The following is a 144,179-nucleotide window of genomic DNA, read 5'->3' as shown; positions in this document are numbered from 1 at the left end:
TCTTTGGAAGGAATGATGCTAAAGCTGAAGTTCCAGTACTTTGGCCACCTCATGCGAAGAGTTGACTCATTGGAAAAGACTCTGATGCTGGGAGGGATTGGGGGCAGGAGGAGAAGGGGACGACCCAGGATGAGATGGCTGGATGGCATCACTGTCTCGAGGGATGTGAGTCTGAGTGAACTCCGGCAGTTGGTGATGGACAGGGAGGCCTGGCGTGCTGCGATTCATGGGGTCGCAAAGAGTCAGACACGACTGAGTGACTGAACTGAACTGAACGTTCAATTGGGCTTCTTGGTTTTTCAGTGATAAAGAATCCTCCTATAAATGCAGGAGATGGGAGACTGATCCTCTGGTGGGGAAGTTCCCCGGGAGAAGGAAATGGCAATCCACTCCAGTATTTTTACCTGGGAAATCCCATGAAGAGACGAGCCTAGTGGGCTACAGTTCATAGGGTCACAAAAGAGTCAGACATGACTTAGTAACTAAACAATGACAACAATAACAACAAGACTTAATTAGCTAAAGTTAAGTTTCTACATTTTTTCACAAATAAGATGCTCTAGAGACTCTTTTTCAATTTTTTTTTAATCTTGGTCAAGTTTTCTAATTAAAGTGAAACTGATATTTTAAACGTTTTGAGACCCCAAATGATTCTATCATTAATCTATGACTAGATACATGTGAGAGCTTGTTTTATTGCTAATAACATCTGTATTTTGAAAGAATATCTCAAAGACCATCTGCTTAATAGTAACTTCTTGATTAACAGAAGTTGAATACTTTTAAGGCTAATAGAGTTTTGCCAACAACATGCACTGGTCATAGAAAACACCCTCATCCAATAACACAAGAGAAGGTTCTACACGTGGACATCACCAGATGGTCAACACTGAAATCAGATTGATTATATTCTTTGCAGCCAAAGATGGAGAAGCTCTATACAGTCAGCAAAAACAAGACCAGGAGCTGACTGTGGCTCAGATCATGAACTCCTTACTGCCAAATTCAGACTTAAATTGAAGAAAGTAGGGGATACTGCTAGACCATTCAGGTATGAACTATATCAAATCCCTTATGATTATACAGTGGAAGTGAGAAATTGATTTAAGGGCCTAGATCTGATAGACAGAGTGCCTGATGAACTATGGAATGAGGTTCGTGACATTGTATAGGAGACAGGGATCAAGACCATCCCCATGGAGAAGAAATTCAAAAAAGCAAAATGGTTGTCTGGGGAGGTCTTACAAATAGCTGTGAAAAGAAGAGAAGCGAAAAGCAAAGGAGAAAAGGAAAGATATAAGCATCTGAATGAAGAGTTCCAAAGAATGGTAAGAAGAGATAAGAAAGCATTCTTCAGCAATCAGTGAAAAGAAATAGAGGAAAACAACAGAATGAGAAAGAATAGAGATCTCTTCAAGAAAATTAGAGATACCAAGGGAACATTTCATGCCAAGATGGGCTTGATAAAGGACAGAAATGGTCTGGACCTAACAGAAGCAGAAGATATTAAGAAGAGGTGGCAAGAATACACAGAAGAACTGTACAAAAAAGATCTTCACGACCAACATAATCACGATGGTGTGATCACTCATCTATAGTCAGACATCCTGGAATGTGAACTCAAGTGGGCCTTAGAAAGCATCACTACAAACAAAGCTAGTGAAGGTGATGGAATTCCAGTGGAGCTATTTCAAATCCTGAAAGATGATGCTGTGAAAGTGCTGCACTCAATATGCCAGCAAATTTGGAAAACTCAGCAGTGGCCACAGGACTGGAAAAGGTCAGTTTTCATTCCAATCCCAAAGAAAAGCAATGCCAAAGAATGCTCAAACTATCGCACAATTGCACTCATCTCACACGCTAGTAATGTAATGCTCAAAATTCTCCACGCCAGGCTTCAGCAACACGAGAACCATGAACTTCCTGATGTTCAAGCTGGTTTTAGAAAAGGCAGAGGAACCAGAGATCAAATTGCCAACATCTGCTGGATCATGGAAATAGCAAGAGAGTTCCAGAAAAACATCTATTTTTGCTTTATTGACTATGCCAAAGCTTTTGACTATGTGGATCACAATAAACTGTGGAACATTCTGAAAGAGATGGAAATACGAGACCACCTGACCTGCCTCTTGAGAAATCTGTGCAGGTCAGGGAGAAACAGTTAGAACTGGACTTTAACTTTAACTGGAAACAGACTGATTCCAAATAGGAAAAGGAGTTCATGAAGGCTGTATATTGTCACCCTGCTTATTTAACTTCTATGCAGAGTACATCATGAGAAACACTGGACTGGAAGAAGCACAAGCTGGAATCAAGATTTCCGGGAGAAATATCAATAACCTCAGATATGCAGATGACACCACCCTTATGGCAGAACGTGAAGAAGAGCTACAAAGCCTCTAGATGAAAGTAAAAGAGGAGAGGGAAAAAGTTGGCTTAAAGCTCAACATTCAGAAAACGAAGATCATGGCATCTGGTACCATCACTTCATGGGAAATAGATGGGGAAACAGTGGAAACAGTGTCAGACTTTATTTTTTTGGGCTCCAGAATCACTGCAGATGGTGACTGCAGCCATGAAATTAAAAGACGCTTACTCCTTGGAAGGTAAGTTATGATCAACCTAGATAGCATATTCAAAAGCAGAGACATTACTTTGCAGACTAAGTTCCGTCTAGTCAAGGCTATGGTTTTTCCAGTAGTCATGTATGGATGTGAGAGTTGGACTGTGAAGAAGGCTGAGTGCCGAAGAATTGATACTTTTGAACTGTGGTGTTGAAAAAGACTCTTGAGAGTCCCTTGGACTGCAAGGAGATCCAACCAGTCCATTCTGAAGGAGATCAGCCCTGGGATTTCTTTGGAAAGAATGATGCTAAAGCTGAAACTCCAGTACTTTGGACACCTCATGCAAAGGGTTTACTCATTGGAAAAGACTCTGATGCTGGGAGGGATTGGGGGCAAGAGGAGAAGGGGACGACAGAGGATGAGATGGCTGGATGGCATCACTGACTCGATGGAGATGAGTCTGAGTGAACTCTGGGAGTTGGCGATGGACAGGGAGTCCTGGCGTGCTGTGATTCATGGGGTTGTAAAGATTCGGACAGGACTGAGCGACTGAACTGAACTGAACTGAATATTTTTACCAAATCAAAATTGTTTCTATTGTCCTGTATCAAGAAACACAACAATTAGCAATGTCATGTCTATTTTTCTATTGCCAAAGCTAAATATAGAGTCCTTACATATATTTTTGTTTTGGTGTTTGTGTTTGATAAATTTCCATTTAGTAAGCACAAGTAGCATGGCAGAAAGTTTTGAAGGGAAATAAAAAGCATCACTGGAAATTAAAATAAGAAAAAACAAAACAAAACAAATAATCCTTCAAAGTGATTCCCCTTACAAACACATAAAATAGATTTTGCAAGATAAATTTAGAACTGAGTCTCTGCACGTGTAAATGTAATTTCCCCAAAAGAGAATGAATTTGTGTGGTTTAGTGTATTGTGTGCATGTGTGTGTGTGTGTGTGTGTGTGTGTTGCATATGAGAGCGATTATCTTTTCAGTATCCTTGAATGTTCTCTCCAACAAAAGACAAAGTCAATCACCTAAGAATATTTTAATGTTTTTCTTCACTTCAGGAAGTGAAACGTCACTGTCAAAGTATGGTTAAATTCAACATTCTTCTTACAGTTATTTGGAATGCAAACCTGGGATACTATTTTTGGAATAGATCCTAGAAATTAGAGGAGATGATATATTTATTTTAATGCTAATTAATTAATTTTAAATGCTAAATCTAATTAATTAATGGTGCACATGCATGTGTGTGTGTGTGTGTGTGTGTGTACGCACTCAGTCGTGTCTAAGTTTTTGTGACCCCATGGACTGTCCATGGCTCCTATGTTCATGGGCTCCTCTGTCCATGTCCTGCCAAACTCCTCTCCCCATGGGACTCTCAGGCAAGAATACTTGAGTGGGGAGCCATTTCCTTCTCCACTAATGATGCATAATTCATAATAATAAAATAATAATTCAAAGTGAAAATATTCAGGAAGTGACTTTATACTGTTTTCTAATTTACCTTCTTTATGACCTCAAAAACTGTCAGGGCAGTGCCAAAACTTTCACTCCAAAGTTTAAAGTGCAAATTGGTCAACCAATGACAAGACATTTTGAACCTAAGGTGATCATCAACACCTTGGAAAATTTTTTAACATCTCTGAAGTTGAAATGTGTCTAAAGTATATTAAGCTCACATCTTTTCACACACATTTAGATAGATAAATAAATTGCCTGAAGGGCTCAAGGAGTATGCCTTGAATATCACAATAATACTTCAAACCCACTGGTTTAATAAGAATTCTCAAAATTGAATCTTTAATATTTCTTATGGAAATACTCTTGTAAAGCACATATTTTGGCATTTTTATATCTATCTTTTAAAGCATTCACTTTCCCAAATATTTTTGAAGATACTTTCCATTTGAATACATGAGTAGAAAAAGTTGATAAATGAAAATTATTTTATACTAGTTCTTGATGGTGGTAGTATATTTCTCATTAAGAGCACATTGTAACATTTAATTTTATTCATCCATTTATTTAACTTTGAAACAAAATTGTATTTTAAGAAATCATCTTCAAATATCAGAATCAACTCAATGTTTTCCTATTTAATTTGATTAAAGGAGAAAAATTATACCAAGTATTATCAGTTCAGTTCAGTCGCTCAGTCATATCCGACACTTTGTGACACCATGAATCACACAGCATGTGAGGCCTCCCTGTCCATCACTAACTCCCAAACTCATGTCCATTGAGTTGATGATGCCATCTAACCATCTCATCCTCTGTCGTCCCCTTCTCCTCCTGCCATCAATCTTTCCCAACATTAGGGTCTTTTCAAATGAGTCAGCTCTTCGCATCAGGTGGACAAAATATTGCAGTTTCAGCTTCAACATCAGTCCTTCCAATGAACACCCAGAACTGATTTTCTTTAGGATGGACTGGTTGGATATCCTTGCAGTACAAAGGACTCTCAAGAGTCTTCTCCAACACCACAGTTCAAAAGCAACAATTCTTTGGCCCTCAGCCTTCTTCACAGTCCAACTCTCACATCCATACATGACTACTGGAAAAACCATAGCCGTGACTAGACATACCTTTGTTGACAAAGTAATGTCTCTGCTTTTTAATGTGCTGTCTAGGTTGGTCATAAGTTTCCTTTCAAGGAGTAAGAATCTTAATTTCATGGCTGCAATCACTATCTGCTGTGATTTTGGAGCCCAGAAAAAGAAAGTCAGCCACTGTTTCCACTGTTTGTCCATCTATTTGCCATGAAATGATGGGACTGGATGCCATGATTTTCGTTTTCTGAATGTTGAGCTTTATGCCAACTATTTCACTCTACTCTTTCACTTTCATCAAGAGGCTCTTTAGTTCCTCTTCACGTTCTTCCATAAGGGTGGTGTCATCTGCATATCTGAGGTTATTGATATTTCTCCCGTCAATCTTGACTCCAGTTTGTGCTTCTTCCAGCCCAGCATTTCTCATGATGTACTCTGCATATAAGTTAAATAAGCAGGGTGACAATATACAGCCTTGATGTACTCCTTTTCCTATTTGGAACCAGTCTGTTGTTCCATGTCCAGGTCTAACTGTTGCTTCCTGACCTACATACAGGTTTCTCAAGAGGCAGATCAGGTGACGTGGTAACTACATGCCGTGTTTGTGACCATTTCTGTTTATTTCCCTTGTTCTTTGTTGTCTTTCCTTCTTTTTCTGCTTTTTCTGGGCTTCCCTGATAGCTCAGTTGGTAAAGAATCTGCCTGATCTGCAGGAGACCCTGGTTCAGGTCCTGACAAGTACTTCTTTTGAGAACTAATTTCCATTTTTAGTTATTTGATTTTTTTTTTTTTTTAATTTTGACTGCACTACATGACATGAAGGAAGTTAGTTCCCTGACCTGGGATCAAATCTGCACCCTCTGCAGCATAAGTGTGGAATATTAACCATTTGGTCACCAGGAAAGTCCCTAATTCACACTTTTAAACTAAGCTTCAACATAACCCACTGCAGTATTCTTGCCTGAAAACTTCCATGGACAGAGGAGCTGCAGGCTACATCCAATGGATGCCAAAGAGTCAGACACGACTGAGAGACTGAGCACAAGCACTAGCACAGCACAGAGTACCTATGTTTTCAGTATTCTATGCTAAATATGAGGGCTTCCATGGTGGCTCCGTTGTAGAGTTCACCTGCAAATACAGAAGATACAGGTTTGATCCCTGGGTCAGGAAGATCCCCTGGAGGAGGAAATTGCAACTCAATCTAGTATCCTTGCCTGGGAAACCCCATAGACAGAGGAGCCTGGCAGGCAACAGTCCATGGGGTCACAAAGAGTCAGACACAACTGAGCAACTAAAATAGCAACAACAACATGCTAAATATAAAATAGTGTTAATAATCCCAATACCCTATGGAAAAAGCACAAACTTAATCATAAAGATATAAAAGCATTTTTCTATTTACCACTGAGGTGGTCAAGAAAAAATTACTTAATTTATCTGAATCTAATTTATTTACTGTTTATGTATTTACATTTTATGTGAATAGTGCCAAGGGCTAGCAAAAAGCCTCAGAGGAAATAAGTGTTGAAGAAATTATGAAGCTACTAAGCAAAGTAAAACTTGCATTTGCTTACCAGATAAACACACACACACACACACACACACACACACACACTATCTTCATAACTTCTTTATTCAAGTATCTTATACTTATTTGGAAAAGCAGTCATTTAAGAACATTTCATCAGGGTTATTATTTATTATAAACAAAAAGTTCACTACTAAGTAGGTAAAACTGGCTGACTTACTTGATGTTCTTAAAGATTGGGATTATTAAGACTTTTAAGTGATGGATATTGAAAACAGCTATCAACATGATTTGTGTATTTTCACAATAGTGATAGAGGGGGTTTAAGATGACTTTAAGAAATCCAAGTAAGATGGTAGGCGTTGCAAGAAGGCATCAGAGGGCAGACACACTGAAACCATACTCACAGAAAACTAGTCAATCTAACCACACTAGGACCACAGCCTTGTATAACTCAATGAAACCAAGCCATACCTGCAGGGCCACCCAAGATGGGCAGGTCATGGTGGAGAGGTCTGACAGAGCGTGGTCCACTGGAGAAGGGAATGGCAAACCACTTCAGTATTCTTGCCTTGAGAACCCCATGAACAGTATGAAAAGGCAAATGATAGGATACCAAAAGAGGAACTTCCCAGGTCATTGGGTGCCCAATATGCTACTGGAGATGAGTGGAGAAATAACTCCAGAAAGAATGAAGGGATGGAGCCAAAGCAAAAACAATACCCGGTGGTGGATATGACTGCTGATAGAAGCAAGATCTGATGCTGTAAAGAGAAATATTACATATGAACCTGAAATGTCAGGTCCATGAATCAAGGCAAATTGGAAGTGGTCAAACAAGTGATGGCAAGGGTGAACGTCGACATTCTAGGAATCAGCGAACTAAAATGGACTGGAATGGGTGAATTTTACTCAGATGACCATTATATCTACTACTGTGGGCAGGAATACCTCAGAAGAAATGGAGTAGCCATCATGGTCAACAAAAGAGTCTGAAATGCATTACTTGGATGCAATCTCAAAAATGACAGAATGATCTCTGTTCATCTCCAAGACAAATCATTCAATATCAGAGTTATCCAAGTCTATGCCCCAACTAGTAATGCTGAAGAACCTGATGTTGAAAGGTTTTATGAAGACCTACAAGACCTTTTAGAACTAACAACCAAAAAAGATGTCCTTTTCATTATAGGGGACTGAAATGCAAAAGTAGGAAGTCAAGAAACACCTGGAGTAACAGGCAAATTTGGCCTTGGAATACAGAATGAAGCAAGGCAAAGACTAATAGAGTTTTGCCAAGAAAATGCACTGGTCATAGCAAACACCCTCTTCCAACAACACAAAAGAAGACTCTACAGATGGACATCACCAGATGGTCAACACTGAAATCAGATTGATCATATTCTATGCAGCCAAAGATGGAGAAGCTCTATACAGTCAACAAAAACAAAACCGGGAGCTGACTGTGGCTCAGATCATGAAGTCCTTATTGCCAAATTCAGATTTTAATTGAAGAAAGTAGGGAAAACCGCTAGACCATTCGGGTATGATGTAAATCAAATCCCTTATGATTATACAGTGGGAGTGAGAAATAGATTTAAGGGCCTAGATCTGATAGACAGAGTGCCTGATGAACTGTGGAATGAGGTTCGTGACATTGTATAGGAGACAGGGATCAAGACCATTCCCATGGAAAAGAAATGCAAAAAAGCAAAATGGCTGTCTGGGGAGGCCTTACACATAGCTGTGAAAAGAAGACAGGTGAAAAGCAAAGGAGAGAAGGAAAGATATAAGCATCTGAATGCAGAGTTGCAAAGAATAGCAAGAGGAGAATAGAAAGCCTTCTTCAGTGATCAATGCAAAGAAATAGAGGAAAACAACAGAATGAGAAAGGTTAGAGATCTCTTCAAGAAAATTAGAGATATCAAGGGGAAATTTCATGCAAAGATGGGCTTGATAAAAGACAGAAATGATCTGGACCTAACAGAAGCAGAAAATATTAAGAAGAGGTGGCAAGAATACACAGAAGAACTGTACAAAAAAAGATCTTCACGACCAAGATAATCATGATGAAGTGTTCACTAATCTAGAACCAGACATCTTGGAATGTGAAGTCAAGTGGGCCTTAGAAAGCATCACTATGAACAAAGCTAGTGGAGGTAATGGAATTCCAGTTGAGCTGTTTTAAATCCTGAAAGATGATGCTGTGAAAGTGCTGCACTCAGTATGCCAGCAAATTTGGAAAACTCAGCAGTGGCCACAGGACTGGAAAAGGTCAGTTTTCATTCCAATTCCAAAGAAAGGCAATGCCAAATAATGTTCAAACTACCACAAAATTGCACTCATCTCACATGCTAGTAAAGTAATGTTCAAAATTCTGCAAGCCAGGCTTCAGTAATACATGAACCATGAACTCCCTGATGTTCATGCTGGTTTTAGAAAAGGCAGAGAAACCAGAGATCAGATTTCAAAGATCCGCTGGATCATTGAAAAAGCAAGAGAGTTTCAGAAAAACATCTATTTCTGCTTTATTGCCTATGCCAAAGCCTTTGACTGTGTGGATCACAATAAACTGTGGAACATTCTGAAAGAGATGGGAATGTGAGACCACCTGACCTGCCTCTTGAGAACTCTGTATGCAGGTCAGGAAGCAACAGTTAGAACCGGACATGGAACAACAGACTGGTTCCAAATAGGAAAAGAAGTCCGTCAAGGCTGTATATTGTCACCCTGCTTATTTAACTTCTATGCAGAGTACATCATGAGAAAGGCTGGACTGGAACAAGCACAAGCTGGAATCAAGATTGCCGGGAGAAATATCCATAACCTCAGATATGCAGATGACACCACCCTTATGGCAGAAAGTGAAGAGGAGCTGCAAAGCCTCTTGAAAGTGAAAGAGGAGAGGGAAAAAGTTGGCTTAAAGCTCAACATTCAGAAAACGAAGATCATGGCATCTGGTCCCATCACTTCATGGGAAAGAGATGGGGAAACATTGGAAACAGTATCAGAATTTATTTTTTTTTGGGGGGGGGGGGCTCCAAAATCACTGCAGATGGTGACTGCAGCCATGAAATTGAAGGATGCTTACTCCTTGGAAGAAAAGTTATGACCAACTTATATAGTATATTCAAAAGCAGAGGCATTACTTTGCAGACTAAGGTCCGTCTAGTCAAGGCTATGGTTTTTCCTGTGGTCATATATGGATGTGAGAGTTGGACTGTGAAGAAGGCTGAGCGCCATAGAATTGATGCTTTTGAACTCTGGTGTTGGAGAAGACTCTTGAGAGTCCCTTGGACTGCAAGGAGATCCAACCAGTACATTTTGAAGATGATCAGCCCTGGGATTTCTTTGGAAGGAATGATGCTAAAGCTGAAGCTCCAGTACTTTGGCCACCTCATGTGAAGAGTTGACTCATTGGAAATGACTCTGATGCTGGGAGGGATTGGGGGCAGGAGGAGAAGGGGACGACCGAGGATGAGATGGCTGGATTGAATCACGGACTCAATGGACGTGAGTCTGAGTGAACTCTGGGTGTTGGTGATGGACAGGGAGGCCTGGCGTGCTGCAATTCATGGGGTCACAAAGAGTCAGACATGACTGAGCGACTGAACTGAACTGAATTGAACTGAAGATGACTTTGGCTGCTTTTGTATAAAATCTCAATGCTTTAATTTTTAAAGATGTGCACAAACTTTTTTTTTTGTCTGTATATTGTCACCCTGCTTATTTAATTTATACACAGAGTACATCATGTAAAATGCTGGGCTGGATGAAGCATGCCGGAGTCCAGCTCCTGCAGCCAAGTATTCAACCTGAATGGGTGAGCGGTGTCAGTGAGAAACTGAGGCAGCCTCTCAGTTTTCTTGTACTGCCTGTTTATTTCAATCTTATGATTCTCTTTTATACTTTTACAAAAGCATTAGGTCAGAGTTTTGGTATTTTTAGTTCCCACTGACCCAGAGTTATTTTTCTCCAAAAATCATTGTTTCCCCTCAACAGGAGTTCCTTCTTCAGTGATTCTCTTATGTATTTTTTCTCATGTGTCCTTGTGAATACACTGTAATTCATGCTAATATCTGGGCTGCATACCACATTCCTCAGTTTAATTATTATCTTTCTAAGTCCTGTTTGCCCCTACTATCCTAAGCTCACTATTTCTAAGAAAGGGCTTCTAGCTATAAATATCTCTAAAGTAGCTAATCTCTATATGCTATAGTAGAATATGCTAACATTACAGCATACCTTAAATCTTTAGCTTCTAACTACTTTAATTATTCCTAAGCTCTAAATTCAGCAAACTCCTTTGCCATAACCACTTTCCTCACAAATAGGCTTCAGATAGCAATCCCTCCCATGGTCTCAAGCTGTGGCCTCTGTGCTCACCCTAGAACACTCTTTTGCAAAAGTCCTTGAACAAATGTTGATGATTAACTTTAGGAATTATTCTTTGAGCACAGCTGCAGAAGGCTTTCTTCCTTCTCATACTCCTCTCAAAAGCAATAAGCACCTTAATATTCTCTTCAGTCCACTCAGCCGAGGAAAGGAAAAACAAGTCAGAATCACAAAGCCTAACTCCTTCATTCTGGGTCCGTGCCTATGGAACAAAGGGAGAGGGTTTAGGGCCATGTCTCCATTTTGTCAGTAATGCCTAACGCAGCTCCTGACAGAAGCACAAGCTGGAATCAAGACTGCAGGTAGAAATATCAAAAACCTCAGACACACAGATGGCATGATCTTTATGGCAGAAAGCGAAGAAGAACTAAAGAGACTCTTGATAAAAGTGTAAGAAGAGGGTGAAAAAGTTGACTTAAAATGTAACTTTCAGAAAACGAAGATTATGGCATCTGGTCTCATCACTTCATGGCAAATAGATGGGGAGACAATGGAAACAGTGACAGACTTTATTTTGGGTCTCCAAAATCACTGCAGATAGTGACTGCAGTCATGGAATTAAAAGATGCTTGCTTCTTTGAAGAAAAACTATGACCAACATAGACAGAATATTAAAAGACAGAGACATTAATTTGGCAACAAGGGCCCATCTAAGCAAAGCTATGATATGTCCAGTAGTCATGTATGGATGTGAGAGTTGGACTATAAAGAAAACTGAGCAATGAAGAAATGATGCTTTTGAACTGTGGTGTTTGAGAAGACTCTTGAGAATCCCTTGGCCTACAAAGAGATCAAATCATTCAGTGCTAAAGAAAGTTTAAAAATCTGAATATTCATTCGAAGAACTGATGCTGAAGCTGAAACTCCAATACTTTGGCCACCTGATGTGAAGAACTGATTCATAAGAAATGACCCTGATGACAGACTTGATGGACATGATCTGAGCAAGCTCAGGCAGTTGGTAATGGACAAGGAAGCCTTGCATGCTGCAGTCTATGGGATCACAAAGAGCCCGACACAATTGAGCAACTGACAGAACTGAAGTGAATATTTCTTTTAGAGATCACTTGAGGTCATAAACAGCCCTGTATTATAAATGGTAACTCTGCTTCCATCATGTACACAAGCATTTATTGTAAGATATAATTGCTTTTTATATTTGATGAACAAATATTTTAACAGAGTAACAACTGTTGATGCAAAATGCATTTGAAAGACCAGGTATGCTTTGGGTTAGCTATAAAGGTTTTTAGAATATATAGTTAGGTTTCTTAAATAAATCTTCATAATGATTTCTATGATCTCCTTAAAATACATGAGATAAAGTGAGAGAATTCCTATTTTAAATCCTAAAATATGATGCTCTTAAAGTGATGCACTCCATATGCCAGCAAATTTGGAAAACTCAACAGTGGTCACAGGCCTTGGAAAGGTTACTTTTCATTTCAATCCCAAATAAAGGAAAGACCAAAGAATGTTCAAACTACCACACAATTGCATACATCTCACACCCTAGTAAAGAAATGCTCAAAATTATTCAAGCAAGGCTTCAACAGAACGTGAACCAAGAATTTCCATATGTTCAAGCTGGATTTAGAAAAGGCAGAGGAACCAGAGATCAAATTGCCAACATCCACTGGATCATAGATAAAGCAAGAGAATTTCAGAAAATCGTCAGCTTCATTGACTACTCTAAAGCACTTGACTGTATGGTTCACAACAAACTGCGGAAAATTCTAAAAGAGATGGGAATACCAGACTACCTGACCTTCTTCCTGAGAAATGCATTCAGGCCAAGAAGTAACAGTTAGAACCACACATGGAAGAACAGACTGGTTTCAAATTGGTAAAGGAGTACATCAAAGCTGTATATTGGCACCTTGTATATTTAACTTATATTCAGAGTACACCATGCAAAATATCAAACTGGATGACACATAGCTGGAATCAACATTGCAGGAAGAAATATCAATAACCACAGAAATGCCCTTATGGCCAAAAGGGAATAACTAAAGGCCCTCTTGATGAAAGTGAAAGAGGAGAGTGAAAAAGCTGGCTTCAAAATCAACATTCAGAAAACTAAGATCATGGCATCTGGTTCCATCACTCCATGGCAAATAGATGGGGAAACAATGGAAACAGTGAGACTTCACTTTCTTGGGCTCCAAAATCCTGCAGCCATGAAATTAAGATACTTGACCTTTGTCAGAAAAGATATGACCAACCGAGACAGCATATTAAAAAACAGAGACACTAATTTGCCAACAAAGGCCCATCTTGTCAAAGTTATGGTTTTTCCAGTAGTCACGTATGATGTGAGAGTTGGACTATAAAGAAAGCTGAACACCGAAGAAATGAAACCTTTGATCTATGGTATTGGAGAAGACTCTTGAGAGTCCCTTGGACTGCAAGGAGATGCAACCAGTTAATCCTCAAAGAAATCAATCCTGCATATTCATTGGGAGGACTGATGCTGAAGCTGAAACTCCAATATTTTGGCCACTTGATGTGAAGAACTGACTCACTTGAAGAGATCCTGATGCTGGAAAAGATTGAAGGAGTAGGTGAAAGGGAACTCAGAGGATGAGATGATTCAATGACATCACCGATACAATGGACATGAGTCTGAGCAAACTCCAGGAGTTGGTGTTGGATAGTGAGGCCTGGTCTGCTGCAGTTCATGAGGTCACAAACAGTCAGACATGATTGATCAACTGAACTGACTGAACTGATTGTATGATTTTCATAACATATAACAGATAAAGCATTGTACTCTGTATTTTGCATTTAATTTTTTCAATAATAGTGATGTTTAGTACACTAACTATCCTCAACTCTATTTTCTTATTAAAAAAAACTGCAGTGAAAACAGATGTAAAGTAAATTCTCTGGTGCCTTAATTAGTGAATTTAATGGCAATAAAATATAAACTTGAAAAATGGTAAGTTTATGGAGAAAATGAAAGCAGAGCAAGAGAAAATTTCTCTTTAAAAGTGAGAACATAACTTGGGAACAGCCACGCAGCAGAAGTGTAAGAATGGAAGAATAAAGCAAGAAAATAAAAGAACTCATGTGGTGAACCAGTAAAGCATCTGCTTCCAGTGCAGGAGACCTGGGTTCGATCCCTGGGTTGGGAAGATCCCTTGAAGAAAAAAAAATGGCAACCCACTTCAGTATTCTTGCTTGGAAAATCCCCATGAACAAAGGAGCCTGGCTGGGCTACAGTCCCTTGGGTCACAAAGAGTCGGACATGACTGAGCAAATTCACTTTCATGTGGTGAACAAATACTATTAATACATTACAAAAATTTACATTGAATCCTCACACTAAACATATTTAGTAGGTACCATGATTTCCACTTTAGAGTTGAAGACGCTGAGATTTGATCAAGGTCAAAGGTTTAGAATAGTTGAAGTAAGCATTCAAGTAAGAACTGTTTAACTCCAGAAGTATTCTGCATAATTAGTGAATTAAATTTGGTGTACAATCCTTATGCACTAAAAAATGCACACTAAAGATCATATCTAATAACTATGCATTTGTAAAGGAAGAAAAGGATCTATATTAGTCAAATTCATAATCAAAGTCATACTACTTGTTTACCACTTTGTTCAAAGTAGGTAGAAAAGTGGCCCATGCAAACTTTACAGATAGATCTATGTAGACAATGGGCAACCCTCTGACTATCTATGGTTGTGGATAGAAAGAGTTAAGGCTTGTGTATTGAGTGAAGTGGACTGACTGAAAAAAAAACAAAAAAAAAATCTAATTTGTAAGTTTTTATATATCTAATTTCATATATTCATTGTTGTTTTTTGCTAAGTCATGTCTGACTCTTTGCAACCCCATGAACTATAACCCACCATGCTGCTCCGTCCAGGGGAATTCCTAGACAAGAATTCCGGAGTGGGCTGTCATTTCCTTTTTCAGCTCATTTCATATATATATATATATTTTTTTTTTTTTTCACTAAACTTTAATTTTACTTTGAATCATGAGCCCAGGACAAATCTAGATACTGGTCAGAAGGAGTCTGGTAGAGTCCTCCCTCAGCAAGGAATAATGCTTGTTATTTATTTTATTTGCATTTTAGTTTAAAGTTATGTTCACTTCCTACCGTGGTTGTCAAACCTTGATCCTATAAAATCTTTTTCTGAAGAAATAATTTTGTTAGCAATCTCTAATCACAAACAGAATCTGTCTGATCACGTCACAGTGTTATTCATTCAGGCATGTCTGACTCTTTGTGATCCCATAGACTGTAGCCCACTAGGCTTCTCTGTCCATGGAATTCTCCAGGCAAGAATACTGGAGTGGGTTGCCATTCCCTTCTTCAGGGGATCTTCTTGATCCAGGGATTAAACATGAGTTTCCTGCATTGCAGGCAGATACTTTATCATCTGAGCCACCAGGGAAGCTCTGATCACGTCACACACAATACAATGCATTCAGTTCAGTTCAGTCACTTAGTCATGTCCAGCTCTTTGAGACCCCATGGGATGAAGCAGGCCAGGCCTACCTGTCCATCACCAACTCCCGGAGCTTGCTCAGACTCATGTCCATCATGATGTGATGCCATCCAACCATCTTATCCCACCTTCAATCTTTCCCAGCATCAGGGTCTTTTCCAATGAATCTGTTCTTTGCATCAAAGTATTCGAGTGGCCAAAGTATTGGAGCTTCAGTTTCAGCATCAGTCCTTCCAATGAATATTCAGGACTGATTTCCTTCAGGATGGACTAGTTGGATTTCCTTGCGGTCCAAGGGACTCTCAAGAGTCTTCTCCAACACCATAGTTCAAAGGCATCAATTCTTCAGTTCTCAGCTTTCTTTATAGTCCAACTCTCACATCCACACATGACTATTGGAAAAAATATAGCTTTAACTAGTTGGACATTTGTTGGAAAAGTAATATCTCTGCCTTTTACTATGTTGTCTAAGTTGGTGATAGCTTTTCTTCCAAGGAGCAAGTCTTTTAATTTTATGGTTGCAGTCACCATCTGTAGTGATTTTGGAGACCCAAAATAAAGTCTGTCACTGTTTCCATTGTCTCCCCATCTATTTGCCATGAAGTGATGGGACCAGATGCCATGATCTTTGTTTTTTGAATGTTGAGTTTTAAGGCAGCTTTTTCACTCTACTCTTTCACTTTCTTCAAGAGGCTGTTTAGTTCTTCTTCACTTTCTTCCATAAGGGTGGTGTCATCTGCATATCTGAGGATATTTCTATTTCTCCCAGTAATCTTGATTCCAGCTGTGCTTCATCTACCCCAGCATTTTGCATGATGTACTCTGCATATAAGTTAAACAAACAGGTTGACAGTATATAGCCTTGACATACTCCTTTCTCAATTTGGAACCAGTCTGCTCTTCATGACCAGGTCTAACTGTTAACTTCTTGACATGCATATGTATTTTTCATGAGGCAGGTAAGGTGGTCTGGTATTCCCATCTCTTTAAGCATTTTCCACATCTTGTTATGATCTACACAGTCAAAGGCTTTGGCATAATCAAAAAAGCAGAAGTAGATATTATTCTGGTGTTCTCTTGCTTTATCAATGGGCCAACAGATGATGGCAATTTGATATCAAATTGGTTGATATCAAATGCTAAGGTTGATATTAAATGCTTTGAAATTCTTCACCCATTTTTCTTTCAGTAGAAAGTGAAATTCTTTAAATATGTATTTTATCTCACTCTTAAATCTTGTTGGAATATAACCTCTTTTCTTTTGATTCCTGATATATCTAGCATATTTTTTAAATAGGCAGAATACCATGTTGATTGATTGCATTATTTGGGAGTTGTGGACAACTTTAATTAAAATACAATGGGACAGGCATGGACAAATGAAACCTGGAGTTTTTCTGACACTCCAAGGTAATGGTGCTGACAAAGATTCTCTAACTCAATGAGAATCCTGGGTCCAAGAGCGCTATAATCCTGATAACAATGATTGATAGGAAATAGAGCAGTGTATTATCCAATGATGGTTATTAGTGATGAACATGGGAGAGTAAATACGTACTAAAGGGGAGGGAACATCAGAGATTTCTGTTGAAATGCTGAAGTTCTGGAGGTTTGTGGTTTATTTGCAGATTTGTTTTGTTAGCTGATATCTAGTTACTTGTGCAAATTAATTTACATTTCTGGGATATTTCTTTTGATGATATAGGATTTAGACTTCATATACTTCATATATGGCTTCCCGGATGACTTAGTGGTAAATAATCCACCTTCAATGAAAGAGATGTAGGAGAAGTGGGTTCAGTTCCTGGGTCAGGAAGATTCCTTGGAGGAGGAAATTGCAACCCACACCTGGAAAATGCCATGGACAGAGGAGCCTGGCAGGATACTGTCCACATGGTCACATAAAAGTTGAACATGACTGAGTGACTGAGTACCCATCCAAACTTTATATATATTCACATTTCTAGATTACAAAGATAAGCTTTTCTGAAACTTATTTCTAAAAGTAGGGACAGAAGACTCTTGAAAATATCAATCAAGTTTAGATTGACTAGATTGTAGAACTGCTTGAATTTTAAGCAATTTAGTTTACACTTTTTTCCAGTAACTTTGAGGTAGTAATATTAATAAGGGTGATTTTATAGGAAAATATAATTATTCCAGGAAAAATTAATCAATTAATTGTGGAATAAATTGATTATTTGGCTATTCAAAATGAAAAGTATTTGAGATGAGACTAATATAATCACAAGGCACTGAGGAATAGAAACAGTTGCAAGACGTATTGCAAAGATAGTGTTTCAAGTCAGAAAAGACCCAAGTAAATTACATATGAACAAGCTGTGCATTAATTAAAATAAATAGAAATTCAGATAATGACTATAATTGTATCATTATTTTACAGTTGCACCCTGTGTTTACAAAGTCCATTTCTCATTTTTTTTTTTTTTTTTTTACTGTCCTGTAAGTGATTAGACTTCTTTGCTCAGAGGAAGTGATTCTAAAGTGTATTGAGAGAATTTTCTCCTCTATATTACTTATACTTACACTTCTTGTTTCTACTATTTAGTACTTATGCATTTCAATATTTTAGGAAATTATCTTTTAAATGAGATATGTAGACAATGATGATAGATCGGCTCAGTTCAGTCACTCAGTCGTGTCCGACTCTGCGACCCCATGTACTGCAGCATGCCAGGCTTCTCTGTCCATCACCGACTCCTGGAGCCTACTCAAACTCATGCCCATTGAGTCGGTGATGCCATCCAACCATCTCATCCTCTGTCGTCCCCTTCTACTCCCAGTTTCAATCTTTCCCACCATCAGGCCCTTTTCCAGTGAGTCAGTTCTTCGCATCAGATGGCCATATATTGGAGTTTCAGCTTCAGCATCAGTCCTTCCAATGAAAATTCAGGACTAGTTTCCTTTAGGATGGACTGTTTGGATCTCCTTGCAGCCCAAAGGACTCTCAAGAGTCTTCTCCACCACCACAGTTCAAAACCATCAATTCTAAAATGCTAGCCACAGAGCAGAAAAGAGAAAAAAAAAAGGTAGAAAGATTTGGTATTCAAATCTTGGTGGGTAGCAGTTATTTAAAAGCATTCATAGATTGTGTCCATGTCCTGGCTAATATAAACATTGCTGTGATGAACATTGCACTACATGTGTCTCTTTCAATTCTGGTTTCCTTGGTGTGTATGCCCTGCAGTTTGATTGCTGGGTCATAAGGTAGTTCTATTTGCAACATTTTAAGGAATCTCCACACTGCTCTCCACAGTGGCTGTACTAGTTTTCATTCCCACCAACAGTGTAGGAGGGAGTATTACTCAGCCGTTAAGAAGAATACATTTGAATCAGTTCTGATGAGATGGATGAAACTGGAGCCGACAATACAGAGTAAAGTAAGCCAGAAAGGAAAACACCAATACAGTATACTAACACATATATATGGAATTTATAAAGATGGCAATGACGACCCTGTATGCAAGACAGCAAAAAAGACACAGATGTGTATAACGGACTTTTGGACTCAAAGGGAAAGGGAGAGGGTGGGATGATTTGGGAGAAAGGCATTGTAACAGGTATACTATCATGTAAGAAACGAATCACCAGTCTATGTCTGATGCAGGATACAGCATGCTTGGGGCTGGTGAATGGTGATGACCCAGAGAGATGTTATGGGGAAGGAGATGGGAGGGGGGTTCATGTTTGGGAACGCATGTACACCCGTTGTGGATTCATGTCAATGTATGGCAAAACCAATACAGTATTGTAAAGTAAAATAAAGTAAAAATAAAAATTTTAAAAAAAGCATTCATAGAATGAATTCTGATAAATAATTTTGATTTAAGATATCAGAATAGGAGACATACTAATATCCTCAATCTTTAGGCATGTGCTAATTATTTAACTAATCTTTTTCTCTTTGTGAAGCTAAGTTAATTTAAAATAATGAGATCACCGTGTTCGTTTCATACTTTGAGTCTTCCTACAATGAAAAATTAAATGGCAAACAGAATTGAAAAATGATGGCCCCTCAGCTCTGTTCAAAAAATAAATATACACGCAGAACATGTAAACTCGCTGTCACTTCATATAGTAGCAACCTATACTAGAATGAAGATGAAACAGCTTTCCTGTCAGGTATGAATATCAACTGCATTAAGTTAGATTTTTTTTGGTACTTAAGTGAAAGACAGTGTTTCCAGTGTCTGAATTACCTGCCTCAAATCACTTCATAAATTGGACTAAACAGTCTTGAGTTTGGGGGTTGTTTTTCTATTCCCTTTGGGTGACATAAAGTTCAGTGCTCCATTTCTTCTCTAACTATGAGAAAAACTGTAATAACAGAGACTATAGAAGTAATGTAGAAATGAAATGCTTCAAATTGCATTTGTGTCCCCAACGTCTACTTCAGACTTGTTCTAAGAAAAGCACATATTTTGAAGTAATTATAAAAGGCTCTCTTTTTGAATGAGTGATAATTTATCTAATGAAATACAGATTTTTTTCTTCTGAAAATAAGAGCAAAAATAATTTCTCTTTGTTCTCTTTTCAGTATAATTGTTTGGAGTATGTTTGGCACTTATACCAGTCAACTCAATTCCACAGCGTTAGAATATACATCTTAACTGCAGGTATTTATATATACATATATACTCTTATTTTTAATCTTCTTAAGATTACCATGGTGATAGTTTCTTAAATCCAAGCTTATTTATCTGTGTATAAGGTAGGGAAATTTCTGCTCAGAAATCTTCCCAGTGTGATATCATTATATTTACACAGGGAAAAGGTTATAAATACACTCACCATACATGGATAAATAAATTAATAAAAATGAGACTATGGCAAAAATTAAGGGAAAACTCGCAATGCAATATTTATATTTTCTTGTAAGTAATACAGGAAAAACAAAGATGAAATGCTTAATAAATATATTTTGAATAACAGGAATTTTAAAGTTCTATTATTGACATATTATTTAATAAATTGTAACTCTTTAATAAAATCATTTCAAGGGAGATTCAGTGAGATACTACTTAGAACTACTGTTATGTCATAGAAAGTGAAAGTGTTTCATTATCAAAAACACTGTATTTTCCAAGCCTCCTGATCAGTTGGAATATATAAGTAGTAGTTTCTCAATGACTACCTATTGAGTTGAATTTATAGTAAAATAACTGCTAGTAAAATTAGAGAGTTGCCACTAAATTGTACTGATTTTGTTTTGTCATGTATTCAATACTAACTTTACAATTCTATAAATTACATCTCTTATTTTTTTAACTAAATATTTGTATTTAGTATAAAATTGAATCTAGATTTTTAAGGATTTAACAAATTGATCTTAAGCCAGATATTTTTCCCCTTTCATTAGAATGTACCAAAGAAAAACAAAATTATCTGATAATTTGATGGTATTGTTATTAGAGTTAAGTAGCACTTAAATCAATAACATTCTATAGAATTTAAAAGAGGCTACTGGGCTTTTGAGTAATTTAATCAAAGCAGCATTCCATTAGCTAGAATAAACAGAACTTGGATTCATCTACTGAACCATTTTGATCATTCTATCAGATCATTCCCTTCTGGAAATTGTTGATTTACTTGTTCTTACACATTTTACTAAAATTGCAGAGCATCAAATATTTAATCATTATCACTTTACTACAGTTCATTTGCTCAGTCATGTCCAACTCTTTGTTACCCCATAGACTGCAGCACAACAGACCTCCCTGACCATCACCAACACCCAGAATTTACTCAAACTCATACCCATTGAGTCCGTGATGCCATCTAACCATCTCATCCTCGGTCATCATCTTATTTTGCTGCCTTCAATCTTTCCCAGCATCTGGGCCTATTCCAATGAGTCAGTTCTTCACATCAGGTGGCCAAAGTATTGGAGTTTCAGCTTCAGCATCAGTCCTTCCAATGAATATTCAGAACTAATTTCCTTTAGGATGGATTGGCTGGATCTCCTTGCAGCCCAAAGGACTCTCAAGAGTCTTCTCCACCACCACAGTTCAAAAGCAACAATTCGTCAGAGCTCAGTTTTCTTTGTTTCTTTTTATTTATTCATTTATTTATTTTTACTTTACAATAATGTATTGCTTTTGCCATACATCAACATGAATCCACCATGGGTGTACATGAGTTCCCCATCCTGAACCCCTCTACCACCTCCCTCCCCGTACCATCCCACTCTCTCATCCCAGTGCACCAGCCCCAAGCATCCTGTATCCTGCACTGAACCTGGACTGGAGATTCGTTTCTTATATGATATTATACATGTTTCAATGCCATTCTCCCAAATCATCCCACCCTCTCCATCTCCCACAGAGTCCAAAAGACTGTTCTATACATCTGTGTCTCTTTTGCTGTCTTTATAGTCCAAATCTCACATCCATATATGACTATTGCAAAAGCCATAGCTTTGATTAGGTGGACCTTTGTTGACAAAGTAATGACTCTGCTTTTAAATATACTGTCTAGGTGGGTCATAACTTTTCTTCCAAGGGGCAAGTGTCTTTAAATTTCATGGCTGCAGTCACCATCTGCAGTGACTTTGGAGCCAAAAAAATAATAAATTCTGTCACTGTTTCCACTGTTTCCACTGTTTCCCCATCTATTTACCATAAACTGATTGGACTGGATGCCATGATCTTAGTTTTCTGAATGTTGAGTTATAAGCCAACTTTTTCACTCTCCTGTTTTATTTTGATCTAGAGGCTCTTTAGTTTTTCTTCACTTTCTGCCATAAGGGTGGTGTCATCTGCATATCTTAGATTATTGATATTTCTCCTGGCAATCTTGATTCCAGCTTATGCTTCATCCAGTCAAGCATTTCTCATGATGTACTCTGCATTTAAGCTAAACAAGCAGGGTGACACTATACAACATTGATGTACTCCTTTCCCAATTTTGGACCAGTCTGTTGTTCCATGTCCAGTTCTAACTATTGCTTCCTGACCTGCATACAGATTTCTCAAGAGGCAGATCAGGTGGTCTGGTATTCTCATCTCTTTAAGAATTTTCCAGTTTGTTGTGATCTACACAGTCAAAGGCTTTGGCATAGTTAATAAATAAGAAGATGTTTTTCTGGAACTCTCTTGCTTTTTTGATGTTCCAACAGATGTTGAAATTTGATCTCTGGTTCCTCTGCCTTTTCTAACTCCAGCTGGAACATCTGGAAGTTCACGGTTCACATACTGTTAAGCCTAGGTTGGAGAATTTTAAGCATTACTTTACTAGCGTGTGAGATGAGTGCAATTGCGCAGTAGTTTGAGCATTCTTTGGCACTGCCTTTCTTTGTGTGGAATGCAAAATGACCTTTTTCAGTCCTGTGGTCACTGCTGAGTTTTCCAAATTTGCTGGCATACTGAGTGCAGCCCTTTCACAGCATCATATTTTATGATTTGAAATAGCTCAACTGGAATGCCATCACCTTCACTAGCTTTGTTCGTATTGAAGCTTCCTAAGGCCCACTTGACCTCACATTCCAGAATGTCTGGCTCTAGGTGAGTGATCACACCACCATGATTATCTGGGTCATGAAGATCTTTTTTTATATAGTTTTTCTGTGTATTATTGCCACCTCTTCCTAATATCTTCTGGTTCTGTTAGGTCCGTACCATTTCTGTCCTTTATTGTACCCATCTTTGCATGAAATATTCCCTTGGTATCTCTAATTTTCTTGAAGAGATTTCTAGTCTTTTCCATTCTATTATTTTCCTCTATTTCTTTGCATTGTTCACTGAGGTAATCTTTCTTATCTCTGCTTGCTATTCTTTGGAACTCTCATTCAAATGGGTATATCTTTCATTTTCTCCTTTACTTTTTGCTTCTCTTCTTTTCACAGCTATTTGTGAGGCCTCCCCAGACAGCCATTTTACTTTTTTGCATTTCTTTTCCATGGGGATGTTCTTGATTCCTGTCTCCTGTACAATGTCAAGAACCTCATTCCATAGTTCATCAGGCACTCTATCTATCAGATCTAGGCCCTTAAATCTATTTCTCACTTCCACTTTATAATCATAAGGGATTTGATTTAGGTCATATTTGAATTGTCTATTGGTTTCTCCTACTTTCTTCAATTTATGTCCAAATCTGGCAATAAGGAGTTCATGATCTGAGCCACAGTCAGCTCTTGATCATGTTTTTTTTCTGACTGTATAGAGCTTCTCTATCTTTGGCTACAAAGAATATAAGGTAAGGTAAGGTGAAGTTGCTCAGCTGTGTCTGACTCTTTGCGACCTCATAGACTGTAACCTACTAGGTTTCTCCATCCATGGGATTCTCCAAGCAAGAATACTGGAGTGGATTGCCATTTCCTTCCCCAAGGGATCTTCCCAACCCAGGGATCGAACCCAGGTCTCCCGCATTGGAGGCAGATGCTTTAACCTCTGAGCCACCAGATCAATCTGATTTCCGTATTGACCATCTGGTGATGTCCATGCGTAGTGCGTAGTCTTCTCTGTTGTTGGAAGAGGGTATTTGCTATGGCCAGTGCATTCTCTTGATAAAATTCTATTAGTCTTTGCCCTGCTTCTTTCTGTACTCCAAGGCCAAATTTGCCAAACCAGGTATTTCTTGACTTCCCACTTTTGCATTCCAGTTCCCTATATGAAAAGGGCATCTTTTTTGGGTGTTTAGTCTAGAAGATCTTGTAGGTCTTCATAGATCTGTTCAACTTCAATTTCTTCAGCATTACTGTTTGGGACATACTTGGATTACTGTGATTTTGAATTGCTTGCTTGGAATCAAAGAGATCATTCTGTCTTTTTTGAGATTGCATCTAAGTACTTCATTTTGGACTCTTTTGTTTGCTATGATGGCTACTCCATTTCTTCTAAGGGATTCTTGCCCACAATAGTAGATATAATTGTCATCTGAGTTAAATTCACCCATTCCAGTCCATTTTAGTTTGCTGATTCCTTAAGTGTTGAGATTCACTCTTGCCAGCTCGTGTTTGTTCACTTTCATTTTGTCTCAATTCATGGTTCTAACATTCTAGGTTCCTATTGCTCTTTACAGCATCAGACTTTTATCACCAGTCACATCCACAACTGGGTGTTATTTTTGCTTTGGCTCCATCTCTTCATTCTTTATGAAGTTATTTCTCCACTTATCTCCAGTAGCATATTGGGCACCTACTGACCTGAGGAGTTCATCTTCCAGTGTCCTATTTTTATGCCTTTTCATACTGTTCATGGGATTAATCATTATAATCCTAGATATAAAACAGATAAGAAAATGAGAAACCTTTCTTGGCTCACAAATAGGTATATATGAATGCAGACACACGTGCAATTTTTGTCCGAGTTTATAAACATTGTTATTCTCTAGGATTCAACCAGCTCTGTATTTTCACATAGCAGGCACTTGTTTTTCAGTCACTCAGTTGTGTCCAACTCTGAAACCCCATGATTGCAGCATACCAAGTTCTCTGTCTTTCCTTCATGAGCTTGCTCAAACTCATGTCCATTGAGTCAGTGATCTCACCCAATTATCTCATCTTCTGTCATCCCTTTCTCTTGCCTTCAGTCATTCCCAGCCTCAGGGTCTTTTCTAATGAGCCACCTCTTTGCATGAGGTGGCCAAAGTATTGGAGTTTTAGCTTCAGAATCAGTCCTTCCAATGAGGCACTATCCCTTAGTAATTTTTCAACAATCACAACAGCAATGATGGTAGTTATTATTTATAAACTGATGGATGTGTGTCTGGAATTATTTAAGACTCAATATTAAGTATTGTTTTAAAGTTAATTGTCATAAGGTACGGCATATTATAATTTTTAAGAAAATAAAATAGTACATATTTATGAAGTAAGATTTAGAATAAACATATTAGCAATAACAAAACAATAAGGTATCACCATCTGGAAATAGCCATGGTAGAACAATTTTGGGAGTTATGCTTTGTTTTTATGGGCATGTAATATGTGTATCTGCATTATTACCACGTGGCCAGATCCTTCTCTTGAGGCTTTCTCTGTTCTTATATATTAAATTTTTATTAATCTTTACCAATTGGTTTTGCTCCTGAATATTTTGAAACAAAATCTTATATATATATACAGATTGTTGACATTTTGCATTATATTTTTCCTAGGTTTCTGTTCCTTCTCCTATTAGATATGTTGCTGGTGTCATGACTTCATCCTCTGTTTTTCATTGATACATTGAAAAATCATCACCCTAGTGTTTGAAACAGTTAACACCAGTTGTATGTTCATTTAGTAATTTATAATTAAGTAGGTATTTAGTGAAGGCTAATCATATGTCATAACTTTTCTTCCAAGGAGTAAGCGTCTTTTAATTTCATGGCTGCAGCCAGAATCTGCAGTGATTTGGGGGCACAAAAAAATAAAGTCTGACACTGTTTCCACTGTTTCCACATCTATTTCCCATGAAGTGATGGGACTGGATGCCATGATCTTTGTTTTCTGAATCTTGAGTTTTAAACCAACTTTTTCACTCTCCTCTTTCACTTTCATCAAGAGGCTTTTTAATTCCTCTTCACTGTCTGCCATAAGGGTGGTGTCATCTATATATCTGAGGTTATTGATATTTCTCCCGGCAATCTTGATTCCAGCTTGTGTTTCTTCCAGTCCAGCACTTCTCATGATGTACTCTTCATATAAGTTAAATAAGCAGAGTGACAATATACAGCGTTGACATACTCCTTTTTGTATTTGGAACCAGTCTGTTGTTCTATGATATCATATTCAAAAGCAGAGACATTACTTTGCCGACTAAGGTCCATCTAGTCAAGGCTATGGTTTTTCCTGTGGTCATGTATGGATGTGAGAGTTGGACTGTGAAGAAATCTGAGTGCTGAAGAATTTATGCTTTTGAACTGTGATGTTGGAGAAGACTCTTGAGAGTCCCTTGGACTGCAAGGAGATCAAACCAGTCCATTCTGAAGGAGATCAGCCCTGGGATTTCTTTGGAAGGAATGATGCTAAAGCTGAAACTCCAGTACTTTGGCCACCTCACGTGAAGAGTTGACTCATTGGAAAAGACTTTGATGCTGGGAGGGATTGGGGGCAGGAGAAGAAGGGGAAGACAGAGGATGAGATGGCTGGATGGCATCACCAACTCGATGGACATGAGTCTGAGTGAACTCTGGGTGTTGGTGATGGACAAGGAGGCCTGGCATGATGTGATTCATGGGGTCGCAAAGAATCGGACATGACTGAGTGACTGAACTGAACTGAATTGAATCATATGTCAGACACTATTCAAATAACAGAGGTAAAATAGCTCTTATTATACATACGATTTACTATGCTATGCTAAGTCGCTTCAGTCGTGTCCGACTCTGTGTGACCCTATGGACAGCAGCCCACCAGGCTCCTCTGTCCACAGGATTCTCCAGCCAAGAATACTGGAGTATGGTCCCTCCAAATAGGGGACTCACAGTCTAATGCAGGATGTGACATTATATATTTATAAATGACAATAAATACTCAGAAGCAATAGTCTTGAAATCAGAAACAATATCAATTCTAAGAGGATACATATAATTCCAAAGTGTTTGATGATTTTCTTTGTTGAATCTTAGAAAGTATTTTTCAAAAAACATTCCAGAGTTCATTTATATTTGTTGGTATATTTTTGTTAATAAACATGACCTTCTTAGTGAGAAAATAAAATGATATTTTAATTAAATTGTAAATTATCCACCTGCTCCCCTTCCCCTTCATCCTCCTACTCAAGTAGACAAAAGAAGACAAAAGAATAAGCACAAATTATTTATGTAGCCATTTGGGGCACTTGGCGTAGGACTATGTCAGTTTTGTAATATTTCATTCCAAGATTAAATTGAATTACTAGTTTTCTAGAGCAGCCATTACAAATTACTTCAAACTGGAGGGCTTAAAACAACAGAAATGTATTCTTTCCGAGTACTGGATAATAGTAACCTCTTCCACTGAGGGCTGTAGGAAAATAATCTTTTCTGTCTCTTCCTAGTTTATGCCACAATCCTTGGTATTCCTTGATTATAGCTATTTCACTCTAATTTCTGCCTTCATTCATTTTACTTGCATATCTCTGAGTCTCTCCAAATCACTCCCATCCACCTCCATACAAGGACAATAGTCATTCAATTTAGAACCCACCTTAATCAACTCTGGGTTTACCTGGTGGCTTAGTTGATTAAAGACTCTGCATCCAATGCAGGGGACCCAGGTTCAATCCCTGGGTTGGGAAAAGCCCCTAGAGAATGGAATGGCTATTCACTCCAATATTCTTGCCTGAAGAGTCCTATGGATGGAGGAGTCTGGAGGGCTACAGTTCATGGGGTCCCAAAGACTTAGACTCAGCTGAGTGACTAACGCTTTCAGAATTAATCAAGACGGCCTCATTTGACTCACTTACATCTACACAGATCTCATTCCCAAATAAGGTTTTATATATATGTATATATATGTATATATATATATATATATATATATATATATATGTATGTATGTATATATGTATGTATGTATATATGTATGTATGTATATATGTATGTATATGTATATATAGGCTCCAGTGCATATAAATTTTGGAGGAGTTACTATTCAACTGAGTACATGAGTCCTCTTAGTTACCAGCAGAACTAGACAACAGCATCTTCCAAAATTATGCATGCCCAATTCCATCTTAATTCATCCAATTAGAAAACATATTCCTTGTCCTTGGTAGGAAATGTGAAGGGGAGAAAGTGAAAACTCTTTACTCTTTACTCATTGCTGTCCTTGCTGCATATAATAAGCTAAGGTAGGGAAATAGAGAGGAGAAGAGAAGAGTTTAGCCTATAGCACCAGTAGAAAACTGGGGAAAAAAAGAAAAAATTCAAATGTCAACTCCACACATGCTCAGTCGTGTCTGATTCTTTGTGACCCCATGGACTGTAGCCCACCAGGTTCCTCTGTCTATGGAATTCTCCAGGCAATAATACCAGAGTGGGTTGCTATTTCCTACCCCAGGGGATCATCCCTACCCAGGGATTGAACCCACATCTTTTGCATCACCTGCATTGGCAGGCAGATTCTTTACCACTCTCACCACCTGGGAAGTCAAATAATATTAAAAAAATATTTATAAGAACAATATAACAAGCTTTGTTTGATTGACAGAGTAAGAAAAATCTTAATACAATAATCTTCAACATTTGTTGATTTCATATTTGTGATTTTGTTTGCTTGTTAAAATTTTTTTGTAGGCCTCATATTGGACTTCTACTGCCTTTGCAGTCATTTGAGGACATATGCAGAGAGATAAAACTCTGAGTCCCTCACAATATATATTCCTCATAGAACAAGGTCAAATAAGGCAGTGCTCTGCTTCTTTGTTTAAGCTCTCCTAGTGTAAACAAGTGTTTTTTGTTTTTAGCATGTTTAGCACTTTTTAAGTTTGCATTTCAGTGCTTTTTTATTGCCTGTGGTTTTCCTGTTAAAAATGGCCCTAAAACACAGTGGTAAAGTGATGCCTGAAACTCCTTAGCTCATGACTTTGCCTTACAGAAAAAAAAAAAAAAAATAGTGTATTGGATAAGTGTAGTTAAAGCATGAGTTATAATGTTATTGATCATCAGTTCAATGTTATGGAATCAACAATGTGTATTATGCAGCCTGTCTTTAAACAGAAGCACATATAAAACAAGGTTATGTCTTGTGTTAGTTGCTGTGATTGGAGATGCCCAGGAAACTAACCCTATGTTGTGCCCGCAGCAGTACTTCATTATTTTCTAATTTAGTTTTTATTGTGACTTTACAAAACATAACTATTATGAAGAGCAAGTACTGACTGTATCCAAAATAAGAAAAATTGGAGAAAAGGGACAGGTGTCCTGCTAAGAAAAGCAACTCAACATGGTGGTGGTGGTGGTCTATTTGTTAAGTCATGTCAGACTCTTGTGATACCATGGACTGCCAGGCTCCTCTGTCCATGGGATTTCCCAAGCAAGATTACTGGAGTGGATTGTCATTCTCTTCTCCATGGAATCTTCATGACCCAGACATGAAACCCACATCTCCTGCATTGCAGGTGGATTCTTTACCACTGATCCACTGGGTAAGCCTTACAATTCAGCATAATATGTGTCTAAAAAGATTCAGAGGTATACCAAAGTTTTCAATGACTGCTTGCAGAAATCAGTATTTTATTTTACTTACTTTTATTTGCTTGCCTGCTTTCTCTAATTTTTATTCCATGAATATATATATTACTTAATAAAATTTATAATATATATTTTTATTGATTTCAATAAAATCTTTAATGTATGTACTTTATCAGTGCATAACACACAGTGGTCATGTTAGAAATGATAGCTTTGGGGGACTTCCTTGGTGGCCCCTTGGTTAGGACTTGGTGCTTTCACCTTGGAGGCCTGATTTGATCCCTGATTGAAGAGCTAAGATCCTTCATGGTGCAAGATGTAGCCAAAAAATAAAAAATGAAAACGTTTACTTTCATTCAGTACAATAGCCCAAAATGAACTGAACTCAGACAGCAATGACATAAATGAGTTTATGTTAATCAAGCTGTAAGATCTTTTTAATCTTGTCTGATGGCTTGATTGTTACCTCGTGAGAAACACAGCTAGAGGATCCAAGTAAACCATGTCCAGATTCCTAACCCACAGAAACTGGCAAAATAAACATTGTTTGTTTAGTGGAGAGAATTGTAGTAATTCATCATTAAGCAACTGATAATACAAATAAGAATGAATTAAGTTTGCTGGATTAAGCAATTATAATGCAATGGTAAGCTAATATGAATAATTTAATAGTAAGTACAGGAGTAAAGACCAAATAAAAGTGCACTGGAGTATCAACTGGCAGTTAGGACACAGAGACAAAGAACAGAAGAACATTCTTTCAATGACTATGGATTTCTGGAGAATAAGAGCAGTGCCACAAAGGAACATGAGAGCTAAGAAAAAAGAAAGTAGAAGAGTAACATAAAGTTATAAAGGATATTTTAATATTTCCTTCTGATTAGCTAGCTCTGAATGAAAAATTCTTACTATAACTGTGTCCTATGTAGAGATTTTAGGATAGTTTGGTAAATAAAGCATATGTAAGTTCTAAGATGACAAGCAAAATATAAGATTGCAATGAGAGAAACAAAACAAAAAAGCAAAATCTTGGAGAAGGCCAATGTTCATGTATGAATGTACATGTTATTTTTATGCCATGTGCTTCAGCTAAATGAATATAAGTTTTCAAATAACTTAAGTCCAAAAGGTAATAAGTACTGAGTCTTTTCATAATAAAAATATAATTTTCTGTATTTTGCAATAGAAAAATTAAATAATTTTATCATCATTAATTGGAGAAGGAAATAAATAAGACCCCACTCCAGTATTCTTGCCTGGAGAATCCCAGAGACAGAGGAGCCTGGCAGGCTACAGTCCATGGGGTCGCAAGAGTCAGACACAACTGAGCAACTAAACCACCACCACCAGCATCACCATTAATATTTGTATGTTAAAGGATACACATTTGCTAAAACTGTAAGAGAATGCTTTATCATCAAGAAAATAATCATTTTAAACCTGAAAATTTTAACAAATGTGAAAAAGATAATAGTTCAGAAACAAATATTTGTGTATGCATCTTATTTACGTAGTAGGCCACAGAAAGCTACAATTCTGCACCTAATGCAATGTCATAGTTTATAATGAATATATTGACCTTTTAATCTCTTTTTATGTTTGTTTTCCCTAACAAAACTTTTTGGAAATAGGAATAAACTTCTGAAAAAAGTGAAGAGATAGTTTTGAAATGACATTATAAGGTTAACAGAATCCAATATTTCCTTTTTCTAATTTTGTTAAAACATAGATTATATTCAAATCAATTGCCCATGCTTAAAATTAGTTAAAGAATTTCTGTTAAAATTATCAGACTCTACTTGACAGGGAGAAAAGAGGTTCTATAATCCTATACCACCATTATATAGATAATTGAATGAAAAAGAAATTAAGTCATGTGCACTAATCAATCTAACCTCTGAATTCCAAAGTTACTACTCATTAGCCCCAGGGTCTTGCATAGAATGCATGATTCTGCCTTCTGTTATCAACCTCCATGCATCTCTGACGTTACTTAAGCACACTCCATAGTTACATCTTGATGTTTTCTAAAAAACCTTTAAACCAGAAGTCCCCAACCTTTTTGGCATCACAGACTGGTTCTGTGGAAAATATTTTCTCCACAGACATTGGAGGGGTATGGTTTCAGGATAATTCAAGTGCATTACATTTATTGTGCACTTCATTTCTATTATTATTACATTGTGGTATATAATGAAATAATTATACAACTCACCATAATGCAGAATCAGTGGGAGCCTCGAGCTTGTTCTCCTGCAACTAGATGGTCCCATCTGGAGGTGATGGGAGAGAGGGGCATTCAAAGTGTGTTGCTTATGTCCAGTCTCCTCCACAATCTCATTTTGGTTGCTATCACTGCAGGATACACTGCTTCACAAAGATAAGATGTTGGAAATGAAAGTGGGGTTTTCAGTGCTTTTGCGGCAATCTTGGGATATTCCACCTTGACTTTAATCTAGAATGTATGGAGATTTGATGTTTTCTCAAACACACTTTTAAGGCCAGCTTCATTTTGTGATCTCAAACAGCTGATCCTGTTCTAGTATGGACAAAGTTGATTCACCTGGTTTATTCACAGTCAGGTCATGGATTCAGTCCTTCCCAGTTTTGGGATCTTTGGTGGGAGGGAAGTAATGCTCAAACTGTTTTGAAAACTAAGATAGGTGATCATGAGCCAGCTGGGAGAAAGAAGGCCTTGGATCAGTCGCTTTCAAAATCTCTACTAATGTTTGAAATATTTTAACAACCCCAAGGATCACTCACTACTCCCAAGATTCCAGTTTGACTTTGAATGCAGCCACTTTACCTGCCAACTTGAACACAGTTTTCATTCGCCTTGGTGGAGATAGATTGAGTTCACTGAGTGGGTTGAATATATCACATGAGTAAGCAAGTTTTGTGACCCATTCTGCATCACTGAAATGTGCTGCCAGTGGTGACTGTTTTTCTAAAAGAAATCTCTGGAGTGGCTGTTGTAACCCCAAAACTCTGAGCAGTAGTCTGCCTTTAGAAAGCCACCTCATTTCTATGTATAAGAGAAGATAAGGGTACTCTGTGTCCATCTCCTCACAGAGCTGCACAAAAAGCCATCAGTTAAGGGCTTGTACTTTAATTCAGTTGGTAATTTTAATCATATCCTGTAAAACGTTATTAACTTCAGGTGACATTTTTAGGTTAGCCAGCATTTCTCTATGGATGACGCTGTCCGTAGACTCACACTCAGAAGTAACATCTTTGACCTGAGTAGTGAAACCAGACAGCCGGCCAGTCACAGCAGCTGTTTCATCCATGAATACACTGACACAGAATGACCAATTCAGTTTTCCTGATACGTAATCATTCAAATACTGGAATAGTTCTGCAGCTGTGGTATTGGTTGACAACAAAAGTGCAAATGTCATAGCCTCACACATATCCTTTTGAAAAATAGATCACACAAAACCATTGTTGCCTTTTTGTCAACATCAGTAGACTTGTCACCTGGATTGTGTACCATGGAGACTCATTCATCCTAACAACTGTGCCTCAGTATCCTCTACTATTTTACCAACTTGTCTAGCTTTGGTGCTAGCCAAGAGAGAAAAATGTCCCACTTTTTGAACTGTAGCCTCTCCTAAAAGTTCTTGACACATGTCCTTAGAAGCACACAGGATAAAGTCTTCCCCCAAATAAAGGACTTCTTAGCTTTAGCAATATGGATAGTCACAAGAATGATGCTCTCAATGCAGACACATCAGATGAAATGGTGGCCTTTAATAGTTGCTTCATCTTTTTTATTTTTCTTTTGAAAAACTCCAAAGTATAGTCTTTTAAGGAACAGCACTTGGTCTCTGCATGGAAAAACAGTTTTGAAGGTTTCATGTCTTCATTGGATATCCAGTCACCACATATTATAAAAGCAGGCCTGGAGAATGTGAATCACCTGTTGCAATGAACAACATGATTTAAGGAGGACTCTTGGTACACTCTTTTAAATGCAGTTTTTTTTTGTTGTTGTTGGTAGTCTTAGAGTCTTCTGTTGTTTCATTACTGGGTCTTTTCCTCTTTTGAAAGAAGCTCTCCAGTGATGTTTGTTTTTACTCATTTGGGGCTAGGATTCGCTTGCGGGCTTAACAAAACTGTGATGAGACAAGTGCATAGGAAAAGTGGCATGGATGGAAGTGGTAACTGAAATAATGGGTGGGTCATGTTTTGACTAAAATAAGTGTCAAATTCTGGCTTGAAGCCTGCCACCAGAGGCAGCTGTACAATTGAAGTGCATCAACTCATTTGCCACCAAAAAGCCTGCCACCAGAGGCAGCTTAATTGTCACTTGCTGCTCACTGATGGGGCTTTGATATGAGTCTGCAAATAAATGATTTTTATGATCTCTGTGCAGTCAAACCTCTCTCCTAATGATAGTCTATATTTGCAGTCACTCCCCAGCACTAGCATCACTGCCTTAGCTCCACCTCAGATCTCCAGGCATTAGAGTCTAATAAGAAGCTCATAACCTAGATCCTTCACATGTGCAGTTCATTGTAGGATTCTTGCTTTTATGGAATCTAATGCCTCTGCTGGTCTGACAGGAGGTGGCGTGCAGGTGATAATGGAAACTATGAGGAGTGGCTATCAAAACAAATGAAGCTTTGCTAGCTTGCCTCCCATGCACTCCCAGCTGTGCAGCCCAGTTCCTAACAGACTAATAACAGGCCATGGTCCATGGATTGAGGACCTTTGCTTTAAACCTTAAAAGTCTTCACTGTCATATGAACAACTATAACTGAAAATCCTACAAGAACCTTCAGTTTAATGCCATCTCAACTCTAAGTTTCATCTTTTCAGCCTGAATCTCTACTTTCTCTCATGTCTCTGAAAGTAATAGCATGACTTTCTTTAAGCCTTTAGACATCAATTTTAAATAAGCCCATTTGCTTAACTTCTTGATAATGTCTCTTTATTATATTGCTAACAACAATGATATTGGAATAGCTGTTATTTAATCAATATTTACTATATTTCAAAAACTATTCCAAACAATATTATACATAAGCATATTTATATGCTACATATTTCAATGGGTTTATATTTTCTTTAATTACCAAAATGACCTTATAAAGTAGAAATTATTGACTTCATTTTATAGATGGAAAAATAGTACATATACTAATATTCATCAAGATATACATTAGTGAAAAAACAAGATTGAAATTTGGGCAGGACTTCTCTTCAGAACTAAAAACCAAGTAAGAATTGGTTCTGTTCGTATATGAAAATGTATTATTCTTTGTTACTTTTCACTTTTTCTGAAACTCTATCAAATGAATTACCTTTTGCTTTCTGTATTAAACTTGCATTTTGTTTTCTGGTTTTACTCATGCTTCATTCATCTTCATCACTGATTGTCCTTCACTATGTCTACATTTTTAAATATCTACTGTCTTCTTCAGCCATGATTTTTTTTCTTTAACCCAATCTTGTCCACTTCTCTGAAAGCTGTAACTTTTCCTCTGGACTCATAACTTCTGCTGTAGTATGTTGTATTAACTTGTGTTATAACAATTAAAATACTTGAGATACTAATTGACATATATTCCAAGCATTACAGTCAACTTTCTGCATATGTTTATTTAATTCTCACCCTATTTATTAGATAATCTTCCCTGGTGACCCAAATGGTAAAGACTCTGCCTGCAATGCCAGAGACCCGGATTTAATTTCTGGGTTGGGAAGATCCCCTGGAGGATGGAAAGGCAATCCACTCCTGTATTCTTGCCTGGAGAATTCTTTGGACAGAGGAGCCTGGAGGGCTTTAGTCCATGGGGTCACAAAGAGTCAGGCACAACTGACTGACTAACTCACAGACACACAAACACACACTCTGTTTATTAGGTACTTTAAAAATTACACAATTTGTTGCAATTGGAATTTACTGCCCAGGAAGTCTGGTTTAGCCTAAGGGCATGTGACAAAAATGTGGATCAGACAGCCACCCATGATACCAACAGCAGAGAGGAATTGGCCAAATAAGCAAAGAGATAAAAGAGAAGAAAAGAAGCTACATATAGAATATAAACTCTGAACGGAAAGGGCTACTCCACTCATGCAGCTAAGAGAGTCCTTCTATCGCACTACCTGAAAACTAGACAAAGCCCTGAGACTTCTTCTCAGTTGTCCTGAGATGCGATATTAAATGATTCAGATCCTGAAATCAACAACAATCAAGAAAGTCCTCTGAAAAATATTGAACAACTGGTGTACATGGATTTAGACCTGGAAGTGCCATTTTGAAATTCTAATTTTGACAGTTGTATATTCAAGATTAAAAAACTTCAAATGTTTCCTTACTCCAGGTTCCATTTAAAAATGTTAATTTTAGTCACTTGTCAATAGTCCCTCTTTACATATTGAAGTTTGTCATCTCAAAAAATTATAAAATAATCATAAGCAGTTTATCTCTCTTTCAAATCCATCCTCTTTATAATGTTTGGCAAAACTACAGTATATTTAGCCAAACGAAGATTTTAAAACATGAATATTTTGTGAGAAATAAAAATGCAAATATTTGAATCAAAATATGATTACTTCAAATGAATAAAGATATTTAAATGTAAACAGTTGCTCCTCTAGTTTCTATGTTGGCACTAAAGATGAATAATTTATATTTGATGCTGAATTTGAACATTTAGTGACTATAATAAATTGCTATTGCTTAATTTCTAATTCTAATTTATGGTAACAGATAAAATATAGAATATAATTCATGTATTTTTATTAACTTATCTATGTATTTTGATTTTTTTAAAATTCAAAATATTTTAAATAATCAAAACAAAATATTAAATAATATAAAAATATCTTAAAATAATTCTTTTTATTTTATTCACAGAATTTGTTTACTGGATATTTTATTCATTTAACCCATTATGCAAGATGACACTTTTGAAAATTATTACTTTAATATACACAGGCAGTTTTCAATTAAAAATAGATGATATTCTAAAGCAAATGCTGTCAAAATTACAGCAATGTATGAACACATTATCTCTTATTAGCAATGCTATACACAGAACTGACATTTTCTTTTTTTGTCCACCGAAGATTATTTTTTTCAGTAATGAACTTGGGACATAGCTATGCATTTAGTGCTTTAAAATGCAAAGTACCAGAATGAGCTATTTCTATAAAAAAATATACTCATAGATTAAGTAAGAATCATCATAAATCCAAACTCTCTAGGCATCTTAATCATGACCCTCAGCAGCTTTCCTCTGCCAAGTCTTAAAGCCTTTTTGGTGACCCCTCTGTTCTAGGTTAGATTTTGGCTAGTAAAGTCAGACAGCACTCTGGGAGGAAAGTGATGGATTATGAATGTAGGAGAAGATGGATAGAAACAGAAAATTGAGTAGAAGTTGTGAGTAGATCTCTGACTTATTTCTGAGAATATCACTTCCCTGGTATCTCCTATCACCCATTTCATCCTTTCCACTCACACTCCCAAAGGATGATCACTAGAATTTCTCTACTACCATTCTTGATCAACAATATACTCCTGTTCAATTTACGACTTTATTCAATGCTATTGTCTCTGAGTTTAATTAAAATTTATTTCCAAATGCTGCATAATGACCTTGAAAATTTGCTTTATCTTCTCTTTTAATAAATAGCAGAGGAAATAAAAGTGCTGTATCATTTATTACTTTTTAGTCAAAAAAACTGTTTATAAAGATTATCAATTATCTTTATTTTTAAATTTATTTTTAAACTGCCTATTTTATATTAGAATATAGTTAATTAATGCTATGTTAGTTTCAGGTGTACAGAAAAGTGATTCACTTTTACATATTCATGTGGAAGAGATAAGACTTTTTAAGGGAACAATGCAAAGAAATAGAAGAAAACAATAGAATGGAAAAAGACTAGAAATCTCTTCAAGAAAATTAGAGATACCAAGGGAACATTTCATGCAAAGATGGGCTCGATAAAGGACAGAAATGGTATGGACCTAACAGAAGCAGAAGATATTAAGAAGAGGTGGCAAGAATACACAGAAAAACTGTACAAAAAAGATCTTCATGACCCACATAATCACAATGGTGTGATCACACCTAGAGCCAGACATCCCAGAATGAGAAGTCAAGAGGGCCTTAGGAAACATCACTATGCACAAAGCTAGTGGAGTTGATCGAATTCCTGCTGAGCTATTTCAAATCCTAAGAGATGATGCTCTTAAAGTGTGGCTCTCAATATGCCAGCAGGTTGGAAAACTCAGCAGTGGGCACAAGACTAGAAAAGGTCAGTTTTCATTCTAATTCCAAAGAATGGCAATGCCAAAAAATTGTGCTCACATGCTAGTAAAGTAATGTTGAAAATGCTTCATGCTAGACTTCAAGAGTATGTTAACTGAGAATTTCCAAACGGTCAGGTTGGACTTGGAAAAGGCAGAGGATCTAGAGATCAAATTGCCAACATCTGTTGGATCATAGAAAACTACAGAATTCCACAAAAAAGTTCTACTTAATTGACTATGCTAATGATGCTAAAGCTGAAACTCCAGTACTTTGGCCACCTCATGCGAAAAGTTGACTCATTGGAAAAGACTCTGATGCTGGGAGGGATTGGGGGCAGGAGAAGTGGACGACAGAGGATGAGATGACTGGATGGCATCACTGACTCAATGGACATGAGTTTGAGTGAACTCTGGGAGTTGGTGATGGAAAGGGAGGCCTGGCATGCTGTGATTCATGGGGTCGCAAAGAGTCGAACATGACTGAGCGACTGAACTGAACTGAACTGAAAGGCTTTTACTCTGTAGAACACAAAAAAAATTGTGGAAAATTCCTAAAGATATTGGAATATCTGCTTTCTGTAAAGCTCGTATGCAAATCAAGAAACAACCATTAGAACTGGTCATGGAGCAACGGACTGATTCCAGATTGGGAAAGAAGTATGTCAAGGCTGTATATCATCAATGTTTATTTAATTTATATCCAAGGTATATCATGTGAAATACAAGGCTGGATGAAGCACAAGCTGAGATCAAGATTGCCAGAAGAGATATAAATAACCTCAGATATGCAGATGACACCACCCTTGTAGCAGATAGCAAAGAGGCATTAAAGAGACTCTTGATGAAGATGAAAGAGGATAGTGAAAAAGCTGGCTTAAAATTCTTTTCTGTCTTCCTTTTGTTTTATTTATATTTTAAATTTTTAATATAAATTTATTTTAATGGAGGCTAATGACTTTACAATATTGTATTGGTTTTGCCATACATCAACATGAATCCTCCACAGGTATACACGTGTTCCTTATCCCAAATCCTCCTCCCACCTCCCTCCCCATATCATCCCTCTGGGTCATCCCAGTGCACCAGCCCTGAGCATCCTGTATCATGCATCGAACCTGGACTGGCAATTCATTCCACATATGATATTACACATGTTTCAATGCCATTCTCCCAAATCATCCCACCCTCTCCCTCTCCCTCAGAGTCCAAAAGACTGTTCTATACATCTGTGTCTCATTTGCTGTCTTGCATACAGGGTTATCATTACCATTTTTCTAAATTCCATATATATGCATTATTATACTGTATTGGTGTTTTTCTTTCTGGCTTACTTCACTCTGCATAATAGGCTCCAGTTTCATCCACCTCATTAGAACAGATTCAAATGTATTATTTTTAATGGCTGAGTAATACTCCATTGTGTATATGTACCATAGATTTCTTATTCATTTGTCTGCTGATGGACATCTAAGTTGCTTCCATGTCCTGGCTATTATAAAGAGTGCTGCGATGAACATTGGGGTACACGTGCCTCTTTCAATTCTGGTTTCCTCAGTGTGTATGCCCAGCAGTGGGATTGATGGGTCATAAAGCAGTTCTATTTCCAGTCTATTTTTGAGATTAGTTGCTTGTCAGTTGCTTCATTTGCTATTAATTTATCCCATTCTGAAGGCTGTCTTTTCACCTTGCTTATAGTTTCTTTCGTTGTGCAGAAGCTTTTAATTTTAATTAGGTCCCATTTGTTTATTTTTGCCTTTATTTCCAATATTCTGGGAGGTGAGTCATAGAGGATCCGGCTGGGATTTATGTCAGAGTGTTTTGCCTATGTTCTCCTCTAGGAGTTTTATATTCTGGTCTTTTAGATCTTTAATCCATTTTGAGTTTATTTTTGTGTATGGTATGAGAAAGTGTTCTAGTTTCATTCTTTTACGAGTGGTTGAGCAGTTTTCCCAGCACCACTTTTAAAGAGTGTCTTTTTTCCATTGTATAGTCTTGGTTCCTTTGTCAAAGATAAAGTGTCCATAGGTGTGTGGATTTATCTCTGGCTTTCTATTTTGTTCCACTGATCTATATTTCTGTCTTTGTGCCAGTACCATACTGTCTTGATGACTGTGGCTTTGTAGTAGAGCCTGAAGTCAGGCAGGTTGATTCCTCCAGTTCCATTCTGACATGATCCTCTACATAGAAAACCCTAAAGACTGCACCAGAAGATTACTAGGGCTAATCAATGAATAGAATAAAGTTTCAGGATATAAAATCAACACACAGAAATCCCTTTCATTCCTATGCACTAATAATAAGAAAATAGAAAGAGAAATTAAGGAAACAATTTCATTCACCATTGCAACAAAAAGAATAAAATGCTTAGGAATATATCTACCTAAAGAAACAAAAGACCTATACATAGAAAACTATAAAACACTGGTGAAAGAAATCAAAGAAAACACTAATAGATGGAGAAATATACCGTGTTCATGGATCAGAAGAATCAATATAGTGAAAATGAGTATACTACTGAAAGCAATCTGTAGATTCAATGCAATCCCTGTCAAGCTACCAAAGGTATTTTTCACAGAGCTAGAACAAATAATTTCACAATTTTTATGGAAATATAAAATTCAACATTCAAAAAACTAAGGTCATGGCATCTGGTCCCATCACTTCATGGCAAATACATGGGGAAACAATAGAAGCAGTCGCAGACTTTTTTTCTTGGGCTCCAAAATTACTGTGGATGGGAACTGCAACCATGAAATTAAGAAACTTGCTCCTTGGAAGAAAAGCTATGACAAACCTAGATAGTGTACTAGAAACAAGAGACATTACTTTGCCAACAAAATCCATACAGTCAAAACTATGTTTTTTTCCAGTATTATGTACAGATGTGAGAGCTGGACAAAAAGAACGTTGAGTGCCAAAGAACTGATGCCTTTTAATTTTTTGTTTTGTTTTTATTTTTTTTATTTTTTAGTTTTTTTTTTTAGTTTTTTATTTTAATTTTAAAATCTTTAATTCTTACATGCATTCCCAAACATGAACCCCCTTACCACCTCCCTGATGCCTTTTAACTGTGGTGTTGGAGAAGACTCTTGAGAGTACCCTGGACTGCAAGGAGATCAACCAGTCAATCCTGAAGTAAATCTGAATATTCATTGGAAAGACTGATGCTGAAGCTGAAGCTCCAATACTTTGGTCACCTGATGGGAATAACTGATTTATTGGCAAAGACCCTGATGATTGGAAAGATTGAAGGCAGGAGGAATAGGGGATGACAGATGATAAGATGGTTGGATGGCATCACTGATTCAATGAGCATGAGTTCAAGAAAGCTCCAGAAGCTGGTGATAGACAGGGAAGCCTGGTGTTCTGAAGTCCACAGGATTTCATAAAGTCTGACACAACTGAGTGACTGAACTGAACTAAACTGAATATTTGTGATGTTGAACATCTTTCCATGTGCCTCTTTGCCATCCACTTGTGTCTTTGGAGAAATGTCTATTTAGCTCTTTTTTTTTTTTTTTTAATTGAGTTGCTTATTTTGATCATAATAATCTGCATGAGCTGTTTGTAAATTTTGAAGACCACTCCCTTGTCAGCTCCATCATTTGCAAATATTTTCTCTTTTTGTGTGAGTTGTCTTTTTTTGTTTGCTTGTTTTGTTTATGGTTTCCTTTGTATTGCAAAGCTTTTGAATTTAATTAGACCTCATTTATTTATTTTTGTAAATTATCTTAAAAATGATTTAATACATTATGATTGGGCACAAAAGCAATTCTGGGCATTTCCCTGAGGGTTTTTGGCTAGTTCCAGCTGTGTTTTATATGCTCTTCATCCTTTCTGAGGGACTAGTAGGCTAGCCCATAGGTATTCTTCTCAAAGATTTTGATTTAGCATGGGATATAAATCCTAACTGCACATGTATTTTTCTAGCCACTGGTCAACATATACTTACTAACATTCGATTGACTAAAATCAGCTATTTGCAAAAGTCAAAGTCAAGCCCCACTATAAATGGGACAAACTTCAGAGTCAAATGGTAAACTATAGCTACATGGATAAGTAAAATAGTGAGATTGTTAATACAATTGTACCAGTCTTTAAACACTAATTTGCTAGCATGTTGAAGAAAATAATACCAATAATTATTTAGGATTAAAAAACATTTTGATCCAGTCATTCTGAAAAGTTTTAAGTTTTCTGGAAAATTCTTCACTGCATCTTTAATTTACTTTCTCACAGTCTCTAAACTCCAACTTAATTCCAACATAATATTGTCTATAATATGATCAATCTTTTGCAAAGATCTTCCATACGTCACTTCAGCTTGATCTTAATGGGATACTGTTAAAATTCAGAGCATAGATATATAATGCTTTGAACCTATAGATCAGATTGGAAAGTACTGATATTCAACTATGTCTGTACTGATTTTCTGCCATTTCTGAGGAGGGGTGCTAAAATCTAAACTTCAACAGTAGATTCATCTAATACACTTTGAAGTTCCATTCATTTTAGCCTCATGTAGCTTGACACTTTGTTGTTAGGTATGCACACATTAAGGACTGTTATGGCTTCTGAGAGAACTGATCCTTTTATCATTATATAATGTCTCTCTTTGTCCCTGGTAAATTTTCTTGCCTTGAAGCCTGTGCTCTCTGAAATTAATATAGCTACATCTGCTTTGTTTTGATCAGGAGTGGCATGCTATATTTTCTCCATCCACTTACTTTTATTCTACTCATGTATGTTTTTAGTTTCAAGAAGAAGTAGATAGATATTTTTAAAAGCTTACTGAGTTATTATCAGAAAAAGAAAAACAAAAACAAAACCTAATCCTAATGTGTTACAATTTCCCCTCTAGCCTTCAGTAAGTAAAAGAATATTTGGAGTGGAAAGAGGACAATAAAACTTGTTTCCTTATAACCACAGGGAATCAATGAGAATTTGGGAAAAAAAGATTAATTTTAAAGATAACCAATGTTACTGCAATGAATGAGAAAGGGAAAAAGTGGTAGAAGAAAAGATCAGAGGTTAAAAAATGCTAGCTTGTGTAGAAACTTTGTTCTAGGCTTTGGATTAAAAAGCTAGATGACCTTGTGTTTAACTCTACATATTGCAGTAAGTCCATGGAGGGTTTAAACAGAGTAATAACATACCAAACTTACCTTTTGAAAGGAACATACTGGTTGCTATTTTGAGGAAAGACTCTAATGAAGCAGTGGACAATCTGGGAGACTGGTCTGGAAGCTTGTGATTATTTCAGACATTGTTGATGGTGAAATAGGCTTGGATGGTAACTAAAATATCCAATATTCATAGCATTTGTTAAAAGATGGTGAGGCAGATTTTATACAAGGGGTTACCATAATGAGATCTTATAATAGGAGTGATAGATTGAGCTCAACTCCAAATAAAACAAGCAAAAAAAAAGAAAAGTGGAAAAGTATATTTAAGAAACAGAATGGAGTGGAATTTAGTGGATGGAAAATTATTAAAAGGAAACACCAAGGGTAAAGGGGGGGGGGGGGGGGGGAGGAGATTCTGGCTAAATAGACCAAATAGGATTCTTGCTGAAGACAGCTAGGGTATCACATATCATCTGGAGGATAGTGAAAGATGAGGAGCTCAATCATGTAAAAAGGATGATCAGATATGAAAGACAGGGGATTCTGGTTAAACTGACTTAGCAGTATTTTTGCTGGAACTTGGCTCTTAGAGACAGGAGCCTATGTTCCTCTTAAGAATGAGTGAATGAGTGAAGTAGCTCAATGTGTTTGACTCTTTGTGACCCCGTGGACTGTAGCCCACCAGGCTCCTCCATCCATGGAAGTCTCCAGGCAAGAATACTGAAGTGGGTTGCCATTTCCTTTTCCAGGGGATCTTCACCACCCAGGGATCAAACCCAGGTCTCCTGCATTGCAGACAGAAGCTTTAATCTCTGAGATACAAGGGAAGCCCTCTTAAGAATGGATCTTAATAAAGCTCAGAAGAGCCTGCCTAGAGTGTGACCAAAAAGAATAGTTGTCAGTGGTAACAAAGAAAGTAATAAGAAACTATGATTCTGGCCATATTTAAAAGTTGGATGCCACAGAAATTTTTGAAAGATTGGTCAAAGTACATGAGAAAGAGGAGTTAGGTTTCCAAGATCTTTGGCCTGAGTAGCTGGAAGCTGATAATTGCCACTTATTGGGGGTTTACGTACTTAAGCAGAAAATTATTAGTATATATCTGAATAATGATATTCTGTATTTAGAAAATATATTTGAAAAGGACAATTATTTGAGATTTATTTAAAGTTATTAGCTAATATATATTAAATGTTAAAAGAAGGGTCAATAATTTGTCCTTATAGTTTCCTTTCTGTAGTTGACCACTAGGCCATAAATAGTATTTTCAGCTACCTTTCTCATTTGTCCATTTCATGTTTCCTGTGCTATCAGACAGCACCACAGAATACTTCTTTATAAGAGGGTATTCTAAATATTCATTACTGAGTTTTCAGGTCCAGTCTGCATGAGATGGCTGTGATATTCCATTAAATGTTTTTGTTGGATGTAGCAGTACTACAGAGTCGCAGGGGATGTCATGATTTTATCCATACTCTTTTCTTTTCTTTGTGTACTAGGGGTTCTACATCCCTCTTTAGAATAAGGTTTAATTATTAGACAATAATTCATCTTTTCTTATTCATCCAGAAACATGTGCTGCTTAAAATGGCTGTCAGTGCAAAGGAAACTCTTATGTACACAATCTTGCCTTTAGCATAAGATCACTGAAGAAGCAGAGTCTTGAATAACAAGGAATAGACTGTACATTCTCAACTAGATTATGAATGTGATAGTGACTCTTCCATTTCCATTTCCTTCCCTCAGGATCCATATATTCAGAGTGGGAGGAAAAAAAAAAAAAAGCACCCTTTATTAGTCAGTTGCTAAGGGTTTTTGGGTAAGCAATAATATTTATGGACTTTCCTGGTGGCTCAGGATGTACAGGACCCATCTGCAATGTAAGAGACCTGGGTTTGAGCCTTAGGTTGGGACGATCCCTTGAAGAAGGGAATGGCTACCCACTCTGGTATTCTGGCTTAGAGAATTCCATGGACTATACAGTCCTTGAGGTTACAAAGAGTCATACATGACTGAGTGACTTTCACTTTCACTTCTCAATAAAAATTATAAGAAGTAGTCACCTAATGAAATTTTATATAAAATTCCAATATACTCTAGAGCAGCTGCTCTGAGAGATAGAATGCTTGTCAATATTAATGAACCCCATAAGCAGTAGTATACAACTATATATATATATATATAACCTACGATCATATGTATTTTTGTGGATTAGATCATGATATTAAATAACACTTTCAGGAAATTTGTTTAAGAATATGATAAATAAAATAGGGGCTTTCTTGAAGCAAGTCTTCAACAGTATGTGAATTGTGAGCTTCCAGATGTACAAGCTGGATTTAGAAAATGCAGAGGAATCAGAGATCAAATGGCCAATATCCACTGGATTATCAAAAAAGCAAGAGAGTTCCAGAAAAATATCTACTTCTACTTTATTGTCCATGCCAAACCTTTGAAAGTGCAGATCACAAGAAACTGTGGAAAATTCTTGAAGAGATGGGAATACCATACCACCTTACTTGCCTCATGATAAATCTGCATGCAGGTCAAGAAGCAACTGTTAGAACTGGACATGGAACAACAGACTGGTTCCAAATCGGGAAAGGAGAACACCAAGGCTGTATATTGTCACCCTGCTTATTTAACTTATATCCTGAGTACATCATTCAAAATGCCAGGCTGGATGATGCACAAGCTGAAATCAAGATTGCTGGGAAAAATATCAATAACCTCAGATACACAGATAACACCACCATTATGGCAGAAAGTGAAGAAGAATTAAAGAGCCTCTTGATGAAAGTGAAAGAAGAGAGTGAAAAAGTTGGCTTAAAACTCAACATTCAGAAAGCTAAGATCATGGCATTCGGTCCCATCACTTCATGGCAAATAGATGGGGAAAAGCAATGGAAACAGTGAAAGACTTTATTTTTGGGGGGCTCCAAAAATCACTGCAGATGGTGACTTCAGCCATGAAATTAAAAGACATTTGCCTCTTAGAAGAAGAGCTATGGCCAACCTAGACAGCATAGTAAAAGGCAGAAACATTACTTTCCCAACAAATGTCCATTTAGTCAAAGCTATAGTTTTTCCAGTAGTCATATATGGATGTAAGAGTTGGACTACAAAAAAAGCTGAGCACTGAAGAATTGATGCTTTTGAACTGTGGTGTTGGAGAAGACTCTTAAGAGTCCCTTGGACTGCAAGGAGATCCAACCAGTCCACCCTAAAGGAAATCAGTCCTGAATATTCATTTGATGGACTGATGCTGAAGTTGAAGCTCCAATTCTTTGGTCACCTGATGCAAAGAGTCAGCTCGTTGGAAAATAATCTGATGCTGGGAAAGATTGAAGGCAAGAGGAGAAGGAGACAACAGAAGATGAGGTAGTTGGATGGCATCACTGACTCAAAGCACATGAGCCTGAGCAATCTCGGGCAGTTGGTGATGGACAGTGAAGCCTGGCATGCTGCAGTCTGTGGGGTTGCAAAGAGTCAAACACAGCTGAGTGACTGATCTGAACTGAAATAAAATACAGTACATGTAGCTTGAATTTCAAATCAACAATGGCTTATTTTCAAGATGTGAAATATTAAATTAAAAAAAGTTGCTAACATATTATCTGATTGTCCTAGGGTATTGTGGCACATAAGATTGGTTCATGTCACTAGGGAATTATCTTCATCTACTTGTTTTGCTAATCAGATCAGCCTTGTTAAGATATAGTTAGTCAGTGTTAGACCATCTACCACATTTGTCCTTTACACTGCTGTTCATGGTTCATGACTCCTATGAAAATTGAGAATGAGGTTACAGCGTGGTTGCCATTCACAATCTTCTCCACAGATGAAACCTTTGTTGAGCATTTACAAAGGACAATCATGCCTCTGTACTGTTCACTTATCTCTTCCACAAAGCTAAGCATTTGAACTCCAATATTAGCCTTAGTAAGTCACTTAAAAAATATTCAAAACGTTAGCCACAAATGATAGAGATTCTCTAACCATCTCTTTTTTTTTTTTAACAAAGATGGCAATGCAATAATCATTAGCATCTGTCCCCAAAAGGATTTCCCTGATAGCCTATCATCTCTTGTGAACTTTAATGCAAAATATTTCATTTCTTTCTGTTGCTAGAGAGTTTTAGAAGTCTGTTTTTAAACTTAATATATATTTTTATACAAACTGTATATGTGTATGTCCATGAAGCCATAAATGTAGACTGAGGGAAGAGTGTTAGGGCAGGTATCATAGGTTAGTAAGCTATATGGTATACAACTTACTGTGCCTTCAAACTCTATTTGAACCTGGTCCCATCTATAGTGCTCAATAATGAACACTGCAGATTATTCTTATCTTCAATGATCAGATAGCACCAAGTCACAAGGACACAGTGATATGATCACCTGAAGTCTCAGAACAAAGCTTTCAGTTTCTATCAGTGCTCAGAAAATCCAAGAGCAACTTTTAGATGATCCACATTTTCTTTTGCCTTCTAAAGAAGTCATGGTCCAAATTCCTAGGGGAGTCTACTTTGGAATTCAGGTAAGACTTTCTCACAGATTTAAACAGAATTTTACTTTTCCATGTAACACTCAGGACCATTATGTATCAAGAAAGGTTAGATACTCCCTAATTCCAGGTGCATCATTCACATTTTGATCTGCTTTGAATGGAGTCCCTAGAACTGCACTATGAATGAAATGTTGTAGCCTGAACATCATATCTGTTGTCTCAGGTGGTCAAGTAATAGCAATGACACTGCCACACTCTGGAGCAGACTGATAACTTTTTTTGCACTAATCCCAAATAAAGATAGAAACTTTCTTAGTTTTTCAATATACAGTTCTGGGTGACAGGCTCAAATAGTATCTACACTGTCTCCAAACTCCTAAAATATGAAATTAGCATCTTTTAAAATAGTAAAAGATGGTGAAAACAGCACTTGGTTCTTTTCCTTGGAAATTTAATTTCAGTATATCCTAAGATTATTAAACCGCTGAGAATATCACTGGATTGAGTAACATATATTTTCTATTTTATTGACTCATAACTTTGGATATTTAGTGTCATCTAGAATGTCTGTTGATTCTAGCTTCCCAAGTATAATCAGAATGATGTCACACTATAATTGACAGTGTGACATCCCATGATGTGATGAGATGTTCAAAGTCCCTATTGACTAAGTTGCCTATCAGAGACTTGACTTGGTGGGTTTAGTGTGTATTTATGTCTTTGATAGGAGAAAGTACACAGTTTCTGATAGTCTTACATATTGTGATAGATACAAAAGAACATTGTAGTTAATGTCTACATGCCAGTCAAATGCTGTATTGATTTCCACAGTAACAGTAGACATATGTATTAACAGGTGATATTGAACTGATTTAGTTTATAATCTTAGTGTTTTTCTAAAAACCTGTCTCATCTAAGTTCTGTTTAGTTAAACAGGGATTACATGCAAATAAAATAGGAATTACCACTTTTCCTTGATATACTAAAACTCAACAGTAATAATGATTATGATGAACACAGGAATATATTTCCACTTTTGGTTTACTATTTTGGAAGAAGAGTGCAGTGCTAGTTGGTTTCACTTGGCTCTTTCTAACATGAATGATGTTATTCATGCATAACTATTTCAACTTTGAACTCATGAACTGGGGATTTAATAGCTCACCGTGTCAGTTATATTCTAGGTGAAGATTCCATTTATCACCTGATAGCTGTAAGCTTTGTCTCATCAGTGGACAACAGTATTGCCCTGGACCACAAAAATTAGCATTAGCTGTGACCCAGTGTAATCCAATCAGTTTCCAAAATATTGTTTATTTCCCATTCAGCTATGAATAATGATTCTGGTAAATGTTTGCAGATGAATTGCAGTAGTCATAGGAGAAATATTTATTCTTATTTCGATGCAGTTTCTCAAGATTACTTGTCACGGTCTTAATTGCAGACACCATAAGTCCATGAAGTAATAAGAGATAAGAAACCAAAACTAGGCATGGAAAAGATCATCAATGTTCTTTTTGCCAAACTTAGCATGTGCTCAGTTTCTTCAGTCATGTCCAACTCTGTTATCCTTTGGGCTATAGCCCGCCAGGCTCCTCTGTCCATGCAATTTTCCTGGCAAGAATGCTGGAGTGGGTTGCTATTCCCTCTTCCTGACTCAGGGATTGAAACAGCACCTCCTGCCTCTCCTACCTTGCAGGCAAATTCTTTACTACTGAGCCATCAGGAAAGCCCCAAACTTACTACAATTTTTGGCTCTTAATGGTAAGGAAGAACCTACTTGACAAAATACTAGTCTCAGTCTTAAAACTCCATGAAAAAATAGTGACCTTAAAAGATTCCTGTTTTACAAATCAGTTCATTATCTCACTAGTCCTATTCTTGTAATATCCACTTTGAATCTGAGATACATTTCAAATTTTGCATTATCCTCCATCAGTAACCACATCTCCAGGAGAATCGCTGCCCCTGGTCTTTCAGAGATGCATGTCCTTTCCTCATTCTTGGTTTTCCTAGTACTTTGGTGAGGGAGATATTTTCTGGGCCTTCCAATTTTAGAAAACATATAAAAATATCATATATAACAAATACAACCTTAAGTCCTTCATTTCTTTTCTGTACACATTCAAAGGAATTTCTAGATCGTCCACTTATATTAGTGTGAATGACCTCTGAATCAATATTTCAGTAACCATTCAAGTAAATGATCATATTTATGCAAGCTAGCACAATAAACCCAGAATCTCTATTAGTTTACCTGTATCTGTAAGCTCAGCTGCATTTAAAGTTATGTTTTTCCTTATTTTTCTTTATCCACCACACTTAAAATACATTATCTCATGTATTTTCCAGTTTAAAAATATATACATGCAAAATACTGTATTCTTTTTTGATTATAAGTATTTCTCTCATATGTTCAAATATGTAATTTTATACATTTCTTGGCATTTGATTTTAGTTTGAACGGTCTGAAGACAATAAGACAGATGTTGAGAATGGAATATGGAAAGTGTTAAATCCTCTTTGGAAAAAAGACTTCTTTGGCCAAATAATTTTAAGATTTCTGAGTAGGACAGGAATAGTCATATCAGATAGGGACAATGTCTCCACTGGAAATAGTGGTTGATTGGGAGTTTGGATAATTGGTGTATTTTAAAATGTCCAAATCTCTTAACATGTCCTTATACCCACATTCAGTGTTTTATTCTTTCTCTATCAAAGCTTTGTTACATTTGATATATTGCCAGGTTTATAATTCAACCTACATAAATTGGAAACCCTTAGGATCAAGTTTTATCTTGATTTTCACCTATCTCAGCCTAGAGGCAAAAAGAAATGAGAGACACTGAAAATCCTTGATTGTCTGTGTGAGTTTTTAACTAACAATTTTGAACCTTGAGCTTTTATTCATTGTCTTTAAGCTGTCCAGCAAAATTAAAAGCAACCAGCCCACCCTAAAACCTTGAATTCCTCATGCCCTTTACTCTGTTCTTTTTGAGAGGTGACTCAGTCTTTCAAAGCCTTGTCATTAATAGACACTTCATTCTAGATGACCACAGGTAATAATTTAATTAGCTGTTTGCCACTGAATGTCATGGGCTGCCAGAATTCCATGTCTTAATCCAACCTGAATGTTCTCTGCCTTCAGCCACAAACAGACCAGATAACAAATATCAGCTCCCTATTAAGCTCCCAAAGTTAACTTCATCACTATTAACGTAGGTATCAATGTATATATAAGACAGTGATCTCAGTTGTAAAAAAACAATACTTATGCAGTATAATTAAAGAAATGTTTATTAAACTTTAAATAACTTAGAATATTGTTGAGCACTGAGGATGTAGAATGTAGGCTAATATTCCAAATATAGTGTCTCTAAAACTGAGAAGTTCTAGGATTTCAGTTGACACATCTATGTCAGGAAATTGACCCAGGGATCGCCTCAGTTGTCACTGTTGTGAGAGACAGAGAGAATATGCGTGAAAATAATTCTTATAGAAAGGGTTTAAATTCTGAATAGCAAATATGATTGGAAAATGCTCATATTAGTAATCCTTGTTGAAATCAAAGTGCGAAACCTTTAAAAAGTTGCTTATAAGCTCTATATTTGTTTTGTAGCATTTTGGAATTTTCTATTTAGATTGATATGGTGGAGAACACACTTCTGCATTGGAGTTGTCTACAACTATTGCTGTTGTCTACAAGGAGAAGAATGGAGAAGGGTTGGCAGGAAGTTCTCTCTCTTTCATAGATAGATCTTAATTTAATCCTTGCTTTCTACTCTGCTCAACACTGCTCTCATTCTGTACCTGGGATTTCTAATCCTAAATCTTTCTATGGATCTGCAAGTCGCAAGGCGTCTTTTCTTAAGTGAGTCTCCCTCTATTCATAATGTTGGTACCAAATTCTTCTTGCTATACTATAATGGGATTTTGAGGGCCTTGTGTGTTAACTCTGTAATCTTTACTCAAAGAATAAAGGATGAAGTTAAGAAACTAAACTGGAGAAAGAAATGGCAACCCACTCCAGTATTCTTGCCAGGGAAATCCCAGGACAGAAGAGCCTGGTGGGCTTTGCAGTTTATGGGGTTGCAAAGAGTTGGACATGACTTAGTGACTAAACCCACAAGAAACTAAACTGAACCAAAGGATGAAGTTAAGAAACTAAACTAAAATAAAATGAAGAATGATGTTAAGTGCAGCTGTAAAATATAAAATGGCTTTACTAGCCAGAAAGACACATGAAGAGAAATAAATCAAAAACAGATCAGTGATGGCAACATGTTGTTGTTATTTTACATTTCAAGTTTTAATATTTTACTTGTAATTTTTAAAATTATCACAATGATTAGAGAATATAAATACTTCCATGTCTAAGAATAACAACTTTGTTCTTTTTGAGAAAATATGTTGTTCCTGTTTTCTACTGCTCCTCGTACACTACATTTGATCTCATTTGATGCTGATATCAAATAGAATGGCCTGATGTTTGAGGTGAAAGAGATTACATTAACCTGTGTCAATACACATCAAGACAATGGTTGACTATCCACAATCAGGTCACATTTTTAAGACTGCCATTTATCAAGTTATCATTTTTAGGACTATCACTAATGTTTATAAGATAAACAATCTTAAAAATGTCCCATAAAATTATATCATGACTTTGTTCAAATAATAAAGACTCCTTATAAAGATTGATTTTTTAAAAATTTTTATTTTTACTTTATTTTGTTTTACAATACTGTATTGGTTTTGCCATACATTGACATGAATCTCATGATTCAAGTCATCTGTTTCTTCATCTGTTTTGTAAATTCATTCAATAAAAAGTATTTTTCCTTAATTTGCGATGTTCAAATGCACAGCAGTTTCAGATGTGTTTCTGAAAGTTTCCCTTTAATTATTTGTACATTATTTATATTTAGAAGCCACCTTCATCTATGGAGATAGGGATAAGTTTAATTATATCAATTTGTCTATCAAACTATTTATCATCGATTGAGCTACATAGCCCTAAAAATTATATGTGTGTATTTATATTGTATTCACTACTTTTTTTACAATTATGCCTTTCCACACTGTCAGGGTAACCATAATAATGACTTCTTAATGTTAAAAATATTGCATCATGATAGTATCCATCATAGTACATCAGACTTTCTTCTATATCATTATTGATTACTATAATAAAATATTTTCTGATTAAGACACATTCTAATTTGAGAGATTTTACTAATTATTAAGATTTGGTCTCTCTATGTCCACTTTTCAACTTTAGAAAATCTTGAAATCATCAATTACATCTACAAAACAGATGAAATTTGTTACTGAGAATTTTGTCCTCTGAACAAATGGATTTCTTATATCAGTAAATTGCTTATATGATTCCAATTAGTAACAGTGCTTCTCCAGAGCCTGGACTGTGTATACCTAAGACTTATTTAACCTCCAAAAGTGATTTCTAGTAATATACTCAGTTCTTCTAGGCAAAGCTAATTTTTCTGCTAGCATGTAGATTTGATGGTTTTCATTTCTCTCAGGCCTTGATATAGATGAATTATGTTGAAGCCCTTAGAATGGTTCCACCAGTTCCATTTTATCAAGCTCTTTCAAACACAGAAGTTCCCTAGGTGTGTGTTGCCTTGGGCACACATCTCTAGAGGATTTAGTAAAGCAGATCTCACATTTCTCTTTTAATTACAGCTATCCTCCTTATTCAAGGTATCATTTTCTTCTTTCTACTCTCTTGCCATGAGAGTCATTGTTTCTCTCCTACTTGGATAGCTCAATTTTTTCTTTCATTTTTTTTTCTTACAGAGTCTCTTAAACATTAGTGTGTTTCAATATTCTATCTTCAACACTTTTCTCTTTCTATTTTCATCTGCATAAGTGTTTGTATGCCTTAGAATGGCTTATATTGTCAGTTTTGAGCTGATAATTTTGAAGTACTTATTGTAACTTCAGGCTTTGTTCTGTTTCTGAATCAGGTCTTCTATAAATCATTAAACATTCCCACTGTGATGTCCAACACGCACCTCAATTCAACGTGTTCAGAACTAAGCTCTGAATACCCCTGTCAATGATTCTGTAATAGTTGAGCTTCTTGAAGCACAGATATGTTAAACAACACTGTTGAAATTATTCAGATGCTCATTCTCTCTCATTCTTTAATTCTAATGTGATGAAAAGAAGATATTGTCTAAATGGAAACTTTAATTTTGTGACTATGCAAAGATTGTAGATGTATGGAAATGCTAAATTATTTCCAAAAATATTAGGAAGTAGAAAGCTTTACAAGCACTATATTGAAAAATGAAAATATATAAACTTAAAAATGAGAAGGGTTTTTCTCTCTAAAATTTAAACAGATGTTTGACCTCAGTAATGATAAATGGGAATCAAAGCAAAATAAAAGGGTGCCAAGTTTCATGCCTTATAGTTTAGCCTTTCAGATAGGTAGAAAAGATGCTCAAACTTTAAAAGAGTATGTGGAGTACAGCTGCAAACAGTACTACCATGACAGCACGTGTCAGCCCGCCTTCATAATCAATTACTATCTAGCAAATTGTTGATTTCATTTATACTCCTAAAGAAGATCATTGTCTTTTCTCTATTATTGTATGGAAGAATGGCTCTTCTGTTCTCTATAGTGTTTCCTTTTCTATTTTCACTCCTCAAAAACTGATTCATTAGACTGTTTTCTAGTCCTTGAATTTGACTCATGGCTCATTGCTATCTAATTACATGAGATTTCTGACTACATTTAAAAAGCATATATATCATAATAAAGCAAAGCCAAAATTAAGGACTAAAGAAAAATGCTTATAGATGGTGAAAGGTTTGTATTTAAAATTTATATTGAACTAGTGTGTAATTTAGGTGACTTGAAATCTGGGATATTTTTTCAACCTGTCCTACACAGTTAAGTTGGCATTTTAGACCACAGTGATGGTCAGCTATACTTCCTCCTGTGTAAACTGTTTTAGTATAAAAATCTGGGTATATTTTTATAAAACTCTGACAAAAACTTATAGTGGCAGATAATATGCAGGGTATATTTAAGCCTTCTAATAAACCACAATAAAGAAATATAAGTAGATGGACCTAGAGTAGATGGTGAGTAAACACTGATCTTACAAGGAAAAGTTGTTGCTCAGTCACTAAGTCGTGTCTGACTCTTGGCGACCTCATGGGCTGCAAAACACGAGGCTTCCCTGTCTTTCACTATCTTCCAGAGTGATGCCATGCAGCCATCTCACACTCTGTTACCCCCTTCTATTCCTGCTCTCAATCTTTCCCAGCACCTTAAGTAAGTTAGTATGAAATAATCAGTCTCATTTCAAGTACATATGTAAAAATGCTGAGGATTTTAATGTGTTTAAGGAAAACCTAAATAGTTCAGGTGTCATGAACAAAGTTCTCTAATAGCATATCATTTCTAGTAATGGAGCACATTTAAATATAAATAACTTTCAGGTGTGAAATGTAAATGACCATAGTTGAATCATTAAGGAAGATGATAGTGAAGGGTTTGTGTATTTAATAACCAGCAATATATTTTTCATAGTAATTTGACAGCTTTAGCTACAAAATACCTCAGTTAAGTCTCTCTCTTACTAAGATGCTGGAGGATTCATCCCTCTTGAAAGAAAAGGCTTAGATTCTCTTACTTCTGGGGAATAAGACTAGATTGAAAGTGAAATGCTTCCTGTAATCATCTGTCACAAGGGCAAATACTTCAAAATTTCACCTGTTAAATATCAATAGGCTATCAAAATAAGTTCTGGAAACATATCAATATCAAATTTACTATTGAAGGAGACTCAGGTCTGATCTCTGGACCAGAAAGATCCTCTTGAGAAGGAAATGGTTACCCACTCCAGTATTCTTGCTGGAATAATCACATAGACAGAGGAGGCTGGTGGGCTATAGTCCATGGAGTTGCAAAGAGTTGGACACTGCTGAGTGACTAACACTTTGATACCAGCAGCCAAGCCACAGCTCTGTTTTAATATAGGTTCCTTTTGTGCACATACATACACCATGATGAAATAGACGAATTTTGCCCATAATAGAATTCAGAAAAGAAGGGAGGAGACATTTTTTGTATCATTTAGCAAGTGTTTATTGAGTACCTAAAGTAGAAAGATGTGCTAAGTGCTATGAATAATACAGTTAAAAGAACAAACTTTTATTTTGGAAATATGACAAATTATTTGAACCAACCATCTCATTTAAAATGCAACAAATAAAAATATTCCAGAATGCATTTCTAAAGTATTCTTTACATGATTAAGAAAATTTCAACAAAATATTTTTAAAAATCCATAGAGGAAACAGCACAAATGATGTTTTTTGTCCAGACAGTATTAAATTCCCCCCCCCCCCCAAAGCTGAGAATTTTGACAACCTTATAAGATAAAGAGAGATATACATCAAAAATTTGGAACTCATTAAAGGCAGAAGAGTCTAGAGTGCATCACCTGCATACTTAGCTGGATCTCCAAGGGGCTATACTTAAGTTTAAGGGTGAAGCAGAAATACATTTGACTTGCATCCATATCCAGCAATTGTGAGAGAGATAACGTGGTCATGGGCAAACAAAGGAAGAAAAGCTGTAAATATGAGTTTTGCAGCCCCATGGACTATATAACCTGCCAGACTTCCTTGTCCATGGTATTTCCCAGGCAAGAATACTGGCATAGGCTGCCATTTCCTTCTTCAGGAGGTCTTCTCAACCCAGGAATCAAACTCAAGTTAACTATATTAGCAGGCAGCCACAAGGGAAGTCACTTCATACAGATCTTTTCCTAAATATTTTATAATAGAAAATTGAAAAAGAGATGGGTCCTTATCCTGGAACACTATCTGTACTATTTTAAGAGACAATTTCAATAAAAATTTGAGCAATTATTTTTGGTGGAAATTGGAATACTAATTCAAAAATATACAGGAAAATACTTAGGACCATGAATAGCCAAGAAACTCTTAATAAATAATCTTGAAGTGAAAGGACTATTTCTCTTGGAATCCTGGAGGACAATCTGAAATATATTTGAGGAATTATCTTTCTAATACAAAAATTAAGTATTTCTGTAACTCATGAAAGACAGACCAGTAGATCTAGGTTCAGATCTAAACTACACTGATACTTAGTGAATCACAGAACAGAGTAGTGTGATAGAGAAAGAGCAACTCTTTAAGTAGACGTTGCTGGGTTAACACGATGATCATATAAAAAATTAGTGACAATTTACTCATAAGATACAATCAAATCAAATCTGCTGGATAAAAACTAAGTTTAAACAGGTAAATTACAAAGCTTGTCAAAAATACGATATGAGAACATTTTCATGGCCTTGAGGTAAAAAGTGTATTAGTTAAGAAAGACAAAAAAAAATTTTCCAAGAAGAAAATTGATAACTTGCAATATATTAATGTAAGAAACTACAGTTAAGGGAAAGAAGAGATGAGACTATGGAGACCACTGGAAACTTTTCACTAGGTTGTATAAACTGATCTCCTCTTGATCACCAATAAGAAAATCTAAAATCAATATTGAAAAATAATGAAAATTAAACATATTGAGTCAAAACATTAGAGATTCATCAAAATAACAAAGAAAATTGGGATGGAACCTAGAGGAAGAACAAAATCTAGGGAAATAAGTAAAATATGTAGTGCAATTTTCCCTCCAGAAATATTTGCTGCTATGAAACAGAAATTGAGACAATAAGAAAATGAGAAACCTTTTAGGAGACTCTGAATTACTTCAAGATCCGTCATCCTGGACAAATGCAAGACTAGGGGCCAGGATTGGGATGATTTCATTTTAATGTGTGTATCCTAAAGTTTTTAGTAACTTTGGAGTTGGACAACCATCCAAAACAATCATTCATGATAGATGTTCTCATCTATTGTGATGAAAATATGGTTATAAGAAGAGTCTTCGCAAACTTTCCCAACAAGTCAAAGGTAAAGATAATGCATTTTCCCCTTCTAGCTATCCTTAAGATGTTCTCTTTATCTTTGTATCTTATCGTTTTGAATTTTTTTTCTAGTTGTGTTGCTGCTATTACAGTTGTTACTAATGTTCTCCTGTGTTTGATGAACTTTTTGTATCTAAGATTGAATGTCTTTTATTACTTTTAGAAAGCTCTTACCCATTGTTTTCTCAAATACTCTTCTACCACATTTTCTTTTCTTCTGCAACTCCAATTACACATGCAATATCTCACAAGAAATCATTTCAGCCTTTGGAATCTATATCCTGTTTGGGGTTTTGTTTTTGTTCTTGTTTTCTGTGTGTTTGTGCTTTTTTAGTAATTTTAAGTTTTCATGGTATCTTCCATGATATTTTCCGTTGACTATGCTCAAGTTTACTGATTATCTCCACAGTTCAATTCAGTTCAGTTCAGTCGCTCAGTTGTGTTCGACTCTTTGCAACCCCGTGAATCGCAGCACACCAGGCATCCCTGTGCATCATAAACTCCCAGAGTTCACTCAGACTCACGTCCATCGAATCAGTGATGCCATCCAGTCATCTCATCCTCTGTCATCCCCTTCTCCTCCTGCCCTCAATCCCTCCCAACATCAAAGTCTTTTCCAATGAGTCAACTCTTCACATGAGGTGGCCAAAATACTAGAGTTTCAGCTTTAGGATCATTCCTTCCAAAGAAATCCCAGGGTTGATCTCCTTTAGAATGGACTTGTTGGATCTCCTTGCAGTCCAAGGGACTGTCAAGAGTCTTCTCCAACACCACAGTTCAAAAGCATCAATTCTTCAGCGCTCAGCTTTCTTCACAGTCCAACTCTCTCAACCATATATGACTACTGGAAAAACCATAGCTTTGACTAGATGGACCTTAGTTGGCAAAGTAATGTCTCTGCTTTTGAATATGCTATCTAGGTTGGTCATAACTTTTCTTCCAAGGAGTAAGTGTCTTTTAATTTCATGGCTGCAGTCACCATCTGCAGTGATGTTGGAGCCCCCCCAAAAGAGTCTGACACTGTTTCCACTATCTCCCCATCTATTTCTCATGAAGTGATGGGACCGGATGCCATGATCTTCGTTTTCAGGATGTTGAGCTTTAAGCCAACTTTTTCACTCTCCTCTTTCACTTTCATCAAGAGGCTTTTGAGTTCTTCTGCACTTTCTGCCATAAGGGTGGTGTCATCTGCCTATCAAAGGTTATTGATATTTCTCCAGGCAATCTTGATTCCGGCTTGTGTTTCTTCCAGTCCAGCATTTCTCATGATGTACTCTGCTCAGTTATGTCTAATCTACTGATGAGTCTAGCAAATTCTTCATCTTTGTTACTATGTTTTTAACTTTTCACAGTTCAGTTCAGTTCAGTCGCTCAGTCGTGTCCGACTCTTTGTGACCCCATGAATCGCAGCACGCCAGGCCTCCCTGTCCATCATCAACTTCCGGAGTTCACTCAGACTCACGTCCATCGAGTCCATGATGCCACCCAGCCATCTCATCCTCGGTCGTCCCCTTCTCCTCCTGCTCCCAGTCCCTCCCAGCATCAGAGTCTTTTCTAATGAGTCAACTCTTTGCGTGAGTTGGCCAAAGTACTGGAGTTTCAGCTTTAGCATCATTCCTTCCAAAGAACACGCAAAGTTGATCTACAATGAATAAGAGCTATTATTTTGTTTGCAAAGTTTCTGGAAAAATATGGCCCTAAATGGAAAAGAAATAAACAAAAGTTAAGGAATCAGAGAAAAATATTTAATTATTTATAAAAACAACTGCTTCCTAATTTCCCCCTTTCCTAATTACCCAATTTTATGTTTTTCTTTATAAAATGTATTTGCCCACTTTTGACCAGATCATAAATAACACTTTTATTAGTTTTGTTAACATGAAATTTCAAAAGTATAAATTCAATGAATTATTTATTATAATAATATAAGTATAGCAGCAAGTTTATATATTTGATTAGTAGAAATTAATAATCAAATCAATATAAGATGAAAGTTCTAATATGACTAAAGGTCAGTTATTAAACAGTTAAGATTATCTTATTTACTCTATAATGGAAAAATCATATTATTCAAATATAACCATGTATTGGATGCTTAATTACCAAAAATCCTTGCTAGTGACTCTAGCTTTAAATTAAATTGAAATCTTATATAGGTTTACTATCAAAAGTTGCCAAAATTATAAGCTTTAAAATATACAAATAATCAGTGATACATATGTCTATATGAATTTTATCTCCTTAAGATAAACCTTTTTTCCCTGGGTTTGTCAAAAATTTCAATAACAGAATTCATTTAACATGGTTAATCATAAACTTAAAATGAAACTTTTGGAGGAATAGGGAAAGGATAACCATTGAAGAAAAATCTTAGTTTTTCAAATTTGTTATTCCTCTGGAGTCTTAAACATTTTGACCTTCACAACATGATACAAATCCCATCTGTTTACCAAAATGTTTACTTGAAAGTGATGATTTAAAGTGAGTGGCTTTCTCATAGTTATTTATATTGATGAGGAAATTTTGTTATTAATTTGAGATGAGGGAAAGTGCCATATAAAATGATAAATTAAAAAAAAAATAATTATCTATATTTTAAGAATTGGAAGCAGCCTTTATAAGGATAGATACATGCAAAGGTGTTTTTAAAATATGTCAGAAAATCACTTGTATCTTTTTTATTCAAATATTGGTTTGGTTTTTAATTTTATAAATTATCTTAGATAAATTAATTTCAATCATATGAATTTAGAGTTGAGGGAATAATAATACAAGAATATAAAGATCTCACTAGTGGTTCACTTGTGCTTGGAATCAAATATTTTACCAAAGATTTCTGAAATTTCAGATTAAAGTAAATTGAAACAAATTTAGGTTGGCAAGTGACTTAAGATAATGGATGGAAGTGGAAACAAAATAGCTAAATTATTTCTTTGCTAAAAGAAAATTAATTATTCATTTATGCATTTATGCTATCAATTATTGAACAATATGAAGCCAATGTATGAATATACCATATCCCAGGCAGTGAAGGACTTAAAATTCCAGTAAAAAGAGTTTAAATATTTCAGAAATCATTCTGATATTAAAAAATCATTCAATTTAGGAAATATTTAGTGAGTCTTAATTTTGAGCCAGCAACTATACTATACATGGTTTTTGTTTTAAGAAACAAGAAGATTGTGTGCTATTAAAAAATGTGCTTAAAATAGTGAATATTGATTATGATGGTACTGATAAACAGTTTTCACAGAAAGAAGAATTTCATTCGTAACTATAAAGTTGTGAAACACATGTGAAGATAATAATAAATAGAATGTAAACCAGTCTAAATGAGATAGAATATGCATTGAGGATGTGAGCTGAAGTGAAGCAAAGGCTAGGTAGTTGGAAAAATGTTGAATATGAATCTCCCAAATAATTCTGGGAAAGAAAGATAAATCTATAAATCAGTGGAATGAAATAGAGAGCCCTGAAATATACCCACACATCTGGCAATAGATTTTCAACACTACTATGGTATTTCATTGAAGAAAAGATGGTCTTTTCAGCAAGTAGTGCTGGCAAATAAATATTTTCATACAGGTAAAAGTAGAAGCAGAAGAATGAATCTCTAACCTGTGTGCACCACATGCAAAATTTAACTCACAATGATGATAGACTGAAAAGTAAGAACCAAGTGACAAAATTTGTAGAAAAAGAGAGGGGAACAAAAATCTTGTGACTAAGTTAAATAAGGACACAAAAAAGTTAAACCATAAAAAAAGGGAAGAGAAGAAAAAAACAGAGGCTGCCATACTTTATAAAAATAAGAATATCTGCTCTGTAAAAGATGTTGTTAAAGGAAGGAAGAGACAAGGCAAAGACTAAAAGAAAATACTTGCAAATGCTTTTGAACTCTGGGAGTTCTGTTGGAGAAGACTGTTGAGAGTCCCTTGGACTGCAAGGATATCCAACCAGACCATTCTAAAGAAGATCAGTCCTGAGTGTTCATTGGAAGAACTGATGTTGAAGCTGAAACTCCCATACTTTGGCCACCTGATGTGAAGAGCTGACTCTTTGGAAAAGACCCTGCTGCTGGGAGGGATTGGGGGCAGGAGGAGAAGAGGATGAAAGAGGATGAGATGGCTGGATGGCATCACCCACTCGATGGACATGAGTTTGGGTAAACTCCGGCAGTTGGTGATGGACAGGGAGGCGTGGCGTGCTGCAATTCATGGGGTCGCAAAGAGTCTGACATTACTGAGCAACTGAACTGAATTGAACTGAGACAGATTTTTTTAAGAATCAGGGAATATTTTCCCATGAAACTCTCTTTAGAAAAATGATAAAATGTATTAAAATAAATGGTAATTTAATAAATCATCTCAAAAGCTGATTAAGAGCATCAATCACAACTAAAATTAGACTTTCCAGGTGGATCAGTGGAAAAGAAACCACCTGCAATGCATGGGACACAGGAGAGGAAGTTTTGATCCCTGAGTTGGGAAGATCCTCTGGAGAACAGAATGGCAACCCACTCCAGTATTCTTGCCTGGAGAATCCCATGGACAGAGGAGTCTGGTGCGCTACAGATTGTGGGGTCACAAAGAGATGCAACTGAGGTGACTAAGCATGCACAACTAGATATACAAATAAAACACAATCAAACAATGGAAGGGGGTGATTAATCAGAATGTAAATATTGTATACATTATCCATGTAAAAAGTATAAAATAACAAGAAATGCATCAAAAAAGACAATAAATCAGATAAGTTAGTTGCCATCTGTTCCAAGTTGTCACTGATTATATATAAAGAAATTTTGACGTAAGTGTATTTTTAGTACAAACTAATAAATAGTAGGTTTTTAAATTGATATATACACAGATATGGGCTTATGGCACCCCACTCCAGTACTCTTGCCTGGAAAATCCCATGGACATAGGAGCCTGGCAGGCTGAAGTCCATGGGGTCACAAAGAGTCGGACACGACTGAGCGACTTCACTTTCACTTTTCACTTTCATGCATTGGAGAAGGAAATGGCACCCCACTCCAGCGTTCTTGCCTGGAGAATCCCAGGGGTGGGGGAGCCTGGTGGGCTGCCATCTATGGGATCGCACAGAGCTGGACACGGCTAAAGTGACACAGCAGCAGCAGCAGCAGCATGGGCTTCCCAGGTGGCACTAGTGGTAAAGAATGCACCTTCCAATGCCAATGCAAGAGACATAAGAGACATGGGTTCAGTCTCAGGCTTGGAAAGATCCCCTGGAAGAGGGCATGGCATCTCACTCCAATATTTTTGCCTGAACAATCCCATCAGCAGAGGAGCCTAGTTGGCTGTTTACAGGGTCGCAAAGAGTCACACATGACTGAAGCACGTTAGCACGCACACACACACTGATATGGAGATGAGGGAAGTGAGGAGGAAATAACAGGATATCCATTAATTTAACCAGGCTCATAGCTTAGTAATAAGAGGTATTGTCAAAAGCAATATCAGACAGAGAGTACTGCAGAAAGTTAAAATTAAAAAGATGATCACTACACCAAAAATTCAAATATTTTTAATAAAAAATACACATAAACATAAATGAAAGAAAATGGATTCTACAGGAAAATATACATAAAAATCTCATTAGCAAATAGAAAATAAATTTAATATTTACTGAAAACAAAATATGTCACAGAAGACTCTTAAATTTATGCTATTTTTAGGAGACAGAGCTAAAATAAGATGTGTATTAAGATTAACAATTAATGGAAGGGACAAGCATATGACAAGTAAATGCTAATTACAAGAAAGCATGTGTCGATAATATGACTCAGCCATTTTTGAATTCATATCCACAGCATTAGATAAGACAGAGAACAACTTTTATAATGCTAAAAGTTTTATTTCATAATGAAGATGTAAATGCTATGAATATTTATGCACACAAAGAAATACACAAGCACATTTTTTAAAGAGATTTTAAACCAGAAGAAAAAGACAGACAACAAAAATTTACTTGCAAGACAAAATAAAAAGTACAATAAAAAACTATTTGGCTATATCAAGTTAAAGAAAAAATGAGAGCTAATTGTTAACTCTCCCACCATTGGCCTCCTCTAAAGTTTTACATAAACCTAATATTTGCCATGCCTGTGCTTGGATATTTCCTGTTAATCATCTAGCGGCATTTATGCCTCAAACCCTTGAAAGTGCAAAGGGAAGGACGGGACTTTTCCGCAAACATAAATATTGTCCTGATTAGCTCTGCCACTAATTGCTGCTTTGTATAGTTCTAAGGAATAGTCTCCCAAATGATTTATCACGAATGAATTTAGTATCTCCACAACCTTGAAACCTGAGCTGGGTATACAGGCCTCACCAAAGCTTATTGCTATTGAATGATGATGTCTATTTAAACTGAGAATGAGTGTTTCATCTCACGTGCCAAAGTGCAAATGCAAAACTTCACAGAGAAGTTAGTTTCCCTTTCTTGAGTTTGAAATACTATACTCTTAGATCCTTGTATGATGTCTTACAGTGAATGGTGGATCTGCAGACTTCCTGCTGATTCTCTATCAGTTTGTCTCTGTGAATACTACTCCAGTGTTTGTGTATATGCTGCTACCAAGTCGTTTCAGTCATGTCCGACTGTGTGACCCGATGGACTGCAGCCTACTAGGCTCCTCCGTCCATGGGATTTTCCAGGCAAGATTACTGGAGTGTGTTGCCATTGCCTTCTCTGGTGTATATGTTATTTGCATAATTTCTTTACAATGCAGACTGAATGTTTGATAATGAAAAAAATATGGTGAAAGTAATTTGATACACAAAGGAAATTTGAAACAAACTTTGATCAAGTCTATGCAAATTAATATTAGATATTGATTAAATTGATTGATACCTTATAAACAGTAAAATTTTTGAAAATGATTAGAGTAATTTCTTTTGTTGGAATTAAGAAGTGTCAGAGTTTTTATAACTCCCTGAAAGAAAGAAATAGTATCAAACGTTGCACAGTAATTCTTCAAAGCCTTTTTTTAAATTAATTTTTATAGGAGTATAGTTGATTTGCGATGCTAGGTAAGCTTCTGCTGTGCAGCCAAGTGAATCAGTTACACATATGTATACACCCATTCTTTTTTACATACTTTTACCATATAGGTAATTACAGAGAGTGTTAAGTAGATTCGAAGAAGGCAATGGCACCCCACTCCAATACTCTTGCTTGGAAAGTCCCTTGGATGGAGGAGCCTGGTAGGCTGCAGTCCATGGGGTCGCTAAGAATCGGACACGACTGAGTGACTTCCCTTTCACTTTTCACTTTCATGCATTGGAGAAGGAAATGGCAACCCACTCCAGTGTTCTTGCCTGGAGAATCCCGGGGACGGGGGAGCCTGGTGGGCTTCCGTCTGTGGGGTCGCACAGAGTCAGACACGACTGAAGCGACTTAGCAGCAGCAGCAGCAGCAGTTAAGTAGATTTCCCTGTTTTATAGTAGGTTCTTATTAGTTAACTAGTAGTGTGCATGTGTCAACCCTAATTTCCTAATTTATCCTTCCTCTTAGCCTTTACCTCCAGTCCATGGGGTGGCAAAGAGTCGGACATGACTGAGCGACTTCACTTTCAATTTTCACTATCATGCATTGGAGAAGGAAATGGCAACCCACTCCAGTGTTCTTGCCTAGAGAATCCCAGGGACATCAGAGCCTGGTGGGCTGCCATTTATGGACTCACTGAGAGTTGGACATGACTGAAGTGACTTAGAAGCAGCAGCAACCATAAGTTTTCCTCTATTTCTTTGCATTGGTTCCTGAGGAAGGCTTTCTTACTGCTCCTTTCTATTCTTTGGAACTCTGCATTCAAATGGGTATATCTTTCCTTTTCTCCTTTGCCTTTCGCTTACCTTCTTTTCACAGCTATTTGTAAAGCCTCCTCAGACAGCCATTTTGCCTTTTTGCATTTCCTTTTTTTTGGAGATAGTCTTGATCTCAACCTCCTGTACAATGTCAAGAACCTCCATAGGTCTTCAGGAATTCTTTCTATCATACCTAATCCCTTGAATCTTTTTGTCATTTCCACTATATAATCATAAGGGATTTGATTTAAGTCATACCTGAATGGTCTAGTGATTTTTCCCTACTTTCTTCAATTTAAGTCTGAATTTGGCATTAAGGAGTTCATGATCTGAGCCACAGTCAGCTCCCAGTCTTGTTTTTGCTAATTGTATAGAGCTTCTCCATCCTTGGCTGCAAAGAGTATAATCAATCTGATTTCAGTATTGACCATCTGGTGATGTCCACGTGTAGAAACTTCCCCTGTGTTATTAGAAGGGAGTGTTTGCTAGGGCCAGTTTGTTCTCTTGGCAAAACTCTGTTAGCCTTTGCCCTGCTTCTTTCTGTACTCCAAGGCCAAATTTTCCTGTTACTCCTGGCAATTTTGCCAGGTATTTCTTGACTTCCTACTTTTGCATTCCAGTCCCGTACAATGAAAAGGGCATCTTTTTTGGATGTTAGTTCTACAGGTCTTGTAGGTCTTCATAGAACCATTCAACTTCAGCTTCTTCAGTTTTACTGGTCAGGGCATAGACTTGGATCACTGTGATATGGAATGGTTTGCTTGGAAACAAACAGAGATCATTGTGTCGTTTTTGAGATTTCATCCAAGTACTCCATTCTGGACTCTTTTGTTGACCATGATGGCTACTCCATTTCTTCTAAGGGATTCTTCCCCACAGTAGTAGATATAATGCTCATCTGAGTTGAATTCACCCATTCAAATCTATTTTAGTTCTCTGATTCCTAAAATGTTGATGTTCACTCTTGCCATTTTCTCTTTGACCACTTCCAGTTTGCCTTGATTCATGGACCTAATATTCCAGGTTCCTATGGAATATTGCTCTTTATGTCATTGGACTTGACTTCCATCACAAGTCACATCCACAACAGGCTGTTTTTGCTTTGGCTCTGTCTCTTCATTCTTTCTGGAGTTATTTCTCCACTGATCTCTAATAACATACTGGGCATCTTCCAACCTCAGGAGTTCCTCTTTCAGTGACGTATATTTTGCCTTTTCAAACTGTTCATGGTATTCTCAAGGCAAGAATAATGAAATGGTTTGTCATTCCCTCTCCAATGCACCACGTTTTGTCAGAATTCTGTATCATGACCCATCTGTCTTGGGTGCCCCTACACGGCATGACTCATAGTTTATTTGAGTTAAACAAGGCTGTGTTTCATGTGATAAGATTGGAAAAGACTAGATTGGGAAAGACTAGAGATCTCTTCAAGAAAATTAGAATTACCAAAGGAACATTTTATGCAAAGATGGTCACAATAAAGGACAGAAATGGGATGGATCTAAGAGAAGCAGAAAATATTAAAAAGAGGTAGCAAGAATACACAGAAGAAATATACAAAAAGATATTCATAAACTAGATAATCACGATGGTGTGATCATGACCTAGAGCCAGACATCCTGGAAAGCAAAGTTAAATGGGCTTTAGGAAGCATTGTTGCAAAGAAAGCTGCTGGAAGTGATGGAATTCCAGTGGTGCTATTTCAAATCCTAGAAGATGATGCTGTGAAAGTGCTGCACTCAATATGCCAGCAAACTTGGAAAACTCAGCAGTGGCCACAGGACTGGAAAAGGTCAGTTTTCATTCCAATCCCAAAGAAAGGCACTGCCAAAAAATGGTCAAGCTACTGCACAACTGCACTCATCTCACATGCTACTAAAGTAATACTCAAAATTTTCAAAGCCAGGCTTCAATAGTATGTGAACCGTGAAAGTCCAGATGTTCGAGCTGGATTAAGAAAGGTAGAGGAATCAGAGATCAAATTGCAACATCCATTGGATCATCGAAAAGGCAAGAGTTCCAGAAAACCATATATTTATGCTTTATTGACTATGCCAAAGCCTTTGACTGTGTTGACCACAGCAAATTCTGGGAAATTCTGCAAGATATGGGAATATCAGACCATCTGACATTCTTGAGAAATCTGTATGCAGGTCAGGAAGCAACACTTAGAATTGGACATGGAACAACAGACTGGTTCCAAATAGGAAAAGGAGTACGTCAAGGCTGTATATTGTCACCCTGCTTATTTGACTTCTATTCAGAGTACATCATGAGAAACGCTGGACTAGAAGAAACACAAGCTGGAATCAAGACTGCCGGGAGAAATATCAATAACCTCAGATATGCAGATGACACCACCGTTATGGCAGAAAATGAAGAGGAACTAAAAAGCCTCTTGATGAAAGTGAAAGTGGAGAGTGAAAAAGTTGGCTTAAAGCTCAACATTCAGAAAACGAAGATCATGGCATCTGGTCCCATCACTTCATGGTGAATAGATGGGGAAACAGTGTAAGCAGTGTCAGACTTTATTTTTTGGGGCTCCAAAATCACTGCAGATGATGATTGCAGCCATGAAATTAAAAGACGCTTTCTCCTTGGAAGAAAAGTTATGACCAATCTAGATAGCATATTCAAAAGCAAAGACATTACTTTGCTGACTAAGGTCCGTCTAGTCAAGCCTTTGGTTTTTCCAGCAGTCATATATAGATGTGAGAGTTGGACGGTGAAGTAGGCTGAGCGCCGAAGAATTGATGCTTTTGAACTGTGGTACTGGAGAATACTCTTGAGAGTCCCTTGGACTGCAAGGAGATCCAACCAGTCCATTCTGAAGGAGATCAACCCTGGAATTTCTTTGGAAGGAATGATGCTAAAGCTGAAACTCCAGTACTTTGGCCACCTCATGCGAAGAGTTGACTCATTAGAAAAGACTCTGATGCTGGGAGGGATTGGGGGCAGGAGGAGAAGGGGACGACAGAGGATGAGATGGCTGGATGGCATCACGGACTCGATGGACGTGAGTCTGAGTGAACTCCGGGAGTTGGTGATGGACAGGGAGGCCTGGCATGCTGGGATTATGGGGTCGCAAAGAATTGGACACGACTGAGTGACTGAACTGAATTGATCTTTAAAAATTGAAAATAATACAGTAAATTGATAACATATTAATTAAAATAATTCTACAATATAACGTTTTTGAGTACCGTAGCAAACATCTTAAATACTAATAAACATAAAAAGTATTTTGAGTGGATTTTTTTTTTTTTTTTGCTAAGTCGCTTCAGTCGTGTTCGACTCTGTGAGACCCCAGAGACAGCAGCCCATCAGGCTCCCCTGTCCCTGGGATTCTCCAGGCAAGAACACTGGAGTGGGTTGCCATTTCCTTCTCCAATGCATGAAATTGAAAAGTGACAGTGAAGCCGCTCAGTCATGTCAGACTCTGCAAACCTATGGACTGCAGCCTACCAGGCTCCTCCGTCCATGGGATTATCCAGGCAAGAGTACTGGAGTGGGATGCCATTGCCTTCTCCGATATTGAGAGGATTAGACATCATGATTGATTAGGTTTTATTTAAGGGATACAAGCATATGTCTGCATTAGGAAAGTTACTAAGGCAAACCATCACTTCAAAATCATAGGACAAAAGTGATATGCTATCTCTGAATATACCAGACAGATTTTTTTTTTTATTCTAAAGTGAAAGTGAAAGTGAAGTTGCTCAGTCATGTCCGACTCTTTGCGACCTCGTGGACCGCAGCCCACCAGGTTCCTCCGTCCATGGGATTCTCCAGGCAAGAATACTGGAGTGGATTGCCATTTCCTTCTCCAGGGGATCTTTCCGATCCAGGTATGGAACTCAGGTCTCCCTCATTGCAGGCAGACCCTTTAACTTCTGAGCCACCAGGAAACCCTTTTAATCTAAAGATCTTCATCTAAAGATCTTCTTAATTTTTAAATTTCAACAATGAAAAAATGGTTATACTTTTAAAATGATCTCCTCTATTTGTTACTGATCCTTTCAAGTGGGCCCCAAAAGAGTCCTCATGCCCAGTGTCACCTACACCAACAAAGTTACAAACTTCACTTCTGAGTTTGTTTCAGAAGCAAAGGAAACTTGTATTCTTTGATCAAAGAATGAAGTGTGAACTCATGCTCTAAAGTAGACAATATCCCTAGCAGGCCATTGACTGTTGTGCTATACAGGGTGCTTTACAGTGTTCTTGTTGGTAGGGAAGTGTAGTGGAGTCCTTGCCAGTTGGACACAGCTGTGTTGTACTCAGCACACCAGATTAAGGTGCTGGGTGAAAGCATCTCTGCACATGGCTCACCAGCACTATCCTGAATCAAGGTGTATTCAGCACTTCATATTGGTTTGCCAAGTTGAGATGCTGGACACAGTGGTTCTGGGCTGAGAATGTGTTAGGTACAAGGCAGCTGAATATAAGCCTGTAAAGATTGGTGAAACTATTAATAGACTGAGTACTAAAGAAGAAGTTAACCTTATCTTATCATCTATATCCCATCTTATCTCTTCCAGGAACACCAATTGTCTTTGCACATGACATATTTATCTCACCAAAAGACAACATTATGCATAATATGAAATTCTCTATATGTAAAGAATTCCTGCTACTGCTAAGTCACTTCAGTCATGCCCAACTCTGTGAGACCCCATGGATAGCAGCCCACCAGGCTCCCCCGTCTCTGGGATTCTCCAGGCAAGAACACTGGAGTGGGTTGCCATTTCCATCTCCAATGCATGAAAGTGAAAAGTGAAAGGGAAGTTGCTCATTCGTATCCGACTCTTAGCGACCCCATGGACTGCAGCCTACCAGGCTCCTTCATTCATAGGATTTTCCAGGCAAGAGTACTGGAGTGGGGTGCCATTGCCTTCTCAGGTAAAGAATTCCTAGAAAATTTTAAATCAAAAAGAGCAAAATACCTAAGAAAAGCAGCTAAAGAATAAAGAATTCACAAAATGGAATCAGTAGATGGTGATAACCCATACTAGTTACAGAGACAGCTCCAACTCACAAATAGATGTGATTAGCCACAGTGAAATTAGATAGAAAAATGAATAAGTGGTGTTTAAAATTATATGAATTTATCATCACCCATTTCAACATTTCCTCCCACCGAAGTCAGATATAGTTTTTCTAAGACTTTATTGCCTCCTAAAATATTATATAATGTAAGAGTTATAATGTTTCCAGTCTACTTTCTCAGAATGTAAGGTCCATGATGACAAGGGTTTTTTTTTTTTTTTTTTTTTTTTTTTTTTTTTTGCCTGCTTTGCTTACTAATATGGTACAATTGTTCAAAAAATATTTGCAAATACAGCTGAATAGGCTACAAACAAAAATCTCATGATGATAAGGGAGGCTATTTTTATTAAGGTAAATGAATCTCAAGTTGGACACATCTATGATAATTATTTTATAAAGCTATTTCAAAACATAATTATCATCTATTCTGTAAGATGTCAATAGACAACCTAGTAATAATAACTTTACCTTTAAATTTTCTTGCATGAGTCTCTGAAATGGAATTTTGAAAATAAAAGATATTATTTGCTTATTGTTAAGGAGGAAAATACTAGTCATAAGTTCTCTCTTGTGCAAGTTAAATTACCTCACATCTAGAGAAAATTAAGGCATCATTCTTGCTGGTTAGATATTTTTATGTTATATATATTTCATATTTCTCTATCCCTGCACCTCTAATTAGTTAAAAAAAAAAAACTGCAGTATTTATCTTCAAACATAATGTTTGTTTCTCTTTAGTATTTCTATTATTAGATTTTTTTTTTATTATTTCACACTCTGGCATAATAATTTTATATCCACTCTTTTATTTCCATTTTCTTTTTGTAGAGTATCAAATGCTTATGGGCTAACAACAACAAAAAATAGAACTTTGTCTTCATACTGTTCAGTTCAGTCACTCAGTCACTTAGTGCAATGTCCAACTCTTTGTGACCCCATGGACTGCAGAACACCAGGCTTCCTTGTCCATCACCAACTCCTGGAAATTACTCAAACTCATATCTATCGAGTTGGTGATGCCATCCAATCATCTCATCCTCTGTCATCCCCTTTTCCTCTCACATTCAATCTTTCCCACCATCAGGGTCTTTTCTAGTGAGTCAGTTCTTCAAATCAAGTGGGCAAAGTATTGGAGTTTCAGCTTTAGAATCAGTCCTTCCAATGAATATTCAGGACTGATTTCCTTCAGGATAGACTGTTTGGATCTCCTTGTAGTCCAAGGGACTCTCAAGAGCTTTCTTCAACACCACAGTTCAAAAGCATCCAAAAGGATGATTCTGTGAAAGTGCTGCACTCACTATGCCAGCAAATTTGGAAAACTCTTCAGTGGACACTGGACTGGAAAAGGTCAGTTTGCATTCCAATCCCCATAAAAGACAACCCTAAAGAATGCACAAACTACTGCCACACAATTGCACTCATCTCACATGATAGTAATATACCGCTCAAAATTCTCCAAGCCAGGCTTCAAACCACATGTGAACAATGAAATTCCAGAGGTTCAAATCGGATTTAGACTAGACAGAGGAACAAGAGATCAAATTGCCAACATTTGTTCAGTTCAGTTCAGTCGCTTAGTCGTGTCCGACTCTTTGCGACCCCATGAATCGCAGCACGCCAGGCCTCCCTGTCCATCACCAACTCCCAGAGTTCACTCAGATTCACATCCATCGAGTCAGTGATGCCATCCAGCCATCTCATCCTCTGTCGTCCCCTTCTCCTCCTGCCCCCAATCCCTCCCAGCATCAGAGTCTTTTCCAATGAGTCAACACTTTGCATGAGGTGGTCAAAGTAGTGGAGTTTCAGCTTTAGCATCATTCCTTCCAAAGAAATTCCAGGGTTGATCTCCTTCAGAATGGACTGGTTGGATCTCCTTGCAGTCCAAGGAACTCTCAGGAGTCTTCTCCAACACCAGAGTTCAAAAGTGCTCAGCGCTCAGCCTTCTTCACAGTCCAGCTCTCACATCCATATATGACTACTAGAAAAAACATAGCCCTGGATCATTGAAAAAGCAAGATAGTTCCAGAAAAACATCTACTTCTGCTATTTACTACGCCAAAGCCTTTGACTCTGTGGATCTTCCAAAGATGGCAATGCCAGAACACCTGACCTGAGAAATCTGTATGCAGGTCAAAAAGCATCAGTTAGAAATGGATATGGAACAACAGACTGATTCCAAGTTGGGAAAGGAGTATGTCAAGGTTGTGTATTGTCACTCTGCTTATTTAACTTATATGCAAGGAACATCATGTGAAATGACAGCCTGGATGAAGCATAAGATGGAATCAAGGTTACCGGGAGAAATATCAATAATCTCAGCTATTCAAATGACACCACCCTTATGGCAGAAAGTGAAGAGGAAATAAAAAGTCTCTTGATGAAAGTGAAAGAGGAGAGTGAAAAAGTTTGCTTAAAACTCAGTATTCAGAAAACTAAGATCATGGAATTCAGTCCCATCACTTCATGGCAAATAGATGGGGAAACAATGGAAACAGTGAGAACTTTATTTTTGGGGGCTCCCAAATCTCTACAGATAGTGACTGCAGCTATAAAATTAAAAGATGCTTGCTCCTTGGAAGGAAAGCTATGATCAACCTAGACAGTGTTTTAAAAAGCAGAGAAATTACTTTGCCAACAAAAGTCTGTCTAGTCAAAGCGACTATTTTTCCAATATTCATGTATGGATGTAGTTTGGGTTATAAAGAAAGCTGAGCACTGAAGAACTGATGCTTCATACCGTGGGATCTGCATATTTAAAAAAAAAAAAAAACTTTTTCTAAATGAGATTCACAGAGAAATAGGCATATTTTATTTTCTACATTAATGCCTACAGAGAATTTGTGTTTTTTTCAGATGCAAATATACATTCAACTTTAGACAATTTTATTCACAAGGAAGTCCTGTTAGTTTTATTTTTATGCCATCCCAAACATATTACATTAAAAGGATTTCTCTTTATGATATTTTTCTATGAACCTTTATTCAGAAAACACTGCATACCCCCGCTTGTCCCTATTTCACATAGTAACTCATAGTGTCTTTTAATTTTAAAATGACAATTTAAATATATTTCAAATTAAGAAATATTTTTACTTGTAATAAAAAGAAATATTTTAAGATAAAAGGTGAAATTGAATTTGTAGAAATAAAAACAAGACACATGTATTAAATATTACTTTAACTTTATTTTGCTAAATAGAAAGTGGTAAAAGCCATTAAAATTAAATTTTATTTTAATTCTACATAGAGAAAGTCAGGAAATTAAGATGACAAGTTTTATTTTTAAATTACTATTTTAAGTAAATTAAAAGTCTCATAGCAAAAATAGTATTCAAAAAGCAGATAGCAGAAATAAAATTATGATTGTATAGAATGATGGATATGGGTTAATTAATCCACTTATGCTTTTGATTTTATACTTCTGCGTGAGTCTCAACTGAGGACCAGAAGAACATTTAACAAAATGTTGGAGAAAATGCACACTGTGCATAACAGATGAAATCATTAATATTTTAAATTTAGAATATTTGGACTTCCCTGGTGGCTCAGAGGTTAAAGTGTCTGCCTGCATTGCAGGAGACCTGGGTTCAATCCCTTGGTTAGGAAGATCCCCTGGAGAAGGAAATGGCAACCCACTCCAGTATTCTTGCCTGAAGAATCCCATGGATGGAGGAGCCTGGTAGGCTACAGTCCACGGGGTCACAAAGATTCGGACACGACTGAGCGACTTCACTTTCACTTTTCACTTTAGAACATAGAACCATCACTCTTAAACCAGAAGGCCTTCTACAACTGAGAGGAAACTTATAAAATATTATTTATGCATTTTAAAGGAAAATATGAATAAAATGCTGACTTTCTGACATTGTATGCTGCTCAAATGTGACTTTAAATACAGTCAAATATTTTAGGGATATTTCTTTTTTCTTTTTTTCAGTTTGGAAACATCTGGACCCTAAGCCCTCTCCAAATAGGCTTGAGTCCTAGTCCGTTTTTGTTTTGTTTTTTTTACTAAACATTTTCATTTTTTTAAAATTTATTTTAATTGGAGGTTAATTACTTTACAATATTGTATTGGTTTTGCCATATATCATCATGAATCTGCCACAGGTATACACATGTTCCCCATCCTGAACCCCCTTACCTCCTCCCTCCCTGTACCATCTTTCTGGGTCATCCCAGTGCACCAGCCCCAAGCATCCAGTATCATGCATCGAACCTGGACTGGCGATTCATTTCATATATGATATTATACATGTTTCAATGCTATTCTCCCAAATCATCCCACCCTCTCTCTCACCCTCAGAGTCCAAAAGACTGTTCTATACCTCTGTGTCTCTTTTGCTGTCTCACATACAGGGTTATCATTACCATCTTTCTAAATTCCATATATATGCATTAATAAACTGTATTGGTGTTTTTCTTTCTGGCTTACTTCACTCTGTATAATAGGGATATTTCCTAAATTAATATTATCAACTCATCCTCAGTATGTTTAAAATTTGCATTTCAAATGTTATTGGAATATATAGATTTCCCAATTATTTGGTTCAGGAATAAGCAAATTTGGTATGATCTATTATTTTTTTTACCCACTTCCCTCAAATACTTTATTATATATAATTATTAGGACTTCTTAGATGGCTCAGTGGTAAAAAGAATCCATCCACCAATCAGTAGACATGGGTTTGATCCCTGGACCAAGAAGATCCCCTGGAGAAGGAAATGGCATTGCACTCTAGCATTCTTGCCTGAATAATCCCATGGACAGAGTAGCCTGGTGAGATGTGTCCATGGGGTCACAAAGAGTTGCATGAGACAGAGATTGAGAAACAACAAAAACAAAATGAACATACTGGGGAGATCTCAAACAAGTATGAAGCCAAAATTAATAATGATCCAGGATTACTTCAGTACCATAGAATTTCAAACTGGAGATCACCTCCATCCTGACAAGTAATCAGTTCAGAGAGGGTCTCTGAATGGTTGGTTCGTAAAACTCTTAATTGTGGCGTTTTGCATTGATTCACCAGCATATAAATAATGCAAGCTTTGCAAAATATGTCATCATGATAATTAATATCATCTAGATATGTCAGCATTAGAAGTTTGGAAATTAAAATGGAACATGAATGGGACATTTCCTTTGTAACAATGGATTGCATACATCTCTGTCTCAAATGCTGCAATTTTAAAGAAATAGAAAACTTTTACTTGGCTATTCAGTTCAGTTCAGTTCATTTGCTCAGTCGTGTCTGAATCTTTGCGACCCCATGAACAGCACCAAGCCAGGCCTCTCTGTCCATCACCAACTCCCGGAGTTCACTCAGACTCACATCCATCGAGTCAGTGATGCCATCCAGCCATCTCATCCTCTGTCATTCCCTTCTCCTCCTGCCCCCAATCCCTCGCAGCATCAGAGTCTTTTCCAATGAGTCAACTCTTCGCATGAGGTGGCCAAAGTACTGGAGTCTCAGCTTCAGCATCATTCCCTCCAAAGAAATCCCAGGGCTGATCTCCTTCAGAATGGACTGGTTGGATCTCCTTGCAGTCCAAGGGACTCTCAAGTCTTTTCCAACACCATAGTTCAAAAGCATCAATTCTTCGGTGCTCAGCTTTCATTACATATAGTCCAACTCTCACATCCATACATGACCACTGGAAAAACCATAGCCTTGAGCAGACGGACCTTTGTTGGCAAAGTAATGTCTCTGCTTGTGAATATGCTATCTAGGTTGGTCATAACTTTTCTTCCAAAGAGTAAGCATCTTTTAATTTCATGGCTGCAATCACCATTTGCAGTGAGTTTGGAGCCCCCCAAAATAAAGTCTGACACTGTTTCCACTGTTTTCCCTAAATTAAAATATGCAAGATATAACAAAAATATACTGCAAGCTCTAAAGTTGATGCATTAAATAGAATTCAGGCTAAAAGATTTCAAGATATATTAGCATAAATATGATAGAAATGTTTTTTCTCTTTTTTAATTATGCAAAGGAGTTGATTCAAACTGATGGTATGTGTTTTTTTAATTGATTTATTTATTTTAAATGGAGGCTAATTACTTTACAATATTGTAGTGGTTTTTGCAATACATTAACATGAATCAGCCATGAGTGTACATGTGTCCCCCATCCTTAGCCTCCCACCCACTTCCCTCCCCATCCCATCCCTCAGGGTTGTCCCAGTGCACCAGTCCCAAGCATCCTGTATCATGCATCGAATCTGGATTGGTGATCTGTTTCACATATGGTAATGTACAAGTTTCAGTGCTATTCTCTCAAATCATCCCACACTTGCTTTCTCCCACAGAGTCCAAAAGTCTGTTTTTTATCTCTGTGTCTCTTGCTGTCTCACATATAGGGTCATCATTACCATCTTTCTAAATTCCATACATATGCATTAATATGCTGTATTGGTGTTTTTCTTTCTGACTTACTTCACTTTGTATAATAGGCTCCAGTTTCATCCACCTTATTAGAACCGATTCAAATGCATTCTTTTTAATAACTGAGTAATATTCCATTGTATATATGTACCACAGATTTCCTATCCATCGTCTGCCGATGGACATCTAGGTTGCTTTCATGTCCTAGCTATTTAAAACAGTTCTGCAATAAACATTGGGGTACGCGTGTCTCTTTCAGTTCTGGTTTCCTTGGTGTGTATGCCCTGCAATAGGATTGCTGGGTCCTTTGGCAGTCCTATTTCCAGTTTTTTAAGAAATCTCCATACTGTTCTCCATAGTGGCTGTACTAGTTTGCATGTTTTAACTCCATTAGATCCTTCAAAGGGCCTAGAATTCTTTACCCTTCCTCTGTTTCCCTTCTTCCTCCTTTTTTCACTCCCTTGCTACTTCCATCCCACCTTTATTCCTTCCTTCCATTCTTTCCATTTTTCCTTCACCACTTCCTCTTTAAAAGCCAGGGTATTTTTCTCATTTGAATGGCAAAGCAAGGCCAGCTACAAGATTGAGTTCCTTCTTGGAGCAAGAAGGATAGAATCATTGGTTCTTAGCTAGTGATGTTTACATCACACACGTCATTTTTGCTTATTTTTCAACAGTAATTACTTAGTCATATGATCATATTCACAGGTTAATGACTTTAAAATTTATTTTCCACTTAAAAGCCATATACCTAGTTAATAGTATACAACTGTCAGGATAGGGAACATGTGTATACCCATGGCAGATTTATGTTGATGTATGGCAAAACTAATATAGTATTGTAAAGTAATTAACCTCCAATTAAAATAAATAAATTTATATTTAAAAAAGTGAATTATTTTTGGAGACAATGTATTTGTCTTTGGAAATACAAATTTCCAAAGTTTATTTGTGGAAAAAAGATAAATTGTATTTGGGAGACAAAATACAATTGTATTTGGGGAGAAATGTTTTAACCATATTTAATTTAAAACAATATATTTTTTTAATTTTTTTAAACCATACTGTGATAACAGTTACAAACTTTATTTGATTACAATTAATGATCATAAAGTATAAATTCTGAACTTATCATTATTTTGGCTATAGAGAATATATATATGAAATGTATATTTATACTTATTGAAATATTATATATGTGTTAGATTATACAGAAAACATCAAAGAGATTGAGTTTAAATATTTAAATAAAAAACAATGGCTGCTTAACTGTTGGAAATTAATTTCTTCTCACAGTATGAGATTTTTCAGCTATAATCATTTATTATGTGTCAAATCATATGGGCTTGCATGTTCACTCATTTTTCTTCTTTTAGTGAAAAAAGTGATATTTTGCATTGTATGTATAATGTTGCCTTCATATGAACAAAATACTTCATATTGTATTGTCTGTTTTATTCACTTGTAATTAATATACTATTATACCAGCATAATATATACATGCACATTATATATTAAGTAAAATGGTTAATAGGCCCATTTAAAAAAAAAATCATTCAATAAGAATTCTGCTCACAGAAATTTTGAACTAACTTGTTTTGGAACAACTTGCCTGCTGGGATCATCTAATGAAATTGAATGATGTTTTAGAACATCTATTTGAAACCATCGGACACTACTAAATCTATAAGAACTGTAAAGTCAAAGTCCTGGGAAGAAAGAAAACCCATTTCAAATGTCAGCTTCATATTTGGCAACTTCTTTTCTCTTAAGACATTTCAAAACCTGTGGCTATGAGGTTAAACAATGGAGTAAAAAGCAATAACTGAAAAGATGAAAATATCAGTAGAACGTCCAGCAGTATCATAATACTGGATGAAAAAAAAACTAAATTTGAGGGCCCAGAAAGGGCAAAATCTTAAGTATACACCTCAGGATCTCAGCTTTGACTCCATCATAGTGGTTACAGTAAATGACAAACAAACCAGATCCCTCATTGACTCTAGTGTTTTCAAATATGCTCAAAATATGCCAATTTAATTGGAGTAAACTATTCTGTTTATTTTCTAACTTTTGTTTAGAAATCTTTCTTGAGGAATAGAGTATCACACAGAGCTGAAAATTATTCTTGTATATTTTTTCATATTTAATATCTAACAGTAAATGAGATAATAAACATATTTTAAAAAGAATTACCTAAACACAACATAAAAATACAGACTGCAAAAACAGACTCAGGAGATGCTATTGACATTATCAAAAGTCAACACATTATCAAACTTAATAATACTTTGCCTAGTATGTTTGAAAATGAAAAAAAAAATATATTGGTAAGGAACAAGAATCTAAAATTAAAGCCTTAATTTTAAAGTTGAAATTAAATACTTAGTCTTTAGTTTCAACAGCAAATTTGTAACAGCTCAAAGAAAGTTTGTGAGCTGGAAAACAGGTTAGTAAAAAATAGTCAACTGAGTCATAGAAGAGTAAAAGGACAGAAAATGTAGGAAATTACATGAGATATTTTGTAAAAGTGAAAGATCTAATATACCTATATGTTCAGTGTGAGAGAATAGAGATGATAAAACCATAACTTGAAAAGTTAATGGAAAATGTTTCCAAAATTGTTAAAATACTTTACAAAGGAAATTCAGAACAATCACAAAGACTATCCAAAAGAATTTCTTAACAAAGTTTAAAAATCAAAGTTATAGAGAACATTTAAAAATCAGTCAAAAGAAGGAAATTTTGAGCAATGAAATATAAATCACCAACAAAATTTAGCATACCTAACCTAATACCAGACGGTGACTGTAGCCATGAAATTAAAAGACGCTTACTCCTTGGAAGAAAAGTTATGACCAACCTAGATAGCATATTTAAAAGCAGATATATTACTTTGCCGACTAAGGTCCATCTAGTAAAAGCTATGTTTTTTCCAGTAGTCATGTATGGATGTGAGAGTTGGACTGTGAAGAAGGCTGAATGCTGAAGAATTGATGCTTTTGAACTGTGGTGTTGGAGAGATCCAACCAGTCCATTGTGAAGGAGATCAGCTCTGGAATTTCTTTGGAAGGAATGATGCTAAAGCTGAAACTCCAGTACTTTGGCCACCTCATGCGAAGAGTTGACTCATTGGAAAAGACTCTGATGCTGGGAGGGATTGAGGGCAAGAGGAGAAGGGGACGACAGAGGATGAGATGACTGGATGGCCTACTGACTCGATGGACGTGAGTCTGAGTGAACTCTGGGAGCTGGTGATGGACAGGGAGGCCTGGCGTGCTGCGATTCATGGGGTCACAAAGAGTCGGACACGACTGAGAGACTGAACTGAACTGACTGACTGACTGACTGAAGTCGCTCAGTAGTGTCCAACTCTTTGCGACTCCATAGACTGTAGCCTACCAGGCTCCTCTGTCCATGGGATTCTCCAGGCAATAGTAATGGAGTAGATTGCCATTTCCTTCTAGAGGGGATCTTCCCAACCCAGGGCTCGAACCCATGTCTCCCACAATGCAGACAGACGCTTTACCGTCTGAGCTATCAGGGAAGTCATACTGAACTGAACTGAACTGAACTGAACCTAATACATTGAAAGACCTGAAAGATTATATTTAAATAATTTATATATATATATATATATATATATATATATATATATATATATATATATCAGTTCAGTTCAGTCGCTCAGTCGTGTCCGACTCTTTGCGACCCCATTAATCTCAGCATGCCAGGCCTCACTGTCCATCTCCAACTCCCGGAGTTCACTCAGACTCACGTCCATCGAGTCCGTGATGCCATCCAGCCATCTCATCCTCAGTTGTCCCCTTCTCCTCCTGACCCCAATCCCTCCCAGCATCAGAGTCTTTTCCAGTGAGTCAACTCTTCACAAGAGGTTGCCAAAGTACTGGAGTTTCAGCTTTAGCATCATTCCTTCCAAAGAAATTCCAGGGTTGATCTCCTTCAGAATGGACTGGTTGGATCTCCTTGCAGTCCAAGGGACTCTCAAGAGTCTTCTCCAGCACCACAGTTCAATAGCATTAAGTCTTCGGCGCTCAGCTTTCTTCACAGTCCAACTCTCATACATACACGACCACAGGAAATACCATAGCCTTGCCTAGACGGACTTTAGTCGGCAAAGTAATGTCTCTGCTTTTGAATATATTATCTAGGTTGGTCATAACCTTTCTTCCAAGGAGTAAGTGTCTTTTAATTTCATGGCTGCAGTCACCATCTGCAGTGATTTTGGAGCCCCCAAAAATAAAGTCTGACACTGTTTCCACTGTTTCCACATCTATTTCCCATGAAGTGATGGGACCAGATGCCATGATCTTTGTTTTCTGAATGTTGAGCTTTAGGCCAACTTTTTCACTCTCCTCTTTCACTTTCTTCAAGAGGCTTTTTAGCTCCTCTTCACTTTCTGCCATAACGGTGGTGTCATCTGCATATCTATGTTATTGATATTTCTCCTGGCAATCTTGATTCCAGCTTGTGTTTCTTCCAGTCCAGCGTTTCTCATGATGTACTCTGCATATAAGTTAAATAAGCAGGGTGACAATATACAGCCTTGATGTACTCCTTTTCCTATTTGGAACCAGTCTGTTGTTCCATGTCCAGTTCTAACTGTTGTTTCCTGGCCTGTATACAGATTTCTCAAGAGGCAGGTTAAGTGGTCTGGTATTCCCATCTCATTCAGAATTTTCCACAGTTTATTGTGATCCACACAGTCAAAGGATTTGGCATAGTCAAGAAAGCAGAAATGGATGTTTTTCTGGAACTCTCTTGCTTTTTCGATGATCCAGTAGATGTTGGGAATTTGATCTCTGGTTCCTATGCCTTTTCTAAGACCAGCTTGAACATCAGGGAGTTCACGGTTCACTTATTGCTGAAGCCTGGCTTGAAGAATTTGGAGAATTAACTGACTAGCATGTAAGATGAGTGCAATTGTGTGGTAGTTTGAGCATTCTTTGTCATTGCCTTTCTTTGGGATTGTAATGAAAACTGAACTTTTCCAGTCCTGTGGCCACTGCTGAGTTTCCCAAATTTGCTGGCATATTGAGTGCAACACTTTCACAGCATCATCTTTCAGATTTGAAACAGCTCACCTGGAATTCCATCACCTCCACTAGCTTTGTTCATAGTGATGCTTTCTAAGGCCTACTTGACTTCACCTTCCAAAATGTCTGGCTCTAGATGAGTGATTGCATCATCATGATTATCTGGGTCGTGAAGATCTTTTTTGTACAGTTCTTCCATGTATTCTTGCCACCTCTTCTTAATATCTTCTGCTTCTGTTAGGTCCAGACCATTTCTGTGCTTTATTTAGCCCATCGTTGCATGAAATGTTCCCTTGGTATTTCAAATTGTCTTAAAAAGATCTCTAGTCTTTCCCTTTCTATTATTTTCCTCTATTTCTTTGCATTGATCACTGAACAAGGCTTTCTTATCTCTTTTTGCTGTTCTTCGGAACTCTGCTTTCAGATGCTTATATCTTTCCTTTTCTCCTTTGCTTTTCACCTCTCTTCTTTTCACAGCTAATTGTGAGGCCTCCCCAGACAGCCATTTATCTTTTTTACATTTCTTTTCCATGGGGATGGTCTTGATCCCTGTCTCCTGTACAATGTCACAACTTCATTCCATAGTTCATCAGGCACTCTATCTATCAGATCTAGGCCCTTAAATCTATTTCTCACTTCCACTGTACAATCATAAGGGATTTGATTTAGGTCATACCTGAATGGTCTAACAGTTTTCCCTATTTTCTTCAATTTGAGTCTGAATTTGATAATGAGTTCATGATCTGAGCCACAGTCAGCTCCTGGTCTTGTGTTTGTTGACTGTATAGAGCTTCTCCATCTTTGGCTGCATAGAATATAATCAATCTGATTTCGGTGTTGACCATCTGGTGATGTCCATGTGTAGAGTCTTCTCTTTTGTTGTTGGAAGAAGGTGTTTACTATGACCAGTGCATTTTCTTGGCAAAACTTTATTAGTCTTTGCCCTGCTTCCTTCTGCATTCCAAGGCCAAATTTGCCTGTTACTCCAGGTGTTTCTTGACTTCCTACTTTTGCATTCCAGTCCCCTATAACGAAAAGCACATCTTTTTTGGATGTTAGTTCTAAAAGGTCTTGTAGGTTTTCTTAAAACTGTTCAACTTCAGTTTCTTCAGCATTACTGTTTGGAGCATAGGCTTGGATAACTGTGATATTGAATGGTTTGCCTTGGAGATGAACAAAGATCATTCTGTTGTTTTTGAGATTGCATCCAAGTACTGCATTTCGGACTCTTTTGGTGATCATGATGGCTACTCCATTTCTTGATTCTTTCCCACTGTAGTAGATATAAATATATATATATATATATATATATATATCACATAAGATATATATAATATACATTTAGAATTATATATCCTATAGTAGTATGTTTAATGATGAGTGTGAGAAGTATCTTTCTTGGTAATTATAAGAGGTTGTGGTATGTCAGTGCTCCTACTTCAACAATTAGAAAATAGGATTTATTTTTAAAATGTTATTTTTAAAGACACTGGAAGAATGACAATGACATAAACTAAGGTCTGTAAAGGCTGAGTCATTTCTACACCAGCCATATTTATTAGCCATTTCTTCCTTGGGAGAACTTTCTAATTCTGAGCATAGAAAATAATTCAGGATTGTTCTCATCACAGAGATTTACTGCCAGATGGAGAAATGAGTGGAGATTTTGTCAGACCACTAATTTGATGGTCACATGTTAGGGGCTGTCATGATAGATGAGAAACTAAGAATGTTAAAGCACGTGGATATTTTCCCCACAGAACTTATGCTGACATTAATGGTTATGTACAAACCTGGGAAAACTGAGCTAGCAGGCTTGTAGAATTGCAGTAAATATTCTGCAGTCTCTTGGTATTTAAGAAAGTGAAAGTGTTACTCACTCAGTCATGTTCAACTCTTTGAGACCCCATGGACTGTAGCCCCACGACCCCTCTGTCCATGGGATTCTCCAGGCAAGAACACTGCAGTGGATAAAAATTTCCTCCTCCAGAATACCTTTCCAACCCAGGGGTTGAACCTGCATCTCCTGCATTGCAGGAAGATTCTTTACCATCTCAGCCACCAGGGAAGCCCCTACATAAGAAAGTAACCATTAAGAATAAACCTGACACATATTGGAACTATTCCTTTTGCCCTAAAATTTGTGCTCTATTTTCTGTGCTTAGTCAGGCTGGCTCTGCAGTTTTGTCTCCTCAAATAGTAAAATAATTTTACATACAACGTGAAATATGGGCTTCCCAGATGATTTTGTGGTAAGGAATTTGCCTGCCAGTGCAGGAGATTCAGGTTTGATCCCTGGGTTAGGAAGATATCCTGGAGGAAGGAATGTTAACCCACTCCAGTATTCTTCCTGGGAAATCCCATGGACTGAAGAGCCTGGTGGGGTCACGAAAGTCAGATGTGACTAAGTGACCAAAAAAAAAAAAAACATAGCCTTAAATGTACATAGTAGCCCTTTCTCCAGGCTATACCTCCAAGGCTCAACCTTTAAGAGTGTAACACTTCTCGTCCATATAGAAATAAAAAGTTACAGAACAGAAATAGCATTTATCTTACTGAACGTTTACAGGGAAATTATGGCCATACCTGCACAGACTGCTTGTTTTAATATTACCACCCTGCTTATTTAACTTATATGCAGAGTACATGATGAGAAATGCTGGGCTGGATGAAGCACAAGCTGGAATAAAGATTGCCAGAAGGAATATTGATAACCTCAGATATGCAGATGAAACCACTCTTATGTCAGAAAGTGAAGAATTAAAGAGCCTATTGATGAAAGTGAAAGAGGCGAGTGAAAAAGTTGGCTTAAAACTCAACATTCAGAAAACTATGATCATGACATCTGGTCCCATCACTTCATGGCAAACAGATGGGGAAACAGTGGAAACAGTGGCTGACTTTATTTTTGATGGCTCCAAAATCACTGCAGATTGTGATTGTAGCCATGAAATTAAAGGACACTTACTCCTTGGAAGGAAAGCTATGACCAACCTAGATAGCATATTACAAACCAGAGACATTACTTTGTCAACAAAGGTCTGTCTAGTCAAGGCTACGGTTTTTCCAGTAGTCATGTGTGGATATGAGAGTTGGACTGTGAAGAAAGCTGAGCACAGAGGAATTGATGCTTTTGAACTGTGGTGTTGGAGAAGACTCTTGAGAGTCCTTAAACAGCAAGGAGATCCAACCAGCCCATCCTAAAGGAGATAAGTCCTGGGTGTTCATTGGAAGGATTGATGTTGAAGCTAAAACTCCAATACTTTGGCCATCTGAGGTAAAGAGCTGACTCTCTTGAAAAGACCCTTATCCTGGGAAAGTTTGAAGGCAGGAGGAGAAGGGGACATCAGAGGATGAGATGGTTGGATGGCATCACTGGCTCAATGGAAATGAGTTTGGGTAAACTCTGGGAGTTGGTGATGGACAGGGAGGCCTGGCGTGCTGCAATTCATGGGGCTGCAAAGAGTCAGTCACGACTGAGCAACTGAACTAAACACATACTGCTGCAAAAACAAAAGATTATCACATTCCTTCTGAATTGTCTGCAAAAACTAGCTACAACCTCTTTCCTTTCAGTATGAAATAAGTCTGAAATTCACTCGGATAAAATGGCTCTTTGGGACATGGGTCTGACATCTTCAGGTTGGCTTGATTTCAGAAAAAAGTTGCAGTTAATTTACCCAAACCTTGCAAACCACCACCCCCCCCCCCCCCATTTAATGGCCTGCTCTATGGAAAGCTAACACTACCAGTTCAGTTCAGTTCAGCTGCTCAGTCATATCCAACTCTTTGTGACCTCATGGACTGCAGCAAGCCAGGCCTCCCTGTCCATCATCAGCTCCTGGAGCTTGATCAAACTCATGTCCATTGAGTCAGTGATGCCATCCAACCATCTCATCCTTTGTTGTCCCCTTCTCCTTCTGCCTTCAATCTTTCCCAGCATCAGGGTCTTCTCAAATGAGTCAGTTCTTCACATCAGGTAGCCAAAGTATTATAGTTTCAGTTTCAGCATCAGTCCTTCCAATGAATATTCAGGACTTATTTCCTTTAGGATGGACTGGTCAGATCTACTTGCAGTCCAAAGGGCTCTCAGGAGTCTTTTCCAACACCACAGTTTAAAAGCATCAATTCCAAAAAAAAAAGAAAAAAAAAAAATAAAAGCATCAATTCCTAGGCACTCAGCTTTCTTTATAATCCAACTCTCACATTCAAAGATGACTACTGGAAAAAGCAGAGCTTTGACTAGAGAGACATTTGTTGGCAAAGTAATGTCTCTGCTTTTTAATATACTCTCTATGTTTGTCATAACTTTTTTCCAAAGAGTAAGTGTCTTTTAATATCATGGCTGCAGTCACCATCTGCAGTGATTTGGGAGCCCCCAAAATAAAGTATCTCACTATTTCCATTGTTTCCCCATGTATTTGCCATGAAGTGATGGGACTGGATTTCATGATGTTAGTTTTCTAAATGTTGAGTTTTAAGCCAACTTTTTCAGTCTCCTCTTTCACTTTTATCAAGAGGCCCTTTAGTCTTCTTCACTTTCTGCTATAAGAGTGATGTCATCTGCATATCTGAGGTTATTTATATTCATCCCAGGAATTTTGATTCCAGCATGTGCTTCATCCAGCCTAGCATTTTGTGTGATGTACTCTGCATAGAAGTTAAATAAGCAGGGTGACAATATGTAGCCTTGGCATACTCCTTTCCCAATTTGGGACCAGTCTGTTTTTCCATGTGCAGTTCTAACTGTTGCTTTTTGACCTGCATACAGATTTCTCAGGAGACAGGCCAGGTGGTCTGGTATTCCCAACTATTCAAGAGTTTTCCAGTTTGTTGTGATCCACACTGTCAAAGGCTTTGGTGTAGTCAATACACAGAAGTAGATATTTTTCTGTAATTCTGTTGCTTTTTGGATGAGCCAATTCATTTTGGCAACTTGATCTCTGGTTCCTTTGCATTTTCTAAATCCAGCTTGAACATCTGGACATTCATGGTTCATGTACTGTTGAAGCCTGGCTTGGAGAATTTTGAACATTTTTCTGATAGTGTGTGAGGTGAGTTCAGTTGTGCAGTAGTTTGAATATTCTTTGGCATTGCCTTTTGGGGAATGGAATCCAAACTGACCTTTTCCAGGCCTGTGGCCACTGCTGAGTTTTCCAAATTTGCTGGCATATTGAGTACAGCACTTTCACAGCATCATCTTTTAAGATTTGAAAGAACTAAGCTGCAATTCTATCACTTCCACTATCTTTGTTTGTAGTGATGCTTCCTAAGGCCCACTTGACTTCTCATTCCAGTATGTCTGGCTCTAGGTGAGTGATCACACCATCGTGATTATCTGTGTCTTGAAGAATAGCAAAGAGAGAATGCCAGAGAATATCAGAGAATATCAAGGAGAGATAAGAACGCCTTCCTCAGTGATCAATGCAAAGAAATAGAGGAAAATGGTAGAATGGGAAAGACTAGAGATCTCTTCAAGAAAATTAGAGATACCAAGGGAATATTTCATGCAAATATGGGCACAATAAAGAACAGAAATAGTTTGGATCTAACAGAAGCAAATTATATTAAGAAGAGGTTGCAAGAACACACAGATATATTATACAAAAAAATATCTTTTTGCATAAGTTCTTTACTTATTCAAAGAACTTTTCAAGTAAGTTCTTATTGAAAGAACTTATTTGGAAAATCTTTTTTGCCTTTTGTTTAAAATTTTATTCACATCTATTTTAGTATTATTTCTTCTCTAGCTTTATATTCACATGGGTACCTATGACCAAGTGTTTTACCCTGCATCTCTCAAGACTAAACTGTTTGAGGCTAACTCTGAATACACACTTCTGAACACAAGGTAATGATTTAAGATATTGATACCTAATTATTCCTTAAATCTACATACCAAAGTTGTTCATTAAGATAAATAAATAAATACAAATGAACTCATGGACATTTGAAGGATATATCTAATTTCTAAATTCATAATAATATCCAAACTGACAATGATGACAATGCAGGGAGGTAATAATTGTATATTTTTTTTCAAATTCTTGGAAATGTCATTAAAGGGTTGTTTTTGTTTTTGTTTTTTTTTTACTGTTTCTATAGGCTATAAAGTGGAAGAGGGCCAATACAGAAAAAGAATCTTGAAGTCTATATTTCACAATTTATGTTTTGAAAAAATAATCATGCTATACTCAATCTACTATTTTCCATTCTAGTGTTTAATGAAAAATGCAAATCCTTTGGCCTGTAGCGTTTTAATCATACCCATATTCCTTAACTTCAATTATCTCTTTACTCTGCAAGTGGATAACAATAATAGGATAACATTAAAAAAAACAAATGAGAGAGAGAACTAGTGAATTACTGGAAATGTAGAACATTATGAACTTTGAATGTTTTTAAGTTCAAGATTGAGTCAAAAAACAATAGATGCCTGATGAATTGCATTTCTAAACTTTCTTTTAGATTACTCATATTATTAAGTTATGTCTGCTTAGTACTTTGGAAGAAGAGAGGTTTCTATCCTACAAAAATCTTAAATTTTAAAAAACAAAATTGCATTCAGCTACATAATCATCCCTCTAGGTCTTTAGCAATTATTTTATCTGAGACACACATTATGTCTCTATAATACAAATATTCATTTTCTTGATTCAAAACTTTCTTGATTGCAAATGCCAGAGTTTGTTTATGATGGTTCAATACTTGGAACTGGCATATCACTATAAATTTGCTTGTCCTTCTGAGTAACAGTTTGTTATTTCCTAAATAGCTGAAACTTCTTTTTATTTTAGAGCAATAAAATGATACATGCTGAGACTACTGGTTACAAAGCAGCTTTTGAATCTCATATGTGGCACATTTACATATTTGTTACTAGTCTTTTGAATTATACTAGACATGAGACATGTCTAGCCTTTTAGTGGAATAACATTTAAATAAGCTAGCTTGTAAAATAGCAGAAAACTATGCATTATTATTTGTATGATTCAGTAAATAATATGATTAAAATAGTGAAAGGATACAATTTTGAAATAACTCCTAACTATAAAATAATTCATGCTTGTGCTTAGTTGTGTCCAACTCATTGCAACCCCATGGACCAAGGTTATCTGACCCTAAAGTTTTCAAGGCAAGGATACTGGAATGGGTTTCCATTTCCTAATCCAGGGAACCTTCCTGACCCAGGAATTGAACCTGAGTCTCTTGTGTCTCCTGCATTGGCAGGTGGATTTTTTTTTTTTTTTTTTTTACCACTATGAAACCTAAGAAGCCCGGTTGAGATATTTCCTTGATAAATATTATGCTAAAATAACAAATAATAAATATAGAAATTTCTAATGCAGAAATAATCAGATTTGGAGTATGTAAATTACACCAATCATTGATGCAGACAATTGTTTGCTTTGGTGTATTTTTATTTGAAAAAGGTGAATAGCTTTCCTTGTAAACAATTTAAAAAGCAATTGTACTGTTTCTGTTTAAATAACTGAATTGCTAGTTGAAGCAAACATCTGTAAATACAGAAAAAGCTGAAAATTGTTGATGGCCCAAGATGTTAATGCTTGACTTGTGCTTGGTAATAAGAAACTTAAAAACACTCTAAATTTCAACTAAACATAAATAAAGGACCCACTAGTTTAAAACACATGCTAATTTATTTTGTTTGCACAACTCTGTGTCAAGCCAGCAGTATGCTTCATCATATAATATGCTGTATTAAATGTTATCAGTCATGTCATGACTAATTTTTTAAAATATTAACCATGCTGGTATTAAAATATTATATCTTATCCTATCTCTTTATGTCTTCTTCAAAATGATGTAGTAAGTAATTAGCACAGGAAAAAAAGAGGCATGTTTTGAATTTAGGATTTTAAAAACTGACTTTTTGTGGAACAGACCTGTTAACTTTGATGCAGTAGAAAAAAGGAGGACATAAAGAAACCCTATTTATGCTTGCTAATCTCTTAGCACTAGCTTTCTGCGTTCCCAATATGATACATAGCAGCTGGAATCTGAAGATTTCAGTAGTGAACACCATATATTTGATCTCTGATGATATGATATGAAATTAGAGAAAAGCAAAACAAAATATAGTGAGTGAACATTTACACAAATTGATCACTATTGTTCATTACTAGGTAAAGAAACTGAAGCGTGCTACCTGGGCATACAATTATAGAACTCAAAGTAGAACATTCTTATGGTCTAGTGTTAGTTGCTCAGTTGTGTCTGACTCTTGAGACCCCATAGACTGCAGCCTGAGAGGCTCCTTTGTCCTTGGAGTTTTCCAGGCAAAAATACTGGAGTCAGTTGCCATTCTCTTCTCCAGGGAATCTTCCTGACCCAGCGATTGAACCCAGGTCTCTTGCATTGCAGATAGATTCTTAACTACTAGTGCCACCTGGGAAGCCCTCTTATGGTGTAAGTTACCATCATTTGTAACAGGTGTAACTTGTGATAGATGATATCGTGATAGGTAGTGTGAATAGGTGTGATAGGCGGTCGTGAATTTTCATGGACAACTGCTGTGCTCTGATCTGTGCCCCTCAAGTTGTTTGGTTGTAAAATTTCAAATAGCAGAACATGTAACAAAACACAACCATTTTTCATTTTAGTTATTTTTTTTCAGTTTTTATTTATTTATTTATATATATATTTTTTTTTACATTGAGTTGTAGCTTATTTACATTGTCATGTTAGTTTCAGGTGTATAGCAAAGTGATTCCGATATATATATATATATATATATATACACACACATATATCTATTTTTTGGATTCTTTTCCCATTTAGGTCATTACAGAATACTGAGTAAAATTCCCTGTGTTATAACATAGCTTATCAATTTTATATATAGTAATAGGTATATGTTAATCCCAAACTTCTAATTTATTCCTCCAACCACCTTTCTTTTTCTCTTTGATAACCGTAATTTTTTTGTCTGTTTTATTGTCCATATCATTTGATACAGCTAACATCATATTCAATTGTGAAAATCTGAAAGCATTTCCTGTAAGATAAAAAACAACACAAAGATGTGCACTTTATTTGACAAAGTTTTGGAAGTTCTAGCCACAGCAGAGAAGAAAAATAAGTAAAGGAAATTCAAGTTGAAAAAGAAGTAAAAGAAATTTTCACTATTTTCATATGACATGATACTATATATAGAAAATCCTGATTATGCTACTAGAAATCTACCATGTGTTCTTAGTAGGTCAGTCGTGTCCAACTCTTACAACCCCATAGACCTTAGCCTGCCATGCTCTACTGTCCATGGGATTCTCCAGGGAAGAATACTGGAATGGGTTGCCATTTCCTTCTCCAGGGGATATTCCCCACCCAGGAATTGAAGCTGGGCCTCTTGCACTCTAGGCAGATTCTTTACCAACTGAGGTATAAGGGATTCCTCTAGAAAACTACTTAGTTAAATCGCTCAGTCATGTCCAACTCTTTGCAACCCCGTGGACTGTAGCCCACCAGGCTCCTCCATCCATGGGATTCTCCAGGCAAGAATACTGGAGTGGGTTGCCAGAAAAATACTAGTACTCATCAATGAAATCAGTAAAATTGCAGGGTACACAATTAATACACAGAGATCTGCTGCATCTCTATACACTAACAAAATTTTTTTTTTAATTACCATCACATCAAAAAGAATAAAATATCTAAGAATAACAGGAAAGATTGAAGGCAAGAGGAGAAGGGGATAACAGAGGATGAGATGGTTGGATGGCATCACCGACTCAATGTACATGAATTTGAGCAAACTTCAGGAGTTGGTGCTGGACAGGGAGGCCTGGTGTGCTGCACTCCATGGGGGTCACAAAAAATCAGACACTACTGAGAGACTGAACAATAGCAACTTTATATGTAATAAAACAATTCCAAAAAACTTAGGTAAAAATACATCCCAAAATGAAAATTATGCTATGCATAATTAATTGCTGTAGAGGCAGTCAGATCTCTTTGATGTGTCTTTTATCAATACCATACTTAGCAATTTTCTTCAACTCATTTTCTCTAGATGAGTTTTTCAGTTAGCAGTTACATTTGATTTTCATTTAAGTGTCACTATAATCAGAAGTTAAAGTTGCAAATTGCAGAATAGACTCTGACTAGTTTATCAGTAAGTATAAATATCAAGAATAGTTCACTTAATCTCCATTAAAGCCCTTGAGTTTGGCTTTCAAGCAGCCAGTTAGTGGTCCACCAATGAGCCATTTCCCCCTTTTGATAGTCATAGATACCAAAGCTTGAAAAGCTGGTGTAAAAAATGGATATTAGTATTTCTGCCACCCCTGCCATAGTTACTCTTAGGGCTAGAAAATAGCTTCTCTGTGACAGCATCATCCTTATTGTGTTTGTTTCTGTTTCTGATTGGTAACTACGGATGAGGCCTACTGACAACCCCTTAACCATGTTTCTGTGACCTAATGCAAGTAAGTCTGGGGAAATGAAATCCTAACAACAGTTTTGAGGACAGTGTTGTTTATTAGGCAAAAAATTATCCTAACAGAATATTCCAAATAAAGCATAAACCATGCATTTACATATTCAAATTGTGAATGCTGATCATATCACCTATATAATTATGTATGACTTACTGTCTATGGCAAAAGAGTCATTGTGATTGACACTTCTCAACACAACAGGATTATTTTCGAGTCATAATTCCCAAAATGGAAAGATGCTATCATTACATAAATATCACATACATAGATTTGGATTGTTTGCCAACTGAGAAAAAATGTGTATACACACAAATATAGTATCCATGTTTTTTATTTTTTCTTTCTTATCATGTATAAATGATTATTAAATTATGTAGTCTTTCTGGTGTAAGATGGCCTGTATTTAGGAAAACTAGGTTAAGAAAAATGGAAACAGAAATCTCTAAACTTCTTGTCATTAATCCATATTATGCTAAATAGAGTCTTGGCTTGTGAAGGTTACAGTAATGAAAACTTAAAATTTGCCACAAAGAGCTTTCACTTAACTCTTTTGCATAATATTTTCTGTCAAGAGAAAATATAGCTATTTTGGAGGTGTAACTGACATCTGTCAATTACAATATGACAAAATTTCTTTATAAAATTGTTTTCAAAATTGAAATTTTCTTTCTCTTTTTCTATATTGATAATATTATACATTCAAAATATCATTTGTTGACATAAATTCTGTAAAATAAGAACCGAATTGACCACTGAGATTTTACTATTTTAAAAGACCTTAAGCAATTCTAAAGAAAGTAACATCCTGCTTGAAAAAAAGCTTAGTTGACTCACTAAGGAGATGGTTAGGGACAGGGAGGCCTGGAGTGCTGTAGTCCATGGGGTCACAAAGAGTTGGACACAACTAGGTAACTAAACAACAGACTCAAAAATCTGTACAAAGATGTAACTGATTGGTTGAAGGACTAATGGCCTCCTTATCACCAAAGTTCCTCAGTTAGAGTCTTTCTGATCGCTTCATGGAGATGTTGTACACATAATGCAGGCATCAGTTGGTGAGATTCAGATCTTTTTAATCTTAGAGTGACAGAATTTAACTGCCTCCCTGAGATAATATGAAAACTTTTTGAAAAAAAAAAAAGCACAATAATTTACAAATTTAGATGCATTTGTTTCTTCCTCTTGTGATGCACAGCTCTAGATGAAATTGATTTTATAGTGACCTTAGTGACTTCTGTGAAAATTTCAAGGTATATGTATATTTTTTTCAGCAGTAGCTATTTCCTCTACTACACTATGCAGAAGTAGTAACATCCAGACAGTAGCAGAGACATGAGGTTATATTCAGTATTTTGCCTTCTGAACCTAGAATCTTTAATTAAAAAGTATTCAGAAACTTAAATGAATACTTCAGATATGCTGTTTTAAACTTAGCATTATAATTTCCAGATCTACTGACATTACAAAATTAGGGTACTATCCCATGAAGAAATATCTTCTGTAATTCATGGGCAGTTCCTTTATTACTTATGTAAATGAGTATTGAAGAACTAAAGCCATTTAGTATGTTGACATTCTTTCTACTTCTCCAACATAAGAGAAGTTTTAAAGCAGCATGAAAATGGAAAATCATTTAATTGAAGGATAATCATATTTTTACTAAACCTCAATGTAGTCTCATTTCTGTTTGGTTTGAAAATGAACAGAGAAGCAATAAAGCTATTATATCTGGATTATATTTTTTAGAATATTAAGAAAAAAGAGAACTAGTGTGCTTTAAATGAGTATAAGTACTGGTCATTTTGAGAGCAAAGAATAATGTTTTTGAGAAAAAGTAAAATTCATTACTTTTATAAACACTGATCAATGATATCAGAAGTTTAACTGACAAAAAAAAAAAAAAATTGAATGAGTATAGACCAGTGGGGACAAAAAAAATAGTCTTAAATTTGACCAAGTTAAAAAAAAAAAAAAACAAAACAAAAAAACAATCTATAAGACAGAAACTGACACCATAAAATAAAAGTCAGAAGGTAGAAATACTACAAAGGAAACATCAGTGAATATTTAAGGGAAAGTGAAACAAACAAACAAACAAAAAAGTGAAAGTGCTGCACTCAATATGCCAGCAAATTTGGAAAACTCAGCAGTGGCCACAGGCCTGGAAAAGGTCAATTTTCATTCCAATCCCAAAGAAAGGCAATGACAAAGAATGCTCAAACTGCAGCACAATTGCACTCATCTCACATGCTAGTAAAGTAATGCTTAAAATTCTCCAAGCCAGGCTTCAGCAATACGTGAACTGTGAACTTCCTGATGTTCAAGCTGGTTTTAGAAAAGGCAGAGGAACCAGAGATCAAATTGCCAACATCTGCTGGATCATGGAAAAAGCAAGAGAGTTCCAGAAAAACATCTATTTCTGTTTTATTGACGATGCCAAAGCCTCTGAATGTGTGGATCACAATAAACTGTGGAAAATTCTGAGAGAGATGGAAATACCAGACCACCTGACCTGCCTCTTGAGAAATCTGTATACAGTTAAGTATCAACAGTTAGAACTGGACATGGAACAACAGACTGGTTCCAAATCGGAAAAGGAGTACGTCAAGGCTGTATATTGTCACCCTGCCTATTTAACTTATATGCAGAATACATCATGAGAAACAGTGGGCTGGAAGACACACAAGCTGGAATCAAGATTGCCAGGAGAAATATCAATAACATAGATATGCAGATGACACCACCGTTATGGCAGAAAGTGAAGAGGAACTAAAAGCCTCTTGAAAGTGAAAGAGGAGAGTGAAAAAGTTGGCTTAAAGCTCAACATTCAGAAAATGAAGATCATGGCATCTGGTCCCATCACTTCATGGGAAATAGATGTGGAAACAGTGGAAACAGTGTCAGACTTTATTTTTTTGGGCTCCAAAATCACTGCAGATGGTGACTGCAGCCATGAAATAAAAGACACTTACTCCTTGGAATGAAAGTTATGACCAACCTAGATAGCATATTCAAAAGCAGACACATTATTTTGCCGACTAAGGTCCGTCTAGTCAAGCCTATGTTTTTTCCAGTAGTCATGTATGGATGTGAGATTTGGACTGTGAAGAAGGCTGAGCACCGAAGAATTGAGGCTTTTGAACTGTGGTGTTGGAGAGGACTCTTTAGAGTTCCTTGGACTGCAAGGAGATCCAACCAGTCCATTTTGAAGGAGATCAGCCCTGGGATTTCTTTGGAAGGAATGATGCTAAAGCTGAAACTCCAGTACTCTGGCCACCTCATGCGAAGAGTTGACTCACTGGAAAAGACTCTGATGCTGGGAGGGATTGGGGGCAGGAGGAGAAGGGGACGACCGAGGATGAGATGGCTGGATGGCATCACTGACTCGATGACATGAATCTGAGTGAAGTCTGGGAGTTGGTGATGGACAGGGAGACCTGGCGTGCTGTGATTCATGGGGTTGCAAAGAGTCAGACAGGACTGAGTGACTGAACTGAACTGAAATGAAACAAAATCATTCATAAGTTATCAGTTGTTTATGCTATCAGGAGAAAAAGAGTCAACAAGAATGAATGAAATATTCAGATATCTTTAAAATCCTCTTTTTAGAATCTGCTAAGTACAAGCCAATATAGCATATTTACTAATTCATGGTGTTAATCAACTTTGTTCAAAAGCTAGTTCCTATAAAACTCTTTATACTATAAGAATATGGCTTTTCTTCCCCTCATATAGAGCTCCACATTGTAAATTTCTTAAATTTTTATCATATCTCTACTCATAAGATTTAAGATGTAAGAGTCAAAATTTAACTGACTTCTCTGTTACGTATTTATATTACACTTACTGGCAAGATTAAAAAAGAATATCGTATCTCTACTAATACTGCAAACACTGTTCCATCTCTCTTATGGCAAATTATGCCAAAACCAGAGCAAATAAATCAAGATGAAGATAGCTAAAATACCTCCTAAAAGAGACAGGGAGGACAATGTGCTTCTAGGTCAGTTCTGATCATCTCCTATCTTCTGATAAAACTATGACAATGAATCAAAGTGAAAAAAGAAATATTATTGTTCAGTTCAGTTGAGTCGTTCAGTCGTGTCTGACTCTTTGCGACCCCATGAATTGCAGCATGCCAGGCCTCCCTGTCCATCACCATCTCCCAGAGTTCACTCAGACTCACGTCCATCGAGTCAGTGATGCCATCCAGCCATCTCATCCTCTGTCGTCCCCTTGTCCTCCTGCCCCCAATCTCTCACAGCATCAGAGTCTTTTCCAATGAGTTAGCTCTTTTCATGAGGTGACCAAAGTACTGGAGTTTCAGCTTTAGCATCATTCCTTCCAAAGAAATCCCAGGGCTAATCTCATTCAGAATGGACTGGATGGATCTCGTAGACTAGAGGAACTCTCAAGAGTCTTCTCTAACACCACAGTTCAAAACCATCAATTCTTTGGCATACAGCCTCCTTCACAGTCCAAATCTCACATCCATACATGACTACTGGAAAAACCAAAGGCTTGACTAGATGGACCTTAGTCAGCAAAGTAAAGTCTCTGCTTTTCAACATGCTATCTAGGTTGGTCTTAACTTTTCTTCCAAGGAGTTGCGTCTTTTAATTTCATGGCTGCAGTCACCATCTGCAGTGATTTTGGAGCCCAAAAAAATAAAGTCTGACACTGTTTCCACTGTTTCCCCATGTATTTCCCGTGAGTGATGGGACCAGATGCTATGATCTTCGTTTTCTGAATGTTGAGCTTTAAGCCAACTTTTTCACTCCCCTCTTTCACTTTCATCAAGAGGCTTTTTAGTTCCTCTTCTTCTGCCATAGGGGTATCATCTGCATATCTGAGGTTATTGATATTTCTCCTGGCAATCTTGATTCCAGCTTGTGCTTCTTCCAGTCCAGCGTTTCTCATGATGTATTTTGCATAGAAGTTAAATAAGCAGGGGGACAATATACAGCCTTGACATACTCCTTTTCCTATTTAGGACCAGTCTGTTGTTCCATGTCCAGTTCTAACTGTTGCTTCCTGACCTGCATACAGATTTCTCAAGAGGCAGGTCAGGTGGTCTGGTATTCCCATCTCTCTCAGAATTTTCCACAGTTTATTGTGATCCACACAGTCAAAGGCTTTGGCATAGTCAATAAAGCAGAAATAGATGTTTTTCTGGAACTCTCTTGCTTTTTCCATGATCCAGCAGATGTTGGCAATTTGATCTCTGGTTCCTCTGCCTTGATGTTCCTCCAGCTTGAACATCAGGAAGTTCACAATTCACGTATTGCTGAAGCCTGGCTTGGAGAATTTTAAGCATTACTTTACTAGCATGTGAGATGAGTGCAATTGTGCTGCAGTTTGAGAATTCTTTGGCATTTCCTTTCTTTGGGATTGGAATGAAAACTGAACTTTCCCAGTCCTGTGGCCTCTGCTGAGTTTTCCAAATTTGCTGGCATATTGAGTGCAGCACTTTCACAGCATCATCTTTCAGGATTTGAAACAGCTCACCTGGAATTCCATCACCTCCACTAGCTTTGTCCATAGTGATGCTTTTTAAGGCCCACTTGACTTCACATTCCAGGATGTCTGGCTCTATGTGAGTGATAACACCGTCGTGATTATCCGGGTCATGAAGATCTTTTTTGTACAGTTTTTCTGTGTATTCTTTCCACCTCTTCTTAATATCTTCTGCTTCTGTTAGGTCCAGACCATTTCTGTCCTTTATCGAGCCCATCTTTTCATAAAATGTTCCCTCGATGTCTCTAATTTTCTTCAAGAGATCTCTAGTCTTTCCCATTCTGTTCTTTTCCTCCATTTCTTTGCATTGATCGGTGAAGAAGGCTTTCTTCTCTCTTCTTGCTATTCTTTGGAACTCTGCTTTCAGATGCTTATATCTTTCTTTTTCTCCTTTGCTTTTCACTTCTCTTCTTTTCAGAGCTATTTGTAAGACCTCCCAAGACAGCCATTTTGCTTTTTTTTTCATTTGTTTTCCATGGGGATGGTCTTGATCCCTGTCTCCTGTACAATGTCACGAACCTCATCCCATAGTTCATCAGGCACTGTATCAGATCTAGGCCCTTAAATTTATTTCTCACTTCTGCTGTGTAATCATGAGCAATTTGATTTAGGTCATACCTGAATGGTCTAGTGGTTTTTCCTACTTTCTCCGATTTCATTCTGAATTTGGTAATAAGGAGTTCATGATCTGAGCCACAGTCAGCTCCTGGTCTTGTATTTGTTGACTGTATAGAGCTTTTCCATCTTTGGCTACAAAGAATATAATCAATCTGATTTCAGTGTTGACCATCTGGTGATGTTCATGTGTAGATTCTTCTCGTGTTGTTGGAAAAGGGTGTTTGCTATGGCCAGTGCATTTTCTTGGCATAACTCTATTAGTCTTTGCCCTGCTTCATTCTGCATTCCAAGGCCAAATTTGCCTGTTACTCCATGTGTTTCTTGACTTCCTACTTTTGCATTCCAGTCCCCTATAATGAAAAGGACATCTTTTGGGGGTGTTATTTGTACTTCACCTTAAACAAAACTTCTAGTCAGAGAAAATCCTTAAACTCTACCCATTATAATCCTTTAGAGGGGATCATCAACAAGGAATGACACCTGTTTGAAAACATTGGAAACATTATATTTTGGAAAATATTCCCTACCACCAATTAAAACAAACAAACAAACTTTTGTTGTGATGGTATGAATATATATATTTTGAAAATCAGAAAGCAAACAGTTTTAATTAATTTATATGTAAGACTTCATAATTTGTCCATAATGATGTCTCTGCTTTCTAATAGACTGTCTAGGTTTGTCACAGTTTTCCTTTCAAGGAGCATGTGTCTTAATTTCATGACTGAAGTCACCATCCGCAGGGATTTTGGAGCCTTTAATTAAGAAATTAAAGTCTGTTACTTTTAGCATTTTTTTCCCCTTATATTTGCCATAAAGTCTTTGGACTGGATACCATGGTCTAAGTTCTTTGAAGGCTGAACTTTAAGTCTGCTTTTTCACTCTTCTCTTCCATCCTCATCAAGAGGCTCTTTAGTTTTCTTCAATTGCTGGGATTAGAGTGATGTCATCTGCATATCTGAAGTTGTTGATATTTCTCCCAGCAATCTTGATTCCAGCTTGTGATTCATCCAACCTGGCATTTTACATAATGTACTCTGCTTGCTAAGTCACTTCAGTCATGTCCAACTCTTTGGGACCCTATGGACTATAGCCCACTATGTTTCTCTGTCTTTGGGATTCTCCAGGCAAAAATACTGGATGGGTTGCCATGCCCTCCTCCAGGGAATCCAGGGATTGAACCCATGTCTCTTATGTCTCCTGCATTGGCAAGGGGGTTCTTTACTACTACCACCACCTGGGAAGCCTCCAGGTACTCTTCATGTAAGTTAAATAAACCAGGTAACAATACATAGCCTTGTGGCACTCCTTTCCTAAATTGAAACTACTCAGTTCCATGTACTGTTCTAACAATTGTTTCTTGACACTTGTAGTACAGGTTTCTGAGGAGATAGGTAAAGGAGTCTGGTATTTAAACCTATTTAAGAATTTTCCACAGCTTGTTGTGATCTACACTGTCAAATGAGGGAGACACAGGTTCAGTCCCTGGGTTGGGAATGGCAACCCACTCCAGTATTCCCGCGTGGAGAATTCCATGTGCAGGGGAGCCTCGTGGCTACAGTCCATGAGGTCGCAGAGTTGGGCGCCATGAAGTGACTAACACACACACTGTCAAAGGCTTTAGCTTAGTCAGTGAAGCAGTTTATCTGGAATTCTCTTGCTTTATCTATGATCCAATGGATGTTGGCACTTTAATCTCTGGTTCCTCTGTCTTTTCTAAATTTAACTTGTACACCTGGAAGTTCTTGGTTCACATACAGCTGAAGCCTAGCTTGAAGGCTTCTGAGCATAACTTTACTGGCATGCAAAACAAACACAATTTTAAGGCAGTTTGAACATTCTTTGGTATTGCCTTTATTTGGGGTTGGAATGAAAACAGACCTTTTCCAGTCCTGTTGGCCACTGATGAGTTTTCTAAATTTGCTGACATACTCAGTCCAGTTCAATTGCTCAGTTAAATCCAACTCTTTGCAACCCCATGGACTACAGCACATCAGGCTTCCCTGTCCATCACTAACTCCTGGAGCCTACTCAAAATTATGTCCATCACATTGGTGATGCCATCCAACCATCTCATCCTCTCATCCCCTTCTCCTCCCACCTTCAGTCTTCCCCAGCATCAGGGTCTTTTCCAATGAGTCACTTCTTCACATCAGGTGGCCAAAGTATTGGAGTTTCAGCTTCAGCATCAGTACTACTCAGTGCATCAATTTTTAAGATTTTAAATAGCTTGAAGTCCATCACCTTCACTAGCTTTGCCTGTAGTAATCTTTGAGTTATTTTTATTTACCTTAAGGAAATGTGTTTTCTGTATGGATTCAGTTATTATAATGTAATTTAGTAAGATAATGGGCCCTCTTTAGGGATCCTGGACTGAATTCTTTCTTCACAACTTTGTGTTATATGATGGTTTACTTAGCTGTATTATGCCTAAGTTTAGGGTATTAACTTTGAATTAATTTTTATTGCTGCTTTAACAAATGATTGCAGATTTAGTGACTTCAACCAACAAAAATATATTACCTTATAATTCTAGGTCAGAAGTTAGATTTGAATATAATTGGCTATAATCAAGGTACTGGTAGGGCTGCCTTTGTCTATAATTACTTAGCCATTCTAGTACAATATAGGTTTTGGAAGCCAGAATCACTGTACTTAATATCTTATTATTTACAACAGTGTCAGCACCATCACAGGCACTGAATGGCAGCTTGATGTTGAAAAAATAAATGCATTCAACAAATCAATCATCACACTCAGTGCATTGAATGTAATTCTAAGATAAAAATAGTGATAATTAAAATGGAGCCAATGCATTCTTTGCCTAGGTTGATTTTTGGCTACTTGGTTCCAAATTTGGACTTTTCCCAAAAAAGTATCTATTATATGACATGATGATTTTATTAATACTTAAACGATAACTTTTCAGGAAAGAAAAATCTAATGAATTTTCATTAGAAATGAAGTCAATTGGGTGCTTGTAGGATGCCTAGGCATGGAGGCCTTTCTATCTTCCAGTTTCTTGAAGGCAAGACTTCACCCTCCATGACCTTCCCTCAATTCCAAAGGATTCAAACAGTTGCTAATAAGGAAGAGCAGCCAAGAGACTACTGGAAATAAGATTAAATGGACCAGAGAATCTCATCTACATCAGGAGAGTAGTCTCCAGAAACAAAATTAAGGGAGTAGAAGCCATGCTCACCCCCTAATCTTATCAGAGACTCCACTTTGATCCCCTGTTATAAAATCCTTCATCAAGCTCTTTGGTTTTGGGACACATAGTTTTTTGAGGCAGAACCCTGGTATGTCTCCCTTTGCCTGGCAAATAAATGAAAGTGAAAGTGAAAGTCGCTCAGTCATGTCTGACTCTTTGCAACCCTGTACAGTCCCTGGAATTCTCCAGGCTAGAATACGGGAGTGGGTAGTCTTTCCCTTCTCCAGCGACCTTCGCAACCCAGGGATCGAACCCAGGTTTCTTGCATTACAGGCGGATTCTTTACCCCCTGAGCCACAAGGGAAGCCACAGCAAAGCTATAAAGCTGTCTTTTTCTGTTTAACTCAAAACTGTCTCCAGGATTTGATTCAGCACCAGTATACATGGAGACTGAGCTTTCAGTAACACTACTTCATAGAAATTTAAAATCATATTAAAGGTGATTATAAATTCTGTTTTTTCAATAAAACTTCAGTAACAAATTAGAGAATAAACGATAAAAAAGATAGCTTCAAAATTAATAGAATCATGGAAATTACAAAATTTAGCTAGATAGGATACCCAGATCAGTTTATATATATATATATATATATATATATATATATATATATATATATATATATGTTAAATATGTCACTAATACTCATCCTTAATTTATAAATTCACATCTCTCAACATAATACATATACAGAAAACAAGGATCATGGCATCTGGTCCCATCACTTCATGGGAAATAGATGGGGAAACAGTGGAAACAGTGTCAGACTTTATTTTTGGTGGCTCCAAAATCACTGCAGATGATGATTGCAGCCATGAAATTGAAAGATGCTTACTCCTTGGAAGAAAAGTTATGACCAACCTAGATAGCATATTCAAAAGCAGAGACATTACTTTGCTGACTGAGGTCCGTCTAGTCAAGGCTATGGTTTTTCCAGTAGTCATGTAGAGATGTGAGAGTTGGACTGTGAAGAGGCTGAGCACTGAAGAACTGATGCTTTTGAACTGTGGTGTTGGAGAAGACTCTCGAGAGACCCTTGGACTTCAAGGAGATCCAACCAGTCCATTCTGAAGGAGATCAACCCTGGGATTTCTTTGGAAGGAATGATGCTAAAGGTGAAACTCCAGTACTTTGGCCACCTCATGGGAAGAGTTGACTCATTGAAAAAGACTCTGATGCTGGGAGGGATTGGGGGCAGGAGGAGAAGGGGACGACCGAGGATGAGATGGCTGGATGGCATCACGGACTCGATGGACGTGAGTCTGAGTGAACTCCGGGAGTTGGTGACGGACAGGGAGGCCTAGCATGCTGCTATTCATGGAGTCGCAAAGAGTCGGACATGACTGAACGACTGAACTGAACGGAAAAAGCAACTGAATATAGATAAAACTTTGGACTAGATTTTCTATGATTCTATTATTACTCTGCCAGTATATAGTTGAGTGGTTCAGTCAAGTTACATAGTTTATCCATACATTAAGAGGTTTTTCCTAGTTAGCATTTATATTCTATAACAGTAGAATTCTTTCATTTCTGTGAGGAGTAATTTTTTTAATGTATCATCTTTTATTAAAATGGTACTTTGATGTATTAAATGAGGAACAAAAGTATGATTCATAAGTAATATGTCAAACCATGACATTTCTAATGAATAAAAAAGAAATGTTCTTCCTTATATCCTGTTGGTTGAAATTACATATGACTATATAAATAATAAGGATAAATATATATAATATATCTAGACCATATGCTTATACCCACATTATTAAAACATCTCAATTTTATGAAACTGCATCTAGCAAAACGGTATAGAATATAGTGATCACTCACTTAAGGAGATACAGATATTCTTTAACCCTCACAATTTAGCAAGCTATCAAATGTTTTAGTAAAAAAAATACATAAGTCAACAATTAGGAATTTTGTCTAATCAATTCAAAAAACATTAATTTGTAGACATGTCATTGCTATTTTTAATATTATACAAGTACATTTCTGTTATGTATTCTTTTCAGTGACCAATATTATGATTTTCTATAATAATATATGCTTACTTAGCTTTAATTTTTAAGAGCTACCCTGAATGACATGTTATTTTATAATATTAAATTTTGTGGGATGATTTGAAGCTTGTATTTAGTAATCCCTTATTATGAACTTTTCACAGAAATATTAACTCTTTCTTGATATGACTTTCTATTTGTTTCTTTCTGTCCTAGAAATTCTGAAAACACTGGGCCCTATATAATAAAATAAAGTCAAATAATCTAAGCCCTGAGTTATTTTAATTACCATTTGAAATATTTCACTTGAAATAAGTATGAACTGGATTAATTTAATTCAATGTATTTTTCTCTCCATTGAGGGTCAAATCCTATAAGAAAATACTCCATTGTGATTAGGAAATATGAAGTCACAAGAAGGTCTTTCTTTCATTCTATTTCTAGTACACAATACAAGGTTTACAAGTAATATCTTTCAATGTAAACTTCAGCACTAGTGTACTGGTCAAAATAATTGGCTTAGTAACTTTCTTCTTAACCTAAAGCTGCCTAATATAGTACTCCACATATATTTCATATATATTACTTGTTCCACAGTAGACTGTAATCAAACTGATGGTATTTAGCAGATAGTCAAGATGATGCTTTTGTAATGAACCTTGTTGAAGTCCCATCTCAATCATGTAACAGGTCTCTAACTTTGGATATCTCATGTCTTTGTGTTTAGACTTGGCACATTCAAGAAAAAAAAAAAAAAAAAAGAGTGACTTGGCCTTCCTTGATGGCTCAGTGGTAAAGAATCCACATGCCAAAGAAAAAGACACAAATTCAATCCCCAATCTGGGAAGATAAACTCATGCACTGTAACTACTGAGCCTGTTCTCTAGAGCCTGGGAGCCCCAACAACTGGCCGGACAGAGGGTGGTGTGCTGCTGGGACACCATCCAGCTGGCCAGGGCTGGTGTGTGGCTCAGACACTGCAGCTCCACATTCACGTAGCAGGTGTTCCCCAGATTCTGAAGCCCAGCCCCCACGCCCCCCATAACCCCCTCCAACTCAGGGTGACTTTCTGGCCAGGTGCCAGCCCTGCTGACCCAGGAGCCAAGTCACCCCGCTGGGGGCGCCCAACCACCAGCAACGGCCCCTGAGGGACAGAGGGTCCCCGGAGGGTTATCCGCACCAGCGGTGCTGGGCCGACAACTTTTCCCTCCAGGTAAGACATTGAAGGGAGCTAGACACGCACCTCCCCTGTGCTCAGAAGCAGCCCTCGGCTTTCTGCAAACAAGGCCCACGAGGGTTTCTATCTCCTACCTGAAGCTCCACATTGATGCCTCCTTCCCTCAGACGGTCGTCTCCAAAAAGGGGCTGGGCCCCGCCCCCTCGGTCCTTTGGGGGCTTTCCCACAGCCGGCCTAGAGCCTGTGCTCTGCAGCAAGAGAAGCCACCACAGTGAGAAGCCTGTACACTGCAGCTGGAGAGAGGTTTCCAATATCTGCAGCTAGAGAAAAGCCCACACAGCAACAAAGACACAGCACATCCAAAAATAAATAAATAAAATTTAAAAATGCCTCTTATGAATTCAAAAATTTTAAATGCCGCATGAATAGTACACATACTATTAATTTTATGTTCCATTTTGAATATCAGAATAGAAGAAAATAAATCAGAAAAATAAAATTAGAAGGGATATGGGACCCCATTGAGCAGGTGTTGTTGGCTAAATGTTCTTCTCAGTCAGTGAGTCACAAGGGGAAGTCTCAGACTGGTCATGGAATTTAATGCTAATTATATCTGCCATGGAGAAGGGAATGGCAACCCACTCCAGTATTCTTGCCTGGGGAATCCCAAGGACAGAGGAGCCTAGCAAGCTACAGTCCACAGGGTCACAAGAGTAATATATGACTTAGTGACTAAACCACCGCCACATTGGCCATATTTAAGATTGTTGGCTTACATTGAGTACAACATGGCTTGGAGAAGCATCATTTATACTTGGTTCTTCAAGTGTGCATGCTCAGTTGTGTTTGACTCTTTTGTAACCCTATGGACTGTAACCTGACCGATTCCTCTGTCCATGGGGTTTCCCAGACAAGAATATTAGAGTGGATTTCTATTTCCTTCTCGAGGCATCAAACCCCAGTCCTGTGTCTCCTGCATTTGCAAGCAGGTTGTTTATCACCCAGTCACCAGGGAAATCTCATGTTTGGTTCTTAGGAGGAAGTATTTTGTGAGGCAGGAAGACTTATAGAGGCAGGCCATGAATTCTGAAGTTTTGTAGAGTTTCTGTCCTGTTTTATCTTTTGAGAAAAGCAGACTTGGTTATTTTTTTCCATAAATTGTATGAAATATAGGTAAATAGAGATTCAGTTCGGTTTATTTCAGTTCAGTCACTCACTAGTGTCCGACTCTTTGTGACCCCATGAATGGCAGCACGCCAGGCCTCCCTGTCCATCACCAACTCCTGGAGTTCACTCAGACTCACGTCCATCGAGTCAGTGATGCCATCCAGCCATCTCATCCTGGGTCGTCCCCTTCTCCTCCTGACCCCAATTCCTCCCAGCATCAGAGTCTTTTCCAATGAGTCAACTCTTCCCGTGAGGTGGCCAAAATACTGGAGTTTCAGCTATAGCATCATTCCTTCCAAAGAAATTCCAGGGCTGATCTCCTTCAGAATATCTCCTTGCAGTCCGAGGGACACTCAAGAGTCTTTTCCAACACCACAGTTCAAAAGAATCAATTCTTTGGCACTCAGTCTTCTTCACAATACAACTCTCAGATCCATACATGACCACTGGAAAAACCAGACCCTTGACTAGATGGAACTTTGTAGGAAAAGTAGTCTCTGCTGTTCAATATGCTATCTAGGTTGGTCATAACATTTCTTCCAAGGAGTAAGTGTCTTTTTATTTCACAGACGCAGTCAGCATCTGCAGTGATTTCGGAGCCCCCCCAAATAGATTCTGACACTGTTTCCACTGTTTTCCCATCAATTTTCAATGAAGTGATGGGAAAGATCACTATGATCTTTGTTTTCTGAATGTTGAGCTTTAAACAAACTTTTCACTCTCCACTTTCACTTTCATCAAGAGGCTTTTTAGTTCCTCTTCACTTTCTGCCATAAGGGTGGTGTAATCTGTTTATCTGAGGTTATTGATATTTCTCCCAGCAATCTTGATTCCAGCTTGTACTTCTTCCAGCCCAGCATTTTTCATGATGTAGTCTGCATATAAGTTAAATAAGCAATATACAGCCTTGACGTACTCCTTTTCTTATTTGGAACCAGTCTGTTGCTTCATGTCAAGTTCTAACTGTTGCTTCCTGACCTGCATGTATGTTTCTCAAGAGGCAAGTCAGGTGGTCTGGTACTCCCATCTCTTTCAGAACTTTTCACAGTTTATTGTGATCCACACAGTCAAGGCTTTGGCATACTCAATAAAGCAGAAATAGATGTTTTTTTCTGCAACTCTCTAGCTTTTTTGATGATCCAGTGGATGTTGGCAATTTGATCTCTGGTTCCTCTGCCTTTTCTAAAACCAGATTGAACATCTGGAAATTCACGGTTCACAAACTGCTGAAGCCTGGCTTGGAGAATTTTGAGCATTACTTTACTAGCATGTGAGATGAGTGCAATTGTGCAGTTGTTTGAGCATTCTTTGGCATTGCCTTTCTTTGGGATTGGAATGAAAACTGACCTTTTCCAGGCCTGTGGCCACTGCTGAGTTTTCCAAATTTGCTGGCATATTGAGTGCGGTACTTTCACAGCATCATCTTTCAGGATTTGAAATAACTTAACTGGAATCACCTCCACTAGCTTTGTTCATAGTGATGTTTTCTAAGGACCACCTGACTTCACATTTCAGGATGCCTGGCTCTAGGTGAGTGTCACACCAAGGTGATTATCTGGATAATGAAGATCTTTTTTGTATAGTACTTCTGTGTATTCTTGCCACCTCTTCTTAATATCTTCTGCTTCTCTTAGGTCCAGACCATTTCTGTCCTTTATCAAGCCCATCTTTGCATGAAATATTCCCTTGGTATCTCTAATTTTCTTGAGGAGATCTCTAGTCTTTCCATTCTATTGTTTGCCTCTATTTCTTTGCATTGATCGCTGAGGAAGTCTTTCTTATCTCTTCTTGCTATTCTTTGGAACTCTGCCTGTAGCCAGTACGGGAGATCCCACCCATGACAAGATCATGCAGAGGAGACCTGACAGGCAAGACGGATCAGGACCTGAGGGACTCCCTGGACCTGCTCAAGCATATACCCCCCAAACCAAAATCTGTCTGTCTACTGTATACTGTATTTTGCCTTTCACTAACTCTTCTAACATTTACAGTGGGCTATCCCCGACCATCTTTCTCTGGAGAAAATAAACTTAGGGCTCTAGTTGATAAGTCTCCTGGGCATGAAAGGAGCATTTCAATTCAAACCCCCCTGTTAGCATTCTAGCTTGCTTGGCAGGTTTATCCAGACTCTTGCAACTACGCATATGATTGTTCACAAACTATGACACAGGAAGCCTAAGCATTCTAAAAATATAGAGCCCTTCGAGGGGTGAAAAAGTTTTATTAAAATAATACTGGTGAAAGGTTTCATTGTTAAGCCAATGCTTGCTGCCAAGTTCCCATATCCCTTATTCATGTGTGCCTGGGAGTGCATTAGTTAATATAGTTGGAATGTGAGAAAAACAAGTAGTAGCCTTGGTATTAACCACATCAGAACTTTGAGTTAATAAGTTCTTTTTTTTTTTCTTTTTGTAACCCACTGAACCTTTGCTCCATGAGAATGTAACTCTGTTTAGTAGATTCTGAGGCTGACGCAGATTAGAGGTATAAAGAAAAAATACTTCAAGGGAAAACAAGTTTTCTAGTTGAACAACCTTTATCAAAAAAGAGTCATAAAATCTCAACAGGCCTCCAAGGCCAGAAGATAATGTACACAACATAAGACCCTTGTTTATGGGAAAGGTATGCAGAAAAAATCCTGGTTTCCATAAGGGCAAAACTGCGGGAATGTTTGAGCTGACTCTGGATGATGATGCATCTTTCATTTTCCTCTATGTACAAGTCAGGGTATAAGCTCTTTTTGAAAATAAAGTTACGGGCCTTGTTCACTGAAGCTTGGTCTCCCTGTGTCATTCTTTCGTTCACCAATGCCGTTCATCCTGAGGGTATCCCTGGACTCTGCTGAGGCTGGACTCCAGCAGAACTCTGCATTCAGATGCTTATCTCTTTCCTTTTCTCCTTTGCTTTTCGCTTCTCTTCTTTTCACAGCTATTTGTAAGGCCTCCCCAGACAGCCATTTTGCTTTTTTGCACTTCTTTTCCATGGGGATGGTCTTGATACCTGTCTCCTGTACAATGTCACAAACCTTATTGAATAGTTCATCAGGCACTCTATCTATCAGATCTAGGCCCTTAAATCTATTTTTCACTTCCACTGTATAATCCTAAGGAATTTGATTAAGGTCATACCTGGATGATCTAGTGATTTTCCCTACTTTCTTCAATTTAAGTTTGAATTTGGCAATAAGGAGTTCATGATCTGAGCCACAGCCAGCTCCTGGTCTTGGTTTTGTTGTCTATATAGAGCTTCTCCATTTTGGCTGCAAAGAATATAATCAATCTGATTTCGGTATTGACCACCTGGTGATGTCCATGTGTAGAGTCTTCTCCTGTGTTGTTGGAAGAGGGTGTTTGCTATGACGAGTGCATTTTCTTGGCAAAACTCTATTAGTCTTTGCCCTGCTTCATTCTGCATCCCAAGGCCAAATTTTCCTGTTACTCCAGATGTTTCTTGACTTCCTACTTTTGTATTCCAGTCCCCTATAATGAAAAAGACATTTTGGGGGCATGTTATTTATAAAAGGTCTTGTAGGTCTTCATAAAACCGTTCAACTTCAGCTTCTTCAGCGTTACTGATTGGGTAACTGTGATCCAAGCGTTACTTGGATTACTATGATATTGAATGGTTTGCCTTAGGAACAAACAGAGATCATTCTGTTGGTGGCTGTGCGGGCACAGGAGGGCCTAGAGGAGCTATTCCACATTCAAGGTCAGGAGAGGCGGAGGTGAGGAGATACCCCTCATCCAAGATAAGGAACAGCAGCTGCACTTTGCAGGAGCAGCCATGAAGAGATACCTCACGTCCAAGGTAAGAGAAACCCAAGTAAGACATTAGGTATTGCAAGAGGGCATCAGAGGGCAGACACACTGAAACCATCCTCACAGAAAACTAGTCAGTCTAATCACACTAGGACCACAGCCTTTTCTAGCTCAGTGAAACTAAGCCATGCCCTGTGGGGTCACCCAAGACGGGCGGGTCATGGTGGAGAGGTCTGACAGAATGTGGTCCGCTGGAGAAGGGAATGGAAAACCACTTCAGTATTCTTGCCTTGAGAACACCATGAATAATATGAAAAGGCAAAATGATAGGATACTGAAAGAGGAACTCCCCAGGTCAGTAGGTGCCCAATATGCTACTGGAGAACAGTGGAGAAATAACTCCAGAAAGAATGAAATGATAGAGCCAAAGCAAAAACAATACCCAATTTTGGGTGTGACTGGTGATAGAAGAAAGGTCCGATGATGTAAAGAGCAATATTTCATAGGAACCTGGAATGTCAGGTCCATGAATCAAGGCAAATTGGAAATGGTCAAACTAGAGATGGCGAGAGTGAACATCAGCATTCTAGGAATCAGCGAACTAAGATGGACTGGAATGGGTGAATTTGACTCAGATGACCATTATATCTACTACAGTGGGCAGGAATCCCTCAGAAGAAATGGAGTAGCCATCATGGTCAACAAAAGAGTCCAAACTGTAGTACTTGGATGCAATCTCAAAAACGACAGAATGATCTCTGTTCATCTCCAAGGCAAACCATTCAATATCACAGTAATCCAAGTCTATGCCCAACCAGTAACACTGACGAAGCTGAAGTTGAATGGTTCTATGAAGACCTACAAGACCTTTTAGAGCTAAGACCCCCCCAAAAAATAGAGATTACTCCTTTTAAAAACTTTATTGATGAAACCAGGAATATCTGCTTATGCACATTTTCTTAGAGATTCTGCTTCTTAAAAGTATATATACAAAATTAAATATTCAAATAATGCTGTTTTAGTATATCACTTGAGTTCATGAGAATGGGAGCAATAGAGATGTTTATAGAAATAAATTTCAAATATTCTGACAAAAAGCAAAATTAAGCATTTATACTCATTAACGAGATTTAGATATAAGGTTGTACCATCAATCATGTTATCAAACACTGTCCTTCTAAGTATGACAAGGCAATTAAGCCAATATAGATAATTGCCAATAATAATAAATAGCCCAGCTACTAATAAATATGTTTAAATGATTTATCATTTTTAACTCTGATACATAAACCCTTGGTTTGTATTACACAAAAACATTCTGAACATGCAGCAGTTGAAAGCAACCTCCATTTGCTCTAAGAGATTTAAACTAGGCCAGGGGCCTGACCTTGGGATACCCCCATACAGCCGGTTGGGTGATCTAAAGAGTAACCCTAATATAATGAGTTTGGAAGTTTACCTTCCTCTGCAATTTTCTGGAAGAGCTCGAGTAGGATAGGTGTTAGCTCTTCTCTAAATTTTTGGTAGAATTCAGCTGTGAAGCCGTCTGGACTTGGGCTTTTGTTTGCTGGAAGATTTCTGATTACAGTTTCAATTTCCATGCTTGTGATGGGTCCATTAAGATTTTCTATTTCTTCTTGGTTCAGTTTTGGGAAGTTGTACTTTTCTAAGAATTTGTCCATTTCTTCCACGTTGTCCATTTTATTGGCATATAACTGCTGATAATAGTCTCTTATGATCCTTTGTATTTCTGTGTTGTCTGTTGTGATCTCTCCATTTTCATTTCTAATTTTATTGATTTGATTTTTCTCTCTTTGTTTCTTCATGAGTCTGGCTAATGGTTTGTCAATTTTATTTATCCTTTCAAAGAACCAGCTTTTGGCTTTGTTGATTTTTGCTATGGTCTCTTTTGGTACTTCTGCATTTATTTCTGCCCTAATTTTAAAGATTTCTCTTCTTCTACTAACCCTGGGGTTCTTCATTTGTTCCTTTAATAGTTGTGTTAGGTGTAGAGTTAGGTTATTTATTTGACTTTTTTCTTGTTTCTTGAGGTATGCCTCTGTTGCTATGAACTTTCCCCTTAGCACTGCTCTTACAGTGTGCCACAGGTTTTGGGTTGTTGTGTTTTCATTTTCATTCATTTCTATGCATATTTTGATTTCTTTTTTGATTTCTTCTGTTATTTGTTGGTTATTCAGCAGCGTGTTTTTCAGCCTCCATATATTGGAATTTTTTATAGTTTTTCTCCTGTAATTGAGATCTATTCTTACTGCATTGTGGTCAGAAAAGATACTTGGAATGATTTCAATTTTTTTGAATTTATCAAGGCTACATTTATGTCCCAGTGCCAGGAGCCAGCATGGGAGATCCCACACATGACAAGGAGACCTTGCAAGTAAGGCTTCAGGACTCGAGGGACCCCTGGACCTGCTCGAGCATCTACCTCAAAACTAGAATCTGTCTTACTATTTTATGCCTTTCACCAACTCTTCTGACATTAACAGGGGTTATCCCCGACTATCTTTTTCTAGAAAAAATTAACTTAGGTCTCTGATTGATAAATCTCCTGGGCATGAAAGAAGTGTTTCAATTCAAACCCCCTGTTAGCATTCTAGCTTACTTGGCAGGTTTATCCAGACTCTAGCAGCATTGTTGGGCCAATGCTTGCTGCCAAGTTCCCAAATCACTTATCCATTGTGTTCCTGGGAATGCATATAGTCAGGATGTAGAAAAAACAAGCAGTAGCTTTAGCATTAGCAACATTAGACTTTGAGTTAATAAGTTCTTTCTTTGCTGTAACCCACTAAATTATTGCTCCATAAAAATGTAACTCTGTACTTTAAGGGTGACTCAGGCTAGGAATTTAAGAACAAACACTTTAAGGGAAAATTATTGTTCTGGTTGACCAACCTTTATCAAAAAGAGGTCATAAAATATCAACAGGCCTCCAGGCCAGAAGATAATGTACAAAAAATAAGACTTTTGCAGGATGGAACCTGATATTGATAAAAGTTAATACTGATGGAATGTTGAGTTGACTCTGCATTTTTCACTTTGCTTAATGTACAACTCAGGGTATTAAAGCCCTGTCTGAAAATAAAGTGACGGGCCTCGCTCACTGAAGCTTGGTCACCCTGTGTCATTCATTCATTCATTCACTGATGTTGTTCATCCTGAGGGTATCCCTGGACTCTGCTGAGGCTGGATCCCGACAGCCCAGGATGTGATCTATCCTGGAGAAGGTTATGTGTGCGCTTTAGAAAAAGGTGAAATTCATTGTTTTGGGGTGAAATGTCTGATAGATATCAATTAGGTCTAACTAGTCTATTGTATCATTTAAAGTTTGTGTTTCCTAGTTAATTTTCTGTTTAGTTGATCTATCCATAGGTGTGACTGGGGTATTAAAGTCTCCCACTATTGTTATGTTATTGTTAATTTTCCCTTTCATACTTGTTAGCATTTGCCTTACATATTGTGGTGTTCCTATGTTGGGTCCATATATATTTATAATTGCTATAACTTCTGTCTTGAATTGATCCTTTGATCATTATGTAGTGTCCTTCTTTGTCTCTTTTCACAGCCTTTGTTTTAAAGTCTATTTTATCTGATATGAGCATCGCTACTCCTGCTTTCTTTTAGTCTCTATTTGCATGAAATATCTTTTTCCAGCCTTTCACTTTCAGTCTGTATGTGTCCCCTGTTTTGAGGTGGGTCTCTTGTAGACAACATATATAAAGGTCTTGTTTTTGTATCCATTCAGCCAGTCTTTGTCTTTTGGTTGGGGCATTCAAACCTTTTATGTTTAAGGTAATTATTGGTAAGTATGATCCTGTTGCCATTTACTTTATTGTTTTGGGTTCGAGTTTATACACCCTTTTTGTGTTTCCTGGTTAGAGAATATCCTTTTGCATTTGATGGAGAGCTGGTTTGGTGGTGCTGAATTCTCTCAGTTTCTGTCAACCACTTGTAAAAGAATGAAACTAAAACACTTTCTCATGCCATACAAAAAAGTAAACTCAAAATGGATTAAAGATCTACACATAAGGCCAGGAACTATAAAATTCCTAGAGGAGAACAGAGGCAAAACACCCTCTGACATAAATCAAAGGAGGATCCTCTATGACCCACCTCCCAGAATATTGGAAATAAAAGCAAAAATAAACAAATGGGACCTAATTAAACTTAAAAGCTTCTGCACAACATAGGAAAGTATAAGCAAGGTGAAAAGACAGCCTTCAGAATAGGAGAAAATAATATCAAATGAAGCAACTGACAAACAACTAATATCAAAATTACACAAGCAACTCTTGCAGCTCAATTCCAGAAAAATAAATGACCCAATCAAAAAATGGGCCAAAGAACTAAATAGACATTTCTCCAAAGAAGACATACAGATTCAGCTTCCCTAGTGGCTCAGAGGGTAAAGCATTTGCCTACAATGCAGGTAGACCTGGGTTTGGTCCCTGGGTCAGGAAGATCCTCTGGAGAAAGAAATGGCAACCCATTTCAGTACCTTTGCCTGGAAAATCCCATGGATGGAGGAGCCGGTAGGCTACAGTCCATGGGGTCACAAAGAGTCAGACATGACTGAGTTACTTCACTTTAACAAACACATGAAAACATGCTCAACATCACTCATTATCAGAGAAATGTAAATCAAAACCACAATAAGGTACCATTTCATGCCAGTCAGATGGCTGCGATCCAAAAGTCTACAAGCAATGAATGCTGAAGAGGGTGTGGAGAAAAGGAAACCCTCTTACATCGTTGGTGGGAATGCAAACTAGTACAGCCACTATGGAGAACAGTGTGGAGTTTTCTTAAAAAAAAACCTGGAAATAGAACTACCTTATGACCCAGCAATTCCACTGCTGGGCATACACACGGAGGAAACCAGAATTGAAAGAGACACATGTACCCCAATGTTCATCGCAGCACTGTTTATAATAGCCAGGACATGAAAGCAACTTAAATGTCCATCAGCAGATGAATGGATAAGAAAGCTGTGGTACATATACACAATGGAGTATTACTCAGCCATTAAAAAGAATACATTTGATTCAGTTCTACTGAGGTGAATGAAACTGTAGCTTGTTATACAGAATGAAGTAAGACAGAAAGAAAAACACCAATACAGTATACTAACGCATATATATGGAATTTAGAAATATGGTAATGATAACCCTGTATGCAACACAGCAAAAGAGACAGAGATGTATAGAACAGTCTTTTGGACTCTGTGGGAAAGGGAGAGGGTGGGATGATTTGGGAGAATGGCATTGAAACATGTATAATGTCATATATGAAATGAATCGCCAGTCCAGGTTTGATGCATGATACTGGATGCTTGGGGATCGTGCACTGGGATGACCCAGAGGGATGGTATGGGGAGGGAGGAGGGAGGGGAGTTCAGGATGAGGAACACGTGTATACCTGTGGTGGATTCATGTTGACGTATGGCAAAACCAATACAATATTGTAAAGTAATTAGCCTCCAAATTAAAATAAATAAATTTATATTAAAAAAATAAAAAGTAACTCGACGTCTCCAGACTTCTGAGAAACTTCTTGATGAGTTTGTTTCCCTTTCCCTTCCTTCTTTAATAAAAGAAAGACGATTTCTTTTAACTTCTGGCATCTCTGAGATTTCACAAATGTTTTGAGTGTTTATTTGTAAATGTTGAAACATTGTAGTGCTTATTATCATTAGTTACATGATTAGTGTGTTATCTAAGTGTTCTTTGCAAAAAGTTAAGAACATGACTCTCAAATCTATCATTTGTCAAATATTTCTTTATCTCTTTAATGAGAAAATCAGTAAGATAATAAAGCTGGTTCCAAGGAGAATACAGAGACAGTTAGCTAAATGAGCCACTGACTTCTTTCTAGAGTCAGTGAAAAAAAAAATGCTGAAATACAGTTCCTAAATTACATATTTAATTGTTTAGTTTCCTATAGAACGATAAAAACACAACATGATGCAATCATTTGCACTTCTAGAAGTCTTTTAGAATTGAAATTTTAATGTCCAGGCTGACTTTGAAAGACACACAATAATCTTTTGCCAGATTTCTACATTAAATAATTTATTTTAATGGTATATTAAATTTCCCTAGTTCTAAGATGTTTGCAAGGTTTCCTGCCTTCTGAGGTTTAGGAAGAAATGACACATACCTATATTAGACATGCTATAGAAACACCAATTTCTTTTTAAAATCAAATATACTTCAACTAAAAAAAAAAAAAAAATAACAGAACTCCCACAGTTTTTCTTAATAATTTGATGTTTTTTGGAAAGAGGTTTCTAAGATACTAGTATCTACCTTTCTGTTGTTAAATTCCTATGGCTATTATTCCCTATCATTATTTCTATTCTTTATACCAGAGAATCACTCTCTAACTAAGTTATCGTCTTCAAACATTCACACATATGCAGTGTTCTCAATGGGAAATTTTGAAGTTTCTATTTTTATTGAAAATGTGTTAAGTAGAAAAGTACTAAAGATACTTCTTTTTCAGTGTTAGAAATGCCTAACATTGTAGAATCATACTTGTTGTTGCTTTAGTTCCTAAGTAGTTTCTGACTCTTTCTCAATCTCAGGGACTGTAGCCCACCAGGATCCTCTGTCCATGTCATTTCCCAGACAAGAGTACTGGAGTGGTTTGCCATTTTCTACTCCAAGGAAATCTAATTGACTGAAGAATCAAATATCTTGCATCTCCTGTACTGACAGGTGGATTCTTTACCACTGAGCCACCAGAGATCTTATTTTTGTTCTCCAAATTTGTCACTGGCCACAATCCTACCTCTTACTCTAATCTTGAGGGCATCTCTTCCATAGACATCTTGATTTTTTTTTTTTAACTTGAAAAGGTTTTTCTCCCTTCCATGAAAGTCAAGAGTTATGCCAAATATTTGAAAAAGGGCAAATGGAGCAGAGTTCAACTCTTTTCCAAAAGCAATAGACACTAAGGTCAAAATGGTACAAATACTAAACAGGAAAAATCCCACTACACTGAACCCTGCAGGACACTTTGCATTATTTTAGAGTTCTTAAAAATATTAAATGTGTCCAACAATGCATTGATTTCAACTGATATATTTCTTGTGTTTGATTAATGTCTTCAGATTTGGATTTTGTTTGCATTGAGAGAGAAGCTTTCAGTGACAGATTTTCTTTAAAAGTGTTTGCTCTTGGTAAAGGTTTTAAGTGAATTAACATAGTTAAAGGGCTTCCCTGGTGGTTCAGTGGATAAAGAATCCTCCTGAAATGCAGGAGACCCAGGTCCAATCCCTATGTTGAGAAGATTCTCTGGAGAAGAAAATGGCAAGCCACTCCAGTATTCTTACCTGGAAAATCCCAGGGATAGAGGAATCTGGCAGGCTACAGTCCATAGGGTAGAAAAAGGTCAGACACTACTTAGCGAGTAAACCTCTACCACCACAAGGTAGTTAAGGTCTTGGTGGAAGTGATGATTTTAGACTCTCAAATCTAAATGCCTGAGTTTGAATTGAGGCTTCGAAACAAGAAAAACTGCACCTCATTTAGTTTGGTGTGTGTTTTAAATTGTTAACAAATTAACCATTTAAGAAAGGTGACTAGCATAGAAGACGATGTTTGTTGTTAATATTCTTAACATAGCAGTGGCATGTTGAAAATGTCTCACCATTGTCCTAAAATGTTTACAAAAATAATCTGAATATTTATGCTACTCAAAATTAGAAATAAAGATTCTGTCACTTATTTTCATAGAACGTAAATGGTGCTATGTGACACTCTATTTACTGAATGGGGAAAAAAAAAAGGAAGACTGTGGCTTACTGTGGGCATTCAGTGGGTTGAAAAGAGGAACTTATGCAAGTTCTGTATACTGGGGAAGGCAAGAAAAGTGTGAAGATGTGAATTTCAAAAAAAAAATACAAAAATCCTTACATTACTGATTGAGAAAAGATGAAGACTGTCACAAAGCAATGGACACTCCTAGATAATTCTTCATAGAAATTTTAAATTTAAAATGTTCTTCACATATTTGTATCTTGTCTTTTTCTCAGTACTTTTCTTTTCTTTCTTTTTTTTTTGTTTAAGTAGCTGGTACAGTCAACAATAAAAAAGAAAAAATCAATTATAATGGTGACACAAACTAATAATTGCAAAAAATATTTATTCTTAAGCCAATCATGCTGATTTAAATATCTCTAAGAATACAATACCATTTTATGGTGGTCCTGTGGTAAAGAATCCACCTGCCAATGCAGGAGACTTGGGTTCAGTCTCTGGGTCGGGAAGTCTCTCTGGAAAAGGAAATGCCACACACTCCAATATTCCTGCCTGAGGATCGTGGAGGGCTATGGTCCATGGGGTTACAAAACAGTCAGACAACAATGTTTGTTTAAACAACAAAAGCTGTGTAGCATCTAAACAGCAACAACAGTGGTAAGAATGGAGGTACATTTTTCCATAATCACTTTAGAAAATATATTTTCTTGAGACTGTCTCTCTGAATTGTGCTCAAATTGAATGTTTCAATAGTATTTGGCCACTGAGAAATTTGAATGTAGAAATAAATATTACTTTTTCTCTCATCCTTTAAGATGGATTTGCTTTATAAAAAAAAAAAAAAGAATAAATAAATAAAATCTGTAACCTCAGAATCCACTCCATGGAAAGTAATGTTATTAGATCATTATCACAGTTCTTTTCACTGTGCTAAATGAGCTGAACTTTTTTGAACAAAGAAGGCTATGTTCTTTAATAGGGCAGAACGGGGAAGCTGCAGCCACTGCCTGTTGCCTTTGCAGTGAGATATCCTTATTGTGTTTTTTTTATGCCATTATCAGATACTTGTACTTGCTCTCACTTCAGCATCCAGCGGAGGCAGTTGGGACTAATTTGCCATGTCAGTTTTATGAACTTAACTACCTTATTCAATATAATGTACCAAAATGGAAAATCCCTCAGTTTTATCTATTCCTTCTATCAGGATTTTGTACAATACTTGAATTAATTCATTGTTGAGGTTTCTTAGGAACATATAATAATAATATTCTAAAGCTCTATATAAGCAGCTAGCATAGGGTTTAACTACACAACTATTGAAAAATAAACTCTGGGCGTCAGAAGCATTGTGTCACAAACACAGTAATATATTTTGTCATTTCAGCTGAAGGATAATCAAGTTTTATTTTGCTTTAGTTTTAATATTTATTTACTTGTTTCACTAAGTGTGGCTGAGAGGAGCTACCCCACGTCGGAGGTCAGAGGCAGTGGCCTAGAGTGCCAGGCTGCAACGGCGCAGGAACGGCCGAGAGCAGCTACCCTCCGTCTGAGGTCAGGGGCGGCGGCTGAGAGGAGCTACCCCGCGTCTGAGGTCAGTGGCGGCCGGGAGGAGACACCCCACGTCCGAGGTCAGGGGCAGCTGGGAGAAGGCACCTCACTCCCAAGGCCAGGGGCAGTGACCCTGAGGAGCCACCCCGAGCCGGAGGCCAGGGGCAGCGCTGGGAGGAGCCACCAATGCCCGATGCCAGGGCCAGTGGCTGGAGGAGCAACCTGAGGAGTGGTGGGTGCACAGGCACAGGAGGGCCTAGAAGAGCTATCCCACGTTGAAGGTCAGGAATGGCGGTGGTAAGGAGATACCCCTCGTCAAGGTAAGGAGCAACGGCTGCACTTTGCTGGAGCAGCCGTGAAGAGATACCCCATGCCCAAGGTAAGAGAAACCCAAGTAAGATGGTAGGCGTTGCAAGAGGGCATCAGAGGGCAGACACACTGAAAACATGCTCACAGAAAACTAGTCAATCTAATCACGCTAGGACCACAGCTTTGCCTAACTCAATGAAACCAAGCCATGCCTACAGGGCCACCCAAGATGGGCGGGTCATGGTGGAGAGATCTGACAGAATGCGGTCCACAGGAGAAGGGAATGGCAAGGCACTTCAGTATTCTTGCCTTGAGAACCCCATGAACAGTATGAAACAGCAAAATGATAGGATACCAAAAGAGGAGCTCCCCAGGTCATTGGGTGCCCAATATGCTACCGGAGATCAGTGGAGAAATAACTCCAGAAAAAATGAAGGGATGGAGCCAAAGCAAAAAAAATACCCAGCTGTGGATTGACTGGTGATAGAAGCAAGTCTAATGCTGTAAACAGCAATATTGCATAGGAACCTGGAATGTTAGCTCCATGAATCAAGGCAAATTGGAAGTGGTCAAACAACAGATGGCAAGGGTGAACGTCGACATTCTAGGAATTGGAGAACTAAAGTGGACTGGAATGGGTGAATTTAACTCAGATGACCATTATATCTCCTACTGCGGGCAGGAATCCCTCAGAAGAAATGGAGTAGCCATCATGGTCAACAAAAGAGTCTGAAATGCAGTACTTGGATGCAATCTCAAAAACGACAGAATGATCTCTGTTCGTCTCCAAGGCAAACCATTCAATATCACAGTTTCCAAGTCTATGCCCCAACCAGTAATGCTGAAGAAACTGAAATTGAATGGTCTTATGAAGACCTCCATGACCTTTTAGAATTAACCCCCCAAAGAGATGTCCTTTTCATTATAGGGGACTGGAATGCAAAAGTAGGAAGTCAAGAAACACGTGGAGTAACAGGCAAATTTGGCCTTGGAATGCAGAATGAAGCAGGGCAAAGACTAATAGTGTTTTGCCAAGAAAATGCACTGGTCATAGCAAACACCTTCTTCCAACAACACAAGAGAAGACCCTACACATGGACATCACCAGATGGTCAACACCGAAATCAGATTGATTATATTCTATGCAGCCAAAGATGGAGAAGCTCTATACAGTCAACAAAAACAAGACCAGGAGCTGACTATGGCTAAGATCATGAACTCCTTATTACCAAATTCAGACTAAAATTGAAGAAAGTAGGGAAAACCGTTAGACCATTCAGGTGTGACCTAAATCAAATCCCTTATGATTGTACAGTGGAAGTGAGAAATAGATTTAAGGGCCTAGATTTGATAGATACAGTGCCTGATGAACTATGGGATGAGGTTCGTGACATTGTACAGGAGACAGGGATCAAGACCATTCCCATGGAAAAGAAATGCAAAAAAGCAAAACGGCTGTCTGGGGAGGCCTTACAAATAGCTGTGAAAAGAAGAGAAGTGAAAAGCAAAGGAGAAAAGGAAAGAGATAAACATGTGAATGCAGAGTTCCAAAGCATAGCAAGAAGAGATGAGAAAGCCTTCTTCAGTGATCAGTGCAAAGAAATAGAGGAAAAGAACAGAATGGGAAAGACTAGAGATCTCTTCAAGAAAATTAGAGATACCAAGGGAACATTTCATGCAAAGATGGGCTCGATAAAGGACAGAAATGGTCTGGACCTAACAGAAGCAGAAGATATTAAGAAGAGGTGGCAAGAATACACAGAAGAGCTGTACAAAAAGATTTTCACGACCCAGATAATCATGATGATGTGATCACTCATCTAGAGCCAGATATCTTGGAATATGAAGTCAAAAGGGCCTTAGAAAACATCACTAACAACAAAGCTAGTGGAGGTGATGGAATTCCAGTTGAGCTATTTCAAATCCTGAAAGTTGATGCTGTGAGAGTTCTGCACTCAATATGCCAGCAAATTTGGAAAACTCAGCAGTGGCCACAGGACTCAAAAAGGTCAGTTTTCATTCCAATCCCAAAGAAAGGCAATGCCAAAGAATGCTCAAACTACAGCACAATTGCACTTATTTCACATGCTAGTAAAGTAATGCTCAAAATTCTCCAAGCCAGGCTTCAGCAATATGTGAACCGTGAACTCCCTGATATTCAAGCTTGTTTTAGAAAAGGCAGAGGAACCAGAGATCAAATTGCCAACATCTGCTGAATCATGGAAAAAGCAAGAGAGTTCAATAAAAACATCTATTTCTGCTTTATTGACTATGCCAAAGCCTTTGAATGTGTGGATCACAATAAACTGTGGAAAATTCTGAAAGTGATGGGAATACCAGACCACCTAACCTGCCTCTTGAGAAATCTGTATGCAAGTCAGGAAGCAACAGTTTGAACTGGACATGGAACAGACTGGTTCCAAATAGGAAAAGGTGTACATCAAGGATGTATATTGTCACCCTGCTTATTTAACTTCTATGCAGAGTACAGCATGAGAAACGCTGGGCTGGAAAAACCACAAGCTGGAATCAAGATTGCTGGGAGAAATATCAATAACCTCAGATATGCAGATGACACCACTCTTATGGCAGAAAGTGAAGAGGAGCTACAAAGCCTCTTGATGAAAGTGAAAGAGGAGAGTGAAAAAGTTGGCTTAAAGCTCAACATTCAGAAAACAAAGATCGTGGCATCCAGTCCCATCACTTCATGGGAAATAGATGGGGAAACAGTAGAAACAGTGTCAGACTTTATTTTTTGGGGGCTCCCAAATCACTGCAGGTGGTGACTGCAGCCATGAAATTAAAAGACACTTACTCCTTGGAAGAAAAGTTATGACCAACCTGGATAATATATTCAAAAGCAGAGACATTACATTGCCGACTAAGGTCCATCTAGTCAAGGCTATTGTTTTTCCTGTGGTCATGTATGGATGTGAGAGTTGGACTGTGAAGAAGGCTGAGCACTGAAAAATTGATGCCTTTGAATTGTAGTGTGGGAGAAGACTCTTGAGGGTCCCTTGGACTGCAAGGAGCTCCAGTCAGTATATTCTGAAGGAGATCAGCCCTGGGATTTCTTTGGAAGGAATGATGCTAAAGCTGAAGCTCCAGTATTTGGCCACCTCATGCGAAGAGTTGACTCATTGAAAAAGACTCTGATGCTGGGAGGGATTGGGGGCAGGAGGAGAAGGGGACGACCGAGGATGAGATGGCTGGATGGCATCACGGACTCGATGGATGTGAGTCTGAGTGAACTCCGGGAGATGGTGATGGACAGGGAGGCCTGGCGTGCTGCAATTCACGGGGTCGCAAAGAGGCAGACACGACTGAGCAACTGAACTGAATTGAACTACTTGTTTTACTAAGTTAGATAAGATAGAGGAGTGTTTACATTACCCGTGTAAAACTGTCTTGATTTTTAATACTAATATTATGTATTAAATATCATAATCAGTTTTCTCTGGAACTAAGCAAACAGTACGCATCTAATCTTACAGCATAAGATCATGCTGAAATACATGAAACTACCATACCCTGCCATAGAGAACATGTTGCAATGGTACAGTACACTAAATGCATTTTTGTATGCATTGAATTACATAATTTTCCCATGATCACTGTAAGGCATTATAGCAAGGATTATCTCCACTATACAGAACACTGAGTCTTGTGCTGGTTGTGACTTGATCTTACATTAGAATAATTGGAATAATCTAGAGAATGCTATGAAACTACAAATGCCTGTCCAATCCTAAGTTTAACTGAATGAGAATCTCTGTAGAAAAGGACTGGCTTTGCAGCTTTGCATTGTCTCACTAATGTGTTTTCAAAGGAGATTGACAACCACTCTTTATACTATACGGCTTCAGACTGTCAACATGCTCAGTTACTCCATCAGGCTCCCTTGTCCAAGGGATTCTCCAAGCAAGGATACTTGAGTGGTTTGCTATTTTCTCCTCCAGGGTATCTTCCTGACCCAGGGATCAAACCCCTGTCTTCTGCAATGCTGGCAGATTCTTTACTGCTGAGCCCCCAGGGGAAACCCTTAGGCTGGCACTCTGCAATAATGGTGGGGCTGGGTCAACAGTGAACTTGTAGTTAGTGCCTTAGTATGAGGAATCAGGCTCACCTTTTATGGAAAATACTTCAATTAGACATCTTAGACATCAGCATTTGAGGACACCATTTGCTTGCATCCTTTCCAGATAATCCCTTATTTTATCTTTCTTTACTGGTATTTTTTAAAAAGTAGAAAGGGAATGAGAGGAAGAAAGGGTCACTTCTGGGAAGTTGCACCAGTATTCCCAAATTTCTCTCTCCCAAGAGCTTTTTTTTTTTTGGCTTAGTGAAAAATTATAGAACCTCTGAAACTTTGCTTAATCCAAAACCTGCCACAGTCAGAAAAAAACCTTCAAAGAATAATGATATCCTTGGGCCTGGTAGACCTTAAATACTGATAATGAGAAGGAAGGTGGAAACTTCTTCCCCTTGGGGATTAAACACAGTCTATTGGTGTAAGACTTTTATCTCTTATTAGTGTATTCTGTTCTGCTTGCAGACAGAGATAATTTAGGTAATTGATAAAGGAAGTTAAAGAAATATGTTTCAACACTCTACAGTAGTATTTATTATTTCCAGATTGAGTCAAGTTTAGATAAAATGTCAGGTTTTTTAAATAATTGTTTACATTTATTTTGATGAAATATAAAATAAAGATACAGAATATATACACTAATCTCTGATGTCCTAGAGATGGCATGTCCTTTTTTCCTGCTTACTTTTCTATCCCTAGTACTTTGGAATTATAATAACTCAAAGCTTATTGTAAAAACCCCATTGCCACGCTCCAATGCATTAGATACTGCATCTTCTATAAAAATTCCATTTATGGAGTCTGATTTTGATTTCAGATAAATGAGCACAGAGCATTACCTCTGCAACTGGAGATTTATAAGATAGCTCATAATGCATGCCTGGTTATCTGAATTCAAAATCTAAAACAGACAGATATCTTAATCACCTCACTTTGGCTCACAGCATTTCTATTTTTTTTTTCTTTTTACATGAAACCTCTCTGCATTTTCCCATCACATATTTAAAGTGGATATTTTAATGTTGTCTTTAAACTATGCCTTAAGCTAGAGAAGATTGTCTTATTTCAGACAGGACGCAAAAAACTATATCTATTTGATGCTAGTGTATTCAGAATCAATGTACTTAGACTTTACAATTTTCATAATGTTTTGATTTAGAGTTCATTATCACAAGGCATTTTACACACATAAATAAATTTTCAATGCTAGAGTTTTGACATGAAGAGTTTGTTTTCTCTTTGAACATATAACATAAAGATTCATAATTACTAAATGTATGCTTTTCTAAGGACACATAGAAAGGTAATATTGCTGTTTCTTAAGCAGTTCATGGAAGAAACCAGGGACGTGTAATTCTCCAGAAATACAGAAGTTTTATCTGTTAATAGTTATACCCTTAGCACATAGGAGATAATATATATTGATAAAAAAGTTATTGAATTATTGTGATCTTGGAGATATTATAAAACTCATCTCCAAATGAATTCTTTTGATCTCTCTTGAAGCATTATGTGTTAAATGAGTTAAATATACTTCAAAATGTATTATTATGTATATTATTATGAATATTTGTAGTGGTTTTATTATAGAATAGCAGAATAAACTAGTTACTGTTTGAATACACCTATATTTTAAAGATGAATCAAAAAAAATTGCACAGAACATTAATCCTAGTAAAATATAAAATGTAAATCCCTGATATTTAAAAAAGGTATCTAGTTTTCCAAATTGCTAATTATACTTTGTGATATTAATCTGATAAAACTTTATAAATATGTGAAATATTGTAATGTATTTCATGAGCAGGCAAGCATCAACAAGAAATCAAAATCTTGCTCTGACTAGATAAAGAGTACTATCTTTTTTTTTTTTTTTGCATTGTTATTAATATTCTGTGGATGGGCCAGGAGGGCATTTTGCCTTCTGAGAATGCTGAGTACCATCTCCTGTCCTATTTTTACCCTGGGAGACCAGGCTAACTCTACTTCATACTATGGACACTTGGTTTTCTCATATTAAGAATGAATAACTCAGTGGACAATTACAGGTGCATACTTATGGGAAAATGTAAAACTATCCTTATAAATGCAAATATCTTTTGTATCTTGGATACAAAATTACAAGTGCATTTAATTTGGATGAACTAAAAATGTTTTGTCAACAGCCACAGTTTAGCATGTAAATTTAGCCTACATTTCAAGTGTATCTGAGAGATTGCACTGAGTGAATATGTTCCTTGATGTAGAAAGATACCAGATAATAAAAACAGTTAATATAATACACTAAGTTTCAGTTCTCCCAGGCACCTAACTCTGACTCATGATTGGTTTATAGCACTCGCTGATGGGCAAACAATAGCCAGCCAAGAATTTCATTTTTTAAAAGATATTATTTGCTATTTTATTTTGCTTTGCTTTAACTTTGCAATTGGAGGCAAGGGAGTCACTATTGTTTCAGGTTTATTGATTTGTGTTTAAGATTTAGGAATCCTGAGAGAGATCATAATCCTATTCATATGGACTATCATAATGATAGATGGGTTTAGCAAAAGTTTTTAAGATACAAAAAATCACTGTAAACTCAGTATCACTATATGTTAACAGTGCTGGACCTACCCAATTATGAGGTATCAGAGCTTTTTATTTGCATTAAGTTTTTTTGTGTTTATAGGTGTTCTGTTAACAGTTGCAAAAACCATCATTAGAGGAAAAAAGAGGAAGCCCCCTGGATCCATTGCTATAAATTTAAGACAGAAAAAAGTGCATTTGTAACAATTCCTTAATATCCTAAGTCTATAGGGTCTAAAATCAGTAATGAAAGTGAATCAGAAATTAGCAAGCATAATGTTTGGATGTTTAAAGAATTAACTAATTAATTACACAAATACTTACTACTTGTTTATTAAGGCTAGGACTTCATGCTAGATAATGGTAAAGTGGAGATATACTGAATAAGAGGATAAAAAACTAAATGTCAAAAGATAAAAATAAGTATTTATCTGAATCTCTGTTTATCATAGAGAGATATTTGTACAAACCCAAAATTTTATTTTAAACATATTTTAAAATAACTAAAATTTTGGTGTGTGTCTGTGTGCATGCATGTTAGTCACTCAGTCATGTCTGACTCTTTGCTACTCCATAGATGGTAGCCTGCCAGTCTCTGCCCATGGGATTCTCTAGGCAAGAACACTGCAGTTGGTTGCCATTTCCTACTACAGGGCCTCTTTTGATCCAGGAGTTGAACCCGAGTCTTCTACAGTTCAGGAAGATTCTTCATTGTCTGAGCCACCAGGGAGGCCCAACACTTTGCTCAGTCAGGCAGTTCAGTCGCTCAGTCGTGTCCGACTCTTTGTGACCCCATGAATCGCAGCACGTCAGGCCTCCCTGTCCATCACCAACTTTTGGAGTTTACTCAAACTCATGTCCATACAGTTGGTGATGCCATCCAGACATCTCATCACCTGTCGTCCCCTTCTCCTCCTGCCTCCAATCCCTCCCAACATCAGGGGCTTTTCAAATGAGTCAACTCTTTGCATAAGGTGGCCAAAGTATTGGAGTTTCAGCTTTAGCATCAGTCCTTCCAATGAACACCCAGGATTGATCTCCTTTAGGCTGGACTGGTTGGATCTCCTTGCAGTCCAAGGGACTCTCAAGAGTCTTCTCCAACACCACAGTTCAAAAGCATCAGTTCTTCTGTGCTCAGCTTTCTTCACAGTCCAACTCTCACATCCATATATAACCACTGGAAAAACCATAGCCTTGACTAAACAGACCATTGTTGGCAAAGTAATGTCTCTGCTTTTGAATATGCTATCTAGGTTGGTCATAAGTTTCTTTCCAAGGAGTAATCGTCTTTTAATTTCATGGCTGCAGTCACCATCTTCAGTGATTTTGGAGTCCAAAAGAATAAACTCTGACACTGTTTCCACTGTTTCCCCATCTATTTCCCATGAAGTGATGGGACCGGATGCCATGATCTTCATTTTCTGAATGTTGAGCTTTAAGCCAACTTGTTCACTCTCCTCTTTCAATTTCATCAAGAGGCTTTTTAGTTCCTCTTCACTTTCTGCCATAAGGGTGGTGTCATCTGCATATCAGAGGTTATTGATATTTCTCCCAGCAATCTGGATTCCAGCTTGTGATTCTTACAGCCTAGCATTTCTCATGATGTACTCTGAGTAGAAGTTAAATAAGAATGGTGACAATATACAGCCTTGATGTACTCCTTTCCCAATTTGGAACCAGTCTGTTGTTCCATGTCCAGTTCTAACTGTTGCTTCCTGACCTGCATATAGATTTCTCAAGAGGCAGGTTAGGTGGTCTGGTATTCCCATCTCTTTCAGAATTTTCCACAGTTTATTGTGATCCACACTTTCAAAGGCTTCAGCATAGTCAATAAAGCAGAAATAGGTGTTTTTCTGGAACTCTGTTGCTTTTTCCATGATCCAGCGGATGTTGGCAATCTGTTCTCTTGCTTCTCTAAAACCAGCTTGAACATCTGGAAATTCACTATTCACGTATTGCTGAAGCCTGGCTTGGAGAAGTTTGAGTATTTCTTCACTAATGTGTGAGATGAGCACAATTGTGCGGTAGTTTGAGCCTTCTTTGGCATTGCCTTTCTTTGGGATTTGAATGAAAACTGACACTTTGATAGAAATAGCTAAATTATTAACACTATAGTCCAAAAATAATAATGTTTTATAATGTTAAATGTTGGATTGACCTTTCCTTTACTGTGGCTGTTATTATGGTGCCAAATATTTTCAACTCAAAGTACATGCTTACAATCAATTGTGTCTTGTATAGAGGCAAAATATTTTTTTATACCTCTGCAAGTAAAAAGTAAGGAAGAACTTTATTTTCCTTATAAAAGTCATGACTTAAGTGGAATTAAATAGGTAAATATGAAATATAGTCTCAGAAGAGGACAAGATGGCAGAGTAGAAAGATCCTCGTCCTCCAAGGAGACACCAAAACTACACTCCACATAGAGGAAATATCCTTGAGACTGTTCTGAGATAGTAAAAAATAATTTCTACAATCAAATTAACAGTGAAAGCCACTCAGTCATGTCCAAATCTTTGCAACCCCATGGACTGTAACCTGTCAGGCTCCTCTGTCCATGGAATTCTCTATGCAAAAATTACTGGAGTGGGTAGCTGTTCCCTTCTCCAGGGGATCTTCCCAACTCAGGGATTGAATCCAGGTTTCTTGCATTGCAATCAGATTCTTTACTGTCTGGATAGGAAATGTGGAGACATGTTCTGGCCAAACCATGTCTGTTCAAACTCTCTCTGGGTAATGAGATGCTGGCAGGTACAAGGTTTTATGGGTGATTTTTTTTTTTTTTTTTTAATGTTTGACTTACCTTCTACCTACCTGGCCAAGCACTGATGAGCACCATTTGTGACTCACCCCATCTAAATAGCACCACTCAACCACACTTTGGGTTTTTATATAAACCTTCCCTACTCAGTACTTCTGTAAAGCAACTTCTTACCCCATTTCATCTGTAGTCAGCCTCAGCTGTTAACAGGATACCTCTAAAGTAGCTCCTGCCCCAGGAGATGACCCAGCACATGAGACCACCTGAATAGTTGCAACCAGGCTTTACAGCCAACTGTGTCAGGGGCCAGCCCTGTATGCTAGCAGACCTATAGTTATCATTGCTCAGTGAAAGCAGGAGGGTGCACACAGCCCACCAGGGGGCATTTCTGGAGTAATTGGCTCTGCTGAAAGGGAACACTGAGCAGCTAGGCCCTGTAGTATATCTTTTATTAAAAAATAAAAACAAAAAACCTCTTTTAAGACTAGGGGATATAGGTAATCTACAAAATGTATTTATCTATAATTTTATTTAATTACAAAGAGAAAGGAAAAATAAAGAGACAAAGAAATATGTTCCCAACAAAATAATAAGACAGAACTTTGGGAAAAGAACAAAATGTGATGGATAATTAATCAGATAAAGAGTTCAAAATAGTGATCATTAAAATACTCATTAAATTCAAGAGATGAATTAAGGGTCATAGAAAATCAATAAGGAGATAAAACACACTACAAGGGATCAACATAAGATTTGAAGGTTCAGAAGAATGGATAAGAGACCTGGAAGACATGGTAGTGAAAAATCACACTATTGAAATGGCAAAAAAAAAAAAAAAAAAAAAAAAAGAAAGAAAGAAAGAAAGAAACAAAAACGTGAGATGGCATACAATGCCTCTAGGCAGTCTTGCCATTACTAACATTTGCATTATAGAGTTCCCAGAAGGAGGAGAGAAAGGGTCATAAAACTATTTGCAGGAATAATGACTGAATATATTCCTAATTTGGTGAAGGAAACTGATATCCGAGTTCAGGAATCCCAGAGTCCCAAGCAAGATGAACTCAAAAGAACCTCATTAAAATGCATTATAATCAAAATATGAAAAGCTGAAAATTAGGAGAGAGAACTTAAAAAGAAACAAGAGAAAAGCAGCTAGTTTCACATTAAGGACCCTCCAAAAGACTATCAGTTAACTTTTCAGGAGAAACTCTACAGGCCAGAAATGAGTAGCATAATATATTTAAAGTGCTGAAAGAAAAAATTGCAATCAAGAATCAATATTATTATTCAGAGTTGAAGGAGATACAAACAGTTTCCCATATAAGCAAAAATTAAAGGAGTTCACCAATAAATTGAAATGTTAAGCAGACTTCTTTCCTTTCCTTTTTTTTTTTTTTTTTCTTTTTGGCAATGCTGCAAGGCTTATAGGATCTTAATTCCTTGATCAGAGATAAAACCCAGGCCCTTGTCAGTTAAAGCACAGAGTTCTAACCCCTGGACTGTCAGGGAATTTCCTAGAGATTTATTTAAACAACAGCAACAACAACAACAAGCCATAACTAGAAATACACAAAAGTAAGAAAAAAAAAATTCATTGTTAATGGGAAAACTAAAGAACAGGTAGTGTATCAACCACCTATGTAGCTAGTATAAGTTAAAAGAACTAAATTATTTATATCTAAAGTAATTAGTTAAGGGATACAGAAAACAAAAAGCATAAAAGTATAAATGGTGATATTAAAAATGGTAAATTTAGCAGAGGGAGTAAAATATAAAGCTTATAGAACTCACTTTAACTTAAAAATGAACTGGTATGTATACATATTGTTATATAAGAACCTCAAGGCAACAACAAACCAAAAATCAATAATAGATGCAAACACAAAAAAGAGAAAGGAATCCAAAAAACACTAAAAATATCATCAAATTACAAGAGATGAGAAAAAGAGAAGAAAGTAACAGAGAAGAACAAACACTAACAAAAAGAACTAAGAAAATGATAATAAATGCATACTTACTAATAATTTAAGTGGAAATGGACTAAATCCACCAATTAATAGACAGGCCAGCTGAATGACTTTTTGAAAAAGATCAACATGTACAGTGTCCACAGGAGACTTACTTCAGCTGTAAAGATGCACACAGGCTGAAAATAAAGAAATTGAAAGAATATTTTCCATTAAAGGATATATTCTATTAAAGGATATTTTATTAGTTTTAGGCATTCATTCAGTATTTTTAGGAACATGTATTGTTTCATAATAAATTTAATAGTCTACTTAAAATTGTCTATTATAATAAAAAACTTGAATTACCTATAAATGTGTATTTTCATATTTGATTATTTTTAGTGATATTTGATCTTAGTAAGACAATGTAATTCTAACACATTGCTTTAGACAGGACAGGACAAGAGAGCTGCTAATAGGGGTACATGAGGTATTAACTCCCAGGTAAGCAGTGATCTCCATTTCAGTTGAGATATTTCAAATTCTAAAAGATGATGCTGTCAAAGTGCTGCACTCAATATGCCAGCAAATTTGGAAAACTCAGCAGTGGCCACAGGACTGGAAAAAGTCACTTTTCATTCCAATCCCAAAGAAAGGCGATGCCAAAGAATACTCAAACTACCACACAATTGCACTCGTCTCACGCGATAGTAAAGTAATGTTCAAATTTCTTCAAGCCAGACTTCAACAATATGTGAACCATGAACTTCCATATGATCAAGCTGGTTTTAGAAAAGGCAGAGGAACCAGAGATCAAATTGCCAACATCCTCTGGTGCCAGGGTCCAGCCCTGGTGGATCCAGGGAATTCGAAGTGGGGATGGAGTCAGTGAGGAGAGACTTATTTATTAGAGATATAAAGAGAGATTAGGAAAGAATAGTGTAGTAGGAAAATTAGTGGAGAAAAGAAGCTAAATAACTTGGTTTATTCAGAGAACCAATAAAACTCCTAGACAAGGAGTTTGCACCACCTATGTAGGCCACAGGTGTCTTCCCAGTCTCCCAAAGGAGTGGAGACACAAAGTGCCTCCCCGTTCAGATCTTAGAAGCCCAGGCATAATTAGTAGGCTTGGTGAGCCTCTGAGCTCCAGATGGGAATTCAGCCTGAAAAGGGAGAAAAGAACGACATGGGGGAGCCAAGCATTGGTGCCAGACCCACAACTTTATTTTCAAAACCAGCTTATATACCCCAAGTTGTACATAAAGAAATAATGGAATATGCAGAGTTATGCAGGGGCAGCAGTCCTGACCCTTATTGAGACCAGGCTTTCTTTTTGCATACCTACCCATATACAAAAGGTCTCAGGTGGTTTTACATCATCTTCTGGCCAGGGGGCCTGTTAACATTTTTATGGCTCTTTTCCTAGATAAATGTCTATCAACCAGAAAACACATTTTCCCTTGAAGTGTTTTTTCTTTAATCTGCATTGCCCTCAAAGTACTAAATAAAGTTACATTCCTGTAGAACAAAGGTGCAGTGGGTTACAACAAAGAAGGTACTTAAAGATTTAGTGTTGCTAATACCAGGGCTATTACCTGTTTTTTCTACATACCAACTGTATCAACAAATAAGAGATATGAAAACTTGGCAGCAAGTATTGGCTCAACAAATGAAACCTTTAATCAGTCCTATTCTAATGAGTTTGACTCCACGGAAGCCCCTACATTCCTAGGATGTTTTAAGCTTCCTGTGCCTCTCGCAGTCAGGAGGCCGCAAACAATCACATGCGCAGCTATAAGAGTCCAGCAGGCAGGCCAGAAAGCCATCAGAGGGGTTTTTGGATTGAAATACTCTTATTATGCGCAGGAGACTTATTATCTAAAAGCTCTAAGTTAACTTTTCCCAGAAAAAGGTGGCGGGGGGACAGCCCCCTGTTAATGTCAGAAGAGTAGGTGGAAAGCATAACACAGTAAAGCAGGCAGACTCTGGTTTTGGGGGTAGATGCTTGATAAAATCCATGGGGGACCCCGGAGGCCTGATCCCGCCTTTGCGTTTTGTCAGGCCCCCTTCCTCATGACCTTTGCCACGGGCAGGATTCCCCATACTGGCTCCCAGCAAGCTGGATCATCAAAAAAGCAAGAGAGTTCCAGAAAAACATCTATTTCTGCTTTATTGACTAGGCCAAAGCCTTTGACTGTGTGAATCACAATAAATTGTACAAGATCCAGAAAAACTTGCGTAGACACTTGCCTCTTCCAAAGAATTAGTGAATATCTCATATTTGAGGCAAATTCTTCCTCTATATGGAATTGGTAACTGTGTGGCTTGTAGCTCTGATCACCAGGATTACTCTTTATTACTTGGGGGATTTGTAATTCACCTCAAATTAATTTCTGGTTCATGTCTTAGTAGGCTGGTATTTCCTCCTTCTTGAAATAAGTTCTAACTCTATTATAGTGCTTTTAGGTGTTCCTGCTACTCTGGCAATAGCTGGAACATGTTGTCTTCAGTTGTCTGGTTCCCTTTATCCCAAGATTCTGAATATTTCATAACCACTTATTCAGAAATCTGAGCTCAGTTCTATATGGAGAATTGCTCTACAATGCTTAGTACTGGTTCCCAAAATTTTAATTTTGTATATTCATCTCTAAATGTGTTAGCTGCTTACACACTCAGCATTTGTATAACCTCAATGTTTTACTTTTGCCTCTTCAATATTCTTAATATCTGTTTAGCATACTTCACTGGTGGCTCAGACAGTAAAGAATCTGCCTGCAATGCAGAAGACTTAAGAAACAGAAATTCCATTCTTGGGTGGGGAAGATCCTCTTGATAAGGGAATGGCTAGAGGCACACTAAGCGCAGGCGGCTGCGACTGGCGCACTAAGCCACGCGGAGAGGAGCTACCCCGCATTCAAGGCCAGGGGTGGCGGCTGGGAGGAGCCACCCCACGTGCAAGGGCAGTGCCATCCCACGTTGAAGAGGAGGAACCATCCCTTGTTGAAGGTCAGGAAGGGCGGTGGTGAGAAGATACCCCTCATCAAAGATAAGGAGCAAAGGCTATGCTTTGCTGGAGCAGCCATTAAGAGATACTCCATGCCCAAGGTAAGAGAAACCCAAGTAAGATGGTAGGTATTGCAAGAGGGCATCAGAGGGCAAACACACTGAAACCATACTCACAGAAAAATTGTCAATCTAATCACACTAGGACCACAGCTTTGTCTAGCTCAATGAAACTATGCCATGCCCACAGGGCAACCCAAGATGGGTGGGTCATGGTGGAGAGGTCTGACAGATTGTGGTCCACTGGAGAAGGGAATGGCAAATCACTTCAGTATTCTTGCCTTGAGAACCCCATAAAAAGGCAAAATGATAAGATACTGAAAGAGGAACTCCCCAGGTCAGTAGGTGCCCAATATTCTACTGGAGATCAGTGGAGAAATAAACCAGAAAGAATGAAGGGATAGAGCCAAAGCAAAAACAATACCCAGTTGTGGGTGTGACTAGTGATAGAAGCAAGGTCTGATGCTGTAAAGAGCAATATTGCATAGGAACCTGGAATGTCAGGTCCATGAATCAAGGCAAATTGGAAGTGGTCAAACAAGAGAGGGCAAGAGTGAATGCCGACATTCTAGGAATCAGAGAACTAAAATGGACTGGATTGGTTGAATTTAACTCAGATGACCATTTACATCTACTACTGTGCGCAGAAATCCCTCAGAAGAAATGGAGTAGCCATCACGGTCAATAAAAGAGTCCAAAATACAGTACTTGGATGCAATCTCAAAAATGACAGAATGATCTCTGTTTCTCTCCAAGGCAAACTTTTCAGTATCATGGTAATCCAAATCTATGCCCCAACAAGTAACACTGACGAAGCTGAAGTTGAACAGTTCTATGAAGACTTACAAGATCTTTTAGAACTAACCCCCCAAAAGATGTCCTTTTCATTATAGGGGACTGGAATGCAAAAGTAGGAAGTCAAGAAACACATGGAGTAACAGGCAAATTTGGCCTTGGAATGCAGAATGAAGCAGGGCAAAGATAATAGAGTTTTCCCAAGAAAATGCACTGGTCATAGCAACAACAAAACAAGAGAAGACTTTACACATGGACATCACCAGATGGTCAACACCGAAATCCGATTGACTATGTTCTTTGCAGCCAAAGATGGAGAAGCTCTATACAGTCAGCAAGAACAAGACCAGAAATTGACTGTGGCTCAGATCATGAACTCCTTATTGCCAAATTCAGACTTAAATGGAAGAATGTAGGGAAAACTGCCAGACCATTCAGATATGACATAAATCAAACCCCTTATGATTATACAGTGGAAGTGAGAAATAGATTTAAGGCCCTAGATCTGATAGATAGAGTGCCTGATGAGCTGTGGAATGAGGTTCATGACATTGTACACGAGACAGGGATCAAGACCATTCCAATGGAAAAGAAATGCAAAAAGCAAAATGGCTGTTGGAGGAGGCCTTACAAATAGCTGTGAAAAGAAGAGAGGTGAAAAGCAAAGGAGAAAAGGAAAGAGATAAGCATCTAAATGCAGAGTTCCAAAGAATAGCAAGAAGAGAGAAGAAAGCCTTCTTCAGCGATCAATGCAAAGAAATAGAGGAAAAGAACAGAATGGGAAAGACTAGAGATCTCTTCAAGAAAATTAGAGAAAACAAGGGAACATTTCATGCTAGATGGGCTTGATAAAGGACAGAAATGGTATGGACCTAACAGAAGCAGAAGATATTAAGAAGAGGTGGCAAGAATACACAGAAGAACTGTACAAAAAATATATTCATGCCCCGGATAATCACGATGGTGTGATCACTCATCTAGAGCCAGACATCCTGGAATGTGAAGTCGAGTGGTCCTTAGAAAGCATCACTATGAACAAACCTAGTGGAGATGATGTTATTCCAGGTGAGCTATTTCAAATCCTGAAAGATGATGCTGTGAAAGTGTTGCACTCAATATGCCAGCAAATTTGGAAAACTCAGCAGTGGCCACAGGATTGGAAAAAATCAGTTTTCATTCCAATTCCAAAGAAAGGAAATGCCAAAGAATTCTCAAACTACCGCAAAATTGCACTCATCTCACATGCTAGTAATGTAATGCTCAAAATTCTCCAAGCCAGGCTTCAGAAATATGTGATTGTGAAATTCCTGATGTTCAGTCTGGTTTTAGAAAAGGCAGAGGAACCAGAGACAAATTGCCAACATCCGCTGGATCATCGAAAAAGCAAGAGAGTTCCAGAAAAACATCTGTTTTTGCTTTGTTGACTACACCAAAGCCTTTGACTGTGTGGATCACAATAAAATGTGGAACATTCTGAGAGAGATGGGAATACCAGACCACCTGACTTGCCTCTTGATAAATCTGTATGCAGGCCAGGAAGCAACAGTTAGAACTGGACATGTAACAACAGACTGATTCCAAATAGGAAAAGGAGTACGTCAAAGCTATATATTGTCCCCCTGCTTATTTAACTTGTATGCAGAGTACATCATGAGAAACGCTGGACTGGAAGAAACACAAGCTGGACTCAAGTTTGTTGGGAGAAATATCAATAATCTCAGATATGCAGATGACACCACCCTTATGGCAGAAAGTGAAGAGGAACTAAAAAGCCTCTTAATAAAAGTGAAAGAGGAGAGTGAACAAGTTGGCTTAAAGCTCAACATTCAGAAAATGAAGATGATGGCATCTGGTCCCATCACTTCATGGGAAATAGATGTGGAAACATTGGAAACAGTGTCAGACTTTATTTTTCTGGGGTCCAAAATCACTGAAGATGGTGACTGCAGCCATGAAATTAAAAGACACTTACTCCTTGGAAGAAAAGTTATGACCAACCTAGATAGTATATTCAAAAGCAGAGATATTACTTTGCTGACTAAGGTCCATCAAGTCAAGGCTATGGTTTTTTCCAGTCATCATGTATGGATGTGATAGTTGGGAATTGAAGAAGGTTGAGTTCCGAAGAACTGATGCTTTTTAACTGTGGTGTTGGAGAAGACTCTTGAGAGTCCCTTGGACTGCAAGGAGATCCAACCAGTCCATTCTGAAGGAGATCAGCCCTGGGATTTCTTTGAAAGGAATCATGCTAAAGCTGAATCTCCAGTACACTGGGTACCTCACGCAAAGAGTTGATTCATTGGAAAGACTCCGATGCTGGGAGGGATTGGGGGCAGGAGAAGAAGGGGACGACAGAGGATGAGATGCCTGAATGGCATCACTGACTCGATAAACGTGATGAATCTGAGTAAATTCCGGGAGTTGGTGATAGACAGGGAGGCCTGGCGTGCTGCGATTCATGGGGTTGCAAAGAGTCGGACACGACCGAGTGACTGAACTGAACTGAACAAATTTATAAACATGCCATAAGTTACTACGTGGTTACTGCTTCATGAGATGTGAAAAGATATGACTCATTGTTTGATCATTTAAGATGCCTCTTGTACAGAAAAATCATGCATCAGAATTATCTTTTGAAGAGAGAAAAGGAAAAAAAGAAAACTTATTTGACAGGTGTCCTCTCTCTTTTGTTTCCCCTGGTTATAATTTGTTTCAGAGACTTACAATACTTACAGATTGACATTCCCTTTGAGATGCTGCTGGGGAAACCAGATTTGACACATTATAGCATACTGCTACATCGAAATATAAAAGGTATGGGAGGAGTAAAAGTTTTCTGAGTCTGTTTGGATTAGTCCCAGGCATTATTAGTATTATGAAAACCATGCAGATCCATACCATTAGCTCCTGTTAACAGACAATCTTGCTAGATGTAGCTTCAATAATTCTAGTGACTGAAGTGATAAATGTGGTAATGGGTGATTGGGAAGACAGGTAAGGTTAAGATAGTCTAAGTAATGCATAAAATGATCTCATAAAAAAAATTCCTGAGAATTTTGTTAATGTTTGTTCAGTCGTCAACTCATATTCAACCCTTCATGATTCCATGATTTGAAGCACATTGCTCCTCTGTCCTCCACAATCTTCCAGAGTGCACAAATTCACGTTCCTTGAGTCAATGATACTTGGATGCAGTCTCAAAAATGACAGAATGATCTCTGTTCATTTCCAAGGAAAATCTTTCAATATCACGGTAATCCAAGTTTATGCCCCAACCAGTAATGATGAAGAACCTGAAGTTGAACAGTTCTGTGAAGACCTACAAGACCTTCTAGAACAAACACCAAAAAAAAGATGTCCTTTTCATTACAGGGGACTGGAATGCAAAGTAGGAAGTCAAGAAACACCTGGAGTAACAGGCAAATTTGGCCTTGGAGTTCTCAATGAAGCAGGGCAAAGGCTTAAAGAGTTCTGCCAAGAGAACACAAGAGGGTCATAGCAAACACCCTCTTCCAACAACACAAGAGAAGACTCTACACATGGACATCACCAGATGGTTGACATTGAAATCAGATTGATTATATTATTTGCAGAGAAAGATGGAGAAGATCTATACAGTCAGCCAAAGCAAGACTGAGAGCTGACTGTGGCTAAGACCATGAACTCCTTAATGCCAAATTCAGACTGAAATTGCAAAAAGTGGAGAAAGTCACTAGACCATTCAGGTATGACTTAAATCAAATCCCTTATGACTATGCAGTAGAAGTGACAAATAGATTTAAGGGACTAGATCTGATAGACAGAGTACCTGAAGAACTATGGATGGAGGTTCATTACATTGTATAGGAGACAGACATCAAGACCATTCCCAAGAAAAAGAATGCCAAAAAACATTATGGCTGTCTGTGGAGGCCTTACAAATAGTTGAGAAAAGAAGAGAACCATAAAGCAAAGAGGAAAATGAAGGATAAACCCATCTGAATGCAGTTCCAAGAAGAGAAAGGAGAGATGAGAAAGGAGAGATAAGGAAGCCTTCCTAAGCAATCAATGCAAAGAAATGGAGGAAAACAATATAATGGGAAAAACTGGAGATCTCGAGATACCAAGGGAACATTTCAGGCAAAGATGGTTCTATAAAGGACAGAAATGGTAGGGACCTAACAGAAGCAGAAGACATTAAGAAGAGGTGGCAAGAATACACACAGCTGTACAAAAAAGATCTTCATGACCAATAATCATGATGGTGTGATCACTCACCTAGAGCCAGACATCCTCAAATGTGAAGTCAAGTGGGCCTTACGAAGCATCACTATGAACAAACCTAGTGGATGTGTTGGAATTCCAGCTGAGCTATTTCAAATCCTGAAAGATGATGCTGTGAAGGTGCTGCACTCAATATGCCAGCAAATTCGGAAAACTCAGCAGTTGCCATAAGGACAGGAAAAGGTCACATTTCATTCCGATCCCAAAGAAAGGTAATGCCAAAGAATGCTCAAACTACCACACAATTGCACTCATCTCACACACTAGTAAAGTAATGCTCAAAATTCTCCAAGTCATGCTTCACCAATACATGAACGATGAACTTCCAGATGTTCAAGCTAGTATTAGAAAAGGCAGAGGAACCAGAGATCAAATTGCCAAGATCCACTGGATCATGGAAAAAGCAAGAGAGTTCAAGAAAAATATCTATTTCTGCTTTATTGACTATGCCAACTCTCTGACTGTGTGGATCACAATAAACTGTGGAAAATTCTGAAAGAGATGGGAATACCAGACCACCTAACCTCCTCTTGAGAAATCTGTATGCAAGTGAGTAAGCAACAGTTAGAACTAGACATGGAACAACAGACTGGTTCCAAATAAGAAAAGGAGTACGTCAAGGCTGTATATTGTCCCCCTGCTTATTTAACTTATATGCAGAGTACATCATGAGAAACACTAGACTGGAGGAAGCACTCGCTGGAATAATGATTCAGTTCAGTTCAGTTCAGTCGCTCAGTTGTGTCCGACTCTTTGCAATCCCATGAATCTCAGCACGCCAGGCCTCCCTGTCCATCACCATCTCCCGGAGTTCACTCAGACTCACGTTCATCGAGTCCGTGAAGCCATCCAGCCATCTCATCCTCTGTTGTCCCCTTCTCCTCCTGCCCCCAATTCCTCTGAGCATTAGAGTCTTTTCCAATGAGTCAACCCTTTGCATGAGGTGGCCAAAGTACTGGAGCTTCAGCTTTAGCATCATTCCTTCCAAAGGACACCCAGGGCTGATCTCCTTTAGAATGGCCTGGTTGGATCTCCTTGATGTCCAAGAGACTCTCAAGAGTCTTCTCCAACACCACAGTTCAAAAACATCAATTCTTCGGCGCTCAGCTTTCTTCACAGTCCAACTCTCACATCCATACATGATCACAGGAAAAACCATAGCCTTGACTAGACGGACCTTAGTCAGCAAAGTGATGTCTCTGCTTTTGAATATACTACTGGGAGAAATATCAATAACCTCAGATATGCAGATGACAGCACCCTTATGGCAGAAATTGAAGAAAAAGAACAAAAGAGCCTCTTGACAAAAGTGAAAAAGGAGACTGAAAAGTTGGCTTAAAGCTCAACATTCAGAAAACTAAGATCAGGGCATCTGGTCCCATCGCTTCATGGGAAATAGATTGGGAAACAGTGGAAACAGTGGCTGACTTTATTTTTCTAGGCTCCAAAATCACTGCAGATGATGATTGCAGTCATAAAATTAAAAGACCCTTACTTCTTGGAAGGAAAGTTATAACCAACCTAGACAGCATATTCGGAGAAGGCAATGGCACCCCACTCCAGTACTCTTGCCTGGAAAATCCAATGGATGTAGGAGGCTGGTGGGCTGCAGTCCATGGAGTCGTGAAGAGTTGGACATGACTGAACAACTTCACTTTCACTTATCACTTTTATACATTGGAGAAGGAAATAGCAACCCACTCCTGTGTTCTTGCCTGGAGAATCCCAGGGATGAGGGAGCCTGGTGGGCTGCCATCTATGGGGTTGCACAAAGTTGGACACAACTGAAAGGACTTAGCAGCAGACAGCATATTAAGATCCAGAGACATTACTTTGCCAACAAAAGTCGATCGAGTCAAGGCTATGGTTTTACCCGTGGTCATATATGGATATGAGAGTTGGACTATAAAGAAAGCTGAGCACCAAAGAATTAATGCTTTTAAACTGTGGTATTGTAGAAGACTCTTGAGAGCCCCTTGAAATGCAAGGAGATCCAGCCAGTCCATCCTAAAAGAGATTAGTCCTGGGTGTTCATTGAAAGGACTGATGTTGAACCTGAAACTCCAATAATTTGGCCACCTGATGTGAAGAGCTGACTCATTGGAAAAGACCCTGATGCTGGGAAACATTGAGGGCAGGAGGAGAAGTGGACGACAGAGGATGGAATCACCGACTCAATGGACATGGGTTTGGGTGGACTCCAGGAATTGGTGATGGACAGGGAGGCCTGGCGTAATGTGGTTTATGGGGTCATAAAGGGTCAGACACGACTGAGCGACTGAACTGAACTGAGTCAATGATGCTATCTAACCATCTCATGCTCTGCTACCATCTTCTCCTTTTGCCTTCTATCTTTCCCATTTTCAGGGTCTTTTTCAATGAGTCAGCTCTTTGAATCAGAGTGCCAAAGTATTGGAGCTTCACTATCAACATCATCCCTTCAAATGTGGATTCAGGGATGATTTCCTTTAGGGTTGACTGGTTTAAACTCCTTGCAGTCCAAGGGACTCTCGAGAGTATTCTCCAGAACCATAGTTTGAAAGCATCAATTCCTTGGTGCCCAATTTTCTTTATGGTCCAACTCTCACGTCTATACATGACCATGTAAAAACCATAGCTTTTACAATATGGACCTTTGCCAGCAAAGAATATATCTGCTTTTTAATACACTGCCTAGATTTGTCCTAGCTTTCCTTCAAAGGAGCAAGCATCTTTTAATTTCATGACTATAGTGACTGTTCTCAGTGATTTTGGAGCCCAAGAAAATAAAATCTTCTGCTGCTTCCATTTTTTCCTCTTCTATTTCCAAGAAGTGATGTGACCAGTTGCCATAATATTAGTTTTTTGAATGTTAAGTTTAAAGTCAGCTTTTTCACTCTCCTCTTTCACTTTTATCAAGAGGCTCTTTAGTTCCTCTTTGCTTTCTGCCATAGTGATCGTGGCATCTGCCTTACACTGGTTGTAGATATTTCTCCTGATGATCTTGATTACAACTTGAGCTTCATCCATCCTGGCATTTCAAATGATGTACTCTGCCTATTAGTTAAATAAGTAGGATGGCAATGTACATTCTTGTTGTACTCCCTTCACAATTTGGAACCAGTCCATTGTTCCATATCCAGTTCTAACCGTTGTCTTTTGACCTGCATACAGGTTTCTCAGGAGATAGGTAAGGTGGTGTGGTATTCACATCTCTTTAAAAATTGTCCAAGTTGTGATCCACACAGTCAAAGGCCTTAGCATAGTCAATAAAGCAGAAATAGATATTTTTTCTGGAATTCTCTTGCTTTCTCCATGACTCAGCAACACCTCTCTGGTTTCTCTGACTTTTTAAAACCAGTTTGTATATCAGGAAGTTCTTGGTTCACATTTTGCTGAAGCCTAGCTTGAAGGATTTTGAGTATTACCTTGTTAGCATGTGAAATGAGCACACCTGTGCAGTAGTTTGGACATTTTTTTTTGAACAAGAAGGCCTTGTCCTTCTTTGGGGTTGGAATGGAAATTGATCTTTTCTAGTCCTGTAGCCACTGCTCAGTTTTCCAAATTTGCCAACATGATGAGTGCAGCACTTTCACAGCATCATCTTTTCGGATTTCAAATAGCTCAGCTGGAATTCCATCAACTCCACTAGCCTTGTTCATAGTAATACCTCTTAAAGACCACTTGACTTCACATTTCAGGATGACTTTAGATGAGTGACCATAGCATCATGGTTATCTGGGTCATTAAGACCTTTTTTGTTCTTCTGTGTACTCTTGCAACCTCTTCTTAATCTCTTCTGCTTATATTAGGTCCTTTCTGTTTCTCTCCTTTATCGTGCCCTTCCTTGCATGAAATGTTCCCTTGATAGCTTCTATTTTCTTAGAGGGATCTCTAGTCTTTGCCATTCTATTCTTTTCCTCTATTTCTTTGCAATGTTCATTTAAGAAGGCCTTTTTATTTTTCCTTGCTGTTCTCAGGAATTTTGCATTCAGATGATTATTTCTTTCCTTTTCCCCTTCCCTTTCACTTCTTTTCTTTCCTCAGCTATTTATAAAGTCTACTCAGACAACCGCTTTTCCTTCTTGCATCTGTTTTTCTTTTTGCATCTGTTTTTCTTTAGAATGGTCTTGATCACCACTTTCTGTACAGTATTCCAAAACTCTATCCATACTTCTTCAGGCACTCTGTCTACCAGATCCAATCCCTTGAATCTATTTCTCACTTTCACTGTATAATCATAAGGGATCTGATTAATGTTATATCCAAATGGCTTATTTTCTCCTTTTTTTTTTTTTTTTTCAATTTAAGCCTGAATTTTTCAATAAGAAGCTCACCATTTGGGCCATAGTTCCAGGTCTTATTTTTGCTGACTGTATAAAACTTCTCCATTTTTGGCCACAAAGAATGTAATCAATCTGATTTTAGTATCAGCTATCTGATGATGTCCATACACAAAGTCGTCTCTTGTTGGAGGAGGGTATTTGTGATGACCAGTGTGTTCTTTTGGCAAAACTCTGTTAACTTTTGCCCTGCTCCATTTTATACTTCAGGCCTAAACTTTTCTGTTACTCCAGGTATCTGTTGGCTTCCTACTTTTGCATTTCAATCCCCTCTGGTGAAAAAATATGTCTTTTTAGTGTTAGTTCTATAAGTTCTTGTAGGTCTTCATAGTACTGGTCAACTTTACCTTCTGAGGCATTAGTGGTTGGAGCATAGACTTGGGTGTAATGTTGAAAGCTTTGCCTTAGCAATGAATTGAGATCATTTTGTCGTTATTGAGATTGTACTCAAGTACTGCCTTTTGTGCTCTTTTGTTGACTATTAGGGCTACTTCATTTCTTCTAGAGGATTCTTGCCCAAAGTAGTTGATATAATGGACATCTGAATTAAATTTATCCATTCTCATCCATTTTAGTTCATTAATTCCCAAGATTTTGATGTTCACTCTTGTCATCTCCTGCTTGACCATATCCAATTTACACTGATTCATGGACCTAACATTCCAAGTTCCTATGTTTTATATATATATAAATATATATATACATATATATATATATGTGTGTGTATATATATACATAATTTTTTTTTCCACAGCATGAATCTCTACTTTCACCATGAGCCATATCCACATGTGTGTCATTTATGCATTGACCCAGGCCTATGATTCGTTTTGAAGTTATTAGTAATGATCCTCCACTCTTCCCTAACAGCATATTGGACACCTTTCAACCGTGGAGGACTCATCTTCCAATCATATATTTCTACCTTTTCATATTGTCATGGGGTTCTTGTGGCAGGAATAATG

The sequence above is a fragment of the Budorcas taxicolor genome, chromosome 12, assembly GCF_023091745.1.
Source record: "Budorcas taxicolor isolate Tak-1 chromosome 12, Takin1.1, whole genome shotgun sequence".
Taxonomy (NCBI): domain Eukaryota; kingdom Metazoa; phylum Chordata; class Mammalia; order Artiodactyla; family Bovidae; genus Budorcas; species Budorcas taxicolor.
This window is presented reverse-complemented; position numbering follows the sequence as displayed.